At 44.5% G+C, this 144,179-nt stretch overlaps 2 protein-coding genes across 4 annotated transcripts; one reads left to right on the top strand and one right to left on the bottom strand.

Moving 5' to 3' along the window:
* Positions 1–31,747: 31,747 nt before the first annotated feature.
* On the bottom strand, positions 31,748–138,960 carry GHITM (growth hormone inducible transmembrane protein). Of its 3 annotated transcripts, none has more exons than XM_073596891.1 (9): positions 138,819–138,960; positions 126,138–126,287; positions 109,956–110,055; positions 80,245–80,356; positions 64,831–64,972; positions 64,455–64,563; positions 64,017–64,205; positions 62,529–62,700; positions 31,748–32,652 (listed from the first exon to the last, which is right to left on the bottom strand). In XM_073596891.1, the coding sequence occupies exons 2-9, from the start codon at positions 126,264–126,266 to the stop codon at positions 32,568–32,570; spliced, it is 1,038 nt and encodes a 345-aa protein (XP_073452992.1). In that variant the 5' UTR covers positions 126,267–126,287; positions 138,819–138,960; the 3' UTR covers positions 31,748–32,567. The 3 variants fall into 3 exon arrangements, with proteins under 3 accessions (XP_073452992.1, XP_073452991.1, XP_073452993.1); XM_073596890.1 differs by having other exon boundaries at positions 138,784–138,933; XM_073596892.1 differs by having other exon boundaries at positions 138,809–138,922.
* On the top strand, positions 82,358–84,738 carry LOC141106263 (zinc finger BED domain-containing protein 4-like). The gene is made up of 3 exons (XM_073596889.1): positions 82,358–82,493; positions 82,653–84,034; positions 84,119–84,738. Exons 2-3 carry the CDS (start codon positions 83,212–83,214, stop codon positions 84,505–84,507), a joined length of 1,212 nt encoding a protein of 403 aa, XP_073452990.1. The 5' UTR covers positions 82,358–82,493; positions 82,653–83,211; the 3' UTR covers positions 84,508–84,738.
* Positions 138,961–144,179: the final 5,219 nt, after the last annotated feature.

Raw genomic sequence — 144,179 nt, 5'->3', positions numbered from 1 at the left:
CATCCATCCCCCCTGATCCTATCCCCACGTCATCCACCCCCCTGATCCCATCCCTGATCCAATTCCGGCTCCATCCATCCCCCCAATCACATCCCATCTCCATCTATTGTGGTAGGTTAAGGGGGGGGGGGGGAACCACACCGACCCACTAGCCTGCTTAGTGCCGGGGAGTGGGGGGGTGACACCATGTATTACCGCACCAGGTGACACCAACCCTAGTGACGCCACTGTTGCTGTTGGTTCTGATTAGGAGAGTATATGTTAATAAAAGTATAAATTACATTCAGGTAAGACAGTTTAAGAAAAATATACCTGCCTAACGGATCAATATAAGAATCAAGGACATCTGGAGTAAATGATGTATATGAAATGCTATAGACACCCCTTTAGATTTTGCAGAGGGATTGGTACGGGGTATTGTTTATGAAGAAATTGTGGAAGTTTGTCTGTTCTAAAGTGAGTTTCCTGCAAAAGAAGGATTTGGGTCCGCATATTGTGAAAGTGATATAGTATTTGCCGTCTCTTCTCTGGGACATTAAGACCCCTGCAATTCAGTGAGGAGTCTTTTAAGGAGGTTTGTACTGCCATATGAAAACTGATTTATTTGGCATATGAGAATAGACACAGGGGAGGTTCGCTGTCTCAGAGGAATGAGTGGAGGGGTTGTAGGAGGGAGAGGAGGGACATCTAGTGGTGAAATGAGAGAAGGAAAGTACATGAAGTAATGAGAAAAGAAAAACAGAAGTAGAGAAAGCAGATCGAGGCCGAAACAGCCTCACTACTAGCGTTGTGAACAACATTTCAGCTAAGACCGCTATGGGCGCTGAAGACCCTAAGTGGGGGGACAGCGGAAAAATATATAACAATTTTTAATTGTTCACATAGAATAATTACATATAGTGTACACATTCAATAAAAACACAGAGATAGGAACTACAAATAAAGGAACATTTTGATCAACCCAAATTAAAGTGGGCCGTTTTAGATACTTCCTGTGGGGCTAAGCTTCGTATATATCTGAGAAAACCACCACTTGAAAAACGTTACATTATTGGGGTGTTCAATGATCCTTGAAGGGTTTAAAAATTGCTCGACATGTTTCGCAACACGTTTGTCGCTTCTTCAGGAGTTTCTATATCTCTTTTTAAGGAGATAGATTATGGTTTAGAAATTGATATACAAAGTTTGATACATAATGTATATTTTTTTTGCATACCCATGTATGTATATTCTAATATATGGACTCACCTAATACGGTAGAAATCGTCTTAATGCTCGCCACCACTGATGGAGCACCTGTGCTGACCAGAAAAGCTCCTCCCCTGATGGAATGGGAGAGGAATACCACAAGACTTCACCCCAGCACTTCCAAACAGATACCCAGGATATGAATTGAGGTATGGGGGTACATCAGGCAACTAGGATAGTTTAAAATATATATATATATTGGTCTGCACTGATATTTACATTGTCTTGCATCTATAATTTAGGTAATAATTGAAAACATACATCTAAAAAGCACCCTAATTCCCATAGGTGCCTAGGCACTATGGAGATGAGGATGTGGAAGTTGTATTATCTAAAGGAAAATATATAATATGTTTATATTCTACCCAGATGAAAAATGGATGAGAGAGAATTATATGAGCAATTTACCACGAAAGACTTTCGTGCATTGCAAGATCTTATGTTACTTTTGGAGGAAAATCAAGAATTTGATAGTACGCCACATGACAGTATTATACGAGCAGAACCTCTCCAAGTAGTCGATACAACTAAAAACCAAGATTTACCCTTTAAAAACAAATCTAATCAGTTCCCTGATCTAAGCCTAAACCCACAAATATCAGCTTTCCTTATTGCAATGGTCAAGGAAATCAAAAAGATGCCTGTACCACCCAGCACTTCCAATCTCACTATACAACAAGCATTAAAAAGCTTACATAACAGAGAAGATACTGTTATAAAACCCTCAGACAAGGGGGGTAACAGTCTCATATTGTTGGTAGGTTAAGAGTACTATGTTTCTTAATATATTGGACAATGCTGAGTGGTACAGGAAAATTACCCCCGAAATTATATCTCAGTTCAAACTAGAGTACAAATTGCTTATCTATACGGCGTTTACAGATGCTCTAATTGATAAGCAAAACGTATGAATTTTTGAATGTACCCTTCCCAAGGGAAGTTATCTTTTATGCTACTCCCAAAATACACAAAAACAAAAACACACCTCCCGGTAGACCCATAATTTTGGGAATAGGCTCCATTACCGAGAATGCAAGCAGATTTGTCAACTTCTTTCTTATGCCCCATGTCATCGGACTTCCATCCCACGTAAGAGATACAACTGATCTCCTAAAAGATGGATTATCAATCCCTCCAGATGCCCTTTTAGTTAAAAACAACGTTGAGGTTTTATACTCAAGTATACCTCATGAACTAGGCCTAAAAATGGTAAAAAAATTCCTGATGGAACATGACCATCGGCAATGGGAACTCCATACTTTTGTTCTCAAACTTTTGTCATGTATCTCAAACTTTTGTCATGTATGTATAATTGTTTTTCATTCCTCGACTCTAACTACTTCCAGGTACAGGGCGTTGCTATGGGCACATTCAATGCGCCGGCATACGTCAACCTGTACCTGGCGGGGTGGGAGCACAAGATTTTCTCCAATGAAATGTTGAGTCAATACCTGGACCAAGCAATTTTCTGGTTCAGGTATATTGATGGTATACTTATGATTTGGACAGGGACTGTCACCTCATCGGAACAATTCATTCAGCAGCTCAACTCTAACGGCTTCAATCTTAAATTTACCTATGAATGGCAGAAGGACAACATATCCTCCTTGGATTTAACGATATATAGAGATGTATCAAATACCCTGGCAACCAAGCTGTATCGTAAAAGTACTGCTGAAAACACCCTCTTACACACGGGTAGTGGACATCCTATATCATTGGTCCACAGTATACCGCACAATATGTTCGCTTGAGATGAAACTATACGTATGAAGCAGATTTCAAAATTCAAGCAGTAGAGCTCCGCACATGCCTTCGAGCACAAGGTTACAGCAAAAGCTTGCTTAGAAAAGCAGATAACAAAGCACTAGGCAGGGACAGGGCAGCTTTATTGTATCCCTAAACTAATTCCAACCTGTACCAACACACCACAAAGTTCATAACAAAATATTCAGCTCCGCATCAGCAACTACGTACATGTATGACAAGGTACTGGCACCTACTTAGGGAGGATCCAGTTCTCTGCCAATATGTGAGAGATACCCCAGAAATAGTCTTTCGCAAAAGTCCCTCTATAGGAGATAAACTTACCGCTAGTCACTATAGACCTAATCATCATGTAAATACTCCCCTAAAGGGGATATATCCATGTGGACAATGTACTCAATGCCCTTGGATACAGGCAGGCACAAGTTTTCATTTACCTATTGGAGATAAGTTTAGCCCAGGTTTCTATGCTACTCGCTATACCCTGGGAGTTATATACTTAATGATGTGTAAATGTAGAGCCTTCTATGTCGGGAAGACGATTCGCCCGCTAAAGAAACGCATATATGATCACATCTACTATTCTCAGTCTGGTAAGATGCTCACTCCGGTAAGCCGCCATCTGGGATTGTACCACAGATTTAATACTGGTATGATTCAATTTATTGTATTGGAAGTAATACCTCAAGATCCATGGGGTGGCAACTGGGATAAGTGCATCCTCCAAAAAGAGACATATTGGATTGAAAGGCTTGAAGCGACCAGACCACCGGGAATCAATAAAGTGCTTTCCTACCGGCCCTTCCTTTGAGGGACCGATGGGATCTCACTCTTGATTCCCGACTACTTAAGGCATTTGAGTAAGGGTTTGAGTTAGCTTCACTGTCACACCATAACATATCAGTTTGATTGCATACTATGTAAATATGTTTGTGTGGACAATTGGTGGGTGGGCTGCTGTCTGTTGAGCTGCTCTGTTTCCAATGTGTTCCATCAGGGGACCATTAACCCCACTAAGCCTCCTCTGATAACATCATCTTAATAGTTATTTTTCAAATGACAGGTGTGATGTTTGAATTTCATTATTTGAACTTCATGTATGTTGAACAAATCATTCTATGAAGCAGGATTTTGTATACCTGCTATTACTGAACAATAATACACAAATATACTCTTGCTGAGGTATTTGAGCAGGAGTATCTGTTATAGCATGTATAATATGCACTTGCACATTATTCATTATATTTGTTTTTTCTCTCCCCTGCTGTAACATAGGTGAGCTGTTGTGCTGACCATTGCACCACTGAGACACATTCTGGCTGGACAGATGCTGGATACGATGAGATATGTGGCCACCCAAGCCACGGGTATGATATCCTACTTCCTCCCCAGTCCCGTAAGTGAGAGGGGAGGAGCGAGAATTGTTGTTTACCCGCGGCTACCATGGAGACGTCATCGCTGACATCTCCGGGTATGTCCGTAATATGCGTCATGGGGCTAGCATTAGACAATGGAGCTGTCCAATGCGCCAGCTGGCGCAAGCGCTGTGCATAGCGGCCGGTCCTTTAGTGACGTCAGACGCTGTCTGGCATCGCTAGGACGGGGTATATAAATAGCGAGGTGGGACCTCCACTCCCTAGGTGTCTGAGAGATGGAGATGTCCCAGATCCCCTTGCAATCGTGCCGATCTGTAACAACCCAATAGGGTAAACTACAGAACATCTTACCACAGGTATGCTGCAACTGAAACACCCCCCCCCCCCCGTTTTTTTGACTACTTAAATGAAGTATTTAGATACATTAATACTCCCCTATCTTGCACTCAATGGCTATATTATATATGTTTATACCTACAGGATACATACCACCTTCACTATCACCTTTAGCTTATGGTGTTTTAAGCTGGTTACTACAGGCACCGAGATTGTCCAACAATATCTAACAGGTAGTATATCTGTCTGTTCATTGGTCCTATGTCTTTCATTATTACTTAAACTGATTATAGTACTTGTAACATCTAAATTCAATAGCTAGCAGTTCCCGCACTATATATAGGAATACTGCAAACATTTAATATTAAATTCAATATATGTATTCGGATATAATGAGCTTCATTGGCCACTGATAGATATGTTTTTCAACTAATTACTGGAAAAACGTAACCATAGAATATAAACATATTATATATTTTCCTTTAGATAATACAACATCCACATCTCATCTCCATAGTGCCTATGCACTTATGGGAATTAGGGTGCTTTTTAGATGTGAGTATGTTTTCAATTATTACCCAAAATTATTATAGATACAAGGCAATGTAAATATCAGTGTGAAAATATATATTAAATATATACGCTCACGCTAATGGTGTATCAAACAACAAAGAAATAAAATTTAAAATGCAGCTGCTATACACAAAGTGCTAATTATTTGAAAAACATATAAATATAAATATAGCGCTCGCAAACACAATAAGTGAAAATATGTTGACCAAAAGGAAACAAAGTCCAAATACAATACGTGAAAATAAAGTCCAAATAAAGTGACTAAAGGTGCTCCAATCCAAAGTGAAGGAAATGTAAGATGCTTCAGAAAAATTCAGGTGTGCAACACCCCCTCATGTATCCCCACTCACCAGATCAGAACGACCCCCAGCTTTTCAGTCTGGTGGGTCATTTAAAGCTTGGTAAAGAAATCCTGGGATGGCAGATATGGTGATAAGTCTTCAGGTCCAGAATTCCTTTATATAGTTTCTCAGCCAAAAACAACAGGTACCCAGAAGTAAAAACAGAAGGGAACTTCTCCTTGTCAGCCAGAGTCTTCCTAATATTCAGCCCATTGAGCATACAGCACAGGAAAATGTGAGCATACTTAAAATGAAGCCCTCCAGCGTCTTTATGAGAGCTGGGGGGGAGGACACACTCATGAAGCTGGCTTGTTGCAGTAGAAGCACGGTGTCAGTGTGACCTGTCAAATCCACAGTTAAGCTTATAATAAAGATAAATAAATAAATAATACCGGGAGTATGCTATAGGCCCCCTAACCTGAGGGAGGAGGGGGAGAGGGATCTCCTATCACAATTTTGATTAGCAGCAAAGATGGGAAGTGTTATCATAATGGGGGATTTTAATTATCCAGACATAGACTGGGCGGAGGGAACCACGCATTTGTCTAAGGCTCGCCAGTTCCTAAATGTCTTGCAGGACAATTTCATGGTTCAGATGGTAGACACACCAACTAGAAATAAAGCGTTACTGGATCCTCTGATTACCAACAATACAGACTTGATCACAGATGTGGAAATACGGGGCAATTTAGGAAACAGCTATTACAGGTCAATTGGCTTCAGTATAAATCACACAAATAGGAAACATGAGAAGAATACAAAGACACTGAATTTCAAAAGAGCCAACTTCCCTAAACTACGAACCTTGCTAGAAGGCATAAATTGTGATAAAATCTGAGGAACAAAGAACACAGAGGAGAGCTGGGTTTGCTTTAAGAGTATATTAAATAAGGGCATTAGCCAATGCATCCCATTAGGTAATAAATTTAAAAGAGTGAACAAAAGTCCTTGGATGGCTTAACACCAATGTAAAAATGCATATGAAAGCAAAGGAGAATGCCTTCAAAAAATACAATTTTAAGGGATCATCATTAGCATTCAGACTTTATAAAGAATGCAACAAGAAATGTAAGGGTGCAATTAGGCCAGCTAAGATAGAACATGAAAGACACATAGCGGAGGAAAGCAAAAAGGGTCCCAAGAAATTATTTAACCACCTGCTATCCGTGCTATGGCCGGATGATGGCCACAGCAAGGACCTGCATTCCCAGGAGGCCGTCATATGCGCGCGCCCTGTGATCACCGAGTCACTGAGACTCGGCTGATCACCGATCCGTGTAAGGGGCCGGTCCCGGCCCCTTACCATTTGATCAGCTGTCAGCCAATGACAGCTGATTACATGATGTAAACAAAGGATCGGTAATCTTTTTTTACTCACGCTGACAGCAAGAGTAGAAAAAAAAGCCGATCACCGGCTCGGATGCCAGGGACATCGGTCCCCAAGTGGAAGAGGCACATCTGCCTCATCAGTGCCACCTATAAGTGCCACCTAACAGTGCCCACAGTGCCACCTAACAGTGCCCACAAGTGCCACCTATCAATGCCCACCTGTAGTGCCAATCAGTGCCACCTGCCAGTGCTGCCCACCACTGCCACCCATCAGTGCCCATCACTGCCGCCTCATCAGCGTACATCAATGAAGGAGAAAAATTACCGTTTTAAATTTTTTATAACAAAATATAAAAAAATAAAACATTGTTTTTTTTTTTTAAATTCAGTTTTTTACATTTTTTTAACAAAAAGTAAAAACCGCAGAGGTGATCAAATACCACCAAAAGAAACCTCTATTTGTGGTGAAAAAATGATAAAAATTTCATTTGGGTACAGTGTTGTATGACCGCGCAATTGTCATTCAAAGTGCGTCAGCGCTGAAAGCTGAAAATTGGTCTGGATAGGAGGGGGGTTTAAGTGCCCTGTAAGCAAGTGGTTAAGTATGTAAACAGTAAAAAAAAAAAGGAGGACAGACCATATTGGCCCCATAAAGAATGAGAAAGGACATCTGGTTACAAAGGATGGGGAGATGGCGAAGGTATTGAATTTATTCTTCTCCTCAGTCCTCACGAGGGAATCGGGGGGCTTCAGTAACCAAAACTGCAGTGTTTATCCTCATGACATATCACAGGAAGCACCTCCATGGTTAACAGAGAACAGAATTAAAACTGGATTTGTGAAACTTAACATTAATAAATCACCTGGACCAGATGGCTTGCACCCGAGGGTACTTAAGGATCTCAGTCAAGTAATTGCCAGACCACTGTTCCGAAATTCTTACTGACAGTCTACTGACTGGAATGGTACCAGCTGATTGGAGAAAAGTCAATGTAGCACCAATATTTAAAAAGGGCTCAAAATACATCCCTGGAAATTACAGACCAGTTAGCCTAACAGCAATAGTATGCAAGCTCTAGGAGGGGATGATAAGGGACTATATACAAGATCTTAGTAATGAGAACAATATCATTAACAGTAATCATCATGGATTCATGATGAATAGTTCTTGCCAAACCAATCTATTAACCTTCTATGAGGACGTGCCATCTAGATAAAGGAAGGTCCGTAGGCATGGTGTATCTGGATTTTGCAAAAGAATTTGACACAGTTCCCCATAAATGTTTACTGTACAAAATAAGGTCCGTTGGAATGGAACATAGGGTGAGTTCATGGATTGAATACTGGCTACAAGAGTGAGTTCAGAGGGTGGTGATAAATGGGGAGTACTTGGAATGGTCAGGGGTGGGTAGTGGGGTCCCCCAGGGTTCTGTGCTGGGACCAATCCTATTTAATTTGTTCATAAACGATGGGGTAAACAGTTCAATCTCTGTATTTGCGGACGATACTAAGCTAAGCAGAGCAATAACTTCTTCACAGGATGTGGAAACCTTGCAAGAATATCTTAACAAATTAATGGGGTGGGCAACTCCATGTACCAACAAGTGTCTGGGGAATGCCCAGGAAAAAGCCAAAGTCTACTTACTACCAGCTTGCAGACAACCAAATTGACCTATCTAACAGTAAGCGTTAAAAAAGGGGTTTAGTCCGCACGCATTTGCAAACTACATGGCAAATGAGGTTTAATGTGGGAAAAATGTAAAATAATGCATTTGGGTGGCAAAAATATTCATGCAATCTATACACTGGGGGGAGAACCTCTGGGGGAATCTAGGATGGAAAAGGATCTGGGGGGCCTAGTGGATGATAGGTTCAACAATGGCATGCAATGCCAAGCTGTTGCTAACAGAGCAAACAGAATATTGGCATGCATTAAAAAAGGGATCAACTCCAGAGATAAAACGATAATTCTCCAGGTCTACAAGACTCTGGTCCGGCCGCACCTGAAGAATGCTGTCCAGTTCTGGGCAACAGTCCACAGGAAGGATGTACTGGAAATGGAGCGAGTACAAAGAAGGGCAATAAAGCTAATAAAGGGTCTGGAGGATATTAGTTATGAGGAAAGATTGTGAGCACTGAACTTATTCTCTCTGGAGAAGAGACGCTTGAGAAGGATATGATCTAAATTTACAAATACCGTACTGGTGACTCCACAATAAGGATAAAACTTTTTTGTGGAAGGGAGTTTAACAAGACACGTGGCCACTCATTAAAATTAGAAGAAAAGAGGTTTAACCTTAAACTACGTAGAGGGTTCTTTACTGTAAGAGCGGCAAGGATGTGGAATTCCCTTCCACAGGCGGTGGTATCAGCGGGAAGCATCGATAGTATCAAAAAACTAAATTAGATAAGCACCTGAACGACCACAATACAGGGATATACAATGTAATACTGTACCCCACCCACCCAGCATCAGATTGTCCGCCACACTATCACAGTCCCACTAGAAGTTGCTGATTTCTACCATTACTGGTAATAAAAAAATCCCAGTATATAGCCCATAGTCTGTAGATGCTATAACTTTCACACAAACCAAATAATATACACTAATTGTGTTTTATTTTTAGCAACCCACAGAATATATTTTGTAGCAGAGAACATTTTGGCCAAAATGTATGTAGAGTTTTTTTTTTTTTGGAATTAGATATGTTTTATAGCAGAATGTCGAAAATGTTGTTTTCATTTCTAAATTGTATGACTTTATTTAATATATATTGAAAAAAACAAACAAAAAAACACCACAGTGGTCATCAAATAGACTTTCCTGCTCTGTGTAATGGTTTTGCAGAGCAACCCATATCCTCCTCCTTCATGTTGCGTGCCCCCACAGTAAAAAGCTTGCTATGGGTGCACCCAAGCCGAGTCACTGCTCTGTGTGTTCATTCAGACACAGAGCAGCGGCCCGGCCCCGCCCACTCTTTCTCTAAATTGGCCCACTGACTTTGATCTCAGACCAACAATGAGGAGGGAGAGTACCAGTCAGCCGAGTTGGTATTGACGGGGCGGGGGACGGGCGACACGCTGAGGGGTCGGGGGACGAGTTACACAATGCTGTGGGGTTTGGAGGGGGACACACAATGCTGGGCAGGCACAGTTGAAAAAAATAGCATTGAATTTGAAGAGAAATACATTTAAAAAGATCTATTGCCAGGAATTATATAATGGAATATAACGGTAACTCGTACCTGCAGGCGCAGCCAGTGTCTCCCAGCAGGGATGTGGTCCCAGTGGTGGAAGAGCACGCACGGTTGCAGAGTGGCGCTGCAGAGGGGGCACCTATCTGGGAGAAGAGCGGGAAGTGGGGAAAATGGACCCCAAAAAAAATTTGCGAACAAAAATGAATCAAAAGGTTAGTGAACACATAGTACCCTACTATAAAGGAGCATGTTTTTTTAATAAAACGTGTGGGTTTAGTATCACTTTAAGCATGCGCACTTATTGTGCTGCATCGCAGAATCAAATCATGGACAGGATAATCGTTATCGAATTGTGAGACCAGTGAAGATGCACACCCCTACCACTACTACAATTGAGGCCATACAACCTCCTTAGCACTGTGAAACCACTAGAACTGTTTCTTACAGGAAGAGCAGCCAATTCTGAAACTATGAGCCAAAGTAATGGCAAACATTAAAATTTCGCTACAGAAGGTCTAAATTGAAAATCCCGGATGAATTCAAATCAGTGATTTCTGCAGTACAGAAAAGTTGAGGTCCCACAGAGTCTTAAAGAGGAAGTAAACCCTGATGGGTGTTACTTCCTCTTTGTTTCGCTGCAAAGGTAAAGCATAATGGGCTACTATGCATTGCATAGTAGCCCATTATGTGACACCTGCAGGAGAAGCCTGTGATGTCCCCTTCTTCCTCGTTAGTAGCGAGCGTCCATTCTCCACCCCCCTCTTCCTTCCAGGGCCACGAACTCCGGCTCTGTGACTGGCTGGAGTCGCGTGACGTCACTCCCGTGCATGCGCGTGGGAGCCACCCTTAACGGCATGACCTGAACAAGAAACGTTACAGCGTGCCCTTTCTAACTCCAGCGCATGCGCAGAAGAAATATCTGCAAATATCTCCTAGACCGTGCAGGTCTGGGAGATATTTCAAGCACTTACAGGTAAGCCTTAATCTAGGCTTACCTGTAGGTTAAAGTGGTTGTAAAGGGTTTACAACCACTTTAAACTGGTAGCACAGAACATATTAACAGTGTGGGAATGACCAAATCAGAGACTCTCCTGTTCCTCGAGACCCTGGCTATAACAGCCATATTGCTTAAGCCAGGGACTATAAAAAGGAAGATGGAAGATTTGACTTTGTGACAGTAGGTCAGGTTGATCTGGAAGGATCCAGGGATCACCCACTAATGACCACAATGGTAGAGTACCAAGTTCTCCCAGGCCAGGCCAAGATGATCAGAGTCACCATAATTCTTTGTCTGTATCCTGCGAACCAGATTAGGTAAAAGCTGTAAGAGTGGGAAGGCGTAGATTAGGGAGAACTAGCCCCATTGTGTAATTGAGGATCCCTGGTCCTGGAGCCAAACCTGTTCAGCCCTGCATTGAACCTGGACACCAGAAGATCTACATCTGGGGTTCCATTGTCAGAGCCCTTCAAATAGGGTGAAGAGCCCACTCTTCTGGAGACATCTGAAAGACAGGATGAAATACGCTTCGTCTTAAGCCATCTGACTTCTGGTGCCTCACTTGAAGGTTTATGTATGCCAAAACTGTGGCATTGTCAGACTGAACCTTCCGCTGCACTGACCCATGTAGCAGGGCAAGGTGAATCACCCTCAGTTATAGAATGTTGTAGGGCTACACCCTCTCTGATGGTGACTAAGTTTCCCAGACCAAAAGACTATCTAGAACTTAACCCCAGCCTACCAGGCTGGCATCTGTTTGTCAGGAACCTCCAAGAGAGAGAGAGAGAAATAATCTTCCCATCTTCTAGCATCCATAAGATCCATCCGTCCAAAGATGGCCTTCTGCTGGGGTGTAACAGCATCAGAAATCCAACGACTATGTCCTACTGTCCCATACCACCAAGACATTGGCACTGTTGGGGCCTATTTACCCTGTTGGAGGGGCCTTGAATAAAACTTGGTAAAAGGAACTGCTTTAAAGAAAGCAACTATCTTTCCCAGAACCCTCATACAAAGTTAGATAGAGAATCACTCTTGCCTGGATGGTATCCAGTGTCAAGACCAAATATGCTAACATTTGGGTTGGAATTAAGGCAGACTTCTGTAAATCCTGAACCCATGCAAACCTTTCCCGAGTGTGCACCCTGTGGGACACATTGGTCTCCAGAAGCGAAGCAGAATGCTCCCTTAGAATTAAGTTGTCCAAGTACCTTATAATAGGGATACCCTTACCCTGGGTGTGCAAGAGCCCCAAAACCGAAAACCCTTGGTGAATACTTTGGCGGCAGTGGACAGGCTGAACAGCAGTGCCACAAACTGAAAGTAGTGGTCCTTTATTACAAAACACAGAAAACTTTGGTGAGGTGGATAGATGAGCATCTTTGATATTTATGGATGCCAAGGAAACCCCCTGAAAGACAGAGGCCACTACAGACCAATTTGATTCCATCCAAAATTTCTACACCTGCAGAAAACTTGTTGAGTCTTTCGAAGTTGGAAGGAACATCGCTATTCAATTTTAGAAGCGTGAAGAGGTTCAAGCAGAAACCGCAAAAAACTTTTGCCCTTTGGAACTGGAATGATCACTCATTGAGATAGCTGATCATGAGCTTGCAAAAGCGCAAAACTTTTTTGTGGATTTAAAGGAACATTTGAAAACATTAAGCACAGAGGGGGAGGGCCCTGGAATTTCACAATCTCCCCCTGCTAAACCTCCGTGAAGGCCTGCAAACATCCCTCCACCCAAATGAGTGGGGGCATCCCTCCATTGATAAGAAGACTTCTCCCCTGGCTTAGAGGGCTTTGGAGTCTGTTTTTTTTACTGAATTTTTACTGAATTTTGGGCTTAGAACCAGAGGCCTGAGATTGGCTAAAGGAATGCTTCTTGTAAGTAGGAGCATCAGGTTTTTGAACTGTAGGCCTTGCTTTCTTGGTAACGGGGTACTCTTACTAATAGTCACCTTCTGGATGTGATCATCCAAAGCAGGACCAAATAAACATTCCCCTTGAAAAGGTAAACTTTGCACATTTTTCTTGCAGGGCAATTCCGCTGACAAACACTTCAGTCATAAGGTCCTGTGCATGTGAATAGATTAAACCCAAGACGTGACAGATGCTGTATAGCGTTCTCAACCCTTTCACTTTTGGAGCAGTCTATGCATTTTTTGCACATTTAAAAAATAATTTTAAGTTTGAAGATTAGGCAAAATCTCCAAACATTATATATTTTAAGAGAGAGACCCTGGAGAATAAAATAGTGGGCAGTTCCAATCTTAATGATATTTGCACAACAGTATATCAAGCGTAAAATTTCAGTAAAAAATACATTCAAGTTAATTTTAGGGCACATGCTCCCGCAAAACAACAAACTGTGGTACCCTATAGGCTACATTTTAAAAGCATTTTAGAGTTAACTGTGAATAATGTGCTTAGAATAATTGCGCTCCATCCAGCGTGCATGGCGATATGGAATGTGTATTGTGACGCTTTTGTATGTAGGCACACCCAACGGCACGTTTATGTTCACATGCACGTAGGGTGGGAGGGGCTCAAAATATATTTTTTGGGGTGGAAGGTTAGGTGCTTGTGTGTAACTACTTTTTTCGCTTTCACAAAAATTTTATTTATATCACATAGGGGAAAAAAGTGATCCAGCGGCAATACAATCACTAGATCGCTTGTGAGTCGACTTGTGGAGTGTGTGTAAAACCTGCTGCTGCCACCCCCATAAGCCTTACAGTAGTGGCAGTGAAAGGATTACAGGTATCCATTGAGAAGCTATCAGCACGTCGATAGTCCTTTAGGTTCCTGCTTGATTCAGCATCTCCATTAGCAGAATCCTTCTCATCATGCGATGAGCCCAGACCTTAAGGCTGGACAGACGTCAACAGCTGCAATTGCCAAATGTAAAGCTGCTCCCTCCAGCTCAAATGAGGCCTTTTGAAATGTAGGCCTTACGTTTTTTTTTTTTTCTTTCATTACTGCAACCTGTATTCCCACAAGGATACTTTTGCTGGTCTGTGGTAACCTGTAGTCCTCCAGTATGCAGCCACACAGCTTTTCCCCAATCTGTGACATCACAGCTGTACTGCACATGTGCATGGCTTTGAGTGTACCAAGTGCATCCAGGGGGCAAAGGAGGCATAGCTGGGGGAGTAGGGGCTAATAGTATAGGGTGCCAACATGGACTATCTCAGGGCACTCACTGATTCATGTTGCAGGACCCCCCCAAGGGGTTCAAATCTTCACCCATCACAACGGGCTCTGCCACTAAAAGCCTTCAAGGACATGACTCCCCAGCTGATCACTGATCTGGATTGGTTTAATACCCTGCGCCCTGGGATGTACGATAAAGAAAGCACTAATAAAATATTAGGAACAATAAGAAGAGATGTATTCTTTAAACAAGAATATAGTAAAGGTCTATGGTGCTATATAGCAACAAAAACAACTGGTGACAGCTATTTACAACATCACTGCAACATCTATCATTTGAAGATAACATCCAACAGAAAGAAAGCTGTAGATAAAGCCAAATTATCACATTGGGAGTTATTCAAAATACCTTCTTCTGAAGCAATCCCATACATTATCTGTGTGAAGTGCTAATGCGAGATAGCATTAATTAAATGTTATCAACCACACACAATATAAATAAGATATATTTGTCTTGAATATTATCACAAGACTACATCTAGTGGATTCTAGACTGCATGTAACATAACTTGATGAATAGGATAGGCAAAACTAGGACACCAACAAGCAAAAGATTTTATAGCATACTATCGGCTTTAAAGTCATACCAGTGTAATCCTAGGTGCCTATTGCTTCTCACTATGACCAGCCTTATGAAAAAAAAAATAGGATTTTTATAATCGCTTACCTGTAAAATCATTTTCTTGGAGTACATCATGGGACACAGAGCACCATAGTAATCACTATGAGGGTATATAGGTGATGGACACTGGTATACCCAATACAGGAAGTTCACTCCCTATATAACCCCTCCTCCTACTAGGAGTACCTCAGTTTTTGTAGCAAAGCAATATACCTAAACCCCAAAAGATGGGAGGGACCTCCGTGTCCCATAATGTACTCCAAGAAAAGGATTTTACAGGTAAGCTGTTATAAAAATCCTATTTTCTTTATTGTACATCATGGGACACAGAGCACCATAGTAATCACTATGTGGGACATCCCATAGCAATGCTATTTGAGGGGAGGGAGAGACAACCGTAGGGCACCCCCAGACTTGAGGACCTATACTGCTGCTTGCAGTGCACTGCGCCCAAAGGCGATATCATCATGTCTTCTTACATCCACCTGATAAAACTTGGTGAATGTATTTACTGAAGACCAGGTTGCGGCCTTACAGATCTGAGCCATGGAAGCCTGGTGACGCACTGCCCAAGAAGCACTAACCGCCCTGGTAGAGTGCCCTTTGACGTACCCCTTAAATCATAAGTCTGAATTATAACCTGCCGAATCCACTTAGCGAGTGAATTTTGACGTTGCCTGTCCTTTCTTAGGACCCTCTGGCAGAACAAATAATACATCAGTCTTCTGAATCTGAGCAGTCGTCTTTAACTAGACTTTGACCGCTCTCACCACATCAAGACAATGTAGTGACTTCTCTTCCCTGGAACATGGTTTTGGAAAAAACTATGGCAGGACAATATCTTGGTTCAGGTGGAAACCTGAGACCACTTTTGGCAAAAAAAAAGTTTTTATTACAGCTTACCTGAAAAAAATCCTTTTCTTGGAGTGCATCATGGGACACAGAGCCTTAAGTAATTACTTAATGGGTTATAGCCTACCTTTAGGTGTTGACACTGGTAAACCCAATCAAGGAAGTTTACTCCCTATATAACCCCTCCTCCTTCCAGGAGCAAATCAGTTTTTGTAGCAAAGCAGTATACATTACTTAATCCCAAAGGGGGCGGGACCTCTGTGTCCCATGATGTACTCCAAGAAAAGGATTTTACAGGTAAGCTGTAATAAAAATCCTATTTTCTTTATCGTACATCATGGGACACAGAGCCTTAAGTAATTATTTAATGGGACGTCCCATAGCAATGCTACTTGAGGGGAGGGAGAAACAACCCACAAGGTACCCACAGACTTGAGGATTTATACTGCTGCCTGCAGTACGCTGCGCCCGAAGGCGATATCCTCATACCTCCTTACATCCACCTGATAAAATCTTGTGAATGTATGCACTGAAGACCAAGTTGCGGCCTTACAGATCTGAGCCATGGAGGCCTGGTGACGCAGTGCCCAAGAAGCACTAACCGACCTGGTAGAGTGCGCCTTAACTAGAAACGGGGGAATTTTACCCCTTGAATCATAAGTTTGAATTATAACTTTCCGAATCCACTTAGCGACAGTGGATTTCGACGATGTCTGTCCTTTCTTAGGACCCTCTGGCAGGATAAATAAGACATCAGTCTTATGAATCTGAGCAGTTGCCTTAAAATAGTTTTTTACTGCTCTCACCACATTAAGACAATGTAGTAACTCTTCTTCCCTGGAACATGGTTTTGGAAAAAACAATGGCAGGACAATATCTTGGTTCAGGTGAAACCTGAAACCACTTTTGTCGGTTTACAATTGGGCATATAGTTGTACCACATCCAATGTTTACAAGAAATGAAACAAGATCCCCAGGTGGCGGACTTTTAAGGCACAAAATGGTAAAAAGGTATATTCTAATATGAAAAGTATTTATTGAAATATGAAAAATACACAACATTTAATAAAAAATATGTTGAGAATAAACATTCCAGTGTTGTCATACAAATCAGAATACATATAACGGACTAGTGTTTCCTTGGAGTACAGGAAACATTAGTCCATTATACTGTATTTATTCTGATTTCTATGACAACACTGGAATGTTTATTCTCAACATGTTTTTTATTAAATGTGTATTTTTCATATTTCAATAAATACTTTTCATATTAGAATATACCTTTTTAACATTTTGTGCCTTAAAAGTCCGCCACCTGGGGATCTTGTTTCATTTCTTTACAAGAAAGAGCAGCCAATTCCGAAACCTTCCTTGCTGAGGTTATAGCAACCAAAAATACCAACTTCCTTGTCAGAAGGACTAGGGTGAATATGTTGTATTGGTTCAAATGGCTGTTTTTTGTAACACAAACAAAACTAAGTTCAAGTCTCAAGGGTTCAAGGGAGGTTTGACAGGCGGAATAAGCCACATCACCCCTTGTATAAAACCCTGGACTAAGAATGAGTAGCAAGTGGTCCTTTGAAATAAGACCGATAAAGCTGAGGCTTGGCCTTTAATAGTACTCAAGGCCAATTTCATTTCTACCCCTAATTGTAGAAAGGCAAGAATTCTGCCTATGATATATCTCTGAGGGTGCCAACCCTTGGATTCACACCAGGAAACATAAGCCCTCCAGACTCTATAGTTCTGTAAGCTGGCTTCCTAGCACTAATCAGGGTAGAGATAACTGACCCGGAAAGCCCACGTTTCTTCATAATGTGGGTTTCAATAGCCAAGCCATTAAATTTAGAGACTGTAAGGTAGGATGGAAGATCGGTCCCTGTGAGAGCAGATCTGGCCGTAGTGGGAGGGACCATGGGCCCTCCACTGCCATCTTTAAGATTTCTGCATACCATGACCTTCTGGGCCATGCTGGTGCCACCAGAATTACCGGCTTTCTTTCCAGCTTGATCCTGCAAAGAAGTTGAGGCAGCAACTGAATAGGGGGAAATGCATAGGTCAGTAAGAACTGATCCCATGAGGTCACCAACGCATCCGTTCCGCATGCGAATGGATCCCTTGTTCTGGCCACAAAGTTGACTAACTTAATGTTGAACCTGGATGCTAGAAAATCTACGTCCGGAGTCCCCCATCTTTGGCAAACAGCCCGAAATATGTCAGGGTGAAGAGACCATTTCGCTGGGAATAACTGCTGGCGACTCAAGTAGTCCGCCTGCCAATTTTCTACTCCAGGAATGAAGACGGAACATTCCTTTCTGTCCATGTTAATATATGGTTCACCTCTCTCTGCGCTGAGAGACCTTCTGTGCCCCCTTGGTGATTGATATAGGCCACAGCTGTGGCATTGTCGGACTGAATCCTGACAGGACAATCCCGTAACCTGAAAGTCCAGGTCTTTAGAGCCAGACATACTGCCCGAATCTCTAGGATATTGATGGACAAGGTTCTTTTCAGTTCTTGACCACTGTCGTTGGACAGTGGTCTTTTCTAGTACTGCTCCCCAGCCTGAAAGGCATGGCATCCGTCGTTACCACTTTCCAGATGACTGGACTGAAGGATCTTCCCTTTAGCAGATTCTGGGTTAGTAACCAAGTGAGGCTTTGGGACACTCTTGGGGACAGCTGCATTGGCAAGTCTAAAGCTTGAATTGTTTTGTTTCAAGCAGACCGGGTACTGTTTTACAATGTTTTGCATTCAACAGTCTTGAATGGAACTGGGCATAGGGAACTGCTTCGAATGAAGCCACTATGGTTCCTAGCAACCTCATGCAAAGGCGAATGGAGGGATCGCAATTTGTCCTGACCATCTGAACCAACTCTCTTATGGAGTTGATCTTTGCCTGAGGCAAGAACACCCTTTCCTGGGCTGTGTCTATGATCAGACGCAAGTGCTCCAGCTTTTTAGCGATATTAAGGAAGATTTCTCTAGGTTGAGAATCCACTCTAACTCTTCAGATAGTTGGTTGTAGTGCGTACGCTTTGCTACAAATGAGCCACTGACTGATCTATTAATATTAGATTGTCTAGGTACGCTACGACTGTTATGCCATGTGCCCTTAACCTGGCTAGAGGTGGGGCCAGCACTTTGGTGAACACCCGGGGTGCTGTGGCTAGCCCGAAGGGCAGGGCTACAAACTGGAAATGCTGCTGTTCTAACTTGAACCGCAGAAACCTTTGATGAGTGGGAAATATAGGGACATGCAGATATGCATCCCTGATGTTGATTGATGCCAGAAGTTCTCCTCCTAGAAGGATAGAAACTGACCTGATCATATCCATGCGAAAGGAGCGGATCTTCAGGAACTGGTTTAGATTTTTTTAGATCTAGAATGGGTCTGACATCGCCCTTTGGTTTCGGTACCATAAAAAGGTTTGAATAAAACCCCAAACCTTGCTCTTTTGTGGGGATCTGTATGATCACCCCTTGAGATGTTAATCGGTCTAGGGCCTGAAACAGAGATGTCTTCTCTGGATCTTTGGGAACGCTTGACCTCAGGAAGGTGAGACGGTAGAAAGTCCCAAAATTCCAGCTTGTACCCCAGCGTTACCGTGCAGATGACCCATCTGTCCTGAATTTCTTGCTTTCCAGACTTCTGAAAACTGCAGAAGTCTTCCCCCCACCTTGGTGAGGGGGGTTGCCTCCTCATGATGAGGCTTTTTGATTCTGCTTTATAGGTTTCCGACCCCAGGACTTCCTTTGAGCCTGGGTCTCACTGAGATTTTCCTCTAAAGTGTGATGGCGGAGGCTGTCACCTCTGCCTAGAGGCGGAAGCCCCTGGCGTAGGGGAAAGAGCCCGTTTAAATGAATGGCGTTTATACTTTCTTTTGACTGGCAAAAGAGTACTTTTCCCATTAGAAATTGTTTGGATATATTTGTCCAAGTTTTCTCCAAATAGTCGCTCCCCATGAAAAGGGAGCCCAGTTAGGAGGTCTTTACATGGTGCTTCAGCTGACCAAATTTTTTAACCATGGGATTCTACGCATATGCATAAGCATTAACGTAAAGCGTGATGCCTGGTGAATAGAATCTTTAATAGCATCTATGGCAAGGCATAATGCTTTTGGTAGCTCAGCCAAATCCTGAGCTTATTGTGCAGGAAGGTCTCTAAGGGCCTGTTTAAATTGGTCCTTTAGGGATTGACAGACGCTTATTGTAGCGACTGCAGACTGAGTAATGGCACCTGCCACGGAAAAAGTAGATCTCAACAGGTATTCCAACTCCTTATCTGTTGGATCCTTAAGCATCTGTGCATTGTCTACTGGACAAGTTAGGCCTTTATTTACATTGAAAATCGCAGCGTCAACTGCTGGTATTTTCCATCTTTTGGAGAATTCCTCTTCCAGGGGATTGCAATTTTCTTAGGAAGGAGAAAATGCTTATCCGAGTGATCCATTCAGCAAAAATAAGCTGTTCTAGTAATGCATGTGCAGGAAACGCATGCAAAGGTTGAGAGGGTTTTAAGGAACCCAAGGAAGAAACCAAACATTCAGGAGACTCCGTTAGGGGTAGCATTAAAGTAGAACGAACCATCTCCGTAAGAGATTGTATCAGCAATTTCTCAGATTTGAGAGGCCGAAAAAGGCTCATCTACCGTTGTTTCCCCTGCAGAGGAAAAATCATTGGTTTGTTTTTCCTCCTGATTGACTGAGGGTAACACCTCATGGATCTAGCACGCTTCCTATTTATCTGAATGGAGGATGAGATTAAAGCCGCTATTCTTCCAAACCCTGCAGGGAGGAGGAAAGGACTTCTTCAGTCATGTATACAGGGGCTGAGATGTGAGCAGCAGTTGCACCATCAATTTGTTCCAAATGGCTCACCCTGGCTTGCTACAACTGGTAATTCAGGCGAGGATGACAGCATGGAAATGCGAGTCGGGATCCTAGCGCCTGGGGGTGAAAACTTTATGTGGTGTCTTTTTTGGTAGGTCTAGTCCTAAGTACAAAAACAGAGGCACTATACAAATTGCACTTAATCGCTGAAAATAGTCATGACATTTAAAGCTGCTATAAAATTCAGCCTAGTGCTGGAAAAAAGGTGTCGTTCCTGTATCAGGAATGCCAGTTTGCAACCCTCACATGTCCCACAGCTCTTGTGTTGCGGGCTGCTTGTTTTCTTCTGGTCAGCCGAGGAGAGACTGTCACAGCTGTGTTGTATTTGTTTTTAGCCTGCCGTGTGTCCTCATGAACGTTCACGGCATTGCGCTTAGGCCCCGCCCCTCCGAGAAAAAATTCTGCCCCTTTTTGCTTTTAAAATGTTGCTGCGCTAGTGTTGCCGTGGCGTTTTTGGGTCCACCGACCTAACACGGGGTGGGACAGGGACCCATTCAGCAGTAGGCTCAAACAGTAAAATCAGCCACAGTTAAAAGAATAAGCGGTATTAGCGGGGCCTCCACACCCGTGGCGGGGGGGTAATGTAAAGGGGGTACAGCGCTACTGTCCCCCTAACCCTCTGGTCCCATCAGGGAGAAGAAAACACTTTTGCATCTTTCTCACTAAGAAGCAAATATCCCCAAGATAAATAATAAGGACTTTATAGGCAACAAGGAAAAAGGGGTTTGAAGAAAATATTATATAAATGATAATTTATTGAATTGTAGAAAATATAAAATTATTCAGGTGCAGACATCAGCAAAAATAAAGTTAATAAAAACAGCACGTATACAAAGACTGAATCGTTAATGCGTGGCAACTGTAGACATTCGGCCCAACACGTTTCAGGACACTTGCGGGGTCCCTTCATCAGGGGCGTTCAAGGCAAGGTGAAATTACCATAGCATATTCTAAACAATAAGAAACAAAAAGATAATAGTAATAGTATTGAGAAAGAGAAAAAAAAAAAAGGGAAAGTATGTGAATCATAAACAGGGGGACAAGAGGCAGGAGCATCGTTGAGACCAAGATTGGGAAATCACCCACCGATTAGATGAACTTGATATAATAAACCTCCAGAAAATGTGCCAGCTGATGCAGTGTGGTCGTAAAGTCACACCAAACGCCGTGAAGCAGTATGAAATGGAGATCACTACTTGGTTATATGAAAGCAGGAAGTCTCCATGGTTAGGTGCAGGTTGGTTCAGAGTGGATGACACAATTAACGAAAAAGTGTCTGCAAAGCAGAAAATATAAAATATCTTAAAAATATGTAGAGCTCCTACGGAAACAAGTGATATTTGTCACTCCAGTGTTATCATTAATATATGCTTATTTAAGAAAACCCCCTCTGGTTTTGAAAAAAGCATTCATTATTGGACACCGATGTTCACAATAATAGCCGAAATTAGGGTAGGAACATTGTAGTATTCATCATTGATAAATGTGTAAATCTTTGTACTAGTGATAAGTACAAAGCATATACAAAATAATTAGGAGTTAGTCAACCTGGGGTTTAACAAAAGCAGACAGATACTTCATATAGGTGCCTGTTAAGGCATTAAATCAGCCCACTGAATCAGTCCAAAAGCAATAAGCTGGGCGGACGATATTCAAGAGCAAACAGGGCATGCTATAGTTAGTGCCATAGTAAAAATTGTAGCAAGAGAGCTAAATATTCCACCAACCTTGCAGAGTGATCCCCAGCTTATGCAGCAGGTTAGTCCTGGTGTGAATGGAGGAGACTAGTATTCCAATTTGGGCTTGTGTTTATATAGTGAAGGACAATTCAATAAATAATCATTTATATAATATTTTCTTCAAACCCCTTTTCCTTGTTGCCTATAAATTCCTTATTATTTATGTGGGGGATACTTGCTTCTTATTAATATTATATTCAGGATCAGCAACCTTAAGCCCCTTTTTGGTGGATCTTCTTAGCTATCTTTGCATCTTTCTCTTACCTTGCAGAGTCTCCCTCTGTACGCTGCTGCAATCAGACGCGGATTGAGCTTACGGTGAAGACAACAGAGTAAGGTATGTGCATAGACTCCCTCTAGTGTAGATGTAAGGCATGACAACATTTCTTCCCTAATGGAAGAAATACATAGATGTTTTTAATACCCAAGTTTCTTCCCTTACCTTATCCTCGCTGCAGGATTTGCTGAATTAACAAACAATCCAACCTTCACCCATCACGGCGGGCTGCGTAGCACACCTTCAAGGACTGGGTCCCTATAACGGGGTTCCAACTGCCTTGGACCTGTAAAACACTCCATCAGCTCTGGGTTCCTGGGGTCCAGCCCTACAAAGAGAAGCGTTACAGGCAAAACCTTGTGCTTCGGATACGAGGCCCCAAGTACCATCCTTTTAGGTCTAAGTAGCACTTTGGATGGATCTGGTCTTCATGGAGGCTATTTAAATCCAGCATGGATCTCTCCTGTAGCTCCTTAGAGCACATCTTTAGACACTGGCCAAAAAACTGATGTGCTCCCGGAAGGAGGAGGGGTTATATAGGGAGTAAACTATCTTGATTGGGTTTACCAGTGTCAACACCTGAAGGTAGCCTATAACCCATTAAGTAATTACTTAAGGCTCTGTGTCCCATGATGTACAATAAAGAAATCTGGCAAAGGAGGACATAACACCACTCTGTCCTCATGAATAATCAAGTATGGCTCTTTACAAGAAAGAGCAGCCAATTCCAAAACCCTCCTTGCTGAGGATATAGCAACCAAGAACACTAGCTTCCTTGTCAGAAGGACTAAGGGAATATGCTGTATCAGTTCAAATGGCTGTTTTTGTAACACTGACAAAACTAAGTTCAAGTCCCAAGGGTTCAAAGGTGATTTAACTACCGGATTAAGCCGCATCACCCCTTGCATAAAACCCCAGACTAAAGAATGTGTAAGCGGTCTTTGAAATAAGACCATTAAAGCTGAGACTTGGCCCCTAATAATACTCAAGGCCAACTTCATCTCTACCCCTAATTGTAGAAAGGCAAGAATTCTGCCTATGATATACCTCCGAGGGTGCCAACCCTTGGATTCACACCAGGAAACATAAGCCCTCCAGACTCTATAGTTCTGGAAGCTGGCTTCCTTGCATTAATCAAGGTAGAGGTAACTGACCCGGAACGCCCACATTTTCTCAGAATGTGGGTTTCAATAGACAAGCCGTTAAATTTAGAGTTCGTAAGGTAGGATGGAATATCCGCCCCTGTGAGAGTAGGTCTGGCTGTAATGGAAGGGACCATGGATCCTCCACAGCCATCTTTACAATTTCTGCATACCAAGACCTTCTGGGCCATGCTGGGGCTACCAGAATTACCGTTTTTCTTTCCAGCTTGATCCTGCAAAGAAGTCGTGCAGCAACTGAATAGGGGGAAAAGCATAAATCAGTGAGAACTGATCCACGGGGTCATCAACGCATCTGTTCCGCATGCGAGTGGATCCCTTGTCCTGGACACAAAGTTGACTAACTTCATGTTGAATCTGGACGCAATAAGAACTACATCTGGAGTCCCCCATCTTTGGCAAACAGCCCGAAAGATGTCAGGATGAAGGGACCATTCCCCCAGGAATAACAACTGGCAACTCAAGTAGTCTGCCTGCCAAATCTCTACTCCCGGAATGAAGACTGCTGATAGGCACGGTCCATTACTCTCTGCCCAAGTTAGAATATGGTTCACCTCTGTCTGCGCTGCAAGACTCTTGGTGCCCCCTTGGTTATATAGGCCACAGCTGTGGCATTGACGGATTGGATCCTGACAGGACAATCCCATAACCTGAAGGTCCAGGCCTTCAGAGCCAAACGCACTGCCCAAATCTCTAGGATGTTGATGGGCAAGGTTCTTTCGGTTCTTGACCACTGTCCCTGGACAGTTGTCTTCTCTAGTATTGCTCCCAAGCCTGAAAGGCTGGCATCTGTCATTACCACTTTCCAGATAACTGGTCTGAAGGATCTTCCTTTCAGCAGATTCTGGGTTAGTAACCAAGTGAGGCTTTGGGACACTCTTGGGGACAGCTGCATTGGCAAGTCTAAATCTTGAATTGTTTTGTTCCAAGATGACAGGATACTGTTTTGCAACAGCCTTGAATGGAGCTGGACATAGGGAACCACTTCGAATGAAGCCACCATGTTTCCTAACAACCTCATGCAAAGGCGAATGGAGGGATCTCCTTTTGGCCTGATCATCCGCACCAGCTCTCTTATGGAGTTATCTTTGCCCGAGGCAAGAACACCTTTTTCTGGGCTGTGTCTATGATCAGACCCAAGTGCTCCAGCCTTTTTAGCGGCTTTAAGGAAGACTTCTCTAGGTTGAGAATCCAACCCAGAGTTTCCAGGTAACTGGTTGTAATGCGCACGCTTTGTTCCAAACGAGCCACCGACTGGTCTATTAGCAATAGATCATCTAGGTACGCCAAGACTGTTATGCCCTGTGCCCTTAACCTGGCTAGAGGCGGGGCCAGGACTTATGTAAACACCCGGGGTGCTGTAGCTAGCCTGAAGGGCAAGGCTACAAACTGGAAATGCTGCTGCTCTACCTTGAACCGCAGAAACCTTTAGTGAGCAGGAAATATAGGGGCATGCAGATATGCATCCCTGATGTCGATAGATGTCAGAAGTTCTCCTAATAGGATAGACACCACTGACCTGATCGACGCCATGCGAAAGGAGCGGATCTTCAGGACTGATTTAGACTCTTTAGATCTAGAATGGGTCTGACCTCACCATTTGGTTTTGGTACCATAAAGAGGTTTGAATAAAACCCCAAACCTTGCTCTTCTGTGGAGATTTGTATGATCACCCCCTGAGCCAGTCTAGTGCCCGAAACAGATTGCCTTTTCCCTGGATCTCTGGGAAGATTTGACCTCAGAAATTGAGACGGTGGAAACTCACGAAATTCTAGTTTGTACCCTAGGGACACCGTGGAGATGACCCATCTGTCCTGAATTTCCTCTTGCCAGACTTCTAAATATTACAGAAGTCTTCCCCCCACTCTGGTGAGGGGGGAGCCCCTTTATGATGAGGCTTCGGAATTCTGCTTTGCAGGTTTCCGCACCCAGGACTTCTTTTGTGCCTGGGCCTGACCCTGAGGCTTTCCTCTAGAGTCTGACGGCGGAGGCTGTCGCCACTGCCTAGAGGCGGATGCCCCTGGCGCAGGAGAAAGAGTCCGCTTAAAAGAAGGGTGTTTACAGTGGGGACAGAAAGTATTCAGACTCCCTTAAATTTTTCACTCTTTGCTATATTGCAGCCATTTGCTAAAATCATTTAAGTTCATTTTTTTCCTCAATGTACACACAGCACCCCATATTGACAGAAAAACACAGAATTGTTGTCATTTTTGCAGATTTATTAAAAAAGAAAAACTGAAATATCACATGGTCCTAAGTATTCAGACCCTTTGCTGTGACACTCATATTTAACTCAGGTGCTGTCCATTTCTTCTGATCATCCTTGAGATGGTTCTACACATTCATTTGAGTCCAGCTGTGTTTGATTATACTGATTGGACTTGATAAGGAAAGCCACACACCTGTCCATATAACACCTTACAGCTCACAGTGCATGTCAGAGCAAATGAGAATCATGAGGTCAAAGGAACTGCCTGAAGAGCTCAGATACAGAATTGTGGCAAGGCACAGATCTGGCCAAGGTTACAAAAAAATTTCTGCTGCACTTAAGGTTCCTAAGAGCACAGTGGCCTCCATAATCCTTAAATGGAAGATGTTTTGGACGACCAGAACCCTTCCTAGAGCTGGCCATCCGGCCAAACTGAGCTATCGGGGGAGAAGAGCCTTGGTGAGAGAGGTAAAAAAGAACCCAAAGATCACTGTGGCTGAGCTCCAGAGATGCAGTCGGGAGATGGGAGAAAGTTGTAGAAAGTCAACCATCACTGCAGCCCTCCACCAGTCGGGGCATTATGGCAGAGTGGCCCGACGGAAGCCTCTCCTCAGTGCAAGACACATGAAAGCCCACATGGAATTTGCTAAAAAAACACCTGAAGGACTCCAAGATGGTGGGAAATAAGATTCTTTGGTCTGATGAGACCAAGATAGAACTTTTTGTCCTTAATTCTAAGCGGTATGTGTGGAGAAAAAGCAGGCACTGCTCTTCCCCTGTCCAACACAGTCCCAACAGTGAAGCATGGTGGTGGCAACATCATGCTGTGGGAGTGTTTTTCAGCTGCAGGGACAGGGCGACTGGTTGCAATCGAGGGAAAGATGAATGCAGCCAAGTACAGGGATATCCCGGACAAAAACCTTCTCCAGAGTGCTCAGAACCTCAGACTGGGTCGAAGGTTTACCTTCCAACAAGACAATGACCCTAAGCACACAACTAAAATAACGAAGGAGAGCCTTCACAACACCTCTGTAACTGTTCTTGAATGCCCCAGCCAGAGCCCTGACTTAAACCCAATTGAGCATCTCTGGAGAGACCTAAAAATGGCTGTCCACCAACGTTTCGATCCAACCTGGCAGAACTGGAGAGGATCTGCAGAGGAGGAGGAGGAATGGCAGAGGATCCTCAAATCCAGGTGTGAAAAACTTGTTGCATCTTTCCCAAAAAGACTCATGGCTGTATTAGATCAAAAGGGTGCTTCTACTAAATACTGAGCAAAGGGTCTGAATACTTAGGGCCATGTGATATTTCAGTTTTTCTTTTTTAATAAATCTGCATAAAATGTCTATTCTGTGTTTTTCTGTCAATATGGGGTGCTGTGTGTACATTAATTAGGAAAAAAAAAATAAACAAATGATTTTTGCAAATGGCTGCAATATAACAAAGAGTGAAAAATTTAAGGGGGTCTGAATACTTTCCGTCCCCACTGTATACTTTCTTTTGACTGGCAAAAGAGTACTTTTCCCACTAGAAATCATTTGGATGTATTTGTCTAAATCATCCTCAAATAGCCGATCCCCATGAAAAGGAAAACCAGTCAGGAGCCTTTTGCAGACCAATTTTTTAACCACAGGATCCTACGCATGTGTACTAGCACAAGAGCAAGGTTGGACGCCTGGTGAATAATCTTTCATGGCAAAACATAATGCCCTTGGCAGTTCGGCCAAATCCTGGGCTTGTTGTGCAGGAACCTCCTTAAGGGCCTGTCTAAACTGACTGACAGATGCCTATTGCAGCGACTGCAGGCTGAGTAACGACATCTGCCAAGGAAAAGGAGGATTTTAACAGGAATTCCAACCTTTTATCTGTTGGATCCTTAAAGCGGGGTTCCACCCAAATTTTGAACATTATCTCTATGCATTCTCTTCCTTGCCTAGATGCTGACATGCTGTGTAAAAAAATGTAAATCGCCGTAATTAGCTTTTTTTTTCTAATCTTCTTAGCACTTCCTGGTTTTCCTCCCATGGGAGTAGGTGTGTTTCTAGCCTCTCCCAGACCTCCCACAGTCCCCTGGGAGCTAGTCTCAGGCTTCCCAGCATGCATTGTGCAACAGCGTCATCACAACATCTCGGTGAATGCTGGGAGCACAGCATTCACCGCATCCAGGAAATACATGCTTGTGGGCTTCAAATGCCCACAATGAAGATGAAAACTGCCTTCAGTGAATTTTATAAGTTATTCTTTACAACGAAATCGGACACAGGCGGACTTATTACACAGAACATGTGAGTAGATAATCATGAGAAGAAAAGTTTGTGAATGAACTCCAAAAAAAAAAAACGATAGATAGGTGGACCCCCGCTTTAAGCATTTGTGCATTGTCTACTGGACAAGATAGACTTTTATTCACACTGGAAATCGCAGCGTCAACTGCTGGTACATTACATTTTTTGGTGAATTTCTCCTCAATGGGATAGAGTGCTGTGAATCTCTTTGGAGGAGAAAATGCTTATCCGAGTGGACCCATTCAGCATAAATAAGCTGTTCTAGTAATGCATGGACAGGAAACGCATGCAAAGGCTGTGAAGGTTTTAAGGAACCTAAAGAAGAAATAGAACTTTCAGCTGACTCCATTATGGGGTAGCTTGAAAGTGGAACGAACCATCTCCGTAAGAGATTGTACCAGCAATTTCTCAGATTGTGCAGAGTAGTAATCGGTTTGCCTTTCTTCCTGATCGTCTGAGGGTAACACCTCATCCTCTACCCACTGTTCCCTTGGTAAAGGGTCTGAGGTGGGGGAGGGGGATCTAACACACTTCCTATCCTTTTGGATGGAGGATTCGATTCAAGCCGCTAATCTTCCTTCTAGGCCCTGCAGGGCGGAGGAAAATTCATCTTCATTCACATATACAGGGGCTGAGATGTGATAAGCAGCTGCACCACCAACTGGTTCCAAAGAATCACCCTGGCTTGCCATATCTGATATTTCAGGAGAGGATGACAGTGTGGAGGCACAGCTGGAATTCCCAGCGTCTGGGGGTGGGATTTTTTGTACCTTTGTGGTGTCCTTTTTTGAAGCCATAGTGCTGAGCACAAAAAGCAGAGGCACTAAGTAAATGCACAACTCGCCAAACAATAGTCTAGCAAAAACAATGCAGCTAATAAAGTTCAGCTTTGGTGGAGTATAAATGTTATTTCCTGTACTGGAAATGCCTGTATGCATTCTTACGTGCCCCCAGCGCTCCTCTGTCCCGACTGCAGCTGTTAGCTGAGAAGCGTCTGTCTCCCTGGTAGAGTGCGCTGTTCGTCCCCAGCGCCTGTGCTGTGTGCTCCTCGTGGACTTGCGTCCCGCAACACAGCGCCGCGCCTTAAGCTACACCCCGTCATTCAACACGTCCTCCCCTCCGTTTAAACTAGCCGCAGTTTGCGTGTGTGCAAACTGCAGCAACATGCTGCTTTGATCAGTGAAGACCCAGCGGGAGGGGAGGGAAGGGAGGCGGGATTTTTAAAAGTTATGAGCTTCTGTGGGGATAAGCGAACGGGAGGAGTATAAACATACTGTTTGCTGGATGAGGAATTCCTCCTGGCTTGCTGAGACCACAAACATGCTGTTTAGCTGGGACACTGAGCTGACTGAGAAGCATCGTACTAAGGTATGTGCATTTACTCCTAGTGGAGACTTTAAAGCATGACAACTTTTTTACTCATGGAAGAAAAAAACATAGGTGGACTTTACACTTCCTAGGCTTCTTCCCTTACCTTTTCCTCGCTGCAGGATACTGCTGTAACAGACAGATCCAAACTTCACCCATCACGGTGGGCTGCGTTTAGCAAACCTTCCAGGACCGGGTCCCTTTTTATCAGGGTTCCACTCCCTTGGACCTGTATTAGCACCCCGCCAGGAAAATCTTTAGGTAATGTAAACATGACCAAAAAGCCCTGGGTCCCGGGGTCCAGCCCTGCAAAGAGAGCCGTTACAGGCAAAACCTTGTGCTTCGTATATGAGGCCCAGTTACCATCCACCTCGGCCTCAGTGGCACTTTGGATGGATCCGGTCTGTGGAGGCTATTTATATCCAGCATTGATCCCTCCTGGAGCTCCTCAGAGCACATCTTCACTCATGACCAACACCTTAGACACTGGCGTAAAAAAACTGAGACACTCCTGTTAGGAGGAGGAGTTATATAGGGAGTGAACTTCCTGTATTGGGTATACCAGTGTCCATCACCTGAAGGTGCCTATATACCCACATAGTGATTACTATGGTGCTCTGTGTCCCATGATCTACGATAAAGAAATATTTTTATAAACTTTAAAAAGTTAAGTTCACCTTTGGAACGTGTTACATGTTGCACCTGTATTTTAGGGTGGAAGATGCAACATGTTCCAGCTCTGTGACACCTGTCAGAATTTAAAAACAACGCGACCGGTATGGGTTCTGCCCACATGATCGCATCCATTCATTCACAAAGTTCTGTGAATTAATGATTTACAAGTACCGTCGGCCTTTGCGGCTGAAGGCTTGTAGTTCTCAATGAACTGCGGAGGCACTGGTGAGCCATCTTATATTCCATTGATTCCTCCAGCTATTCAGCAACTTTCTGCCCAGGTCATATTTACCTACAAAAATGTGCATTTATAATTTTTTAGTAAAAGTTGAACTTAACTTTTTGAGGCCTTGGCAAAGCAGAGTTGTAGCCATCTAAAACCAACATGGGATGCAGCCCGGTCCTGACCTCCAGGTTGCCGTTCCAAGAAGTAGAAATTTGGGTAATACAGGGCTGCTACGAATGGGCCGCCCCAGGTGGTTCGGAAGGTTTCCGAGAGTGTTAGTAGGCTAAGTTGCGCGGTGACACTTGTTCAATGGGAGAAGCCACTACACTCTCGGACCTTGCATGTTGTTTGAAATATTATAATGTTCTTTATAGCTTTAGCTTGTCTTTTAGACAGTTTTGATGTATGCAACCTGTGAGCCATTGTTGGGCTTATCCTGTATGGAACCTGTATCCCAGTTTGATGTATTTAGCTGCATATTTCATGGAAAACTCTAATAAAATCTTTTTGGAAAAAAAAAAAAAAAAACAACATGGGATGCAGCAGGCATAGATGTTCTTACTAAAAATGTCATTGCCATATTAATCTTTTAATGAATTTCTGTATTTGCTTCTGACACTATGTCAGCCAGTTGTCTGGGGAGGGGTGAAGGAAAATACAATTCTCCCACTCAGCAAAGCCCACCACCTGCTCTGTAAATGAAATATTGCTGTGGATTAAAGATGGGTTGTCAGTAGCATAAACTGTAAGTTGTTTCAAATACAAAGTGTTAGAATTCTCAGGTAATTACATTTCACTGCATTATCAGAAATATACATTAACTTGGTCGGCTATAGATCAGCTTTAGGCCAAGACATTAAAACATTAAGGGGCACATTTATAATATCTGCACCAATTACAGAGCTTTTTCTGCTTCATGGGGCTCCATGATGTACACCCTGCAACCCAAATTGTATCAATTAGTAGGCCACAGTGTGCATAGTGAGGAGGAGTTTCTCGTAATAAAAACAAGTTCCATATTTTTGAACATTTTCAGTATCAATGCTACTTAAAAACATACTATTCTGAAGAAACAAACCTTTATTCGTTTTTCCAAGTATAATACATTTAAATAACAATATAAACAGAAAACTTTCAACACACGATTTGGTAAGCTGGTTCATGGTAATATGTCTACTTTTCTTTCATAAATTATAGTCATTTTTCTACAGACCTCAAGTGAAGGATTTATAAAGTCTGCACCAAAGCAGATGTTTAACAGCTTTAGTGAACACCAAGGAATGAGTCTCTTGGTATCCTAAATTTTACACATTGTATCTGCATGAAAAAGATCGCTCCACCACTGCAGTGAGATCTCTATCTGCATTTTTTTTTACTTTCAAAGCAGTTTCATAAGATTGAAAGGGATACAATTTATTGTAAGATTGGCATGAATGCTCAGCTACTGCCTCTGCAAATATGCTTTAAATGTATTGCGTGGCTATAAATTACTTTTTATTGCTAACAGAAAATTGCAAACAAATCATCTGAAGCTCAACATCCTACACAGAATAAAAGGCGTTTTTCTGAAGATACACTGTTTACCAGTACAATTTCATTTCAGGATGTAAAATCATTTTACACTGCACCTTCTATTCTCGGGTGCTTCTTAGAGCGGAGGAGATGAATAGTTCTTAGTGCTTGCCTAAATTATAAACACGTATTGTGTGTTTTTTTCAAAGTAAAGGCATCTCAGAAAGCTTCAATCAACAAGAATGTGGTTATACATAACAATATAAAAACATAAACTTGTTGATGATGTTTATTATTAACGTGTTTATGGTCCGGGAGTTACGTAAAGTGATACAGGAAATCAATAGGTGATTATAACTGTTGTGGTGATTCATTTCCTTCTGCTCCCACCTCCAGACAGTATCATGGCTACACGGATGAAAATGTTCAAGGTGTCCATGTAAATTCCCATGCATCTGCGAATGAAAATCCAATGACAGGATGAGTTGCGTTTATGAGATTATAAAGTGCAAAAATACATGTTTATAAAACACACGTAACAAAAAATAAAAGGATGTCAGTTTCTACATTGCATAATTTAGGTCATGTGAAAACACATTTATTGTTATTCTTCTACAAGTACTTTTTGCATTCTAGCAACTTTGTACAATATAAATACAACAGGATCCCTACTCTGGATTACTACTAAATTATTTTAACCACTTCCAGACCAGCAACATACCCATACTTGGCTGGAGTTTGGGTGGTTATACCGGGATAATGCCTACAGCCGCAGGCATCACCCCAGTACAGTTTTTTTAGAGCTGGCGGTCAGCTCTCATGTAAGAGCAATTCAAGTGGCTAACCTCTGGACTAGAGGTCGACCGATATGGGTTTTTCTCTGGCCGTTGCAGGTATTTAGAAATCGGGGCGGCCGATGGCCGATATACAGTGGGGACGTAAAGTATTCAGACCCCCTTAAATTTTTCACTCTTTGTTATATTGCAGCCATTTGCTAAAATCAATTAAGTTTATTTTTTTCCTCAATGTACACACAGCACCCCATATTGACAGAAAAACACGGAATTGTTGACAATTTTGCAGATTTATTGAAAAAGAAAAACTGAAATATCACATGGTCCTAAGTATTCAGACCCTTTGCTCAGTATTTAGTAGAAGCACCCTTTTGATCTAATACAGCCATGAGCCTTTTTGGGAAAGATGCAACAAGTTTTTTACACCTGGATTTGGGGATCCTCTGCCATGCCTCCTTGCAGATCCTCTCCAGTTCTGTCAGGTTGGATGGTAAATGTTGGTGGACAGCCATTTTTAGGTCTCTCCAGAGATGCTCAATTGGGTTTAAGTCAGGGCTCTGGCTGGGCCATTCAAGAACAGTCACAGAGTTGTTGTGAAGCCACTCCTTCGTTATTTTAGCTGTGTGCTTAGGGTCATTGTCTTGTTGGAAGGTAAACCTTCGGCCCAGTCTGAGGTCCTGAGCACTCTGGAGAAGGTTTTTGTCCAGGATATCCCTGTACTTGGCCGCATTCATCTTTCCCTCGATTGCAACCAGTCGTCCTGTCCCTGCAGCTGAAAAACACCCCCACAGCATAATGCTGCCACCACCATGCTTTACTGTTGGGACTGTATTGGACAGGTGATGAGCAGTGCCTGCTTTTCTCCACACATACCGATTAGAATTAAGGCCAAAAGGTTCTATCTTTGTCTCATCAGACCAAAGCATCTTATTTCTCACCATCTTGGAGTCTTTCAGGTGTTTTTTTTTAGCAAACTCCATGTGGGCTTTCATGTGTCTTGCACCAAGGAGGGGGCTTCCGTCGGGCCACTCTGCCATAAAGCCCCGACTGGTGGAGGGCTGCAGTGATGGTTGACTTTCTACAACTTTCTCTCATCTCTCGACTGCATCTCTGGAGCTCAGCCACAGTGATCTTTGGGTTCTTCTTTACCTCTCTCACCAAGGATCTTCTCCCCCGATAGCTCAGTTTGGCCAGACAGTCAGCTCTAGGAAGGGTTCTGGTCGTCCCAAACATCTTCCATTTAAGGATTATGGAGGCCACTGTGCTTTTAGGAACCTTAAGTGCAGCAGAATTTTTTTGTAACCTTGGCCAGATCTGTGCCTTGCCACAATTCTGTCTCTGAGCTCTTCAGGCAGTTCCTTTGACCTCATGATTCTCATTTGCTCTGACATGCACTGTGAGCTGTAAGGTCTTATATATACAGGTGTGTGGCTTTCCTAATCAAGTCCAATCAGTATAATCAAACACAACTGGACTCGAAGGTGTAGAACCATCTCGAGGATGATCAGAAGAAATGGACAGCACCTGAGTTAAATATATGAGTGTCATAGCAAAGGGTCTGAATACTTAGGACCATGTGATATTTCAGTTTTTCTTTTTCAATAAATCTGCAAAAATGTGAACAATTCTGTGTCTTTCTGTCAATATGGGGTGGTGTGTGTTAACTAATGAGGAAAAAAAAAAATGAACTTAAACGATTTTAGCAAATGGCTGCAATATAACAAAGAGTGAAAAATTTAAGGGAGTCTGAATACTTTCCGTCCTCACTGTATGATGCTGATTTTTGCGGACGGTATTTAGGCCGATTTTTTTCTTTTTTTGGCAGGTGGCACTGGTAGGTGGGACTGGCAGGTGGCACTGGTTAGCACTGAGTAGCACCGGCAGGTTTCACACTGAGCCGATATAGTGTAATTGTGTGAAACTGACATATGTAACTGAATGCAGAGAGAGACCAGCTGTCAAAATTCAGCAGCGATGTCGGGGGTGGGCGGGACCCAGCAGCTATCAAACACCAGCCAATAATTGGGCTGCTTAAGGGGGCGGAGCCACATACACAACCCAGATCCCATCAGCTTGAGTTTGATAGCTGCTGCTGGGTCCCGCCCACCAACAAAAACGCTGAATTTTGACAGCTGGTCTCTCTCTGCATTTAGTTACATGTCAGTTTCACATACTCAGCGGCTCTGGCAAGCATCAAGCACCGCTCTGCCAATGGAGTGGGGGGGGGAGGAAGGAGGAACACTTGTAGGTCGAGGGGGGATGGTGTGATTAAATCGGCCGAATTTGCACAATAATAGGCCGATGCCGATTCCTTAAAAAAGGCCAAATATCGGCCGATAATTCGGTCAACCTCTACACTAGACTGCTGTTACAAGCAGCAGAAGGGGATGTCCCCCCCCCCCTTCTCCCGCTGCCTTCTGTGGCTTGCTCGGCTCTCCCATACCACCAGGAGACCCTTGCGACCAGCTGGCAAGTCTGCCTCCTAAACAGCTGAACAAAGACCGGATTGACTTTGATCGGCTCTTTTCTATGGTAGCCCAGAAGACCTGACATCACCTCTAGTTTACCCAGATGTCAACGGTGCCATTTTTAAAAAAATTGAAAGCTTTCAAAAACACTGATCTTGGAGTTTTGAATGCTTCTTAAAAGGGCACAGGAGGGACTTTGGGGTTTTATAGACTACAGATCTCTCAAAAGGAGTACCTGTCACATGCCTACTGCTGTCTCAAGGATGTTTAACCCTTGTGACAGCCATAAAAGTAATAGAAAAAAATAAAAAAATGTAAGCAACAGTGTAAAAATAAATAAAATAAACTGTCCCCATCCCCCCAGTGATTGCCATTTGCGAACACATGTAATCGTCTCACACATGTGAGGTATCAACGCATATGTCAGATCAAGGGCAGTAATTCTTGCATTCAGAAAAGGCCTGGTCTGGAAGTGGTTAAAAAACAGACTGCTAAAGGATGGGACATGCCATTGTGACTGGTCTTTGAAGGGGTATACTCTAGAGCTGCCATCCTGATCCTTGTTTGCCTATTCTGTGATTCAATATTATAGGACAAACATGTATTTCATGTATTTAAACATGTTTATTTCACGTGATTCTCCAAGCGGACTTCAAAATAAAAGTCAGCAATAGCAGATGTCAGACATCTATGCTGTTTCAACCACAGATGAGATAACAGGATTTAAAAAAAGAAAATAGAACGTTAACTTGGCAAAGTCTAAGGCTGCCCATACATGGTGGGAATTTCTTTCCTGCAACCATGGGTTTGCAGGGAAGAAATAAAGCTTAATTCCCCCAATAACACAGACAGTGTTGATGCTGGAATCCCTCCTGCCAAGCCATTGTCTTGGCCCAGTGGCGGGAAGGGGGAGAGAGGGAAGACGACAGTGATTATTGCGCTAGCAGCTATACCAGCCACTAGTGATCATCACAAGTAGAATCCGACAGGCTGGTTGTACCCAAGTTGAGCGATCAACTTGGCACATTTAGCCTGCCCTTACACGGCTCAAATCTCGGCCAGTTCCTGTTGAACCTGCCTGAGATTCAAACGTCTATGGCCGGCATAAGTTCACTTAGCTCAGTGAATATGGTAAAGCTGTAATCTCTTCAATCATTACATCATATGTAAAACCTGTTCTTTACCTGTTTATTACTGGATATTTAAAAAGAACACCTTTCCTTATATACTAAGCCAAGAAAATATTTATTATACAATTCTTTTCAATAAACAGCCGAATGACTGAGATTTAAAGTAGTTTAAGCCTTAAAAATCGGAGCTCCACCCAAAATGGAAAGCTCTGCTTGTCTGCCTCCTCCCCCTCTCCACTGCTACATTTGCCAGCTTTTGGAGGGGAGCAGGTATCTGGTTTTGACAGGTACCGACTCTGACTTCTGGCTCAGTTTGCCAGAAGAGGGCTACTCTATGAAAAACCATTGCACATAGCAGGTAAGTATAACATGTTAGTTATTTTAATAACAAAGAGTGATATTAAAGCTTCAGTTTTAATAACAAAATCAATGACTTGCAGATAAGGCCTTAGTTGACAAGGCATTAAAATGTAATGCGAACAAGCAATTCAAATATCATGTGCAAATGACCTCTTTTAAAGCTTGTGAGAGATCCCTTATTGGCACAAACCGCTTGTCAGAAAACCTAGAGCGGGCATCACTAAATGGCGGACCGTGGGCCAAATGCGGACCGCCTCACTGTCCTATGCGGCCTGCCGCGGTACCGCCATTTAGCAGCCTTGTCTTCCCCCAGCCGTCTCTGTTAAATCCTCACACAGAGCCGACAGTGGGAGGCGGGACATTTCTGGATGGAGGGCAGAGCTGCCGGAGGTAAACAATCAGGTGATTGGCTGCTAGGATGAAGGGCGGTCTTAGCAACCAATCACCATCTTGCAACACCCGCCCTCCATCCGAGACATGTCATGCCTCCCTCCGATCTTCGGTCTGTGCAAGGTAAGCGAGGGAGGGGGCGAAGTTACAGGGAGTGAGGACACTGAGAAGGAGGAAAGTGTGTGCTGACTCACTGAGGACATTAACCACTTGCCAACCGCCCCATAGCCAAATGACGGCTGCAGGGCAGCTGGATAACTCTGGGATCACGTCATATGACGTGATTCCAGAAAACTGCTCCCGCGCGCCCCCGGGGCGCGCACAAGGGGAACATCCGTGACTGCCGGGTCCGCATCACGGATCACGGTAAACGGCCGCTGATCGCGGCCGTTTACCATGTGATCGCTCCGTCAAATGACGGAGCGATCACATGTAAACAAACCGGCGTCATGTCATGACGCCGGTTCCTCCCTCCCCTCTCTGTACCGATCGGTACAGAGGGGGAGAGATCGGATGGGAGCCGCACTGTGGGCTGGATGTGTAGTGCCCACAGCGCAGCTCAGTGACATGTACAGTCACATCCATCCATCCATGCTCAGTCATCCCCCCCATGCTCTGCAATGACCCTGTGCAATACTCTGCAATGACCCTGTGCAATACTCTGCAATGACCCTGTGCAATACTCTGCAATACTCTGCAATGATCCTGTGCAACCCTATGCAATACTCTGCAACCCTGTGCAATACTCTGCAACCCTGTGCAATACTCTGCAATGATCCTGTGCAACCCTGTGCAATACTCTGCAATGATCCTGTGCAACCCTGTGCAATACTCTGCAATGATCCTGTGCAACCCTGTGCAATACTCTGCAACCCTGTGCAATACTGTGCAACCCTGTGCAATACTCTGCAATGATCCTGTGCAACCCTGTGCAATACTCTGCAATGATCCTGTGCAACCCTGTGCAATACTCTGCAATGATCCTGTGCAACCCTGTGCAATACTCTGCAACCCTGTGCAATACTGTGCAACCCTGTGCAATACTGTGCAACCCTGTGCAATACTGTGCAACCCTGTGCAATACTCTGCAATGATCCTGTGCAACCCTGTGCAATACTCTGCAATGATCCTGTGCAACCCTGTGCAATACTCCGCCATGCCCCGCCATACCCCACTATAATCCGCCATGCCCCGCCATGCCCCGCCATACTCCGCCATGCTCAGCCATACTAGGCCATGCTCGGCTGTACTCAGCCTCTGTATGTGGCCAGGTTGTGGAAGTCTCACACATGTGATATCGCCGTACTCAGGAGGAGTAGGAGAATCTATTTTGGGGTGTCATTTTTGGTATGTACATGCTATGTGTTAGAAATATTGTATAAATGGACAACTTTGTGTTAAAAAAAATGTGTTTTAACCACTTCCTGCCCGCCGGCTGTCATACGGCGTCCTTGACTTTGTGCGGGGATATCAGAATGATGGGTGCAGCTACAGGCATCATTCAGATATCATCTTTTTCAGCCGGCGATTCCCTACAACACAAGAATGATCATAGCGGCTGTTCCACTGCTTGATTATTCTTACGGGAGGCGAGAGGGGACGCCCCCCCCCTCTCGCCGCCCTCAGGTGCTTCTACCGATTCACCGCTACGATCGAAGCCAGGATCTTTTTTTTTTTTTTTTTTTATTTCAAGCTTCCCAGCCTAGAGGTGAGATGTGAGGTCTTATTGACCCCATATCTCACTGTAAAGAGGACCTGTCATGCCATATTCCTATTACAGGGGATGTTTACATTCCTTGTAATAGAAATAAAAGTGATCAAAAAATGTATTTTTTGGAAAAAAGCCTCAAACTAAAATAAAGTAAAATGAATAAAAAAAAAAAAAAATTTTCCCCGTGTCCTCGCAGTCAGAATCGAACGCATACGTAAGTTGATCCCACATATGAAAATGGTGTTCAAACCACACGTGAGGTATCGCTGCGATCGGTAGAGCGAGAGCAATAATTTTGGCCCTAGACCTCCTCTGTAACTTACAACATGGGGATTTTTAAGTAGCGAAGTTTGGCGCCATTCCACGAGCGTGTGCAATTTTGAAGGGTGACATGTTAGGTATCTATTTACTCAGCATAACTTTATTATTCACATTATGTAAAAACATTGTGCTAACTTTACTGTTTTTTTTTTTTTTTTGAAAGCACAAAACTGTTTTTTTTTTCAAACAAAACGTGTTCGAAAAATTGCTGCGCAAATACAGCGCGAGATAAAAAGTTGCAACGACCGCCATTGTATTCTCAAGGGTCTTTGCTAAAAAAATATATATAATGTTTTGGGGTTCTATGTAATTTTCTAGCAAATAAATTATGATCTCACATGTGGTATCGCCATACTCGGGAGTAATAGCAGAATGTGTTTTGGGGTGTAATTTGTGGTATGCATATGCTGTGTGTGAGAAATAACCTGCTAATATGACAATTTTGTGAAAAAAAAAAATCTTGATATTGCAAAGAATTGTGGGAAAAAATGACAACTTCAAAAAACTCATCATGCATCTTTCTAAATACCTTGGAATGTCTTCTTTCCAAAAAGGGGTCATTTGGGGGGTATTTGTACTTTTCTGGCATGTTAGGGTCTCAAGAAATGAGATAGGCCATCAGTACTTCAGGTGTGATCAATTTTCAGAGATTGGCAGCATAGCTTGTGGACTCTATAACTTTCACAAAGACCAAATAATACACACCGATTTGGGTTATTTTTACCAAAGATATGTAGCGGTATACATTTTGGCCAAAATATATGAAGAAAAAATTACTAATTTGCAAAATTTTATAACAGAAACGAAGAAAAATGCATTTTTTTTTACAGAATTTTCGGTCTTTTTTCTTTTATAGCGCAAAAAATAAAGAACCCAGCGGTGATTAAATACCACCAAAAGAAAGCTCTATTTATGTGAAAAAAAGGACAAAAAATTCATTTGGGTACAGTGTTGCATAACTGAGTAATTGTCATTCAAAGTGTGAGAGCACCGAAAGCTGAAAATTGGTCTGGTTATTAAGGGGGTTTAAGTGCCCAGTGGTCAAGTGGTTAAAGTGGAGTTGTTCAGGGCTGTGATGTGGTGGGCTGAGGACATCAGGGTGGGGGGGCTGAGTGGACTGTGATGTATGGGGGAGATGTGGATATTACTGTGGGGGAGACTGTATTGAATTATAGTTGCTACCATCCGATGGAATGTAATGTACATCATCTTTACTAGTTCATTAGGAATTTACTACAAAAAACCCCCCATAAATTTGCAGTTAAAATTTTGAATCAAATTGCTTTTGCTATTTATTTTGAAAGTTTACCTTGCTACAAATGTAAAAAAAATGTGTCTACCCTTTCTATGGGATGCTGTGGTGGGAATTTGTGAAGAACACCAAGTTCATAGCCTGCCAAAATGTGTTTGTGGTAGTGGAGCTGCTCTGTAATAAAGATGTGGACGTTACAGCGGGGGAGATGTGGACGTTACAGCGGGGGAGATGTGGACGTTACAGCGGGGGAGATGTGGACGTTACAGCGGGGGAGATGTGGACGTTACAGCGGGGGAGATGTGGACGTTACAGCGGGGGAGATGTGGACGTTACAGCGGGGGAGATGTGGACGTTACAGCGGGGGAGATGTGGACGTTACAGCGGGGGAGATGTGGACGTTACAGCGGGGGAGATGTGGACGTTACAGCGGGGGAGATGTGGACGTTACAGCGGGGGAGATGTGGACGTTACAGCGGGGGAGATGTGGACGTTACAGCGGGGGAGATGTGGACATTACAGCGGGGGAGATGTGGACATTACAGCGGGGGAGATGTGGACATTACAGCGGGGGAGATGTGGACATTACAGCAGGGGAGATGTGGACATTACAGCGGGGGAGATGTGGACATTACAGCGGAGGAGATGTGGACATTACAGCGGGGGAGATGTGGACATTACAGCGGGGGAGATGTGGACATTACAGCGGGGGAGATGTGGACATTACAGCGGGGGAGATGTGGACATTACAGCGGGGGAGATGTGGACATTACAGCGGGGGAGATGTGGACATTACAGCGGGGGGGCTGAGGACTGTGATGTGGGGGAGCTGAGAAATGGAATGTGGGGGCAATAAGGACAGTAATGTGAAGGGGGCTGAGGATAGTAATGTGAAGGGGGCTGAGGATAATAATGTGGGGTGATATTGTAAATAGGGGCAAACGACAGTACTGGTGGGGGGGTTGGTGTCAAGGAAGTGTGAGAACATTACTGTGGAGGGGGGTGATATATGGTAGTATGCACTACCCGCAAGAAACATGGGAGAAAGAGGACTTTGACCATTTTTCCAAAATAGTGCGGCAGCAACATGCGGTCTGGCATATGCGAAAAGGCGCCACGGGTAACATGGGGGGGACATGTGGATGTTACAGCGGGGGGGGGGGACATGTGGACGTTACAGCGGGGGGGACATGTGGACGTTACAGCGGGGGGGACATGTGGACGTTACAGCGGGGGGGAGATGTGGACGTTACAGCGGGGGGGAGATGTGGACGTTACAGCGGGGGGGAGATGTGGACGTTACAGCGGGGGAGATGTGGACATTACAGTGGGGGGGGGCTGAGGATAGTAATGTGGGGGAGCTGACAAATGGAATGTGGGGGCAATAAGGACAGTAATGTGAAGGGGGCTGAGGATAGTAATGTGAAGGGGGCTGAGGACGTTACAGCGTGGGGGACATGTGGACGTTACAGCGGGGGGGGACATGTGGACGTTACAGCGGGGGGGGACATGTGGACGTTACAGCGGGGGCGGGGCATGTGGACGTTACAGCGGGGGGGGACATGTGGACGTTACAGCGGGGGGGACATGTGGACGTTACAGCGGGGGGGGACATGTGGACGTTACAGCGGGGGGGACATGTGGACGTTACAGCGGGGGGGGACATGTGGACGTTACAGCGGGGGGGGACATGTGGACGTTACAGCGGGGGGGGGACATGTGGACGTTACAGCGGGGGGGGACATGTGGACGTTACAGCGGGGGGGGAACATGTGGACGTTACAGCGGGGGGGGGGACATGTGGACGTTACAGCGGGGGGGGAACATGTGGACGTTACAGCGGGGGGGGAACATGTGGACGTTACAGCGGGGGGGGGGAACATGTGGACGTTACAGCGGGGGGGGGAACATGTGGACGTTACAGCGGGGGGGGGGAACATGTGGACGTTACAGCGGGGGGGGAACATGTGGACGTTACAGCGGGGGGGGGGAACATGTGGACGTTACAGCGGGGGGGGGGAACATGTGGACGTTACAGCGGGGGGGGGGAACATGTGGACGTTACAGCGGGGGGGAACATGTGGACGTTACAGCGGGGGGGGAACATGTGGACGTTACAGCGGGGGGGGGGGACATGTGGACGTTACAGCGGGGGAGATGTGGACATTACAGCGGGGGAGATGTGGACATTACAGCGGGGGAGATGTGGACATTACAGCGGGGGAGATGTGGACATTACAGCGGGGGAGATGTGGACATTACAGCGGGGGAGATGTGGACATTACAGCGGGGGAGATGTGGACATTACAGCGGGGGAGATGTGGACATTACAGCGGGGGAGATGTGGACATTACAGCGGGGGAGATGTGGACATTACAGCGGGGGAGATGTGGACATTACAGCGGGGGGGACACGTGGACGTTACAGCGGGGGGGGACACGTGGACGTTACAGCGGGGGGGGACACGTGGACGTTACAGCGGGGGGGGACACGTGGACGTTACAGCGGGGGGGGACACGTGGACGTTACAGCGGGGGGGGACACGTGGACGTTACAGCGGGGGGGGACACGTGGACGTTACAGCGGGGGGGACACGTGGACGTTACAGCGGGGGGGGACACGTGGACGTTACAGCGGGGGGGGACACGTGGACGTTACAGCGGGGGGGGACACGTGGACGTTACAGCGGGGGGGGACACGTGGACGTTACAGCGGGGGGGGACACGTGGACGTTACAGCGGGGGGGGACACGTGGACGTTACAGCGGGGGGGGACATGTGGACGTTACAGCGGGGGGGGGACATGTGGACGTTACAGCGGGGGGGGGACATGTGGACGTTACAGCGGGGGGGGAACATGTGGACGTTACAGCGGGGGGGGGAACATGTGGACGTTACAGCGGGGGGGGAACATGTGGACGTTACAGCGGGGGGGGGAACATGTGGACGTTACAGCGGGGGGGGAACATGTGGACGTTACAGCGGGGGGGGGGGGGGAGATGTGGACGTTACAGCGGGGGAGATGTGGACATTACAGCGGGGGAGATGTGGACATTACAGCGGGGGAGATGTGGACATTACAGCGGGGGAGATGTGGACATTACAGCGGGGGAGATGTGGACATTACAGCGGGGGAGATGTGGACATTACAGCGGGGGAGATGTGGACATTACAGCGGGGGAGATGTGGACATTACAGCGGGGGAGATGTGGACATTACAGCGGGGGAGATGTGGACATTACAGCGGGGGAGATGTGGACATTACAGCGGGGGAGATGTGGACATTACAGCGGGGGAGATGTGGACATTACAGCGGGGGAGATGTGGACATTACAGCGGGGGAGATGTGGACATTACAGCGGGGGAGATGTGGACATTACAGCGGGGGAGATGTGGACATTACAGCGGGGGAGATGTGGACATTACAGCGGGGGAGATGTGGACATTACAGCGGGGGAGATGTGGACATTACAGCGGGGGAGATGTGGACATTACAGCGGGGGAGATGTGGACATTACAGCGGGGGAGATGTGGACATTACAGCGGGGGAGATGTGGACATTACAGCGGGGGAGATGTGGACATTACAGCGGGGGAGATGTGGACATTACAGAGGGGGAGATGTGGACATTACAGAGGGGGAGATGTGGACATTACAGAGGGGGAGATGTGGACATTACAGCGGGGGAGATGTGGACATTACAGCGGGGGAGATGTGGACATTACAGAGGGGGAGATGTGGACATTACAGTGGGGGGGGGCTAAGGATAGTAATGTGGGGGAGCTGACAAATGGAATGTGGGGGCAATAAGGACAGTAATGTGAAGGGGGCTGAGGATAGTAATGTGAAGGGGGCTGAGGACGTTACAGCGGGGGGGGGACATGTGGACGTTACAGCGGGGGGGGACATGTGGACGTTACAGCGGGGGGGGACATGTGGACGTTACAGCGGAGGGGGACATGTGGACGTTACAGCTGGGGGGGGACATGTGGACGTTACAGCGGGGGGGAGGACATGTGGACGTTACAGCGGGGGGGAGGACATGTGGACGTTACAGCGGGGGGGGGACATGTGGACGTTACAGCGGGGGGGGACATGTGGACGTTACAGCGGGGGGGGACATGTGGACGTTACAGCGGGGGGGGAACATGTGGACGTTACAGCGGGGGGGGAACATGTGGACGTTACAGCGGGGGGGAACATGTGGACGTTACAGCGGGGGGGAACATGTGGACGTTACAGCGGGGGGGGACATGTGGACGTTACAGCGGGGGGGGACATGTGGACGTTACAGCGGGGGGGGACATGTGGACGTTACAGCGGGGGGGGACATGTGGACGTTACAGCGGGGGGGCATGTGGACCTTACAACGGGGGGGGGCATGTGGACGTTACAACGGGGGGGACATGTGGACGTTACAGCGGGGGGGACATGTGGACGTTACAGCGGGGGGGACATGTGGACGTTACAGCGGGGGGGGACATGTGGACGTTACAGCGGGGGGGGGACATGTGGACGTTACAGCGGGGGGGACATGTGGACGTTACAGCGGGGGGGACATGTGGACGTTACAGCGGGGGGGACATGTGGATGTTACAGCGGGGGGGACATGTGGACGTTACAGCGGGGGGGGACATGTGGACGTTACAGCGGGGGGGACATGTGGACGTTACAGCGGGGGGGGACATGTGGACGTTACAGCGGGGGGGGACATGTGGACGTTACAGCGGGGGGGGGACATGTGGACGTTACAGCGGGGGGGGACATGTGGACGTTACAGCGGGGGGGGACATGTGGACGTTACAGCGGGGGGGGGACATGTGGACGTTACAGCTGGGGGGGACATGTGGACGTTACAGCTGGGGGGGACATGTGGACGTTACAGCTGGGGGGGACATGTGGACGTTACAGCGGGGGGGACATGTGGACGTTACAGCGGGGGCGACATGTGGACGTTACAGCGGGGGGGACATGTGGACGTTACAGCGGGGGAGATGTGGACATTACAGCGGGGGGGAGATGTGGACATTACAGTGGGGGGGGGCTGAGGATAGTAATGTGGGGGAGCTGACAAATGGAATGTGGGGGCAATAAGGACAGTAATGTGAAGGGGGCTGAGGATAGTAATGTGAAGGGGGCTGAGGACGTTACAGCGTGGGGGACATGTGGACGTTACAGCGGGGGGGACATGTGGACGTTACAGCGGGGGGGACATGTGGACGTTACAGCGGGGGAGATGTGGACGTTACAGTGGGGGGGCTGAGGACTGTGATGTGGGGGAGCTGAGAAATGGAATGTGGGGGCAATAAGGACAGTAATGTGAAGGGAGCTGAGGATAGTAATGTGAAGGGGGCTGAGGATAATAATGTGGGGTGATATTGTAAATAGGGGCAAAGGACCGTACTGGTGGGGGGGTTGGTGTCAAGGAAGTGTAAGAACATTACTGTGGAGGGAGGTGATATATGGTAGTATGCACTACCCGCAAGAAACACGGAGAAAGAGGACTTTGACCATTTTTCCAAAATAGTGCGGCAGCAACATGCGGTCTGGTATATGCGAAAAGGCGCCACGGGTAACATGATATGATGTTCGGACCTCTGCTGGAAGAAAATGTTGCTGCCCGGACCTCAGTGAATTTTAATTAATTGCCCCTGACCTAGAGTATATCATACAGAAGTAGCCTAAAGCATTCTGCCTTACATCTTTGCCATGACAAAACAGGATGATGTATTGAATGTCATGCAGTATAACAGCAGCATTTGAGAGTGCCTAATGATCCACTGCCTCACACAATGGGGTCTGGGAATTGGTCCCAGAGGTACACACTGGGGGTAACCAATTTGGAAACTGTTAGGAATCTCAAGGCAATAAGCAGTTAAATGTTAATACAAAATTCTGGTGAAAAAAATATATTAGGTTTAAAAAAAAAATAAGGAAAATAAAAATACTTCAAATACTTAAAAACACATCATCCAAGGACATTAGCAAAAAACTCAAGCCTCACGGAGTGTATAAGGTTATATAAGTATGCAATAGGGGTAGCACTAGCAAACTTTTTTCCCAGTGTCCAACCACATGCAGATAGCAGCATATAACAGAGCTGTGACTAGTCAGGCAGCTAAAGGGTGCAACCTTATGACACTGGTCTGCAGTTATGTTGCAACAGGAAGGGGCGATCCCCAAACTGTTCCCACAAAGTTGGGAGCATGAAATTGTCTTGACATGCCGACGCCTTAAGAGTTCCCTTTACTGGAACTCAAGGCCTAACCCCTGAAAAACAACCCCAAATCACCAAATGATTTGGACCAGAGCACATAGCAAGGTACATAAAGAAATGGATGAGCGAGTTTGGGATGGGAGGAACTTGACTGGCCTGCAGAGTCCTGACCTCAACCCAATAGAACACCTTTGGGATGAATTAGAGTGGAGACTGCCAGCCAGGCCTTCTCTCCAACATCAGTGCCTGACCTCACAAATGCGCTTCTGGAAGAATGCTCAAACATTCCCATAGACACACTCCTAAACCTCGTGGACAGCCTTCCCAGAAGAGTTGAAGCGGTTATAGCTGCAAAAGATGGGCCAACTCAATATTGAACCCTATGGACTAAAACTGGGATGCCATTATAGTTCATGTAAAGGCAGTTGTCACAATACTTTTGGTACTCTAGTGTATATCAATTTTTTCATCCTCACCTAAGCAAAACAAACTGTTATACCATGCAAGACATAAGCGAGACCAATGTAAGGGTACTTTTTTTATTGTTCTAAAGTATTTAGTGTTCTAAAAATAGGATTTTTACGTCATACTTACCTGTATAATCCCTTTCTTTGAGTACATCATGGGAAACACAGTCAGTCTAATATTCATTACCTGCTGGGTTATATTTCATCAGGTGAATGGACACTGGTAGACCAAAGGTCTTCAAACAGGAAGTGATCCCCTATATAACACCTCCCATACAGGAAGCACTTCAGTTTTGTATCAAGCACTGAATCCTCAAAAAAGAGGGGAGGGATCTCTGTGTCCCATGAAAAGGATTTTACAGGTAAGTATGATGTAAAAATCCTATTTTCTTTTTCATACATCATGGGACACAGAGTCGGGCTAATATTCATTACCTGCTGGGACGTCAAGGTAATAGCCTTGAGGGGAGGGAGACACCCTGCCAAACAAAAGCCATCAGAACTTATATACGGCAGCCCGCAGTACACTGCGTCCGAAAGCCGAATCCTTGGCTGCTCGAACATTCACCTGATAAAATTTTGTGAACGTATGCACTGAAGACCAGGTAGCAGCCTTACAAATTTGAGCCACAGATACCTGATGGCGAAAAGCCCAGGAGGTTCCTACACCCCTGGTAGAATGAGCTCTCACCCTAAAGGGAGGATCTTTATGTTTCAGACCGTAGGCCTAAATGATCAATTGACGGACCCAACTGGCAATGGAAGCTGCCTGCCCCTTCTTGGGTTCTTTCGGTAAACAAAAAAAAAAAAACAAAAAAAAAAAGTCTTCGGATCTCTGCAGATCTAGACAAATAAACCTTGACTGCCCGGATAACGTCCAAAGAATGCAGTCGTCTCTCTTCCGCCAAACGAGGCTGAGAGAAAAAAAAAGGCAAAATATTGTCCTGATTTAAATGAAAGGCTGACACCACTTTTGGCAAAAAGGATGGAACAGGTCGTAACACGACTCTGTCATGGTGAAGGATCAAGTACGGTTCCTATCATGAAAGGGCCGCCAACCCTGACACCCTTCTAGCCGAGGTGATAGCCATCAGGAAGGCTAGCTTGCGTGACAGCAAGTCTAATGGAATTTCCTTAATAGGTTCAAATGGTTCTTTCTCTTCACAGGCCGAAACTTGACCTCTAATTGTACTCAAAGCCAATTTGATTTCCACAGCTGACTGTAGAAAAAAAGAGAGAATTCTCCCAATCACAAATTTCCGAAGATGCCATTTTTCTGGCTTCACAACAAGCAATATAAGTCCTCCAGACCTTATGATAAATCTTCCTAGTGATAGCTTTCCTAGCATTCACTAGAGTAGACAGTAGACTGGTCCCGAGATGCCACGGCCCTTTAACACCCTGGCTTCAATAGCCATGCTGTCAAATTTAGAGACTGTAAATTGGGGTGGAATATAGGACCTTGAGACAGTAGATCGGGGCGGCGTGGAAGTGTCCATGGCCAATCTATTGTCAGTCTCACAATCTCTGGGAACCAGGGCCTTCTGGGCCAGGCCGGTGCCACCAGAATGACTGGAATCCCCTCTCTCCGAATCCTGCACAACAAATGTGGAAGGAGAGGGATCAGAGGGAAAGCAAACCAGGGAGTACTGGCTCCATGGATCTATCAGAGCATCTGCTCCAATTGCCAGAGGATCTCTTGTTCGAGACACAAACTGCTGTAGCTTGTTGTTGAACCTGGATGCCAGTAGGTCGACCTCTGGCCATCCCCAACGTTAGCAAATTTCCTGGAACACCTCTGGGTGTAGGGACTATTCCCCCAGGCAGATCTGCTGGTGGCTGAGATAATCAGCCTTCCAGTTCTCTACTCCCAGGATATGGACTGCTGATATTATTGGCACATGTCCCTCTGCCCAGGCTAGTATGTCGTTCACCTCCTTCAGAGCTGAACAACTCCTGGTACCGCCTTGGTGGTTTATATAGGCCACTGCCGTGGCATTGTCGGATTGAACCCTGATGGGGCAGTCCTAAAGCTCCACCGTCCAGGACCACAGGGCCAGATGTACTGCCTGTAATTATAGAACGTTGATGGGCAGGGTCCCCAGCCAGAGAGACTGGCATCTGTAGTCAGTACTCTCTAAAGTTATCGGGAGAAAGGATTTTCTCTTTTGCAGGTTCTGATCCTGCAACCACCAGTTTCGGCTTAAGCATGCCTGAGGAGATAAGCACATTGGATAATCCAGGGCTTTTCTTCCTCTGTTCCAAGCCAACAAGATGTCTTGTTGTAAAGGCCTGGAATGGAATTGGGCATTGCCTCGAAGGAGGATACCATCCTCCCTATAAGGCTCGTACAGAGCCGAATGGAGGGTTGTCTGGTGCCCCTTAACTGATGCACCTGATCCTTCAGGGCACAGATCCTTACGGGTGGCAAGAATACTCTTGCTTAGACCGGGTTTAGAATCAGACCTAAATATTTTTGACTTTGAGCTGGTCTCAAGGCCGACTTTTCCAGTATCTATGATCCAGCCTAAGCTTTTCAAATACCTCACTGTGTATATTGTACTCTGTTCTAGAGCCTGTACCGAGTGATCTCTGAGCAGGAAGTCATCCAGATACCTGAGCACCAGGATCCCTTGGGCCTTTAAACAATCCAGTACTGGTGCTAGGACGTTTGGTAACACCCCAGGAGCTGTAGCAAGCTCGAAGGGTAGAGCCACAAACTGAAAATGACGTTCCTCTACTGCAAAATGTAGGATATTAAAAGAAGGGGTTCCGGCGCTCCAGATATTGTGATGCCTTAATAGAACGGTGCAATAATAGCTTTAATGGCACATCTAATATAGATTAGTATTTGTATAAAAAGAGAGGAGGCAGCCATCCTCAGAGGGTGTCCATAGCCTCTGTCAGCAAGCAATAAGGAGGGGGGGTTTTGGAGGCGCCAACTCTAATGACACTGTCATAGAATGTTTGTGTAGTGCAGTACATACACTTACTGGTTCGCAGGTTCAAAATAGGGTGGCGGTGTCCATCAGGGGCTGAGATGTCCTGGAATGTGCTGGTGCTGGGGGGCAGGCTTCGGTAGCGATCCTTCAGCTCAGGTGATGTTTGGTCCTGGTTGGTAAAGCTGTTCAGCGGTGTCCATTGTGTGGAAGCTCCACGCTAACCACCCTGGAATGCGGAAGCGGACGTCAGCAGTGCACGGAAAGCATCAAAACACAGATAGTGGAATGTGCAGGCTACGCGCTCAGGGCTCCTTCTACTGGCCTGTTAGCTCTCTGGAGGAGAGCAGCTTAAATGAAAGTGCAGGACATCTGGCTGAAAAGATGTGGGTGGGGGGTCCGCGGCTGTGGAACCATAACAGCCGGCGGACCCACATTTGTGCAAAAATAGAAATAAAAGATGGGGATAAAGTTTAAAAGCCAATTATTTAATATAAAAAACAATTTAATATAAAATATAGCAATAAATTAATAAAAAAGAAAATGTGGTGATAAAAAAAATGCATAGAGATGCACTAATAGTTAGTGAACAGTGGAACACATTATTGGGTGAAAAAGAGGGGGGGCACAGGGGAGGGGGAAGGAATTCCTTCGCCCAAGTAACACATTGTCCCAGGGAAAACTGAAGCCCGGTAAGAATTATTCACTGTAGGACACAATGGCAAAAAAGCAGTAGGGAACCAACTACAATAAAGAGTGTGTCTCTATTTCTTCATCGAGTCCCCCCAGCGAGAGATTATTCAAAGAATATATCCAGTAGGTTTCCTGCTGACATAAGTGTTTAAAACGTTCTGCAGCAGGAAGACCTCTGGGAATGGCCTCTATAACCCAGACTTTGAGGCCTGTGGTGGATTTATGATGTTCCTTCAGAAAATGGAGAGAGACACTGTGTTTTTGTGTTTTGTCACAGCCTCCCTCTATAAAGCGCCTATGTTCACCAAAAACGTTGGCGTAAGGTGCGTATGGTCCTGCCCACATAAAATAGGCCACATGGGCAGGTCAAGCAGTATACCACGTACTCACTAGAGCAATTATGAAATTTTTTTATGGTATATGTTTTTCCATGGATGGTAAAGTTTTTTTGGCCGTGGTCAACAAATTTACAGGTGACAGATAATTTTTTCTTGCATCAATACATTCCCACTAATGAAATTAGGAGAATATGTGAAACCAGAGTGAATGGGACATTTTTAATTTTGCTAGGTGTTATTTTACTCTTTATATTTTTTTGCTTTACGGTAAGAAACCTTGGGTTGTTGGGTGAGGGAAGAACCCAAAAAAGGGTCTCTGAGCAGGATGCACCAATGTTTGGCTATGATATTCTCCTTTTTTGACAGTCATGGAATTGGGTTGTGAATCGTGTTGGTTGTAGGTCATCTATAGTTTTTGCCTTTGGTGGGGGTTTTTTGCTTGTTGGAGAAAGGCTTCTTGAACCAGATTTGGTGGGTATCCCTTGTCCTGGAATTTTTCTGAAAGGAGTTTACCCTGTATATAGTAATCTTTGTCTTTGGTACAATTTTGCCGAATTCTATAGAATTGACTTCCAGGTATATTTTTAATCCACCTTGGGTGGTAACAGCGCTGATAGTGGATATAAGAGTTTCCAGCGGTTGGTTTGACAAAATTTGTGGCGTGTATTTGGGATTCACTATGGAAAAGTTCTAAGTCTAGGAACGCTAATTTGTTGGGGTCTTTGACATGAGTGAAGGATAGCCCTAGGGAATTATGGTTACAATGCTCAACAAAAGACTCCACACTCTCTTTTGGACCATCCCAGATCATTATATCATCAATGTAGCGTCCATAATAGATAATTTGGGCAGCAAAGGGGTTGATGTGTGAGATATACTGTAGTTCCCAATAGCCCATAGTCAAATTAGCGTAATTTGGGGCAAAATTGGTGCCCATGGCGGTACCCTGGGATTGTAAATAAAAAGTATGATCGAACTCAAAATAACTGTGTTCTAAACAGAATTGTGTGGCCTCCAAGATGTACTGTGCCTTTCTGGGGTTGATGAGAGGGTCTTCGGAAAGACAACTGCTCTGAGGAATGGAGGTATATAGGGATGTGACTTCCAAGGACACCCACTGATAAGTTGGTTCCCAGGTGTAAAAGGACAAAAATTCTAATAAATGAGTACTATCTCTGATGTACAATGGTAGGTTTGGAGCAAGAGGTTGGAAGAAACGGTTTATATGTAAATTGAAGAACCGCTGGTAATGCTTTCCATAGCAGCTACTATGATATTTTCTTCTAGGGCTTTGTTGGCTAATCTTGTTGCTTCCAGGGTGAATTCAGGTAATGGATCATGAGTAAGTTTGCAGTAGGTATTAGTATCGGATAGCAATCTAAGGGATTCTGTCATGTAAAACGATTCTGGACTACGATACCACCACCCTTATAATGATGTTATAGTTGTTGGTTAAATCATCAAGTGTCTTTTGTTCTGCTTTGGAGAGGTTGGACTTCTTCTTGGGAACGGATTTACACATGTGGATTAAATCAGTATACATGACTTGGTAAAATGTTTGTAAGGGCCTTTTTTATGTACTGGATTGAAGATGGACTTGGGTTTAAATTTTGCATGTTGAATTGGAGGGGATGTTAAGCAATGTTGAGTATACAGTTCCATATCTGCAAAGGGATTTTCTGTATCAAATTCATCTAGGTCCAAGGTGGTGGAGGTATCCATATCTGCATGAAAGGTGTCGGGGTTGGTAGTTATATTGGCTTCTTCCAAGGGTAGTGGCTTAAGAGAGGATTGGATGTTATAGAACCTTTTGACTGTCAAGTCTCAAATTAATTTATTGAGATCTTTGAATAACATGAAAGGGTTTGGGTGAACAGTTGGTGCAAACGTTAGACCTTTACTCAAAAGTGAGGTCTCCTCCATTGATAGAATATGGGTGGATAAGTTGAAGATCTTTATATTTTCCGTATTTTTTCCTTTTGAGTTTTCCTCTACCCCCCCTTCCTCCTCTCCTGCGTACTTTCTTATGGTAGTATTGAGTGGAGGGAGGGGTGTCCCTAAAAAATCATCCTGGGTGGTTGCTGTGAAGCTGTTCTGTGGAATAGTGGACTGTATATTTGGTTTGGCCCTTATAAGGGGGTATTTGAATAAGATGTTGTAGTATTTACTTTGGCCGCTGGATTTTATATTGCGGGTGGGTATGGTAAGGGGTCGGAATCCGCATGGGTGTTACGTGATGATGTGGGTATTGTCTTGGGCTTATTGATGGGCTGAAGGGTTTTGGGGTATTTTTTAATTATTTTTGTTTGTCACTCCGCTGTGGTTTGGGAGTGGGATGAGCAGTGGTAGTAAATGTACGGTTGTTCTGGGTGTGCTGGATGGGTGCTGTTGGGTTAAGGCCTTCTAGGAGTGGCCCCAAAAGTGGAGGAGCAACGTGATTTTTTCCAGCAAAAAACCTTATTGTTGGTGTAGTCACTAATGTCCCCAATGTAGTTGCAATAAGTTCATTTTCTTGCCTGATGGTATTCCTTTTGAGAGTCCTAAGCCAGGAGTAGGGGAGTTGTATAATACATTGTGAAATATCACTGCAGAGATCCGTGATTTCAACCACTAAGGTTTCATATTTCCTTTTCCTTTGTGCAATAATTTTTTTTATCCATTTTTCTGTGCAAAATTCAGATACAAAGGTCCATTCCTTGGATAGGTCTGGGTCCAAAAAAGAACATTGTTTAAGAACTCTTAGGCCTCTGGGTGTAATTTTATGTGAGAGATATTGTTCCAAAAAAAATCCATCCCACCAATGCTGATTGGCGGAGGAGATTAAATCTTCTAATTTTAGAAACTTTTTACAGAGGGCTTTGTCCTTGTGACCTGGATAAGGAGAAGTTGGGCAGAAGAAGTTTGTGGGGAACAGGGAATAAAATTCATCAAGGGTATTACATTTAACTTTTTCAATTTTAATAATGAGTTCCATTGTAGAAATAAAAAAAAAAACACAACATATACTACTGAATATATATTTAAAAAGCAAAAATATGACATCCAAAAAGGTGCAGCTCGGAAGAAGGGCACAACAGTACAGTATGTTAAAAGAAGGGGTTTGGGCGCTCCAGATATTGTGATGCCTAAAAAGAATGGTGCAATAAGTAGTATATGTTTTGTTTTGTTTTTTTATTATTTCTACAAACTTCTTCTGCCCAACTTCCCCTTATCCAAGTCACAAGGGCAAATCCCTCTAAAAAGTTTCTAAAATTAGAAGATTTAATCTCCTCCGCCAATCAGCATTGGTGGGATGGATTTTTTTTTGGAACAATATCCCTCACATAAAATTACACCCAGAGGCCTAAGAGTTCTTAAACAATATTCTTTTTTGGACCCAGACCTATCCAAGGAATGGACCTTTGTATCTGAATTCTGCACAGAAAAATGGATAAAAACCATTATTGCACAAAGGAAAAGGAAATATGAAGCCTTAGTGGTTGAAATCAGGGAACTCTGCAGTGATATTTCACAATGTATTACACAACTCCCCTACTCCTGGCTTAAGACTCTCAAAAGGAAATGGAAAAAAAAAAAAAAAAAAAAAAAATCACATGTTGCTGCTCCACTTTTGGGGTCTGCACCAAAGCCACTCCTAGAAGGCCTATCCCCGACAGTACCCATCCAGCACACCCAGAACAACCGTACATTTACTACCACTGCTCATCCCCCTCCACTCACTCCCAAACCACAGCGAGTGACAAACAAAAATAATAAAAAAAATATCCAAAACCCCTCAGCCCATCAATAAGCCCAAGACAATACCCACATCATCACCTAATACCTATGCGGATTCCAACCCCTTACCATACCCACCCACAATATCAAATCCAGCGGCCGAAGTAAACACTACATCATCTTGTTCAAATACCCCCCCTTATTATAAGGGCCAAACCAAATATACAGTCCAACCAGGCCACATCCCTGGCTATTCCACAGAACAGCTTCACAGCAACCATAAACCCAGCAACCACCCAGGATGCTTTTTTAGGGACACCCCCTCCCACTCAATACTACCAAAAGAAAGTACACAGGAGAGGAGGAAAGGGGGGGCAGAGGAAAACTCAAAAGGAAAAATACAGAAAGTATAAAGATCTTCAACTTATGCACCCATATACTGTCAATGGAGGAGACCTCACTTTTGAGTAAAGGTCTAATGTTAGCACCAACTGTTCAAACAAACCCTTTCATGTTATTCAAAGATCTCAATGAATTCATTCGAGACTTGACAGTCAAAAGGTTCTATAACATCCAATCCTCTCTTAAGCCACAACCCTTGGAAGAAGCCAATATAACTACTAACCCCGACACCTTTCGTGCAGATATGGATACCTCCACCACCATGGACCTAGATGAATTTGATACAGAAAATCCCTTTTCAGATATGAAACTGTATACTCAACATTGCTTAACATCCCCTCCAATTTAACATACAAAATTTAAACCCAAGTCCATCTTCAATCCAGTACATAAAAAAGGCCCTTACTTACAAACATTTTACCAAGTCATGTATACGGATTAAATCCAGGTGTGTAAAAGTCCAACCTCTCCAAAGCAGAACAAAAGGCACTTGATGATTTAACCAACAACCATAACATCGTTATAAAGGCAGCGGATAAGGGGGGTGGTATCTTAGTCCAGAATCATTCAGACTACATGGCAGAATCCCTTAGATTGCTATCCGATACTAATACCTACTGCAAACTGGGCGGCACAGTGGTGTAGTGGGTAGCACTCTCGCCTAGCAGTAAGAAGGGTCGCTGGTTCGAATCCCAACCACGACACTACCTGCCTGGAGTTTGCATGTTCTCCCTGTGCCTGTGTGGGTTTCCTCCGGGTACTCCGGTTTCCTCCCACACTCCAAAGACATGCTGGTAGGTTAATTGGATCCTGTCTAAATTGTCCCTAGTATATGAATGTGAGTTAGGGACCTTAGATTGTAAGCTCCTTGAGGGTAGGGACTGATATGAATGTACAATGTATATGTAAAGCGCTGCGTAAATTGACGGCGCTATGTAAGTACCATAAATAAATAAAAATTTAAAAAAACTTACTCATGATCCATTACCTGAATTCACCCTGGAAGCAACAAGAGCCAACAAAGCCCTAGAAGAAAATATCATCTCAAAACCAGAACTGTCATTTCTTGTTAAGGGTTTCAGAAAAAAACCCTACTTTTACCATCTGTCAAAAATCCACAAGGACCAGCTTAATCCACCAGGCCGTCCCATAGTAGCTGCCATGGAAAGCTTTACCAGCGTTTTTTCCATGTACATAGAGCGTTTCCTCCAACCTCTTGCTCAAAACCTACCATTGTACATCAGAGATAGTACTCATTTATTAGAATTGTTGTCCTTTTACACCTGGGAAACAACTTATCAGTGGGTGTCCTTGGATGTCACATCCCTATATACCTCCATTCCTCATGCCATAGGCCTCAGAGCAGTGGAACATTTTCTTTCCGAAAACCCTCTCATCAACCCCAGACAGGCACAGTACATCTTGGAGGCCACACAATTCTGTTTAGAACATAACTGTTTTGAGTTTGATCAAACCTTTTATTTACAATCCCATGGTACTGCCATGGGCGCCAAGTTTGCCCCAAGCTACACTAATTTGACTATGGGCTATTGGGAACTACAGTATATCTCACACAACAACCCCTTTGCTGCCCAAATTATCTATTATGGACGCTACATTGATGATATTGTAATGATCTGGGATGGTCCAAAAGAGAGTGTGGAGTCTTGTTGAGCATTGTAACCATAATTCCCTAGGGCTATCCTTCACTCATGTCAAAGACCCCAACAAATTAGCCTTCCTAGACTTAGAACTTTTCCATAGTGAATCCCAAATAAACGCCACAAATTTTGTCAAACCAACCCCTGGAAACTCTTATATCCACTATCAGAGCTGTCACCACCCAAGGTGGATTAAAAATATACCTAGAAGTCGTCAATTCTATAGAATTCGGCAAAACTGTACCAAAGACAAAGACTACTATATACAGGATAAACTTCTTTTAGAAAAATTCCAGGACAAGGGATACCCACCAAATCTGGTTTAAGAAGCCTTTCTCCAACAAGCAAAAAACCCCCACCAAAGGCAAAAACTATAGATGACCTACAACCAACACGATTCACAACCCAATTCCATGACTGTCATAAAAAAAAATGGAGAATATCATAGCCAAATGTAGGTGCATCCTGCTCAGAGACCCTTTTTGGGTTCTTCCCTCACCCAACAACGCAAGGTTTCTTACCGTAAAGCAAAAAATAGAGAGTAAAATAGCACCTAGCAAAATTAAAAATGTCCCATTCACTCCGGTTTCACGTCAAACGGTCAGAACGTTTTAAACGCTTATGTCAGCAGGAAACCTACTGGATATATTCTTTGAATACTCTCTCGCTGAGGGGACAATGAAGAAACAGAGACACACTTTTTATTGTAGTTCGATCCCTACTGCTTTTTTGCCATTGTGCCCTACAGTTAAATAATTCTTACCGGGGTCAATCTTCAGTTTTCCCTGGGACAATGTGTTACTTGGGCGAAGGAATTCACTATTTACTATTAGTGCATCTCTATGCATTTTTAATGCTTTTTTTCATGCATCTTTTTATCACCACATTTTTTTTATTTATTGCTATATTTTATATTAAATTTTTTTTTTTAATTAAATAATTGGCTTTTAAACTTTATCCACATCTTTTATTTCTATTTTTGCACAAATGTGGGTCCGCTGGCTGTTATGGTTCCACAGCCACGGACCCCCCGCCCACATCTTTTCAGCCAGATGTCCTGCACTTTCATTTAAGCTGCTCTCCTCCGGAGAGCTAACAGGCCAGTAGAAGGAGCTGTGAGCCCTGAGCGCGTAGCCTGCACATTCCACTATCTGTGTTTGGATGCTTTCTGTGCACCGCTGACATCCGCTTCCGCGTTCCAGGGTGGTTAGCGTGGAGCTTCCACAAAATGGACACCGCTGAACAGCTTTACCAACCAGGACCAAACATCTCCTGAGCTGAAGGATCGCTACCGAAGCCTGTACCCCAGCACCAGCACATTCCAGGATATCTCAACCCCTGTTGGACACCGCCACCCTATTTTGAACCTGCGAACCAGTAAGTGTATGTACTGCACTACACAAACATTATATGACAGTGCCATTAGAGTTGGTGCTTCCAAAAAACCCCCATCCGTCTATTGCAAAACGTAGGAACCTCTGATGAGGCTGGAAGATAGGTACATGTAGGTATGCGTCCTTTATAGCGATGGAGGCTAAAAAGTCTCCCCTCTGAAGTGAGGTTACTACTGAGCAGACAGACTCCATCCGAAAGGACTGTATCAAAAGATACTCGTTCAGGGATCTTAGGTCCAAAATGGGCCTTGTGTCCCCGTTTGGTTTTTGAACCGTAAATAGGTTTGAGTAAAACCCTGTGCTCCTTTCGGATACCGGAACCTCAACAATAACTCCTTGATGCAATAGATGATGTAGTGCCTGAAGCAAGAAAGTTTTTTTTTGGAGGATCCGAGGGAACGCTGGATCTTAGAAACCTCTGAGGGGGCACCCCTCGTAACTCCAGCTTGTAACCGCAAGATATAATTGAGGTGACCCATTCGTCCTGAATTGCTGTTTTCCAAATGTCCGTAAAGTGCAGCAGCCTTCCCCCCACCCCATAGAGTGGGGGCGTCCCCTTAAAAGGAGGGCTTGGTGCTGGGTTTAGAAGAATTTTGGACCCAGGGCCTTTTCTGGCCATGGCCTTGGGGCTTGCCCTAGTGCCCTGTTGGCGGCGGAACCGCCCTGAGACATTTGAGGAAGCAGTCCCTGGGTTTTTAAACGAGGGATGTTTGGTGCTTTTCTTCACAAGAAGTAGAGAACTCTTCCCTCCGGAAATCTTTTGGATATATTTGTCCAAGTGATCACCAAACGTTCCCCATGAAAACGGGAAACCAACCAATAACTTTTTACAAGGAAGCTCGGCTGATCAGTTCTTAAGCCATAAAAAAGTCTGCGCATATGTACAAACAAGAGAGCCAGACGAGAAACTTGCTGTATTGGATCCTTTAAAGCATCAACAACAAAACACAGCACTCGAGGAATATCTGTCTTTCAGGCAGATCATCTTCCTGGTTAGGCCTATCAGGCCGTTTGACCTGATCCTTTATGGATTGGCAAATATCAATTGCTGCAACAGCTGGCTGAATCAAAAACCTCTGCGACCGAGAAGCAGACATCGAGTGGATATCTTCTTGTCCAGATTGCTCGGAACTCATCTGCCGGGCACCCCACTGAATCCTGAGCTTTAAGCTCTTCCCCTTTATCGACCCATTCCTTCTCCAAAACGAGGAGACTCCGGGGAGGGGGATCTGTCACGCTTCCTGCCACCCTGCGGGATGGAGGCAATCATGCCAGAAATACTGTGCTCTAACCTGGCTAGGGCTGAGGACAGTTCATCTTTAGTGATAAAGGGTAAAGCAGCAGCGTTGACTGTAGGCACAATACCAGATAGGCGCAACAGCTCAGACTGCCCAGGAGCCTCTGGTCTTACAGGGGATACAACACTAGGGATACGACTAGGTTCATCAGGAACTACTGATGACATAGGTGTGTCCTTCCCTGTGGTGTTCGTCCCACTCCCCTTTTTGGAAGACATTCAATGCCTGCAAACAAAAAGTACTTCGGTATAATTAACCACTTCAAGCCCACGGACGTCATATGACCTCCTGGGCTTTGAGCAGGTATATCTGAATGATGCCTGTAGTTACAGATATTGCCAGTTTCAGCCGGCGAATCTCTACACCATAGGAACGATCATAGCGGCCGTTCCGCTGCTTGATCGTTCCTATGGGAGGCGAGAGGGGACGTCCCCCCACCCTCCCGCCGCCCTCCGGTGCTTGCTCCGACTCACCGTTACGATCGGTGAGGCGGAGAGTGGATCTGCCGGCGCCGGATGTAGATCATAGAGATTTCCGGCGGACCAGATGGTCCCCGGAGTCTCTATGATCGTCGGAGGCCGGGCGCGATGTTATGACGCCACGCCCGGCCTCTCCATTCAAAAAAAGGGCGCCGCTTCGGCTGGGAAGCGGCGATCGTTTTATTTATTTTTTTTTATTTCAGGCTTCCCAGCCTAGTGGTGAGATATAGGGTCTTATTGACCCCATATCTCACTATTAAGACCACCTGACATGTCATATTGCTATTACAAGGGATGTTTACATTCCTTGTAATAGGAATAAAAGTGATCAATTTTATTTTTTTTTTTTCAAAAAAGAGTCAAAATAAAAAAAATAAAATATAATTAACAATAAAAAAAAAAAAATTTTTTTTTTACAGCGCCGCTGTCCCTGTGTGCTCACACGCAGAAGCGAACGCATACGTCCCGCCCACATATGAAAACGGTGTTCAAACCATACATGTGAGGTATCGCCGTGAACGTTGGAGCGAGAGCAATAATTTTGGCCCTAGACCTCCTCTGTAACTCAAAACATGTAACCAGTAAAAAAATTTCAAGCGTCGCCTATGGGGATTTTTAAGTACCGAACATTGGTGCCATTCCACGAGCGTGCAATTTTGAAGCGTGACATGTTAGGTATCTATTTACTCGGCGTAACTTCATCTTTCACAAAATGCAAAAACATTGGGCTAACTTTACTGTTTTTTTTTTTTTTTTTTTAACACAAAACAGTTTTGTTCCCCAAAAAAAACGCGTTCGAAAAATTCCTGCGCAAATACTCTGCGAGATAAAAAGTTGCAACAACCGCCATTGTATTCTCTAGGGTCTTTGCTAAAAAAACATATATAATGTTTGGGGGTTCTATGTAATTTTTTGGCAAAAAAATGATTTTTACATGTAGGAGCAAAGTGTCCGAATTGGCCTGGTATTGAAGCGGTTAAAATACCTCATAAGGGAGACCCTTTAATAGGGCTCACCAAGCCCCAATGCAACAATCCTGCTAAGCATCTTTAGCCTTCTAAGCAACACCTGGTGTTCTGACCCGGGTAAGCAAAAAAGCACCACTGCAAGTGTTTGTTCAGAGCCTGCTCTGTGTCCCACATGCTTGGCCCGCACAGCTTAAATAAGCTGGGTGTGCACCAAAACGTCCTATGCATTTGTGTGCGCACACATGTGTGTGGTCCCGGCGAATGGGCGTGACTGTATACACGTACGACGCAAATTTTCGTGTGCCCAGATAAAGGCTACGGCTCATGTGTGGGCGAAGCCGCGTGCGCCATGACCGCCAAACTGACGAGCCCAGCGGCGCTCTTGCAAACGCACATGCGCCTGGGCGAACCAAGATGAAATGGCGCACCGTGGTGCACCATGATACAGGTAAAAAACAGCCAGACACAAGCAAAAAGGGTACACTTTGCAAACACCCACAGCTAGTCCAGAACTCCCCCGTATGGTCACTGCACACAGGTGTCCAGCCTTTAGCTAGCTTGACTGATTACAATCACTGAGACACCCCACAATATTAAAATAAAGGGGTTTCACTTACCTGTCCAGGCGCAGGGCCACTTAGAAACTAAGGGCCCAATCTTCGCCCTTCACGTCGGGTTCCTGTCACTAGGACCTTCAAGGACTGGGTACCCTTTCATGTTTAGGGTCCACTCCCTTGGACCTGTACAGCACCCTGCAGGAAATGCCTTAGCGTTGTAGTGTCCAGGATTTCCACTCTGCAGGGTCCACCGCCCGGAGGCCACGTTACAGGCAAAACCTTGCAGGATCTTGAGTCTTCTTTGCGAGGCTCGGGTATCATTTATCTAAGCATAAAAACCTGTGTCAAATGGATCCAATCAGTCAATCCCATGATTCATTTTTGGAACCGTTTGTGGGACTAGAGACCTGTAGCTCAGAGAGCTCAAACAAACTGTGCCATCAACCTTGCAGACACTGTTAAAAAAACTGAAGCGCTTCCTGTATGGGAGGAGTTATATAGGGAATCACTTCCTGTCTGAAGACCTTTGGCCTACCAGTGTCCATTCACCTGATGAAGTATAACTCAGCAGGTAATGATTAGCCTGACTCTGTGTTACATGATGTATGAAAAAGAAATTTTCACTGAACAAGTAAACATTGTAGATCAGTATTTCATCTTAGCACAAATCATTAGTCAGCAGACCACGTTTACCACCCAGCACATTTGTACACTACAGTCCCTCAATGTCAATACTGTACTCTATGTGGAAAACACAAAGTTTTCTGGATACTTACGAATTGATAGGGTCATATTTCACCATTCCATACATGGGTGTAGCTTCAGCTCGCTTGATAACTTTCTGTGTGTCATACAATAAAAACAAGCCAAAGAGAACAAGGCCTCCATAAACAGCTACAGAGTACAGTCCAGCACCAAATAGAGATGTTGGTGGAAGGAATGCACTTCCTAGCATAAAAACAAAGGAGAAGACAAAATCAAGATGTGGTTTATTACAAAAGGAAGTTGAAAGCTTTTGGTACGAGCATATAAGTGTTAGGGGAAAACAAATTCCACTAACTTGATAACGCCCTGGGGGTGGGCGAAACACATTGACGCATTTCCGGCAGCACTGACGTCATTTCCTGCTCCATGGAACGCACTTTCTGGTCTCTGGAACGCACGCCGTGAGCGGCGTCCGGATACATCTACAATCCCTTTACATGCCTGTTTTTATCAGCTATTTTGTAAGTACCCATTTGTATGTGGAATTCCTTTTAAACGGTACTTTCACTATTAGTTCCAATTTTTTTCTTTTTTGGTGCCTGACGATTCTGCTGAGAAATTCTAATAGGAATCCTTTGATCTGATGTGTACATCACTACCCCTGAACTTCCCTGGATAGCATCTTTTAAGCCTGTAGTGACCCCCAGACTGCAAAGCAGGGGCTCATCGTCATTTGGTGAGTGAGGACATATATGGGGGTGTTGATTTGCACCTGAAAAGTTCTGGAGCGTCTGTGGTTTACTGCACCTGAAAAGTTTTTCCATTGTGGATTAGAACATTAGGAATATTTTATTTGGACTTCACTTTATATGGATTTTGCTTTGTCTATTCACATCTGCACATATTTTTATTTGTGAGCGCCACATTTTCATATTTTATTATGTGTCAGTATTACATTGTATATCTCTGTATGTTGAGGTCATTCAGGTGCTTATCTAATAGTTTCTTGAAGCTATCGATGCTCCCCGCTGAGACCACTGCCTGTGGAAGGGAATTCCACATCTTTGTCGCTCTTGCAGTAAAGAGCCCTCTACGCAGTTTAAGGTTAAACCTCTTTTCTTCTAATTTTAATGAGTGGCCATGAGTCTTGTTAAACTCTCTTCTGCGAAAAAGTTTTATTCCTATTGTGGGGTCACCGGTACGGTATTTGTATATTGAAATCATATCCCCTTCTCAAGCGTCTCTTCTCCAGAGAGAATAAGTTTAATGCTCGCAACCTTTCCTCATAACTAAAAGTGAGTAGCACTTTGTGTGTGGCAGCTGCTTTTAGTTCTCTTTTTCACCATTCAGCGTGCCTTTATATTTTAGGATATATTGATGACCATAGCGTTCCGCTATCCGTGCCAGATATTTCATAACAAAAACACAGGATTATAGGTATTGCATGCAGAAGGCAATTAGCTGATGAACCTATAACATACCATTACTCTTTATATTACTGAACATATTCCTATTGTAAAATAAGAATGCATCAAAATGTAGATATATGCTGTACGTACCAATAGACGATGCCAAAACAAAACCCAAACCGATGCCAAGCGGACCACCCATGTTTAGGAATTTTTCACTTGGTGCACACATGGCTACTGTTGACAATCCACCTACAATACCAGCTGTATACCACGCAGCTCTGATAAGTAGAGGGCCACCAAGTAATGTTAATGGTGCGACCACAGCTCCCATTACACCTGCAGAAAGACACACAATATTGCAATATTTAAAAAAGAGTGTTGTGGCAACAGGTCTAAAAATGCTCCTAATCTGAAAGCTCTACCAAGACCTCAAATCTTTTCTTTGACAAACTTAATTAAATTTACTTTATTTTGCACAGAAAACAAAAAAAAACTAATTCCCTTGGCCAGGGAAAAACATTTTTGTTAATCGGTATGTACTGTACATATTCAACAAAGCTTTGATTTCATCATATTACAACATACCTGCATGTAACATCCAGGCTAAATGCTTGGCACCAGGACTTTGGTCATAAGATATTGATCTAACAAGCATACCAGCTCCAATCATCGCTGCAAATGTTGCCCCAATGGCCTGGAAGGCAAGAACACGCAAACAAATTCAGTTATCCAAGAACAAAGTAATAAAGCAATCAAAGACATTTCCTGAAATGTTTGTGCCTGGTGGAGAGTGACCAAGTGAACAACTAAAAGTACATTAAACACCAGAATGATTTTTGGACAATTGCATTTGCAAGTTTGCAAAAAAAAAACTAGTTAAAAGGGCTACACATTATTTAAGTAATGGTCTCCAGTAATATGAAATGCAAAGTAATTTTTGTATCTTTTTCTATGCACTTACCAGCCAGGATCCTCTCATCATGAGGTTCATCAAAGCTGGGGTCCTACTAACAGCAACAGCAGACAAAGCTGTAAGACCGATGCTGCCAGCAAAGTACATGTAAGTAGACCGGATCCTATCTTTTACATACTGAGGCCAAATTCTGAAAAACACATAGGAGTACAGAAACAATGAGCTTATGCTTTGTCAATCGGGTTGTTACTCACATACAAAAATGTAGTTGTGCGTTTATGTTTTTAGGGGTTTTTAGTTAAGGCTGTGGTGCAGCAGTTATTTGCATATCTTGTCCCCTTCTTTCATGAGGCCTGGGATGGCGTTTGATTTAGATGCTGTATAGAGGTCACAGGATTCATATAGTGGGGAGGGATTGAAAGATTTCTGTGGTTTGGACTTTTATTCAACCAAGGGGTCCATATTATAAGGTGAGCTGATCACCATAGGGAAGCCTTTTGGCAGAGGATTACTATCCGAATGTGATTGCTTCAACTCCTTTCTGGATTTGTCTGTGTGATTTAAAACACTGATTGGATCAAGTTTATCAGTGGACACTATGGTTGTTTCATGTCTTCAATGAAGCAATTTACTGCAATTCTGGTGGACTATATGAATATAATTTTTTTTTTGTTTGATGTATTCACTGTGAGCACTTTACGATTATTAACTTACAGTATAAATATACACTGCTCAAAAAAATTAAAGGAACACTTTGAAAAGACATCAGATCTCAACAGGGAAAAATATCATGCTGGATATCTATACTGATATGGACTGGGTAATGTGTTAGGAATGAAAGGATGCCACATCACTTGATGGAAATGAAAATGATCAACCTACAGAAGGCTGAATTTAAAGACACCCCGAAAAGAAAAGTGAAAAAGATATCCAGCAGGCTAGTCCATTTTGCTGAAATTTAACTGCAGCAACTCAAAAATGGTACTCAGTAGTTTGGCCCCCACCTGCTTGTATGCATGCCTGACAACGTCAGGGCATGCTCCTAACGAGACGACGGAATGACAATGTCCCAGAGGTGTTCTATTGGATTTAGGTCAGTATCAATAGTATAGTATCAATAGTAATAGTATCAATTCCTTCATCCTCCAGGAACTGGCTGCATACTCTCGCAACATGATGCCAGCATTGTCGTGCACCAGGAGGAACCCAGGGCCCACTGCACCAGCGTAGAGTCTGATAATGTGTCCAAAGATTTCATCCATATACCTAATGGCAGTCAGGGTGCCATTGTCTAGCCTGTAGAGGTCTGTGCGTCCCCATGACCATTTGCCTCCCCAGACCATTACTGACCCACCACTAATCCGATCATGCTGAACAATGTTACAGGCAGCATAACATTCCACACATCTTTCTAGACCCTTTCACGTCTGTCACATGTGCTCAGGGTGAACCTGCTCTCATCTGTGAAAATCACAGGGCAACAGTGGCGGACCTGCCAATTCTGGTGTTCAATGGCAAATGCCAATCAAGCCCCACGGTGTCGGGCAGTGAGCACAGGAACCACTAGAGGACGGCGGGTCCTCATGCCACCCTCATGAAGTCAGTTGATTGCTTGATCAGATACATTCACACCAGTGGCCTGCTGGATGACGTTTTGTAGGGCTCTGACAGTGCTCATGCTGTTACTCCTTGAACAAATGAGCAGATACTGGTCCTGCTGATGGGTTAAGGACTTCTATGGCCCTGTCCAGCTCTCCTAGAGTGACTGCCTGCCTCCTGGAATCTCCTCCATGCTTATGAGACTGTGCTGGGAGACACAGCAATTCTGGCAAAGGAATTGATGTGCCATCCTGGAGGAGTTGGGACTGCCTGTGCAACCTCCTTAGGGTCCAGGTATCGCCTCATGCTACCAGTAGTGATACTGACCCTAGCCAAATGCAAAACTAGTGAAAAACAGTCAGAAGAGGGGAGTAAGGAAAACATTTTAGTGGCCTCCACCTGTAAAACCATTCCTGTTTTGGATGTCGTCTCATTGTTGTCCACCTAATGTACCTGTTAATTTAAATAAACACCAAAGCACCTGAAACTGATTAATAACCCCCTCTGCTACTTAACTGGCCAGATCAATATCCCAGGAGTTTAATTGACTTGATGCTATACTCCGATTAAAGAGTGTTCCTTTAATTTTTTTGAGCAGTCTATATATTTTTTAGTTTTATACATATTTACTAGTGTAAATATTATTGGGTTTTGTATTAGCATTAGTGCTGTAAAAAGTATTCAGGTTAGACAGTAACTAGCCTAGGCAAGTGACATGCATTGGGGGGAGAATGGGGGCCAGCCCCGAAGTTATTTGAACAAAAACAAGAATAAAAACGTGCAAGTGTATGATGAAGGGGGGTGGAGAGGAGGTAACTTGTATTTTAGGATGAAAATCCACTTTAAGCCATTGCATAGATCTTCCCTCACTTCCTGTGGGGTCAATGACAGAGTGAGCAAAATCTTTCCAACAGTGGGACAGGACATAAAAAAATATTTTTTAAACTGCAGCGTGGGAAACGGTGAGGATCCCAAATAAGTTAGTATTGTTGTTTGGGACATTTCAACTTTTGTGTGAAGCTATACCTGACCATTCCAGAAGGTGAGGGGTTTTCCAGATTATGCTTACGGGAAACCTTCTGGATTTTTGCTTTAAACTCCATGTCACCCAATAGGTTAAATGAAGAATTAAAAATCAACACCTTTATATGAATACTGCTTTTCCGGGGTTCCTCTTATGTTCTTGGGAAATGTGTGTATATATATGTATGTATATATGTTCTCACAAAAGAGAGAGAGAGAGAGAGAGAGAGAGAGAGAGAGAGAGAGAGAGAGAGAGAGAGAGAGAGAGATCATTATACAAGAGGCGGTTCCTAATCATAAATTATTTTCCCCTCCCTTCTCCTATTATATTTATGTTTAAGTTTATTTATCTACATATGAAAACACACATGTAAAGCAAACCTCTATGTAAACAAACCTCTATGTAACTATATGTGTCATTTATGGGAGAGGAAATTGAATATGTGTATATTATATATATAATATTGCACCAAAATAATAAAATTCCTTTCTTAATGGGAGTAGTATGCTCTCTCTCTTATGGTTGATTAGCATAATTAAGCATATTCAAATTATTAACTTTAACATATTAGTGTTAACTGGGAGCAGATACATATTTATAAAATTGCTTAGTTTTTATTACCATCTGTTAAGGAATCTAGTATGATGTTTTATCTATTAAGTTGCTATAGTCCCACCGCTGTAACCAATACCTATAAGCATTTTTTACCTTCCCTACCCTTGTGTTCCATCAAGATCTGAGACAGGGAAGGCGCCACAATGACCGCGTCTCTGTTCCCCTATAAACTGGCGAGTTACTAGTGAGTTAGTGGGCATGACCTAAGGAAGGAGGCCATGCCTCCGAAACACATTGTCATGGCAACTGTGTGACGTCCTCATTCTCTTTCCCCCTGTATCCTGCTCGAAGAGCAGTGCCGGCTGAACCGGACGCAAGCGCATAAGGATCTGCACGTCGAGCGTGGTGGTGGATAGCCTCAGATGTGCTGCCAGGATCCAGGCAGTTAGGATCCTGTTGGGAACTTGGTGGTTATAGGAGTGCAGCCACAGTTGAATCCTTATGCTGTATCTTCACACAATGCGAGTTTGACCACTGTAGTGTTTTCAACTTTACCATATTAACCACTAGGCGTCCGCGCTATAGCCGAAAGACTCCAATTGCCGGGAGGGCGTCCCTGGACGTCCTCCTCTTCACTTCCGCAATGCGCGCTCCCGGGAGCGCACATCGGGGAAATTCTGCTCTGGCCGTGTCCCTTGGACACAGCCAGTTACAGATCGCCGTAAACGGCCAACACAGCGGCCGTTTACAGCGCGATCCGAGCTTCCAATGAGAGATGATCTCAAATGTAAACATATGAGATCATCTCTCATTGCCGGCTTTCTCTCCTCACACAGAGACCGTGTGTGAGGAGAGAGAGCGATCTGTGATAACTGTGAGTGAGCTTTTAGTGAAACACCATACAGTGCCCATACAGTGCCACATCAGTGCCACAGTGCTAATTGATGACAATTCCATCTGTCCATCTGTCGTCAGTGCCACCTGTCAGTGTCACCTGCCACATCAGTGCCACCTGTCACATCAGTGCCACCTGTCAGTGTCACCTGCCACATCAGTGCCACCTGTCAGTGTCACCTGCCACATCAGTGTCACGTATCAGTGCAATCTGTCAGTGCCACCTGTCTGTCACCTGCCACATCAGTGTCATCAGTATCACCAGTGTCACCTACCACATTAGTGTCACATATCAGTGTCATCTATCACCAGTACAATCTGCCAGTGTCACGTGTCATCAGTGCCACATATCTGCCATTTTTCATCACTATGTCACAAAGAGTATATTCAGCCGAGGAGGCATATAATATTCTTGCGGTCGACGAGAGCAACGGGGAGCTCTCCGCTTCAGATTCCTATTCAGATTCTGATTCTGACGTGGACTACGAGCCTGTCCTCAGCAGTGGTACACTGACAGCCTCAGAGGAGGATGAGAGTCCGCCCGCCAGACAAAGACGTACTGGTGAGGATGCAGTGCCATCCACCAGCACCGCAGTGCCATCCACCAGCACCGCAGTGCCATCCACCAGCACCGCAGTACCTCGACAAAGGCCACGTACCAGTGGGGTGTCACCTCAGGCCCAAAGGGTTAGGTCCCATGCCAGCCTTCCCTACTCCCTTGAGAACCCCTTATGGCTGCCACCTAATTCAGGAGAAGCTATCATTCCCCCTTTTACTGCCCAGCCAGGAGTCCAGGTGGATACAGAAAATTTTTCACCAATAGATTTTTTTAACCTTATTTTTACTGAGGACATGCTTGCATCGATTGTGGCCCAGTGCAATCTATATGCCCAACAATACATAGCAAGTAACGCAACGTCCTATTATGCCCGTCCCTACGAATGGAGAGCCCTAACAGTGGAGGAGTTTAGAATTTTTTTGGGCCTCACATTCTGTATGGGACTAACCAAAAAAAAATGTATTACGTTCCTATTGGTCTACCCTCCCCATCCACCACATGCCCATCTTTTCCTCTGTAATGCCCAGAACCAGGTATCTCATGATTATGAGATTCCTACACTACAATGACAATACCCAGTGCCCTCCCCGAAATTACCCACATTTTGACAAGCTATATAAAATTCGCCCACTACTAAAATATTTTTCTGATATCTTCCCCCAGTTATTTACCCCAGACCAGCGTGGATAAGTCCCTGGTCAAATTCAGTGGCAGGTTGGGCATAAAACAATTTATTCCCACCAAAAGGGCCCGCTATGGGGTGAAAATGTATAAATTATGCGACCGAGCTACAGGATATACCTATGCCTTCATGGTATATGAAGGGAAGGACACCCAGCTACATCCCCCTAATTGCCCAGAATATATCGGATCGAATGGGAAAGTCGTTTGGGAACTCATAAACCCACTCCTGGAGAAAGGCTACCATCTATATGTGGACAATTTTTATTCTAGTCTGCCCCTGTTCCGAAATCTTCACAGACAGAAGACTCCAGCGTGTGGCACTGTAAGGAAGAACCGGAAGGGCTTTCCTCAAAGCCTCGTGAACAAAAAGCTAAGAGGGGAGATGGCGAGCTTACGTAATGAGGAAATTCTGGCTGTGAAGTGGAGGGACAGAAGGGACGTCTACGTGCTTTCATCAATGTAATCCAAAAGCCAACATGCATCTTTGAATACAACAAGTATATGGGGGGTGTCGACTTCAACGACCAGATGCTCGAACCCTACCTTGCCACGAGAACAACATACCAGTGGTATAAAAAAGTTTCGATTTATTTGTTCAATTTGGCCATATATAACAGCTATGTTATTTATCATAAATCCACTGCAAGCCCCAAATCCTTCCTTGGATACCAGGAGGAAATCACCACTGCCCAAACAGCCCACCAGAAACCATTCGATCCAATGTGATTAGTAGACTCTCCAAACGCCACTTTCCCGAAAAAATCCCCCCCCAGACCAACAGGCCAAAAACGGCAGAAAAAATGCCGGGTGTGCACCAAAGGAGGAGTGAGAAGAGACACTACTTTTTATTGTCCCCAATGTCCTTCCCAACCAGGCCTCTGTATAGTTGACTGTTTCCGCCGTTACAACTTCACTAAATTATTAGTGAAGTATGGTAAACATAACCCTCACTTCCTGCCATTTACCTTCACACCCCTTATGCCTCTGCTTGCTCTGTAACTGACCCTGGCTTGTTTTTCGATCACGCTTCTGCCTACCGATTCTGTTTATATCTCTGCCTGATCTGGAACTGACCCTGGCTTGTTTTTTGACCACGCTTCTGCCTACCGATTCTGTTTATACCTCTGCCTGATCTGGAACTGACCCTGGACTGTTTGACCATCCTTTTTTGCCTGCCTCTTGGACCGATCTTGTACCCTGCCACTGGACTAGTGGGATTCATAACACAGGGGTCTCACATATGTGAGGGGCTCCAGAATTGTTTTTCTGGATGAAGAAAAAATTTTTTTTGTTTTCTCATTCCTAGATTAGGGTCTGGAGACTCGGAGGCTTCAAAGAGATTTGGGTGGGAGAAGCCTCTACTCCTGTCCCCATTCTGTCCTGAACGAGGCCCTACTTCTGCCTGCTGCCTGTAGGACCTATGCCATCATGCCTCTGCCTGTCGCATGAACTGACCACACCACATGGATGGACCATGTTCCTGCCTACTACCAGGATCAATATTTTGGCACTGCTGACAATCTCTGCCTGCACTGACCCTGGACTGTATATGGACAGTATCCCTGCCTGCTGCCTGTACTGACTATGGACAGTGTTCCTGCCTGTTGTCTGGACAATTGCGTTCGCTTTTGCTGACCAAGTCCCTGCCTGCTGCCTGGACCAGTGCTATCCTCCTGTGGACAACTGTGCTACTAAAACCACAGGTAATCTTTTTTTTTACCCTTTGCTCAGCAGAATGTATTTTGGGGTGTAATTCTTGGTATGTGCATGCTATGTGTCCCTAGAACACCTGACGGTGTTCCTTGTATGTGGCCAGGCTGTGTAAAAGTCTTACACATGTGGTATCGCTATACTCAGGAGGAGTAGCAGAATGTATTTTGAGGTGTCATTTTTTGCTATGTACATGCTATGTGTTGGAAATATAAATAAAAAAATGGACATATAAATGGAAATATAAAATATAAATGGACAACTTTGTGTAAAAAAAAAAATGTGTTTTCATTTTTTTCCACATTTTCCAAAAACTTCTGAAAAAAAATGAACCGTTCAAAAGACTCATTATGCCTCATAGATTATACGTTGGGGTGTTAGCTTTCCAAAATGGGGTCATTTTGTGGGCGCTTCTATTGTCCTGGTGCTCCAGGGCCTTCAAAAGTGTAATAGGTGGGTGAGAAATGAGATATGTAATTTATGCTCCTAAAACCCTTGAAGGTGCTATTTCAGTATTGTGCCCCTGTATGTGGCCAGGCTGTGTAAAAGTCTCACACGTGGTATCGCCATACTCAGGAGGAGTAGCAGAATGTATTTTGGGGTGTCATTTTTGCTATGTACATGCTACGTGTTGGAAATATCTTATAAATGGACAACTTTGTGTAAAAAAAAAATGCGTTTTCATTTTTTTCCACATTTTCCAAAAACTTCTGGAAAAAAATGAACCGTTCAAAAGACACATTATGCCTCATAGATTATACGTTGGGGTGTTAGCTTTCCAAAATGGGGTCATTTTGTGGGCGTTTCCATTGTCCTGGTGCTCCAGGGCCTTCAAAAGTGTAATAGGTAGTTAACAAGTTAGATGTGTCATTTATGCTCCTAGAACACTTGATGGTGCTCCCTGCATGTTGGGCCTCTCTATGTGGCTAGGCTGTGAAAAAGTCCCACACATGTGGTATCACCATACTTAGGAGGAGTAGCAGAATGTATTTTGGGGCGTCATTTGTGGTATACACATGCCATGTGAGAGAAATAACCAATTACAATGACAATTTTATGGGAGGAAAAAAAAAAATAAAAAAATCTTCATTTTGCAAAGAATTGTGGGAAAAAATGACAACATCAAAAACCTCACCATGCATCTTACTGAATACCTTGGAATGTCTACTTTCAAAAAAGGGGTCATTTGGGGGGTATTTGTACTGTCCTGACTTGTTCAGGTCACAAGAAATGAGATAGGCCTCCAGTACATCAGGTGTGATCAATTTTTTATGATTTGCACCACAACTTGTAGACTCTATAAATTTCACACAGACCAAATAATATCCACTAATTTTGGTTATTTTTACCAAAGATATGTAGCAGTATAAATTGTGGCCAAAATTTATGAAGAAAAATTAATAATTTGCAAAATTTTATCACAGAAACGAAGAAAAATGCGTTTTTTTTTTCTAAATTTTCGGTCTTTTTTCATTTATAGCGCAAAAAATAAAAAGCCCAGAGGTGATCAAATACCACCAAAAGAAAGCTGTATTTGTATGAAAAAAAGGACACAAAAATAGGATTTTTTAAAACAGCTTACCTGTAAAATCCTTTTCTTTCGAAGGACATCACGGGACACAGAGCCACAGTAATTACTGATGGGTTATATAGGTATCACCGGTGATTGGACACTGGCACACCCTATCAGGAAGTTCAACCCCCTATATAATCCCTCCCCCTTGCAGGGATACCTCAGTTTTATAGCCAAGCAATATAGTGTATTAGAAGAGGGGCGGGACCTCTGTGTCCCGTGATGTCCTTCGAAAGAAAAGGATTTTACAGGTAAGCTGTTTTAAAAAATCCTATTTTCTTTCTCGAACATCACGGGACACAGAGCCACAGTAATTACTGATGGGATGTCCCAGAGCAATGCTACCTGAGGGGGGGGAACCACGACCAAGTAGGGTGCAATCAGACCTGAGGACCCTGTGCCACTGCCTGCAGCACACTACGCCCAAAGGCGATATCCTCATGCCTTCTCACATCCACCTGATAGAATCTGGTGCATGTATGAACTGAAGACCAGGTTGCGGCCTTGCAGATTTGAGCCATAGAGGCCTGGTGATGCACTGCCCAAGAAGCACCAATAGCCCTTGTGGAATGTGCCCTGATCTGAAACGGAGGAATCTTCTGTTTCAAACCGTAAGCTTGAATGATCAACTGTCGAATCCATTTAGAAATGGTAGCTTTTGACGCTGCCTGTCCTCTATTGGGACCCTCTGGCAGCACAAACAAAACATCCGTCTTGCGGATCTGAGCAGTTGCCCCTAGATAGGCCTTAACTGCTCTTACTACATCCAACGAATGTAGAGATCTCTCTTCCGGGGAACAGGGATCTGGAAAAAAGGAAAGTAGAACAATGTCTTGGTTTAAATGAAAATCAGAAACCACCTTCGGTAAAAAACTAGGATGAGGGCGTAGTACCACTCTATCCTTGTGTATAATCAAATAAGGCTCCTTACAGGAAAGAGCTGCTAATTCTGATACTCTTCTAGCAGAAGAGATGGCCACCAGAAAAATTAATTTCCTTGTCAACAAGACCAAAGGAATCTGACTTATTGGTTCAAAAGGCCGTTTCTGTAACACAGCCAGGACCAAATTCAAGTCCCAGGGGTTTAGAGGCGCTTTAACCGGAGGATTAAGACGCATCACCCCCTGCATAAAGTTTCAGACCAAAGAATGTGAAGCAAGTGGCCGCTGAAATAATACTGATAAAGCAGAGACCTGGCCCTTGATGGTACTCAAGGCCAGCTTCATCTCTAATCCCATCTGTAGAAAATCAAGCATTCTACCTATGACATATTTCCTGGGATGCCAACCTCTGGATTCACACCAGGTTATATAAGCCTTCCAGACTCTATGATAAATCATCCTGGAAGCTGGCTTCCTTGCATTAATCAAGGTAGATATGACAGGACCTGAGAGCCCACGACTCTTCAGAACGTGGGTCTCAATAGCCAAACCGTCAAATTTAGCGTTTGTAAGGCAGGATGGAACACTGGACCTTGAGATAACAGGTCTGGGCGTTCCGGTAGTGTCCACGGGGAACCTACAGTCATCCTTACTATTTCTGCATATCAAGTCCTTCTGGGCCAAGCAGGGGCCACCAGAAGTACCGACTTCCTTTCCTGCCTGATCCTGAGAAGGAGTCGTGGTAGTAGCAGAATAGGCGGGAATGCGTAAATCAGTGAGAACCGATGCCACGGAATCACCAACGCATCCGTCCCGCATGCAAGAGGATCTTTTGTCCTTGCCACAAATCTGTCTATCTTTTTGTTGAATCGGGATGCAAAGAGATCTACATCTGGAACGCCCCATCTTTGGCATATGGCCCAAAAGACGTCGGGATGCAGAGACCATTCCCCTGGAAGTAACTGCTGGCGACTTAGATAGTCCGCCTGCCAATTCTCTATTCCCGGGATGAAAACTGCCGATATGCATGGCACATGCATCTCTGCCCAGACTAAGATCTGGTTCACCTCTTTTTGAGCAGCTCGGCTCCGGGTGCCTCCCTGATGATTGACATAAGCCACTGCTGTGGCATTGTCGGACTGGATCCTGACCGGACAACCCTGTAGCCTGATAGTCCAGGCCTTTAGAGCTAGATGTATCGCCCGGATCTCCAGAATGTTGATGGGTAAGGTCCTCTCTGTCTTGGACCATACCCCTTGGACCGCAACCTGTTCCAGAACTGCTCCCCAACCTGACAGACTGGCATCTGTTGTTACCACCGTCTAGGTAACCGGTAGAAAGGATTTCCCCTTCTGCAGGTTTTCGGGTATGAGCCACCAATTGAGGCTCTGACGCACCGCATGCGACAGGTGCATCGGAAAGTCTAATGCCTGAACCTTCTTGTTCCAGGTCGACAGAATACTGTGTTGCAGCATTCTTGAGTGAAACTGAGCATAGGGAACTGCTTCAAATGAAGACACCATCTTCCCTAGTAGCCTCATACAAAGGCGGACTGAGGGACCCTTCTTGGTCCTTACTGTCAGAATCAGCTCTCTCAAAGCAGTGATCTTTGCCTGGGGTAGAAATATTTTCTCCTGGCTTGTATCTATAATCAGACCTAAATACTCCAGTCTTCTTACTGGTTTTAGGAAAGACTTTTCTAAGTTGAGGATCCAACCCAGGTGTTCTAGATACCTGACCGTGGTCCTCAAGTTTCCATTCAAAGAGGCTACCAACCGGTCTATCAAGAGCAGGTCGTCTAGGTATGCTATGACAGCTATACCCTGAGCCCTTAATCTGGCCAGAGGAGGAGCCAAGATCTTTGTGAACACTCGAGGTGCAGTGGCTATCCCGAAAGGCAGAGCCACAAACTGGAAATGGCGCCCTCCTACCTCGAAGCGCAGAAACTTCTGATGAGCAGGAAAAATGGGCACATGCAGATATGCATCTCTGATGTCTATTGATGCCAGAAATTCTCCTCCCTGCAGGGTGGGAACTACTTTTCGAATTGATTCCATGCGGAAGGATTGAATCCTTAGGAATCGGTTCAGATCCCTTAAGTCCAAAATGGGCCTGACATCCCCATTTGGCTTTTGGACCGTAAAAAGGTTGGAATAGAAGCCCAATCCCTGGTCCTTTGCGGGAACTATCATAATGACCTCCTGCGACAAAAGTCGCTCTAACGCTAGAAGGAGCGACTGCTTCTTCTCTGGGTCTCTGGGAACATTTGATCTGAGGAACCGAGGAGAAGGGAATTCCTGAAACTCTAGCTTGTACCCTAAGGTTACCGTGGAGATTACCCATCTGTCCTGGAAGTCCTCGTGCCAGAGCTCTGAGAACTGTCGCAGTCTTCCCCCCACTCGAGTGAGCGGGGGCGCCCCCTCATGCAGAGGTCTTAGTGTTTTGCCTAGTAGGCTTCTTTCCCCAGGACTTCTTTTGTCCCTGGGGTTGACTCTTGTCTCTGGACCCCGATGGAGGCGGCCCTCGAGACTGCCTGGAGGCTGAAGCCCCCGGCGCTGGGGAAAGAGTCCGTTTGAAAAAGGGACGCTTACTCTTCTTCTTGACAGGTAAGAGAGTGCTTTCCCCACAAGAGATTCTCTTGATATAGTTATCCAAGTCCTCTCCAAACAACCTTGCACCACGAAATGGAAACCTAGCCAGTAGCTTCTTACATGGTGCTTCGGCTGACCAATTTTTCAACCATAGGATTCTACGTATATGCACCAACCCCAGTGAAAGACGGGAGGTTTGCACGATAGAATCTCTAATGGCGTCAACCACAAAGCATAAGGCCGCTGGAAGGTTAGCAAACCCCTGGGCCTGCTGTTCAGGTAATACTTTGATGACCTGCTTAACATGGTCTCTTAAGTATTGACAGACTCCAATCGCTGCTACTGCAGGTTGGGCCACTGATCCTGCTAAGGAGAAAACATCCTTCAATAGGGATTCCATCCTTTTATCTACAGGATCCCTGAGCATCTGAGCATTGTCTACAGGACAAGTCAGGCTATTATTTACGGAGGAAATGGCGGCATCAATAGCCAGTATTCCCCACATTTTAATAAACTTTTCTTCCATCGGATAAAGTGTTGAAAACTTTCTCGGCGGAAAAAAACGTTTGTCTGGGTGATCCCACTCAGAATAAATGAGCTTTTTTTTTAAAGTATGAACAGGAAAAGCATGTGCTGCTTGGAAAGGTTTCAGTGACCCCAAAGCAGAAGAGGATTCTTTAGCAGTTTCAGGTATGGGCAACTTAAATGTGGAGCGGACCAATCCAGTGAGGATCTGCACTAAGACTTTCTCCTCTTGGGAAGTCGCAGAGGGTCCCTCTCCACCTGATTCCCCTGAAGAGGAATCATCCATCCCATCCCGATCCTCTGAAAGGGATTCATCTCCTTTATCCCAGAGCTCCTCTGTCTGAGGGTCTTGGGGAACAGAGGAAAGCCTAGTGCGTTTTCTTCCACTTAGTGAAGACGTAATCACGGCCATTAATCTTTCCTCTAGACCATTAATGGTTGAGGAAAAAACCTCTTGTGTAATATATACAGGGGCTGAAGTGCCAGAGGCAGGTGTAGTCCCTGACCCCGATGGCTCTCCCCGGCTAGCCGTCCCTGGCCCATCTTTAGGGGGGGAGGATGCTGCCGACAGGGGGCCCTCAGAACCTGAACGAGATCCCCTAGTGTCTCTGGTTCCTGGGGTGCTTGAACCTCTTCTACCCATAGTGCAAAGCAACAAGGTGTGAGGTATACAAATGAACACTGCCCGCTGAGCGATGTAGTCTGGCTAAAAGCCTTGCTACCCAATGCTCAGTCTGGTGTTACTTCAGTAAATGCTGCCTAGGAGAATGCCTGTGTCCCACCTTACATGCGACCGTCAGCTCTGTGTCTCTCAGAAGGCTGAGTGCACCTGTACAGAGTGCCTTTAATAGCCTGCAGCTGGCCTGAGTGGGAGTCTAAGCACTCTGTGCTGACGTCCCGCCCCCTCCTCTACCATCCCCCCCCCTCGAGTTTTGAAAAAAACGAGCGCTTCCCGCACTGCCGACTCTCCTGTCATTCTTCTGGAGAAAGGCTGGGGATGGGGGGGGGGGGGAGGGAGGCTGGTAACAAGATCTGCCTGAACGGCTATCTTCAGAGATGGTGGCCATTAGGCCGCAGAGCCCGGGTGGTATAACCACTTTCTAGACCCCTGTGGCCCCTCTCTAGCCTGGGGGGGAACATTCAAACATGAGAAATCCCCCCTTCCACCTTACCTGTTTGCAGCCTGCTTGAGACGCTGGGACATAATCAGCGATTACAACACCTGAGACAGACAGTCAGCATATGCAGGTTTGTGCTCTTGGCAGCCCCCGGTGGTTACAATAGGCATAGCATGCATTTACCTTAAAGGAGAAAAGCCACTAGAACTCAAAAATTCTGTGGAATCTCCTCTTACCTTATCCAGCTGCAGGGTGCTGTTTACACAGACCCAATCTTCACCTCTCACGGTGGGCTCCGTTTGAAAAAACCGTCAGAGACTGGGGCCCCCTACGAATAGGGGGATCCAACAGTTCTGGGACCGTAAAGCACCTCGCCAGAAATTAGGAAGTTTAAAGCCATTTTCTGATCTGCGGGGTCCAGCTCTCTAAAAAGAGAAGCATTACGGGTAAAACCTTGTTTCTTCGGACACGGGGCCCGGGTACCATTCAATTCGGCCATGAAAAGACACTTTGAACGGATCCGGTTCGCCTGGCTTGCCCCAGTATAGGATCTTAGGATATTCCCTTTGGAGCTCAGCACAGGACATCTTTACACGTCCATCACCTAAGACACTGCGTAAAAACTGAGGTATCCCTGCAAGGGGGAGGGATTATATAGGGGGTTGAACTTCCTGATAGGTATTACTGGTGATTGGACACTGGCACACCCTATATAACCCATCAGTAATTACTGTGGCTCTGTGTCCCGTGATGTTCGAGAAAGAAATTAATTTGGGTACAGTATTACATGACTGAGTAATTGTCATTCAAAGTGTGAGAGCGCTGAAAGCTGAAAATTGGTCTGGTCACGAAGGGGGTTTAAGTGCCCAGTTGTCAAGTGGTTAAAGCCAAGTTACACTAGGGTGGCTTTGCACTCTCTCTTCATTTGTGTTTGGTCACCAGAACTAGAAGTGAAATGGGAAAAAGATCCCTGTGGATGTCTAAAGAGAACAAAAAAATGTATATTGGGTCCAGCTAGACATTATCCCTGTCACCACAAGATCAACTTTTTAAAAAATATTTTGTGTAAAACAATGAGCTTACTTTATAGATCCTTGTAAACTTACTTTATGTATCTTTATAACATTGTATACTCAATAAACTTCTTTTGACAAGGAAAAAATATTTTGTACGTGTTAAATTAGTATTAGCATTTCTGGCCTAAAAATTATAATTTACACTGCACAGCTGTTTATCAAACAATATTTTTATTACAGTTCATTCAGGCAAACACAAGCCTTTTTATTGTTACGTACGCTCTGGTATGTAAAAGTGATCAGACAACTTCTACATTAAAGAGCTGAGCCGAAAGATCAAATTTTTAACAGGTATATTCCTACTGCAATGACGTGGTACATATCTTTAGCAGCCTTAAGCCCCATACACACTATCAGATTTTCTGCTGATTTTGTCTTCAGAGTTACCAAAACCATGTGATGCAAAAGGTTTGACCTCATATTATATGGTTTTGGCAAATGTGAAGGAAAAAAAAAAATCAGCAGAAAATCTGATAGTGTGTATGGGGCTTAAAGGCCAAAAGTAAATCAGACTGCATGTAAATAGTGCACCTAACTCTTTGCATCCAATCTATCGCTTCTCTATCAGCTTAATAAAACATATTATTGTGAAATGTCAGGTCACCTTTGCTAAAATATAGAAGCCTGGAGGTAATAAGGATTAATCAGAGGTCATTTAACTTTCACAACTTACACTGCTCTCTCAATTGCACCAACTTCATTGGACATCCCAAGCCCATAGTAACACAATGCTCCAAGACCAACGGCAGCACCTCCAGCGACAATTAATTTACCTGTTGCATCAACTGAAAGACAAGAAAGAAATATATCTGAACTCAGTGTTAAAAGATGTTTCTTAAGTTATAAATTCAGACAGGGGATGGAAAAGAAAAAAAAAAAAAAAAAAGATTTTAACAGGATGATTTCCCCTAGCAATTCTAGGAGAACGAAGCATATAGTAAGCTCACTTAACAATTCTGTCACTAATGGGCATCCAGGGCAGAAGTACACAAAAACCATCACTTCCGCTCTATGTTCCAGACACCAGAACCACAACCACTCTCTATCGTGTTTAGTCAGTAGGGGCACCTGCCTTGCATTGTTGGGGCTGTTAGAAGCACAGCTGGGCAGGAGCCTCCCCTGCTTCTGCATTGTCCAGCCATGTCCTGCACTTTGTAGCAGAGGTGGGGGACTCGAGTCACATGACTTGACTCGAGTCGGACTCGAGTCACCTGTTTGAGGACTTGCGACTTGCTTGACAAAATTAAATAAATGACTCGACTTGACTTTGACTTGCCACTAATGACTTGCGACTTGACTTTGACTTGCAATGACTTGGCACCACCAGTGCTGTGTCTTGGCCTAGGCAAAAGCCGCCCCCCCACAAAAGAAAGCTCCCCCGAGTCCCGGCTTCTGCCCCCACAAATACAGCTTGCTAACATTGTGGGCGGGGATCGCATAGGTGTCCGCGAGCGGCGCTTGCAGTGTTCGCGGCCGCCGCAGACTTTTTTTTTAATTTGCTGATGACTGCGCTGCAGTCTCTCCTCCTAGGCTGTACAGGTCTCTGTATTCCGTCCGGCCAGGCCGCGGCACCGCCCCCCCTCCTGCTGCGGAGTGATCTCTGAGGGAGGGGCTGGGCTTCTGTGCAAGTGTGCAGAGCCAGCAGCGTGAGTCGCGGGTCTCAAGGGGGGGGGGAGGAAGAAGGAACTGGAAGTTGCCCAAGGAGCCAGCCAAGCCTAGCCGACTGACTGAATCTGAGTGGAGTCCAGTCCAGCAGCCATAGAGTAAGTCATGGCAGACTATTATTCTTCTACTGAGGGGGCACTGGAGCAGGGACAGTCACACGACTCAGGGAGGAACTGGTCTGAGAATGGGGGTCAGTGCAGTGGTCGTCGCAGCACAGAAGAAAAAGCACAGAGCCAGAAGCCGAGGAGGAGGAAACAGATTTGCAGAAGCTGCAGGTTTGTTTGATGCAGTGCCAAGCAAATGCTTCCCTGAAAACTTCCCTGCAAACTTTGCAGGGAAGCATTAGCTTGCTTGGCACTGCATCAAACAGACCTGCAGCTTCTGCAAATCTGCACTAGTGATGTAGCAGCTAGCAGGGCCCTGGGCGCAGGGCCCTGGCCAGTGGCCTGTACTGATGATTGCAGGATGCAGATATGATTGCAGATGCAATCAATCATCAATATCATTGCACATGCTAAAACTATGAAACCTAGGTAGGTACAAACCTTCTTTCCTTGTTTTCTCCTCCTCCTCGGCTCTGTGCTTTTTTTCTCCTGCGCTGCGACGGCCACTGCACGGACCCTCAGTCCCAGACCAGTTCTCCCCTGAGTCCTTCACTAATTAACTATTACTTGTGCGAAGTACAAAGTGCTCAACGTGAATATTACATAAAAATCATATTGCTGAATTAAGTTCTCCATGCGTACTACAAACTCATTAAACAGTCCACATCCAGTGAAAGTTCATGTACTGCAGTGCTCCATGCATGCTGAAATCAATGCAAACTTTAGCACTGGTCACTGTATTGGTGTCACTGGTGCCCAAAAAGTGTCACTACGAGTCACTAATGTAATATTCTAATCTGGAATGATAAACGTGTCACTGTTTTAAACAAGGTTAGGTTAGGACCGTATATATATAATACATAAAAAATAGTTCTGTAAGTACTAGTGTACTAAGCAGCAACACCTTATTTTCTGGCAGTGCCCGGGCCATCCCGACAGCAAACTCTGGATCCACCCCTGACAGATCAACGCACAAGGCAGCTATAATGGAGGGAGCGATTCCAAAAATAATTAAATTTGGATTTAAGGGTTATGTTTTAGATGTTGGTGAAAAGAAGAGAACGGCGATATGCAAGGTCTGCAACTCAAAAATAAGAGACACGTCCACCACAACATCCAACTTCATCCGTCACTACAAAACCCACAAAGAAAAGTAGGTACAGTAACGTCACGTGTATATATATATATATATATATATATATGCAAATTAGGCTTACATCCCACTTTAGGTGGGAGCAGAGTCTATTGTTGTTCAAATCAATAAATCACATAGCTAACTTTTTTTTCTATCTCTCTTCTGTTTACTCTATAGATATGAAGAGTACATCCATACCAAAGGGACTTTTGATGATACCCAGCCTCAAATCTCACAATTCATCGCACAGGGGACTGTGCAGCTATACCACTGCAACCACCAGCAGCAAAAGGCAATTACAAACTCAATCCTGTCAGACCTCATTCTAAACTGCAACATGCCACTGTCCATCATTGAACATCAAAGCTTTCGTCGCTTTTTGTCAATAGTAGACAACAAGTACTCTCCAGTAAGTAGAAGAACAATTACTGGCAAGCTTGACAATCTGGTGGCAGATAGGAAAATGAAGCTGAAAAATGAACTCGAAGTGGTAGATCATCTGTCAGTGACTGTAGATATATGGTCAGACCGCAGGATGAGAGGCTTTCTTGGAGTCACAGTGCACTGGATCAACATTGAGGATGACCGTCTTCAGTTAAAATCACAGTTGCTTGCTTGAAACCGCTTCAAAGGTCCCCATACAGGGGAAAGAATTTGTGAGGAATTTGAGCATATATGTGAAGAGTACAAGATTAAAAAAAAGGTAGACCACATCATCTGTGACAACGCCGCAAACATGAAAAAAGCATTCACTACATGTTTTCCAGGACAGCTAGATGAAGACGATGACCTTGATGATTCAGACATTTGGAATGACCTGTCAGTGGAAGAACAGGAGATGTTTGACAATTATTTGAGTGCAAAAACCCAGACTAGACTTCAATGTTTTGCACACACGCTTCAATTGGTAATAGGTGATGGACTTAAAGAGACTAAATTAGTCAATGCAGCTCTCGCCAAAGCTTCCAGGTTGAGCTCCTTGTTACACACAAGCACCTCTTTCAAGGAAAAATTTGAGGAGGAGTTTGGACAGCGTGGAATCCCTGCCTCTGTTACCACACGCTGGAATTCCACACTGAGGCAATTGAAATCAGTGGTCAGCTGTGACCAGCTGAAACTGACTAGAATGCTTGAAGATGGGGGACACAAAGAGACTGTATTCACAGCTAGAGAGTGGAATCAGATTAAGGAACTCGTGGATGTCCTTCAACCTTTTGGAGAAGCCACAGACCTCTCACAGGGAGAAAAACTTGTGACAATAAGTGCTGTTGTACCCTGTATCCTTTCTCTGAATCACCACTTGGAAAATCATAAAGAGAGCGTGCGCTACCTTGGTGGCTTGATCCGTAGCCTGCAAGAATCACTCCAAAGACGATTCGAAGGGATCTTTGTCAATGTGAGGATGGCAGATGAACAGAATGATGTAGCAACCTTACCCTTCTCTGACCCTCTATACCTAAAAGCTGCTCTGCTGGATCCTTCATTTGGCACCATGTGGTTGACCCATGATGTTTTGGCTACCGAAAATGTCAAGGAGGCTGTGTCTGCGATGATAAAAAGTATGTTATGTTTTTGGTAATAACCCGTTTGCAGTAATAACACCTGAGTGCATTGAGTCACTGTTTTATGCTTGTGTTTCTCAGACTTGATTCTCAAAGAGGACTGCAAGCCCACCCCAACAACCACCGATGAAGACGAGCAAATGCCAGTGGCAGAGTCAGAGAGTCAATCTGGGCTGTTCACAGCATACCGCAAAAAACAGAAGAGAGATTCATGTTCCAGTCCCCAAATACAGCTGAACCAGTATTTAGACATTTGTGATGGACAGAGCTGCCTTCAGTTTTGGGCCATGAACAGGCACATGCTCCCCTCTTTGTTCAGGGTAGCGGTAAGAGTAATGTCAGTCCCTGCATCAAGCGCACCTGTTGAACGTGTGTTTAGCCATGGTGGGGTGATAATGCGACCCCATCGCTCACAACTGAGCGAGAAAGTACTTTCAAATTTAATTTTTTGCAAATGCAATGCATGTTAGGTGGCTATTCTGAGAATAGCCACTTAACATGCATTGCATTTGCAAAAAATAGTATTCTGAGAAGTGAGAATACTATTTTTTGCAAATGCAATGCATTTTAAGTGGCTATTCTAATAACTAAGAAAAAAGGAATAGAAGTAGATAGGCGCTGTTTCCAAGCCTGGTGAATTCAAATGTGTTATTCCCTTAGTGGGAGGGCAGTATGGAGTGGGAAAGATTGTAAAGATATTGCCTATAGTATAGCGAATGTTTATCCCGTGGAATTACTATAAAGGTCCTGGATGTGCATAAGTCAAGTTGGTTGTCTGACTTAATAAAGTGCAGTGTGTGCTCTAAAAAAGATATAACTTAATCCGTATAAATATAATATATCCATATATAAATGAACCCTATTTTTAAATTAAAAATATTTGTGCAAAATTATGTGATCCATAACGTAATCGATAATGTACATATGTAGTGAACAAACAAATATATTTAATCAAGTGCTTTCAGTGCTGCTACAAAAAAAAACCCTGGATTCTGATGGATATTCCAATGAGTAAACCTTTCAGTGCGTGCCTTAATCCGTGTTCTAATAGTGATTAATTGCACTCACCAGATCCTAGCAGCACTGAAAGCACTTGATTATATTTATTTGTTTGTTCACTTCATATGTACATTATCGATTTACGTTATGGATCACATAATTTTGCACAAATATTTTTAATTTAAAAATAGGGTTTGTTTATATATGGATATATTATATTCATACGGATTAAGTTATATCTTTTTTAGAGCACACACTGCACTTTATTAAGTCAGACAACCAACTTGACTTATGCACATCCAGGACCTTTATAAACACATTTGAATTCACCAGGCTTGGAAACAGCGCTATCTACTTCTATTCCTTTTTTCTTATATCTTACTCCACCTAGTGGAAGTAATCAGTAGTGGCAGCAGTTCCAACAACATTCTTTAATTTTTAAATTTTTATTCCATTGCATGCATCCCATTGCGCGGGTGTTTCTCCCTCTTTTTTCTATTCTAATAACTAAGCTCAAAGTTTGAACTTGACACAATGCCAAATTGCCAATATCTGGACACTTGAAGAATGGTGATGGGAATACTATTATTCTCATCACCATTCAAGTGTCCAGATAATAGGATTTTTTAAAACAGCTTACCTGTAAAATCCTTTTCTTTCGAAGGACATCACGGGACACAGAGCCACAGTAATTACTGATGGGTTATATAGGTATCACTGGTGATTGGACACTGGCACACCCTATCAGGAAGTTCAACCCCCTATATAATCCCTCCCCCTTGCAGGGATACCTCAGTTTTGTAGCCAAGCAATATAGTGTATTAGAAGAGGGGCGGGACCTCTGTGTCCCGTGATGTCCTTCAAAAGAAAAGGATTTTACAGGTAAGCTGTTTTAAAAAATCCTATTTTCTTTCTCGAACATCACGGGACACAGAGCCACAGTAATTACTGATGGGATGTCCCAGAGCAATGCTACCTGAGGGGGGGGAACCACGACCAAGTAGGGTGCAATCAGACCTGAGGACCCTGTACTGCTGCCTGCAGCACACTACGCCCAAAGGTGATATCCTCATGCCTTCTCACATCCACCTGATAGAATCTGGTGAATGTATGAACTGAAGACCAGGTTGCGGCCTTGCAGATTTGAGCCATAGGAGGCCTGGTGATGCACTGCCCAAGAAGCACCAATAGCCCTTGTGGAATGTGCCCTGATCTGAAACGGAGGAATCTTCTGTTTCAAACCGTAAGCTTGAATGATCAACTGTCGAATCCATTTAGAAATGGTAGCTTTTGACGCTGCCTGTCCTCTATTGGGACCCTCTGGCAGCACAAACAAAACATCCGTCTTGCGGATCTGAGTAGTTGCCCCTAGATAGGCCTTAACTGCTCTTACTACATCCAACGAATGTAGAGATCTCTCTTCCGGAGAACAGGGATCTGGAAAAAAGGAAGGTAGAACAATGTCTTGGTTTAAATGAAAATCAGAAACCACCTTCGGTAAAAAACTAGGATGAGGGCGTAGTACCACTCTATCCTTGTGTATAATCAAATAAGGCTCCTTACAGGAAAGAGCTGCTAATTCTGATACTCTTCTAGCAGAAGAGATGGCCACCAGAAAAATTTATTTCCTTGTCAACAAGACCAAAGGAATCTGACTTATTGGTTCAAAAGGCTGTTTCTGTAACACAGCCAGGACCAAATTCAAGTCCCAGGGGTTTAGGGGCGCTTTAACCGGAGGATTAAGACGCATCACCCCCTGCATAAAGTTTCGGACCAAAGAATGCGAAGCAAGTGGCCGCTGAAATAATACTGATAAAGCAGAAACCTGGCCCTTGATGGTACTCAAGGCCAGCTTCATCTCTAATCCCATCTGTAGAAAATCAAGGATTCTACCTATGACATATTTCCTGGGATGCCAACCTCTGGATTCACACCAGGTTATATAAGCCTTCCAGACTCTATGATAAATCATCCTGGAAGCTGGCTTCCTTGCATTAATCAAGGTAGATATGACAGGACCTGAGAGCCCACGACTCTTCAGAACGTGGGTCTCAATAGCCAAACCGTCAAATTTAGCGTTTGTAAGGCAGGATGGAACACTGGACCTTGAGATAACAGGTCTGGGCGTACCGGTAGGGTCCACGGGGAACCCACCGTCATCCTTACTATTTCTGCATACCAAGTCCTTCTGGGCCAAGCGGGGGCCACCAGAAGTACCGACTTCCTTTCCTGCCTGATCCTGCGAAGGAGTCGAGGTAGTAGCAGAATAGGCGGGAATGCGTAAATCAGTGAGAACCGATGCCACGGAATCACCAACGCATCCGTCCCGCATGCAAGAGGATCTTTTGTCCTTGCCACAAATCTGTCTATCTTTTTGTTGAATCGGGATGCAAAGAGATCTACATCTGGAACTCCCCCATCTTTGGCATATGGCCCAAAAGACGTCGGGATGCAGAGACCATTCCCCTGGAAGTAACTGCTGGCGACTTAGATAGTCCGCCTGCCAATTCTCTATTCCCGGGATGAAAACTGCCGATATGCATGGCACATGCATCTCTGCCCAGACTAAGATCTGGTTCACCTCTTTTTGAGCAGCTCGGCTCCGGGTGCCTCCCTGATGATTGACATAAGCCACTGCTGTGGCATTGTCGGACTGGATCCTGACCGGACAACCCTGTAGCCTGATAGTCCAGGCTTTTAGAGCTAGATGTATCGCCTGGATCTCCAGAATGTTGATGGGTAAGGTCCTCTCTGTCTTGGACCATACCCCTTGGACCGCAGCCTGTTCCAGAACTGCTCCCCAACCTGACAGACTGGCATCTGTTGTTACCACCGTCTAGGTAACCGGTAGAAAGGATTTCCCCTTCTGCAGGTTTTCGGGTATGAGCCACCAATTGAGGCTCTGACGCACCGCATGCAACAGGTGCATCGGAAAGTCTAATGCCTGAACCTTCTTGTTCCAGGTCGACAGAATACTGTGTTGCAGCATTCTTGAGTGAAACTGAGCATAGGGAACTGCTTCGAATGAAGACACCATCTTCCCTAGTAGCCTCATACAAAGGCGGACTGAGGGACCCTTCTTGGTCCTTACTGTCAGAATCAGCTCTCTCAAAGCAGTGATCTTTGCCTGGGGTAGAAATATTTTCTCCTGGCTTGTATCTATAATCAGACCTAAATACTCCAGTCTTCTTACTGGTTTTAGGAAAGACTTTTCTAAGTTGAGGATCCAACCCAGGTGTTCTAGATACCTGACCGTGGTCCTCAAGTTTCCATTCAAAGAGGCTACCGACCGGTCTATCAAGAGCAGGTCGTCTAGGTATGCTATGACAGCTATACCCTGAGCCCTTAATCTGGCCAGAGGAGGAGCCAAGATCTTTGTGAACACTCGAGGTGCAGTGGCTATCCCGAAAGGCAGAGCCACAAACTGGAAATGGCGCCCTCCTACCTCGAAGCGCAGAAACTTCTGATGAGCAGGAAAAATGGGCACATGCAGATATACATCTCTTATGTCTAGCGATGCCAGAAATTCTCCTCCCTGCAGGGTGGGAACTACTATTCGAATTGATTCCATGCGGAAGGATTGAATCCTTAGGAATCGGTTCAGATCCCTTAAGTCCAAAATGGGCCTGACATCCCCATTTGGCTTTTGGACCGTAAAAAGGTTGGAATAGAAGCCCAATCCCTGGTCCTTTGCGGGAACTATCATAATGACCTCCTGCGACAAAAGTCGCTCTAACGCTAGAAGGAGCGACTGCTTCTTCTCTGGGTCTCTGGGAACATTTGATCTGAGGAACCGAGGAGAAGGGAATTCCTGAAACTCCAGCTTGTACCCTAAGGTTACCGTGGAGACTACCCATCTGTCCTGGAAGTCCTCGTGCCAGAGCTCTGAGAACTGTCGCAGTCTTCCCCCCACTCGAGTGAGCGGGGGCGCCCCCTCATGCAGAGGTCTTAGTGTTTTGCCTAGTAGGCTTCTTTCCCCAGGACTTCTTTTGTCCCTGGGGTTGACTCTCGTCTCTGGACCCCGATGAAGGCGGCCATCGAGACTGCCTGGAGGCTGAAGCCCCCGGCGCTGGGGAAAGAGTCCGTTTGAAAGAGGGACGCTTACTCTTCTTCTTGACAGGTAAGAGAGTGCTTTTCCCACAAGAGATTCTCTTGATATAGTTATCCAAGTCCTCTCCAAACAACCTTGCACCACGAAATGGAAACCCAGCCAGTAGCTTCTTACATGGTGCTTCGGCTGACCAATTTTTCAACCATAGGATTCTACGTATATGCACCAACCCCAGTGAAAGACGGGAGGTTTGCATTATAGAATCTCTAATGGCGTCAACCACAAAGCATAAGGCCGCTGGAAGGTTAGCAAACCCCTGGGCCTGCTGTTCAGGTAATACTTTGATGACCTGCTTAACATGGTCTCTTAAGTATTGACAGACTCCAATCGCTGCTACTGCAGGTTGGGCCACTGATCCTGCTAAGGAGAAAACATCCTTCAATAGGGATTCCATTCTTTTATCTACAGGATCCCTGAGCATCTGAGCATTGTCTACAGGACAAGTCAGGCTATTATTTACGGAGGAAATGGCGGCATCAATAGCCGGTATTCCCCACATTTTCATAAACTTTTCTTCCATCGGATAAAGTGTTGATAACTTTCTCGGAGGAAAAAAACGTTTGTCTGGGTGATCCCACTCAGAATAAATAAGTTTTTCAAGTAAAGTATGAACAGGAAAAGCATGTGCTGCTTGGAAAGGTTTCAGTGACCCCAAAGCAGAAGAGGATTCTTTAGCAGTTTCAGGTATGGGCAACTTAAATGTGGAGCGGACCAATCCAGTGAGGATCTGCACTAAGACTTTCTCCTCTTGGGAAGTCGCAGAGGGTCCCTCTCCACCTGAATCCTCCGAAGAGGAATCATCCATCCCATCCCGATCCTCTGAAAGGGATTCATCTCCTTTATCCCAGAGCTCCTCTGTCTGAGGGTCTTGGGGAACAGAGGAAAGCCTAGTGCGTTTTCTTCCACTGAGTGAAGACGTAATCACGGCCATTAATCTTTACTCTAGACCATTAATGGTTGAGGAAAAAACCTCTTGTGTAATATATACAGGGGCTGAAGTGCCAGAAGCAGGTGTAGCCCCTGACCCCGATGGCTCTCCCTGGCTAGCCGTCCCTGGCCCATCTTTAGGGGGGGAGGATGCTGCCGACAGGGGGCCCTCAGAACCTGAACGAGATCCCCTAGTGTCTCTGGTACCTGGGGTGCTTGAACCTCTTCTACCCATAGTGCAAAGCAACAAGGTGTGAGGTATACAAATGAACACTGCCCGCTGAGCGATGTAGTCTGGCTAAAAGCCTTGCTACCCAATGCTCAGTCTGGTGTTACTTCAGTAAATGCTGCCTAGGAGAATGCCTGTGTCCCACCTTACATGCGACCGTCAGCTCTGTGTCTCTCAGAAGGCTGAGTGCACCTGTACAGAGTGCCTCTAATACCCTGCAGCTGTCCTGAGTGGGAGTCTAAGCACCTGTGTTGACGTCCCGCCCCCTCCTCTACTGCCCCCCCCCCCTCGAGTTTTGAAAAAAACGAGCGCTTCCCGCGCTGCCGACTCTCCTGTCATGCTTCCGGAGAAAGGCTGGGGATGGGGGGGGGGAGGGAGGGAGGCTGGTAACAAGATCTGCCTGAACGGCTATCTTGAGAGATGGTGGCCATTAGGCCGCAGAGCCCGGGTGGTATAACCACTTTCTAGACCCCTGTGGCCCCTCTCTAGCCTGGGGGGGGAACATTCAAACATGAGAAATCCCCCCTTTCCACCTTACCTGTTTGCAGCCTGCTTGATACGCTGGGACATAAACAGCGATTACAACACCTGAGACAGAGTCAGCATGTGTAGGTTTTAACTCTTGGCAGCCCCCGGTGGTCACAATAGGCATAGCATGCATTTACCTTAAAGGAGAAAAGCCACTAGAACTCAAAAATTCTGTGGAATCTCCTCTTACCTTATCCAGCCGCAGGGTGCTGTTTACACAGACCCAATCTTTACCTCTCACGGTGGGCTCCATTTGAAAAAACCGTCAGAGACTGGGGCCCCCATCAGTAGGGGGATCCAACAGTTCTGGGACCGTAAAGCACCTCGCCAGAAATTAGGAAGTTTAAAGCCATTTTCTGATCTGCGGGGTCCAGCTCTCTAAAAAGAGAAGCATTACGGGTAAAACCTCGTTTCTTCGGACACGAGGCCCGGGTACCATTCAATTCGGCCATGAAAAGACACTTTGAATGGATCCGGTTCGCCTGGCTTGCCCCAGTATAGGATCTTAGGATATTCCCTTTGGAGCTCAGCACAGGACATCTTTACACGTCCATCACCTAAGACACTGGCGTAAAAACTGAGGTATCCCTGCAAGGGGGAGGGATTATATAGGGGGTTGAACTTCCTGATAGGGTGTGCCAGTGTCCAATCACCAGTGATACCTATATAACCCATCAGTAATTACTGTGGCTCTGTGTCCCGTGATGTTCGAGAAAGAAATTGGCATTGTGTCAAGTTCAAACTTTGAGCTTAGTTATTTTCCCCCTCAGCAAGGACTACATTTTTTTCAGGCTTGTTGGCCATTTAATTGCTGAGTGTTCTGCTCCTTGTCTGCTGTTTGGGCATTCAAAGTGTTTCTTTAATATGCCAAGAATAAAGCACTAAGCAGTTTTGTTAATGTTGAAAATAAAACAAAACCTTTCCTGAAAACTGACTTTTAACTCATTTAAAGGATGGAAATGGGGTAGATCAGTATTTTGACTCAATTTGTGACTTGACCAAAATAAATGACTTGACTTGACTTGCTTGCCTTCTAGCAGGGACTCAACTTGGCTTGCTTGCTTTTCGCCACAGTGACTTGGGACTTGCTTATGACTTGAAGGTTAAGACTTGAGACTTGCTTGTGACTTGCACATGTGTGACTTACCCCCATGTCTGCTTTGTAGGACTGAGCTATCAAAATGACAGCTCAATCCTGTAGATTAGTGGTATCCCTCCATGCTCATGGGCAGAAACAAATGCATATGCAAGTCACGCAAGCATATGTAAACGGTGTTCACGCCAAACATGTGAGGTATTGCCATGAACGTTAGTGCGAGACTTCCTCTGTAAGCAGGTAACCGGTAAAAAAATGTTAAAAGCGTCGCCTATGGAGATTTTTATGTATCATAGCTTATCGTCATTCCACAAGCGTGTGACATGTTAGGTATCTGTTAACTCGGCGTAACATCATCTTTTATATTTTACCAAAAGTTATATATTGTTTTTTTGTATTAAAATTCATTAACCGCTTGCCAACCAGCCACTGCAGTTATATTGCGCCAAGCTAGCTCAGCTGCGTGAATCACCGTAGCTGTACGTCAATTTGTGCACTAGCTTTTGTGGGCGGGCGCATGTCGATTGGCCAGTGAGGGAGCCAATCAGTGGGTCCTGCAGACTCAATGTCGGGGATATGCTGAAGTAAACAAGACAGATCTCTGTTCTGACAGGATTACACTAAGTTATTGTCTTTCTGCTATGCAGGAAGACGGATCTCCGTGTTATCCCAGGCAGCCCATTCCCCATACAGCTAGTAAACACACCCAGGGAACACAGTTAACCCCTTCCCTGCCAGTATCATTAGTACAATTTTAGTGCATATTTTTAGCACCGATTACTGTAATAATGTCGCTGGTTCCCAAAAAAAGTTTAAAAAAATGTCAGGTGTCCGATCTGATTGCCGCAATGTTGCAGTCCTCCTAAAAAAACAAAAAAAAAAAAAAAAACAAAAACAAAAAAAAAAGCCATTACTAGTAAAAAAATTAAAATGCCATAAATCTATCCCTTTGTAGACGCTATAACTTTTGCGGAAACCAATCAATATACTCTTATTGGGGATTTTTGTTTTTTTTACTAAAAATATGTAGCAGAATACATATTGGCTTAAATTGATGAAGAAAATTCAAGTTAGACTTGTCCTGAAAGACTCATGGAAAACAAGTTACCGGTAAGTCTAACTTGAATTTTCCCTTATCGTCTTTCAGGACAGCACTTGAGAGGATAATAGAGACTTACCACCCTAGGGAGGGACCACAGCCTGCAGAACCTTTCTGCCAAAAGCCTGATCCCCTGCTGATAGGATATCCAGTCTGTAATGACGGACAAACATTAAGTAGCTTGACCACGTAGCCGCCTTACAAATCTGATCTGGGGTGGCACCAGCTCTTTCTGCCCATGTAGTGGCCTGGGCTCTCGTTGAATGAGCCCTAATTCCCAGCGGGGAAGATAAACCCATTTGAGAATAGGCTACAGAAATAGCTGTCTTAAGCTATCTAGCCAATGATGCTTTCGATGCTTGTTGGCCTTTTTTGTTTCCAGAAAAAAGAACAAATAATGAATCTGAAACTCTAAACCCTCCCGTTACTTCCAAATAATGTAATAGGATACGTCTTACGTCCAAATTGTGAAACTGCTCTTCCTTTGCACCCAAAGGGTTAGCACAAAAGGTTGGTAGAGTAATCTCCTGAGACCTGTTACTAAAGCTTGCCACTTTTGGCAAAAACCCTGGATCTACTTTAAGGACAACTCTATCAGGAAAAACTGACAAAAAAGGCTCTTTTACTGATAGGGCCTGCAGTTCACTAATCCTTCTTGCTGAAGTAATTGCGACCACAAATATAGTCTTCAAAGTTAAATTCTTTAGGGATATGGCCTGTAAAGGCTCAAATGGTTCTTTTGCCAGAGCTTGCAGAACCACCGAGAGATCCCAATTTGGGAAATGCCTCACAGGGACTGGTCTAGACCTGGAAAGTGCTTTGAAAAATCTCATGATCAGAGTTTCTGAAGATAAGGATCTCTCCAGATAAACTCCCAAGGTGGCCACCTGCACCTTAAGAGTGCTGACCGCCAGATTCTTGTCTGCACCTTTTTGCAAAAACTCCAGCACTGAAACTAAGTCTTTAACCTCCCTATGTTCAGAATGACAGAAAGAAACATAGACTTTCCATACTTTGGCGTAAATATCCCTGGTTACCTTTTTCCTACTAGAAAGCAATGTAGTAGTTAAACGTTCTGAAAAGCCTTTGCTTCTCATTAACTGCTCCTCAGATACCAGGCAGTGAGCTTTAACCTGCCTACATCTGGATGATGCACTGGCCCCTGAATCAACAGATCCTGACTGAGCGGAAGATGCCAACATGGTTTGATTGCCAACTGAAGAATCGTGGAAAACCAAGCTCTCTTTGGCCAATATGGAGTAATCAAAATTATTAATACTCTCTCTCTCAGAATTTTTCTTAACACTAAAGGGATTAACCTGAATGGAGGAAAAGCATACCCTAGGTGAAAATCCCACGGATGTGCCAGAGCATCTATCCCCTGAGAGCAATTGTCTCTCTGAAGGGAGAAAACATTCGGGAGCTGCGTGTTTTGTTTTGAAGCAAACAAGTCTACCTGCGGAAGGCCCCAAGCACTGGTGATTAATGCAAACACCTTCCTGTTCAGACTCCACTCTGATTCCTGAACTTTCTGTCGGCTCAGATAATCCGCTACTTCGTTTAATGTGCCTTTTAGATGGACTGCGGATAGAGATAGTAAGTGGTTCTCTGCCCACTCCAGAATCTCTACTGACAGTAAGTGAAGAGCCCTGCTTCTTGTGCCTCCCTGTTTGTTCTGGTAGGCTATGGTAGTGGCATTGTCCGACAAAATCTGGACATGGCAACCTATGAGGTTTTGAGAGAAGAAAGCTAATGCTAGGGTAACCACTTTCAGCTCTCTCCAATTTGAGGATTTTTGGGCCTCGAACTGGGACCATGTTCCCTGCGCTAAGGCCTGACCCATGTGGGCCCCCCATCCCTGCAAACTGGCGTCTGTTGTGACCACTTTTCCGGTCGGAAAAGACCAAAGAAGACCTCTTTGCAGCACCACCTGACTTTTCCACCACCAAAGTGAATGTTTGACTCTGGTGGGGATCTTTATTTTTGTATCTAAACTCTCTGTCCTGTGGTTCCATGTCCTTAGAAGGAACCTCTGGAGAGCCCTGAAATGCAGCCTTGCCCATTGGATGGCTGGCATGGAAGAGGTTAATGTCCCCAGAGCCGACATAACCTTTCGGACTGAAATCAGTTGATTTGTTTGTAGTGCCGTTATTACCCTTTGAACCTTGATCTTTTTCTCTTCTGGGAGAAAAATCTTTTGCTCCACCGAATCTATCAAGTAACCCAGAAACAGTACTTGCTGAGCTGGGATGAAATTTGATTTTTGAACATTCACTATCCACCCTAGTGACTCCAAATGACTGCGGGCTTTGTTCAAATCCTCCTGCAACTTTTCCCTGGATGGGGCAAAAAAGAGGAGGTCGTCCAGATATGGAATTACCGCAATCCCCTGGAGTCGAAGAGGGGCGAAAGCTTCCCCCATTATCTTCGTAAAAATACGAGGAGCTGACGACAGGCCGAAGGGAAGGGCCCTGAACTGAAGATGTATAATCTCTTTGCCCATATTCACCGCAAACCACAGGAACTTCTGGGACTGAGGTGCTACAGGAATATGAAGATAAGCATCTCTCAGATCGATTGATGCCATAAAACAATCTTTTGTCAGAATGTTCCTGACTGTGAAAATTGAGTCCATACAAAACTTTTTGTATAGGACCGACTTGTTCAGGGGTTTTAGGTTGAGGATAAGACGGAAGTTTCCGGATGAATTTCTTATCAGAAAGATGTGTGAATAGAAACCTTGACCCTGTTCTTCTGGGGATACTGGTATCACTACCCTCTGGTGCCTCCGATCCTTTAAAAGGTTCTTCATGGCCAGAGCCTTTGTTAGATCTCTTGGTAGGTTTGTTACAAAGAATCTTTCTGGCGGGCGATCCGAAAACTCTATCCTGTAACCTTGGGACAGCATGTCCAAAATATATAAACTTTTTGTCATGCTGGCCCAAAGGGGGAGGAAACTTTGAAGCCTTCCCCCCACTGGTACGCACAAGTCATTGCGTTTTACCGGAGGCTGCAGGAGGATGGAAAAGGACATTTCCTTTACCCTTCTGCGATGCCCAATTTTTTCCTTTTCTCCTGGGGTTTGGTTTGTTCTTGAGACCTTTGGGAACGAAAAAAACGTTTAACTGGCTGTTTTTTCTTTTTGATGGGAAAAGATTTCTTTTAATCAGCTGTTCTATCTAGAACCACATCTAAGTCAGGTCCAAAAAGCAAGTCACCCAGGAACGGTATCCCACACAGCTTGTTTTTGGATGCCGCGTCCCCCGGCCAAGTTTTCAACCACAGAGCCCTTCTGGCCGAGTTGGCTAAGGCAGCAGATCTAGCTGTCATTTTAATTGATTCCGCTGATGCATCAGATATAAATGCGACAGCGGCAGACAGAGTCGAGAATGAATCCAAAATTTCTTGTTTTGGTGAGTCTGCTGAGATATGGGCCTTAAGTTGATCTAACCAGAACTCCATATTCCTGGATACCACCGTAGTTGCCATAGCAGGTTTAAGATTTCCCATGATGGATTGCCAAGCCCTTTTTAGTAGCTGGTCCATCCTTTTATCCATGGGATCTCTCAACACCCCCATGTCCTCCAATGCCAAATCTGTTGACCTCGAAACTTGGAAAAACGCGGCATCTAGTTTGGGGTTTTTGTTCCAAACCGCCGCTGGATCTTCATCAAAAGAAAAACGCCTTTTTAAGGCTTTGGGAAAGAAAGGCTTTCTCTCTGGCTCTGTCCACTCTTTCTTAATAGCTTCAGAAATAACAGAGTGTACTGGAAAATTGCGATTTTTGTGTTTGCTAAGCCCTGCATACATTTTATCATGCAGAGATAACGCCTTTCTTTCCTCCTCCAGACCCAGTGTGGTATAGATTGCTTTTAACAGGCCATCTACCTGTTCTAAAGACAATTTAAATTTTGAAGGTAAATTTTCTCCTTCCTCCCCCTCATCAGAATCCTCAGATTGAGAGGGGGAATGTCCCTCTGGGGTAAAAGATGCCTCAGTCTCCACTGCCAGGACTATAAGTGAGCCTTGAGAGGACTGTGAGGTAGTAGGCGGACTCAGGGATGGGTTTGCTAGCGAAGAGCGAAATGATTGGATAGTCGCATCAAGTTCTTTTTTAACAGATGCAATCAAGTCGCTGCAAGCGAAAGAAGCTTCTTCTTTAACTAGCAAATCAATACAGGCTTGACATAACGTCTTCTTCCATCCTTCAGGTAGCTTGGATTTACATGAAGGGCATTTCCTTTTTGCCACTGGATCAGAGCTCTTGGCCTGCCATGAGACAAAAAGAAGAAACCATCCCAGTGAGACAACCTGTCCTTTTCCCAAGGATGCTCACCACAGGTGCACAGTAAGAACTAAACTGCCTTATGTGCCCAGACAGGCCCCTGCCACCGGGGGGGGGGGGGGGGGGGGGGGGAGATAGAGAGAGAGAGACCCCACAGTACAAGGAGGACAGTATACAACTGCCCCTTACCTGGGCCTTGCTGGTGCCTGTCCCACTCGCTGCCGCCATCGATTCCATCAAGGAGCGCTTGCTGTGTTGTGTGGCTAAAACGCCGGTTCCGGACTCCAATAGCGCCAGACCGGAACCGCTAAATAAGCACCAGCCCCATTCCTCCCCTTTCCCTCTGCGATTTCTGGCGGAAATGACGCCGCACGCCTGTTCCGTGGGCGCCACCCCCTTTCCGAATGCCTCACTTCTGGCGGATGGAGCCCCGCTGCCATCCCCAAGATGGCGGCGGTGCAATAAGCAACAGGCGGTGGACCTGAGAAAAAAAACACAGTAAACTGCCACCACCTGTCTTGCCGCCGCCTAGGAGCGATGCCCACGATGGTCAGACTCACCCTGAGCCCAGATGAAGAGGGAGAGGGAGTCCAGCCAGCAGCACTTAACATCAGCTGTGGAATGGGAGGAACAGCTCTCATGAGGTAAAAAGCATTTGGTGAAAAACACAGGAAACCTGAGCTCCCAGGACAGCACCTGAGAGCCCTGACTTCCCCACGAAGTGTTCCCTCCGGAGGAAACACAAACACTGACAATGTGTGGAAAGGAGCCTCCTTTTAAAGTTTGGTGGAAGAGGTGTTTCCTGTTTGCAAGGGGAGGAGTCACTCTCTCAAGTGCTGTCCTGAAAGACGATAAGGGAAATTAGGATTTTTTCCATCATACTTACCTGTAAAATCCTTTTCTTGGAGTACATCATGGGACACCGAGCAACCATAATAATGACTATATGGGTTATATGCCACTTACTGGTGGATGGACACTGGCAGATAGTCAAACAGAAAGTCCACCACTATATAACCCTTCCTACACAGGAAGAACCTCAGTTATGTAGTAAAGCAATGAATATCCCAAAAATGATGGGAGGGAAGTATGTGTCCCGTGTTGTACTCCAAGAAAAGGATTTTACAGGTAATAATGACGGAAAAATCCTAATTTCTTTATCGTACATCACGGGACACAGAGCCCATAATAATGACTGTATGGGATGTCCTAAAGCAACGCCCTTTAGGGGACGGAGACACAATCACTGAAACTGCCACCTGAGAAGGACTCCTCCTGCCGCCCAAAACATACTGTGGCCAAAGCAGTATCCTCCCTGGCTTTGATATCTGGAAAAATTTTGTGAATGTATGAGCAAAAGACCATGTAATGGCCTTAAATCCTGAGCCACTGACACCTGATGGCGGATGGCCCAAGATGCCCCCACACACACCTGGTAGCGAGCGCTTTTACCAAAAAAAAAAGGAGTCCTTGTCCTTTCTAGCCATAGGCTTGAATAATTACCTGGCAAATCCAATGAAAATAGTTAATTTGGATGCCTCCTGCCCATCCCGGGCTCTACTGGCAGCACAAACCAGGATTTCTGACCTGTACCGACAAATCAAGTAATTCTGACCACCAGAACTACCTCCAGAGTATGCAGTGATCCAACTCCTGCCAACTGAGGATCACAAAAGACGACAAGACATTGGTCTGGATTCAAGTGAAATCCAGACACCATACTAGGCAAAAAATGGATGAGGACGCAACATCACCTTAAAGTGGGGTTCCACCCAAAAAAACAAAAATACATGAAAAATCCTAAAAAAAAAAAAAAAAAAAAAAAAACATTTGGATATTTTTTTTTTAACTTACCTCTAAATGCCTGTTGCTAGGGGGTCCCTCGTAGTCTGCCCCTTGCAGTGCCTGGGCTGGTGACATCACTTCCCCTTCAGCACAGGAAGGGCTCCGCTCTGCTCCCTCCCTCCTGTCAATCATCTGGGACCCATTACAGGTCCCAGGTGACTGAGCAGCCAATCACGGCGCGCGGCGCCGCTCGCGCATGCGCAGTGGGTGCCAGGCTGTGAAGCCACAGCCCGGCACCCACAGTTGCAATGCCGGCGTCGCTGAACGGAGGGGGAGATGAGCGGGTCCCCCGCCTCGCTGGACCCCGGGACAGGTAAGTGTCCAATTAAAAGTCAGCAGCTGCAGTATTTGTAGCTGCTGAATTTTAATTTTTTTTTTTTTTACTGGACCCCCTGGGTGGAACTCCTCTTTAATGTGATCCGAGACCAAAAACGGCTCCTTGCATGAAAGAGCCGCCAACTCTAACACTCCACTTAGTGAAGTGATAGAAATCAAAGAAGACACCTTTCGAGATAAAGGACTAACAGAATCTCTCGATTGGTTCAAAAAGTGACCTCCGCAAGGACAGTCAAGATCAAATTCAAGTCTAAAGGACACAAGAAAGGCCCGACAGGCGAGACTGTCTACGTTACACGCTGTATGAAATATGAATCAAGGAGTGAGAAACAACAGCTCCTGGAAAAAAAAAAATGTATAGGGACAAAACATGACCCTTAACGGTACTTAAGGCCAATCTCCTTTCCCGTACAGATTGGAGAAAGAAAAAGAAAATCTCCCACTCACATATTTCTGCGGGTGCCACTTCCTGGCTTCACCCCAGGCAAAAAAATATTTCCAAGTCCTGTAATTGAAGTTCCCCGAAGCTGACTTCCAGGGGCTCAACAGTGCCTAGATACAGAACTTAAGACCATTAGGTCGCGCTGAACTGGGAGTGTCCCAGGAGCGACCCCCGCAAGACTTGCTAAGTCAGTGTACCAAGCCCTCCTGGGCTAATTCGGCCAAGATTATTATCATTGTTACCCACCCTTCTGGATTCTTCGCAAAAGATGTGGCAGATGTTGAAACAGAGGGAAAGCGTCAAATAAGGGAGAACTGGTCCTTAAGGTGTTACCAGTGCATCTACCCCTATTGCCAGTGGGACCCTCATCCCGGACACAACCTGTCCCAACTTGCTGTAGAACTTGGAATCTAGTAGATTCACCTGCAGAGTTCCTTTTGCCACTTATTTATACATGGAATATGCACAGAAAATAGAGACAGTCCTTGTGCGGTCCCAGAATATTGTTCACCTTCCTCAGCCACATGACTCCTGGTGCCGCCCTGGTCGTTGATATTTATATATATGTTCCTTCAGAAGCTTTCCCAGATAGAACCTACAACGGGTTTGTACCATAATCCAAAGCAAGGCGTACTGGCCAAAAGCTCCAAGATATTTACGGGCAGTAAACTCTCCTGTGGAGACTAAGTCCACTGAACTGTAGCCATCCTCAAATCAAATGGAGAAACTGGCATCAGTGGTTATTATCTTCCAATACCTGAAAGGAAGAATTCAACCTTTCTAGATTCCAAACCATAAACCACCAATCTTTAGCTGTGCAACACCCCCGGGACAGAGCCCTCCGGCAATCCAATGCCTGGATCTTCAAGTTCCAGACAGAGAGAATGATCCTCTCCATGACCTGGAGTAAAACTGTACATATGGAATGTGCTTTGACCTAGATACAGCTTTTTTTTTTTTTTTTTACTGCAAAATGTATCGAAGAAAAATCTGGACAAACTGCTTCCTGAGCAAAGGTTATTGAGGTATACTGAGATTGACACCCCCCTGCATCTTTAGCAAGTTCAGCACCGGAGCTAGGAGCTTTGTGAACCTCAGAAGTTGTGGCCAGCCCGAAGGTTGGTCACAAAAAAGAAAGCAGAGGAGAAAGCACATTGCAATTACAGAAAGCTTTGATGAGGCTGGAAACAACCCGGCACATGAAGCTGTGCGTTTCCTGATGATTATGGGCCCCGCAATCTACCTCTTGCAGAGAGGTCGTCACTGAACAGATGGAGCCTGAAACAGAAGGATGCCCAGCAGATTGAGATCTAAAGATAGACCCCATGCCCCTATTCAGTTTTGAAGCTACCATTTAATTGTTTTACAATGATGAGCCCATAACTTTTGCTCCAAGACTCAACGCAAGGCAAAGACTGACCCGGCTAAGGAAGAAGCAACCACCTCAGAGACTAAACTCTTGTGGTCTGAGATACTCTCAAATACAGCAACCTCAGCTGCCTCCCTCACTTAGGAGGGAAACCTGGGCAGTCTCCCATCCAAGTACTAACCAGGCTTGATCCAAGATCAGGCGCTACAGTGGCTCAGATCACCCTGATGCTATTGGTCCAACAGGAGACGTGAACATTGTCCAGACCACTGAACCTGAGGGCGATGGCACCCTTCTAAGTCATTTAGCTAGTCTAACAGATACATAATAAAGTGACTGTATTAGACAAACTGGTACGCAGTTCCACAAGGATGCAGGCCTAGACATTGTTGGTCTACCGCTATACAACCCTGTAAGTATGTAGGTATCCAGGTATGCATACATGCAGGTATACAAGTATTCTTGCCATTCATGCATCTATGCATGCAGCTCAAGGCAATAAGCACATTTGTATGTAGTCTTAGGCAAAAAAAACAGATATGTACAGTGGGGCAAAAAAGTATTTAGTCAGCCACCAAGTTCTCCCACTTAAAAAGATTAGAGGCCTGTAATTGTCATCATAGGTATACCTCAACTATGACAGACAAAATGTGGAAACAAATCCAGACAATCACATTGTCCGATTTTTGAAAGAATTTATTTTCAAATTATAGTGGAAAATAAGTATTTGGTCACCTACAAACAAGCAAGATTTATGGCTCTCAGGCCTGTATCTTCTTCTTTAAGAGGCTCCTCTGTCCTCCACTCATTACCTGTATTAATGGCACCGGTTTGAACTTGTTATCGGTATAAAAGACGCCTGTCCACAACCTCAAACAGTCACACTCCAAACTCCACTATGGTGAAGACCAAAGAGCTGTCGAAGGACACCAGAAACAAAATTGTAAACCTGCACCAGGCTGAGAAGACTGAATCTGCAATAGGCAAGCAGCTTGGTGTTAAGAAATCAACTGTGGGAGCAATTAGAAAATGGAAGACATACAAGACCACTGATAATCTCCCTCGATCTAGGGCTCCACACAAGATCTCACCCGTGGGGTCAAAATGATCACAAGAACGGTGAGCAAAAATCCCAGAACCACACGGGGGGACCTAGTAAATGACCTGCAGAGAGCTGGGACCAACGTAACAAAGGCTACAATCAGTAACACACTACGCCGCCAGGGACTCAGATCCTGCAGTGCCAGACGTGTCCCCCTGCTTAAGCCAGTACACGCCCGGGCCCGTCTGAGGTTTGCTAGAGAGCATTTGGATGATTCAGAAGAGGAAGACACATGACAGGTCCCAAATGATTGCGCGGCCAGTCATGGCGCGTGCATGCACAGTGGGTGCCTGGCTGTGGAGCCACAGCCGGGCGCCCAGTTAAAATGCCGGCGCTGCCGAGCGGAGGGGGAGACAAGCAGGGCTTCGTTCCCCCGCATCGCTGGACCCTGGGACAGGTAAGTGTCCAATTATTAAAAGTCAGCAGCTGCAGTATTTGTAGCTGCTGACTTAATTTTTTTTTTTTTTTTTTTTTTAGTGGGAACTCCGCTTTAAGCAAACATGCGTTTAGGCAAAACACGAGGCGCATGTCCATGCAAACATGCACTTACGCAATACGTGCCCATGGAGACATGCATTTATGGAATAAGCAAGCATGCGTTTATGAAACGTGTTAATGCAACATATATTACGCAACATCTAAGCAATCATGTGTCTATGCACCATGTGCTTATGCAAAACATGCATCCATGCAAACACGTCTATCTATGCAACATGCATACACACTTATGTCCACACGTCTATCCAACATATGCTTATAAAAACCTAAGTTTACGCAACATGCGTCCATGCAAACACGCTGTTGCAGCCAGCCTTGGAAGTCTGCATGCTGGGCGCCACAGGGCGGGGCCCACTGCGAACATGTGCCTATGAAGGCTTGTGTTCTATGCAAGTAAGCATGTATATTATGCTGCACCTGGGCCCATACTAGTTATAGTCAAGATTAGCCACGTACATAGGCATCTAATGCAGCCTCCCTGCTGCTTCAACAGCCTAAAACCTCTTCCACACCTGTGCGACCTGTCCTGCTACTTGGGACTGCAAGGTCCATGACAAGTCGCACCCCGTGATTTCCAATGTGTACCATTCACATCCATGCGACTTCAAGTTGCAGTGACCTCAAAGCAGCCCCTGCACTGCAAAATCGCATTAAAGTTGCGGGCAAAAAGCGCAAATCGCAGAAGTGTGAAAAGGGAACCCAAAACTAAGCTCCTGCAGACCAATGCATGCTATTCTGGAGACAACTCCTTCAAGTGCAACAATGCCCATGGTCTTCCAAACGTGCTTATATCATATGTATGTATGTATGTATGTATGTATGCATGCATGCATCATCTATGCAAAACGTGTTTATTCAAGCATGCGTTTAGGCAACAAGTTTGCAAACATGTATACTATGCTGCACCTGCCAAACTGCACTTGGCCCCATACTAGTTTTTACTAGTTTAGCACATATGCATGCCACGCAGCCTTTTCCTGCTTCAGCCTAAAAGAAAGCTCCTGCAGACCAAATGTACATTATTCTGAAGTTTGCAAGTATGCACCTGTTCAACTGCACCAGGTCCCATACTATTTTTGTGGCAAATGCACAGTATTCTGGAGACCTAACACTTTAAAGTGCACTGCTAGGGGTGTTTCGACTTACAGTTGTACATGCCCCTCAAATTAAGCTGCAAGTATGCAGTATATAATCATGACTTGTCTGGCCACACATTTCTCCCAAAGCAAGTACTCACACTTCACTAGTATCTATGGGCTACTGTTATGTCTCAAGGGGCCCTGCGGAAGCTGTCCACCATATGGCTTTCTTAACATGGCCGCCCTTCCACTTCCTGCCTATATAAAAATAGGCCATACTGAGCAAACCTGCGCCCTCTAGCGGCCGGAGGAAAAACAGCAGCCCACATGACTAAGTACACAGCATGATTAAACAGCACACTGCCCCCCAGTGGCCACTGGGAGAACAGACATTCAGATCTCTCTCTTTTAAAAAAAAAAGAGAAACTGCAAAAATGCAGACTTACCATTCCCACTGCAGGAATCTGAACATAACAGGAGTCCAATATTCACCAATCACGATGAGCTTTGTCAGACCTTTAGGGACTGTACGCAGGGTTCCATTACGCAGGGTCCAGCGCCGTAAGGCCGCATTACAGGCAAACCTCGAGGAGTTTTCTCTCCTTCCAATGAGGCTTGGGTACCATTTTGGCTGATAGCTTTTTCGAATGGATCCAAATGAAGTCCATGATTCTAAATAGAACCGTCCAGACCTCCAAGTATGCTCCAAGAGCACATGTATCACATCAGTGATCATTCCACCTTACAGACACTGGCAAAAAAAAAGGGAGGTCCTTCCTGTGTGGGAGGGGTTATATAGGGGTGGATTTCCTGTTTGACTATCTGCCAGTGTCCATCCACCAGAAGGTGGCGTATAACCCATATAGTCATTATTATGGTTCCTCTGTGTCCCGTGATGTACGATAAAGAAATTTGATTTTTTAAATGTTTTAATTGAGTATGTTTTATAGCAGAAAATAAAAAAAGAGTTTATTTTTTTCAAAATTGACAGTCTTTTTTTGTTTATAGCGCAAAAAATAAAAACCGCAGAGGTGATCAAATACCACCAAAAGAAATCTCTATTTGTGGTAAAAAAAAGAAGGATATCAATTTTATTTGGGTACAGTGTCGCACGACGCAACTGTCAGTTAAAGTAATGCAGTGCCATTATACGTGTAGCGAAAAAGGTATGGATGGCCGCACACCCATGCGATGCAAATCAAAGCTTATTTATTGGCAAAAACATCAATAAAAACAGGCGCAATAGGCATATCGGCAGTGGGGGAAAAAAAAGTTGATGCGTTTCACACGTTAATATGGGCTTTGTTAAAACCATACTGGGCATAACCACCATACACACATATATGCAAAATATCACATGATTACACAGGTGTAGATAATGAGGCGGTGAAGTCCAGGGACATCAATCAGCTGGTCCTATTTAAAAGTAAAGAGCAAACCATTTCTGGTAAACCCATTCCTCCACGAAACAAACAGGAAAATCTGGAAAAAAACCTGAAAAATAATAATAATGAGAATATGCTACATGCACTACAAAAAGAAACAAAATATAAATAAAAAAGCAAGGGTCGGTATGCTCTGCACAAAGCAAAACCATACACTCACCCCGCAAATAAATATATAATTACACCTATAAAGATTGTTATTCTTTCGAACAAATAAATAACAAAATAAAAAGGTAAGAAATACACCATTGTTTCTCACCTCTGGGAACCTACACACCACTAAAGCAAATGATGATAAAGACAATGCCCCCTACGTGTTCAATACAGCGAAAACATGTATGCAAGTATATAGAATAAAAATCCCTATATTTATTACTGTATTTATTGGCGTATAACACACACTTTTTTGAAAATTGGGTGCAAATAGTGTGTGCGTGTTATACGCCAATACTTCAATTTTAGCTGCCTCGGAGGGGACAGGGAGGGGGGCGGGACGAGCACCGTCAGACTACATACAGTGAGAATCGCCTGTTTACTTGGCGGCCTCTGTAATAGAAAGTCCCATCTCCTGGGCCGCCATTGGACCACTGTTCTATCTATCATAGGAGAGTCACACTGTATGTAATCTGTCGGCGCTCATCTCGCCCCCCTCCCTGTCCCCTCTAGGCTGCAGATGGGCATCGATCAGGCTGCACTGATGGCAATGGTGAGGCTGCTGCACTGATGGCAATGGCGAGGCTGCTGCATTGATGGCAATGGCGAGGCTGCTGCATTGATGGCAATGGCGAGGCTGCTGCATTGATGGCAATGGCGAGGCTGCTGCATTGATGGTAATGGCGAGGCTGCTGCATTGATGGCACTGATGAGGCTGCTGCATTGATGGCAATGGTGAGGCTGCAGATGGGCATTGATCAGGCTGCATTGATGGCAATGGTGAGGCTGCAGATGGGCACTGACCCTTATTTTGCTTCAAAGTTCCTTATTTAAAATTTTTTTTTTTCCCTGAAACTTCCCTCTTAAAATGAATGTGCATGTTATACGCCTGTGCGTGTTATACGCAGATAAATACGGTATATATACAATAACTTCTACATTGCCATTTAACCTTTGCCATCTTAAAACACATGAGAAAAAAGGAGGAAAGGCAAAAGTCACCCCAGGTTCGTATATAGTTAAGACAAAAAGAGAAAAAAAAAAAAATGAAATATCCTAATCAGAAAGTGAGTCAAGTCCCGCTCAAAGTTTAAACTTCCTGGAATCCTTGTTGTAGAGAAAATATCCAAAAGACTTCCTTTTACAGAGAATTCTAAAGTCATCAACACCTCTTCTAGGGGCGACAACCTTTTCAATTCCCTGTATTTGTACTAGGGTGGCGTCTCCCCCATGAAACTCATTGAAGTGTCTAGCATGTTCTTTCTCTGTCATAGACATGATCGTGTAGGCGATCCCGTTGCCTTCTAGTTGTGCGACCCACATAATGGATTGCACAGATTTTACAAGTAATAAAATAGATCACGTTCCAAATGTTGCAATTTATGAAGCTCTGGATTTTAAAAAACCTTCCATAATTTGTGGAGCGAAATTGGTCACTTTTTATAACCCAAGCGCAGCATGGACAACGATCGGCACCACATTTATACATACCAACAAAATCTAGCCATGTTCTGCTTTGTTTTCTGGAACTAAATTCTCTTGGGGACAAGGAATTTGCCAATGCTGGTGCTTGCTGTGACACAGATTTTATCCCCCAGACAAGATTTTAGCAGAACATACATCCTCATACAGAATTGGCACATAATGTTCCACTATTTTTCTGATCTTATTGTATTCCAGACTATATGAGGTTGAAAAGATTGGGGTTTTAACTGATATAAGCTCACCTCACTTGTCTCGTAGCAACCTCTCCCTAGGGGTAGATTCTGCTATCTCAATTACCCTATTTATAGTATTGGGCTGGTAAGTGGTAACCCCCTCATCAAGAAACCTAGAACACATACTATCTCTATTGTTGGAAAGCCCTCTCCTCACTGCAGATCCTGCGCACCCTAAGAAATTGGCCAACTGGTATACCCCAGGTCACAAGACCTGGGTGCCCAGAATCCAAACGTAAGAGGATATTCCCAGAGAGGGGTTTCCTATGTGAACTTGATACAATGTAACCATCCCTGCTAGACAAAACTATATCCAAAAAGGAAACAGATGTGTCACTCAAATGTCCCATAAATTAGAGGTTTAAATTATTACTTAAAAACAAATCGTCTAATGTACCTACAGATTTGGAGCAGTTGAACAGATCATCAATGAATCAACAGAAAAACCTGATTCTAGACCAAAAATGATTGTCATCTCCAAAAATGTGTACCCTCTCCCATCAACCCACGTACAAGTTGGCACCCATGGCTGCCCCACATCTCTGGAGTTAAAAAGAACCACTGAATGAGAAAAAAAAAAAAAATTGTACATCAACAAATACACAAGAATATATTCTCTGTGTAAGGGGGAGTATCCACTGTGATGGTCCATAAAGCATTCCACCGCTCACACGCCCAAGGCATGTGGCATGGAGGAGTATAGACTGGACACATCACAGGTAATCCATAAATCTCCCACCTTAGCTGATCGCATAAATTCAAGAGGTGTTTAGTGTCCCTCAAATGGCTAGGCAATCTCTTAACTAATGGCTGTAGTTGACAGTCAAGCCAAAGACCAAAGATTTTCATTTAAATAGCCTATTCCTGACACTATAGGTCGACCAGTGAGGAGGGTTAACCCTTTGAGTTTTTGGGAGATGATGGATTATGGGGGGTGATGGGGAAGTCCAGAACCATGACCTCACCCTCCTTCACAGACAGAACACCTAAGTGAACCCCCTTTTTTACTAAATCACTCAAGGAATTCTTAAATTGGACAGTGGGGTTCCCCTTTAGCTGGGTATAGGTGGTTTCATCCGACAATTGTCAAATAGCCGCCTCACAATATACAGAAGCATCCTGTACTACTACCAAGCTGCCTTTATCAGAATTCTTAATGACAATGTAAGAGTCCTGACTCAGAGCCTTTAGTCCATCTCGTTTTATCAATAGCAAGATTGTCATTATAAATGAATCCCTTATTAACAACAGGAGATGCTAACCTAGTGAGCTCATTTTCAACACTCTTCTGAAATAAATACAAGGATTTGCCCCTTGAATTCACAGGGTAGAAATCTGACCCAGCATATATTTTTGTTGTATATATTACACAATTGCATAAATTTTTTCGCTGTATTTAACACGTAGGGGACATTGTCTTTATCATAATTTGCTTTAGTGATGTGTAGGTTCCCAGGAGGTGAGACCCAATTGTGTTTCTTACCTTTATTTTGTTTTTTATTTATGCTTGAAAGAATACCAAATCTTTATAGGTGTAATGATATATATTTTTGCGAGGTGAGTGTATGGTTTTGCTTTGTGCAGAGCGTACAGACCCTTGCTTTTTTTATTTATATTTTGTTTCTTTTTGTAGCACATGTTGCATATTCTCATTGTTTTATTTTTTCCCAGATTTTTCTGTTTTTGTTTATTTCGTGGAGGAATGGGTTTACCAGAATGGTTTGCTCTTTACTTTCAAATGGGAACAGCTGATTGATGTCCCTGGACTTCTCCGCCTCATTATCGACACCTGTGTAATCATGTGAAATTTTGCATATATATGTGTATGGCGATTATGCCCAGTATGGTTTTGAGAAAGCATGTATTAATGCGTGAAACGCGTCAACCTTTTTTCCCCCTGCCAATATGCATATCGTGCCTGTTTTTATTGGATGTTTTTGCCAATAAATAAGCCTCGATTTGCAGCCATCCATACCTTTTTCCTCTGCACGTATACCTAAAGAAGTGACAGGGTATGAGCCCCATGCACAAGCTTGATTTCAGACACCACTACAGCCAGTTCACCTGGAGCAGCAGGACTGCTTTTAACGCAGTACTGGATCGAAAAAAATGGCCTGGTCATGAAGGGGGTAAATACTTCCCGTCCTTCAGTGGATAAAGTGTATTTTTTTTTAAAATCGCGTTTGAAAAACTCAAGCACAAAAACCGTGTGACATAAAAATTTGCAACGCCATTTTATTCTTCTATTCTCTCTCCCCAAATTGTACCTCTGTCACCTGTGTACATAATTCTGGCTCTTACTGTAGATTCTGACTTTCTCTGTGTGCATTTCCCAGCTCACCCTTGCAGTTTCTAGCATGAAAGAGCTGAGGCTGACAGCAAAAGAGGCAAAACAGAACACCGAATAGCAATGATAATGCTGGCACTTATGTACATAGACACAAGTGACAAAGTGAAGGGAAGAGAGCAGAAAAGCAGCCGACATTGCTGAAACAGTTGGATCATGGAAGACCTTGCATGGCTCAGAACACTGTAAAACAAACCATTTGTGAACCAGAGACTGATTTTTATTCTCTACTGCTGCAAGTGTTTAAAAATAAAATGTGAAGTCTAGTGACAGGTTCTCTTTGACATGTGACTTTGCAGATATTACTTACTACGAGCTGCTGTTTTCATCGATGGCTCAAAAGCAGCCTCCTTGATCTCTTGACGTGCAGATTTACCACGTAGTCCAAATCTAGTTTTAGTTGCATAACCCTAATCAAACAGAAGCAAGTCAATAGTGCGTAATCATTAAAGAATATGTTACCCCAACATTTCATATTCCTGATATGTGCCTGCTGTACCATGTACTTGTATGAAAATATATCCTGTTCTCTTTGTAATGCTTCCTTTGTGTGAAATACCCAGTGTTCTTGCCAGTTCAGCTTACCTATTGAAAACTGAGCACACTAAGTACGAGAGCAGTGTGGTAATTTTTCTGGCTGTGATGGGAACCAAGATTGCTCTCCCTCCAATAATTAGATTTCTGCAGACACAACCACCCCCCTCCCAGACATTTACTGGGAAAACCAGTGTGTTGCTGTATCTTTTCCCCCACCTCTCTGAGCTCCTTACAAAGCTGAAAACAGAGGGAATGTGATCGCTTACAAAAAAAAAAAAAAAATGGTATTTATGTTTTTTATATGTATACACAAATGTTTTGCCTTTCATTCCCATTTTAAACTGAATGGGTTGTTTTACAAGGTAAGGATTCACATAATCTTTAAGGAAACAACCGATTGTGTTTATGCCTATATGCTAATTATACAAAAAGTATTCCTGAAATGCCTCGGGTACTGGATCTCCCCACTATAAACTGTTGCTAGGGTCTTAAACCACCATCCCCATGGCCAAGGGAAGTACTGACAGACAGTTCTGCAGTGTTCTTATGAGATTGTTTTCACCAGCACCGCACCAACGCATGCATTCACATTCGACAACACACAATACCCCAGATTGTTGCTTCTGACGCGGATTAGACTATGCTATCCACTGCACATCTCCCTACTCTTCACTTCATTAGTAGCTAGCAAGAATATAAAAAAAAAAAAAAAAAAAAAGTTAACAGACATGCTGGTAGGTTAATCAGATCCTGTCGAAAAAATTGGCCAAATATGTGTATGTTGTATGTGTTTGTAAGCGCGTCGGGACCCCATGGAGCAAAGAACAGTGCTATACCGCAGATGGACACCGGCGGCAAAAAGCGCCCTGAGGCGTTTCAGTTTGCATAGGTAGCGCTATACAAGTCACACTCATTCATTCACTCATATGTATGCACATAGCCAACTATTACATAACACATTAGGTAACCCCAAACATGATGGGGGTAGAAGAAGAATTTTAAGACCATTATTTGGGTTTAATTCAAAATTTCTGAAGAAGTCACATGGGTGTGACCCAACGTGTAGGGCGGAGCTAGGTGACGTAATCGTGGACTGCAACCTGAAATTGAGGGCCACCATTTTGCCTTACTCTGTGTTCGAACTGACGTTATGGAGCTAAGCTCATTGTTTTTTAGTCTTTGTGAGTGCATACAAGTTATTTAATATATTTGGATATATTGAATACTACACTATAGGGTTTTTGTACCTTTCCTACCCGAGGTATTAAGTATATGCAGCAGACCTCCGACCTCTTAAAGGGGTAAACACCTGGATCTGGGGAGAAACCATATGGGGAAGAGGGAAAGAAACCTGGATTGCCTGAGTGCATTGAAATTGTTGTGTCCTTAACCACTTCCCATCCCAGCCATTGTAAAATGACGCTCGCAGAGTGGCTCTCCCATCCTGGGCGGGCGTCATATGACGTCCTCGGCTTCCCGGCATTGTAGGGTGCTCACACGCGCCACGTCACTAGGGAGCTGATGTCCACTGGGCACCCGTGATTGCTCGTCACAGAGCAGGAACGTGGATCTGTGTGTGTAAACACACAGATCCATGTCCTGTCAGGGGAGAGGAGACCGATGGTGTGTTCCTAGTATATAGGAAAACTGATCAGTCTCCTTCCCAAGTCAGTCCCCTCCCCCACAGTTAGAATCACTCCCTAGGTAACACATTTAAACCCTTGATCGCCCCCTAGTCTAACCCCTTCCCTGCCAGTAACATTTACACAGTGTATATTTATAGCACTCATCGCTATATAATTGTCAATGGTCCTAAAATTGTGTGAAAAGTGTCCGATGTGCCGATAAAAAAAAGAAAAAAGAAAAAAAAAAAAAAAGATTTATAATATATAATTCCCGCCATTACTAGTAAAAAAAAAAATAATAATAATAAAAATGCCATAAATCAATAATCTATTTTGTAAACGCTATAACTTTTGCGCAATCAATATAGGCTTAATGGGATTTTTTTTAACCAAAAATATGTAGAAATTGGCCTAAACTGAGGAAAAAAAATGTGTTTTTTTAAAATTGGGATATTTATTATAGCAAAAAGTAAACAATTGTGTTTTTTTTCAAAATTGTCTGTCTTTTTTTGTTTATAGCGCAAAAAATTAAAACCGCAGAGGTGATCGGATACCACCAAAAGAAAGCTCTATTTGTGGAGGAAAAAAAATTATCAATTTCATTTGGGTAAAATGTCGCACCACCGGGCAATTGTCATTCAAAATGTTACAGCGCTGAAAGTTGAAAATTGGCCTGGGCAGGAAGGGGGTGAAAAAGCCCTGTATTGAAGTGGTTAAAGAAATTGTAAAGTCTATTTTTTTGTTTGTTTTTTAAAACAAACATGTTAGACTTACCTCCTCTGTGCAGTGGATTTGCACAGAGCAGCCCGGATCCCCCTCTTCTTAGGTCCCTCTTCGGCTCTCCTGGCCCTCCCTCCTGTTGGGTGCTCCCAGAGCAAGCAGCTTGCTATGAGGGCACCCGAGCAGAATCACAGCTCCATGTACCCATTTAAGACAGGGAGCTGCGGCACAGCCACCCCTACTTTCTATTCTCATTGCCTGACTTTAATTGACAGCAGCGGGAGCCAATGGCGCAGCACTACTGTCTCAGCCAATGAGGAGGGGAGTCCCAGATGGGGGAGACATTCCTACAACAACGTTGGAGCTAGATGGACCTCACCTAAGCACTAGGGAGGCGGAGGGTGGCTGCTGCCCACAGAAGGCTTTTTATCTTAATACATAGAATGCACAGTGACCTTTTGACTTTACAACCATTTTAACCACTTCCCGCCCGCCCTATAGCGGATTGACGTCCGGGAAGTGGTTGTGTTATCCTGACTGGACGTCATATGACGTCCAGCAGGATAACATGCCGCAGCGCGCCCCCGGGGGCGCGCATCGCGGCGATCGGTGGAGCGGTGTGTCAGTCTGACACACCGCTACACTGATCTTGGTAAAAAGTCTCCGGCGGAGGCTCTTTACCACGTGATCAGCCATGTCCAATCACGGCTGAACACGCTGTCAATAGGAAGAGCCGTTGATCGGCTCTTCCTCACTCGCGTCTGACAGACGCGAGTAGAGGAGAGCCGATCGGCGGCTCTCCTGGCAGGGGGGGGGTCTGCGCTGATTGTTTATCAGAGCAGCGCCCCCGCAGATCACCACACTGGACGCCCAGGGATCACCACTAGGACCACCAGGGAAGGGGCAACATGTGGATGGCCAGGTATGTACCCCAAGGCCATCCACATGTGCCCAGTGTGCCAAATCTGTGCCAATCAGTGCCCACAAATGGGCACTGATTGGCACAATTATGTTGCAGTGATGCCCAGCAATGCCACCCTTAGGGGCATCACTGCAAACAAGCAGTGCCATCAGTGCCACCCATCAGTGTCCATTCATGCCACCTGTCAGTGCCCATCCGTGCCCATCAGTGCCCATCTATTAGTGCCCATCCGTGCCCATCTGTGCCAACTATCAGTGCCACCCATAAGTAACCATCAATGCCACCTACGAGTGCCCATCAATGCCACCTACGAGTGCCCATCCGTGCCACCTATGAGTGCCCATCAGTGCCGCATACCAGTGCCACCTAACAGTGCCCATCAGTGCCACCTATCAGTGCCCATCATCAGTGCCCGTCAGTGCCACCTCACCGGTGCCACCTCATCAGTGCCCATCAGTGCCGCCGTATCAGTGCAGCCATATCAGTGCCCGTCATTGAAGAAGAAAACTTACTTATTTACAAAAAGTTTTAACAGAAACAAAGAAAAACTTGTTTTTTTTCAAAATTTTCGGTCTTTTTTTATTTGTTGCTCAAAAAATAAAAACCGCAGAGGTGATCAAATACCACCAAAAGAAAGCTCTATTTGTGGGAACAAAATGATAAAAAATTTGTTTGGGTACAGTGTAGCATGACCGCGCAATTGTCATTCAAAGTGCAACAGCGCTGAAAGCTGAAAATTGGTCTGGGCGGGAAGGTGTCTAAGTGCCTGGTATTGAAGTGGTTAAAGTGTTACTAAACCCAGAACCTGCATTCACTATATCTGGTCACCCACAGTACATGGAAAAGCAATTATTTTAGGAACTATAAACTGCTAAATACCTTTTGCATCAGTAGTAAAAACACACATTCTAGCAACTGAGCATGTGCAGAGTGCCACTTAGGGCTCTGTTCTATCGGCAGATGGGGTCTGTGGAAGAAGGGGAGGATCAGAGAAGACAGGAACAAACAGCATTTTTACACAATGCAGAGAATAAACCCCTTAGGTTCCACAGTGAGTTATAACAAGCATGCTTTACTGCATATACAGACTGATTTTACTGTTGTGGGTTTAGTAACACATTAAGCGTTATAGACCTATGTTATGTGGGTCTCATTAAGAAGGTGAGGGCACTGTTTGCACATTTGTGGTGGAGCACAGGCATTTGATAAGAATGGTGGATACTCCATTGGTATTATCCAGAGACTAAGAATTAAGTCCACTGGGCTGTGGTTTTATTTGACATCACAATAAGACTTTTATGTATATGAAAAATATGTATTATTTACACTATGTAAGACCCCTTTCACACTGGGGCGGTTTGCAGGCGTTATTGCGCTAAAAATAGTGCCTGCAAACCGCCCCTAAACAGCCTCCGCTGTTTGTTCAGTGTGAAAGCCCGAGGGCTTTCACACTGAAGCGGTGCGCTGGCAGGAGAAGAAAAAATCTCCTGTCAGCCGCTTCTTTGGAGCGGTGAAGGAGCGGTGTATTCACCGCTCCTTCACCGCTCCTGCCCATTGAAATCAATGGGACAGCGCGGCTATAGCCGTGCTATACGAGGGGTTTTAACCCTTTTTCGGACGCCAGCGGGGGGTTAAAACCGCACCACTAGCGGCCGAATACCGCGGTAAAACAGCGCTAAATATAGCGCTGTTTTACCGCCGACGCCCCCTACCGCCCCAGTGTGAAAGGGGCCTTAATGTGCAACATGCTTTGTCCCTTCTGCATAAAAGCTACTTATCTGCCTGCCTGCCCTTGTACAGTGAGCCGCGCAGGCACAGCTAAATTTTAAAATTCATCAATGCCGAATCTGACTTAACTCAACTCTTGCGCATGCACGGGAGTGACGCCATCCCCGCCCGGCCATTGACATCAGTCAGCAATCAAGATCTGGAAGCCGGCCGTCCAAACATGCCAGCGGGCGGGGAGCTTGAGGATGTCTCATCGATGGAGTCGAGGGGAGTATGGTTCCGATTTAAGTATGTTTTTTGTGTTTAGATACACATGGGATATATTAATATAATAGATGTAAACGTTAAAGTGGGAGTAAACTCCCATGCATGAATTTAACCTATAGGTAAGCCTATAATAAAGCTTACCTACAGGTACTGAAAATAGCTCCTAAACATGCACCGTTAAGGAGATATTTACTATAGATGCAGCCAGTGACATCACCAGTGCATGCATACTACCACATTATGACATTGCCTTGCAGATTTAAGAAAAAAAAAAAAAAAAAAATGTAAAAAAAAGCCAGAGGTTTACCACCTTATGTTATTTATAGTGTGGCACTTACTCATTTTAGAGATTTATTGTATGTATGTGGGAACACATATTGCTGTAAGCAGCATTTTGTTAGTATTATTTGGGGCTAATGGACCGTAACACACGATCCGAAAATCAGATGAAAAATACCGCTTTTGACGCGATCGTACGATAATCGAAACGTCAGTACAGAGCTTTCGAGAGCCGATCACGACACTTCATCCGATATTATTAGATCAGACAAGCACGAAAATTTTCCTCGTACGATACCAGATTTTCGTTTAGTCAGTACAGTTGTCATCCGAAAATACAATACAAATACACTACAACACATGATATCACTTTCGATTTTTTTTCTGCTGTACGAGAATTTGTGATTTCAGTAACCTATTGGATTGTGTGTATGGGGCATAAGTAGTTGGTTGGCAAAATTTGGTGCGCAGGAGTATTATTATTTGAGTTAATTCTAAATTGATCTAAAGGTTTTCAATTTGTTACCCATTTAAAATGCTGGGTATTGTGGTTTTATGCAGTTTCCCCAAATACACATTCTGCTTCAAGACAGGCACCGATAGGAAATCTCTCACCAAAGGAGGCTCACAAGGCAATAACATGTTTGGTTAAAAAACAGTGAGTATGCTGTCCAGTTCTAGGCACCAGTCCTCAGGAAGAATGTACTGGAAATGGAGCGAGTACAAAGAAGGGCAACAAAGCTAATAAAGGGTCTGGAGGACGTTAGTTATGAGGAAAAGTTGCGAGCTCTGAACTTATTAAAATTAGAAGAAAAGAGGTTTAACCTTAACAACCGCAACATACAGGATATATATAGCTCCATAGTAGGCGAGGTTGAAAAAAAAGACACACGTCCATCAAGTCCAACCCATGTGTGTGATTATATGTCAGTATTAAATTGTAAATTCCTGTATGTTGCGGTTGTTCAGGTGCTTATCTAATAGTTTCTTGAAACTATCGATGCACCCCGCTGAGACCACCGCCTGTGGAAGGGAAGTCCACATCCTTGCCACTCTTACAGTAAAGAACCCTCTACGTAGTTTACGGTTAAACCTCTTTTCTTCTAATTTTAATAAGTTCAGTGCTCGCAACTTTTCCTCATAACCAACGTCCTCCAGACCCTTTATTAGCTTTGTTGCCCTTCTTTGTACTCGCTCCATTTCCAGTACATCCTTCCTGAGGACTGGTGCCTAGAACTGGACACCATACTCTAGGTGCGACCGGACCAGAGTCTTGTAGAGCGGGAGAATTATTGTTTTATCTCCGGAGTTGATCCCCTTTTAAATGCATGCCAATATTCTGTTTGCTTTGTTAGCAGCAGCTTGGCATTGCATGCCATTGCTGAGCCTATCATCTACTAGGACCCCCAGGTCCTTTTCCATCCTAGATTCCCCCAGAGGTTCTCCCCCCAGTGAATAGATTGCATTCATATTTTTGCCACCCAAATACATTATTTTACATTTTTCTACATTGAACCTCATTTGCCATATAGTTGCCCACCCCATTAATTTGTTCAGATCTTTTTGCAAGGTTTCCACATCCTGCGGAGAAGTTATTGCCCTGCTTAGCTTAGTGTCATCCGCAAATACAGAGATTGAACTGTTTACCTCATCCTCCAGGTCGTTTATGAACAAAATAAATAGGATTGGTCCCAGCACAGAACCCTGGGGGACCCCACTACCCATCCCTGACCATTCCGAGTTCCACTCCCCATTTATCACCACCCTCTGAACTCACCCTTGTAGCCAGTTTTCAATCCATGTACTCACCCTATGGTCCATGCCAACGGTCCTTATTTTGTACAGTAAACATTTTTTGGGAAACTGTGTCAAATGCTTTGGCAAAATCCAGATACACGTCTACGGGCCTTCCTTTATCTAGACGACAACTCACCTCCTCATAGAAGGTTAATAGATTGGTTTGGCAAGAAAGATTCTTCATGAATCCATGCCGATTACTGCTAATGATACCGTTCTCAATACTAAAATCTTGTATATATTTCCTTATCACCCCCTCCAAGAGTTTACATACTATTGATGTTAGGCTAACTGGTCTGTAATTCCCAGGGATGTATTTTGGGCCCTTTTTAAATATTGGTGCTACATTGGCTTTTCTCCAATCAGCTGGTACAATTCCAGTCAGTAGACGGTCAGTAAAAATTAGGAACAATGGTCTGGCAATTAATTACTTGACTGAGTTCCCCAAGTACCCTCGGGTGCAAGCCTTCTGGTCCTGGTGATTTATTAATGTTAAGTTTCCCAAGTCTAATTTTAACCACTTGACCACTGGGCACTTAAACCCCCTTCCTAACCAGACCAATTTTCAGCTTTCGGTGCTCTCACACTTTGAATGACAATTACTCAGTCATACAACACTTTACCCATATGAAATTTTTATCCTTTTTTTCACACAAATAGAGCTTTCTTTTGGTGGTATTTAATCACCGTTGGGTTTTTTATTTTTTGCGCTATAAAAGAAAAGACTGAAAATTTGGAAAAAAAATGAATTTTTCTTTGTTTCTGTTATAAAATTTAGCAAATTAGTAATTTTTCTTCGTAAATTTTGGCCAAAATTTATACCGCTACATATCTTTGGTAAAAATAAGTACAACTTGGTGTATATTATTTGGTCTTTGTGAATGTTAGAGAGTCCAAAAGCTACGGTGCCAATATCTGAAAATTGATCACACCTGAATTACTGACGGCCTATCTCATTTCTTGAGACCCTAACATGCCAGAAAAGTACAAATACCCCTCAAATGACCCCTTTTTGGAAAGAAGACATTCCAAGGTATTTAGAAAGATGCATGGTGAGTTTTTTTGAAATTGTCATCTTTTCCCACAATTCTTTGCAAAATCAAGATTTTTTTTTTCTTTTTTTTTTTTTTTCACAAAATTGTCATATTAGAAGGGTATTTCTCACACACAGCATATGCATACCACAAATTACACCCCAAAACACATTCTGCTATTACTCCCGAGTATGGCGATACCACATGTGTGAGACTTTTACACAGCATGGCCACATACAGAGGCCCAACATGCAGGGGAGCACCTCCAGGCGTTCTGGAGCGCCCAGGCCAATTCTGACATTTCTCTCCTACATGTAAAAATCATAATTTATTTGCTAAAAAATTACATAGAACCCCAAAACATTATATATATATTTTTTTTAGCAAAGACCCTAGAGAATACAATGGCGGTTGTTACAACTTTTCATCTCGCACGGTATTTGTGCAGCAATTTTTCGAACGCGTTTTTTTGGGGAAAGAAACAGTTTTGTGCTTTAAAAAAAAACAAAACAGTAAAGTTAGCCCAATGTTTTTGCATAATATGAAAGATGAAGTTACGCCGAGTAAATAGATACCCAACATGTCACCCTTCAAAATTGCACACTCTCGTGGAATGGTGCCAAACGTCGCTACTTAAAAATCTCCATAGGTGACGCTTTAAAATTTTTTCCTGGTTACATGTTTTGAGTTACAGAGGAGGTCTAGGGCCAAAATTATTGCTCTCGCTCTACCGATCGCAGCGATACCTCACATGTGTGGTTTGAACACCGTTTTCATATGTGGGCGGGACTTACGTATGTGTTCGCTTCTGCATGCGAGCACACGGACATGGGCGCTTTAAATTTTTTTTTTTTTTATTGTTTATTTTAGTTTGACACTTTTTCCCCCCCAAAAAATTTTTTGATCACTTTTATTTCTATTACAAGGAATGTAAACATCCTTGTAATAGGAATATGGCATGACAGGTCCTCTTTACAGTGAGATATGGGGTCAATAAGACCCCACATCTCACCTCTAGGCTGGGAAGCCTGAAATAATAATAAAAAAAAAACGATCTTGGCTTCGATCGTAGCGGTGAGTCGGTAGAAGCACCGGAGGGTGGCGGGAAGGGGGGGGGCGTCCCCTCTCGCCTCCCATAAGAATGATCAAGCAGTGGAACAGCAGCTATGATCATTCCTATGGTGTAGGAAATCGCTGGCTGAAAAAGCTGATATCTGAATGATGCCTGTAGCTGCACCCATCATTCAGATATACCCGCTCAAAGTCAGGGATGTCATATGACTGTGGGCAGGAACTGGTTAAAAATTGCGGAGTATTGCGGGCTATTGCAGAGTATTGCGGGGTATATTGCAGAGTATTGCGGGGTATATTGCAGAGTATTGCGGGGTATATTGCAGAGTATTGCGGGGTATATTGCAGAGTATTGCGGGGTATATTGCAGAGTATTGCGGGGTATATTGCAGAGTATTGCGGGGTATATTGCAGAGTATTGCGGGGTATATTGCAGAGTATTGCGGGGTATATTGCAGAGTATTGCGGGGTATATTGCAGAGTATTGCGGGGTATATTGCAGAGTAGTGCCCGCGTATATTGCAGAGTAGTGCCCGCGTATATTGCAGAGTAGTGCCCGCGTATATTGCAGAGTAGTGCCCGCGTATATTGCAGAGTAGTGCCCGCGTATATTGCAGAGTAGTGCCCGCGTATATTGCAGAGTAGTGCCCGCGTATATTGCAGAGTAGTGCCCGCGTATATTGCAGAGTAGTGCCCGCGTATATTGCAGAGTAGTGCCCGCGTATATTGCAGAGTAGTGCCCGCGTATATTGCAGAGTAGTGCCCGCGTATATTGCAGAGTAGTGCCCGCGTATATTGCAGAGTAGTGCCCGCGTATATTGCAGAGTAGTGCCCGCGTATATTGCAGAGTAGTGCCCGGGTACATTGCAGAGTAGTGCCGGGTATAATGCAGAGTAGTGCCGGGTATTATGCAGAGTAGTGCCGGGTATTATGCAGAGTATTGCAGGGTGTTATGCAGAGTATTGCAGGGTATAGTGCAGAGTATTGCAGGGTATAGTGCAGAGTATTGCGGGGTATATTGCAGAGTATTGCGGGGTATATTGCAGAGTATTGCGGGGTATATTGCAGAGTATTGCGGGGTATATTGCAGAGTATTGCGGGGTATATTGCAGAGTATTGCGGGGTATATTGCAGAGTATTGCGGGGTATATTGCAGAGTATTGCGGGGTATATTGCAGAGTATTGCGGGGTATATTGCAGAGTAGTGCCCGCGTATATTGCAGAGTAGTGCCCGCGTATATTGCAGAGTAGTGCCCGCGTATATTGCAGAGTAGTGCCCGCGTATATTGCAGAGTAGTGCCCGCGTATATTGCAGAGTAGTGCCCGCGTATATTGCAGAGTAGTGCCCGGGTACATTGCAGAGTAGTGCCGGGTATAATGCAGAGTAGTGCCGGGTATTATGCAGAGTAGTGCCGGGTATTATGCAGAGTATTGCAGGGTGTTATGCAGAGTATTGCAGGGTATAGTGCAGAGTATTGCAGGGTGTTATGAAGAGTATTGCAGGGTGTTATGCAGAGTATTGCAGGGTGTTATGCAGAGTATTGCAGGGTATAGTGCAGAGTATTGCAGGGTGTTATGCAGAGTATTGCGGGGTATTATGCAGAGTATTGCAGGGTATTATGCAGAGTATTGCAGGGTGTTATGCAGAGTATTGCAGGGTGTTATGCAGAGTATTGCAGGGTGTTATGCAGAGTATTGCAGGGTGTTATGCAGAGTATTGCAGGGTGTTATGCAGAGTATTGCAGGGTGTTATGCAGAGTATTGCAGGGTGTTATGCAGAGTATTGCAGGGTGTTATGCAGAGTATTGCAGGGTATAGTGCAGAGTATTGCAGGGTTGGCTGAGCATTGAGGGATGGATGGATGTGACAGCAATTGTCACTGAGCACCGCTGTGGGCACTACACATCCAGCCCACAGCGGTGCTGCCATCCGATCCCTCCCCCTCTCCCCTCGCACTGTACCGATCGGTACAGAGAGGGGCGGGAGGAACCGGCGTCATGAGATGACGCCGGTCTGTTGACATGTGATCGCTCCGTCATTTGACGGAGCGATCACATGGTAAACGGCCGCGATCAGCGGCCGTTTACCGTGATCCGTGATGCGCCGGGTCCTCTGGACCCGGCGGTCACGGAAGTTCTCGGGTGCGCGCCCCAGGGGGCGCGCGAGAGCAGTATTCTGGGAGGACGTCCATGGACGTCCACCCAGAACTAGCCGACCGCGCTGTTGCCGTCTTTCGGCTATGGCCCGGTCGGCAAGTGGTTAATTCTTTCCTCTGTTAACCATGGAGCTGCTTCCTGTGATGTGTCATGAGGATAAACACTGCAGTTTTGGTTACTGAAGCCCCCCCCGATTCCCTCGTGAAGACTGAGAAGAATAAATTCAATACCTTCGCCATCTCCCCATCCTTTGTAACCAGATGTCCTTCCCCATTCTTTATGGGCCAATATAGTATCCTCTCTTTTTTACTGTTTACATACTTAAAGAATTTCTTGGGATTTTTTTTTTTGCTCTCTCTCCGCTATGTGTCTTTCATGTTCTATCTTAGCTGTCCTTATTGTACCCTTACATTTCTTGTTGCATTCTTTATGAAGTCTGAAAGCTGATGATGATCCCTCAACCTTGTATTTTTTGAAGGCCTTCTCCTTTGCTTTTATATGCATTTTTACATTGGAGTTAAACCATCCAGGACTTTTGTTCGCTCTTTTAAATTTATTACCCAATTGGATGCATTGGCTAATGCCCTTATTTAATATGCTCTTAAAGCAAATCCATCTCTCCTCCATGTTCTTTGTTCCTAAGATTTTATCCCAATTTATGCCTTCTAGCAAGGCTCGTAGTTTTTTAAGGAAGTTGGCTCTTTTGAAAATCAGCATTTTTGCATTTCCCTTACGTTTAATTTTTGTGTGATTTATACTGAAGCCAATTGACCTGTGATCGCTGTTACCTAAATTGTCCCGTATTACCACATCCGTGATCAGGTCTGTATTATTGGTAATCAGTAGATCCAGTAACGCTTTATTTCTAGTTGGTGCGTCTACCATCTGACCCATAAAATTGTACTTGTACATTTAGGAACTGACAAGCCTTAGATGAATGCGCGGTTCCTTCCGCCCAGTCTATGTCTGGATAGTTAATCACTTACGGACTGTTATACACCGGCTGTTTGAAGGAGGATATCGTCAGTATCCTCGTCTTCAGCGGGCGGTCCGCTACAAAATAAAAGTGGTCTCTGCAGCGGATTTGCTGCAAGATCACTTTTATCGGTGGCGAGAGAGGGTCCACCCCCTCCCGCTGCTTACCGGAGCCGCTGGCAGCGGTGGAGGAGATCGAGTCCTGTCAGTAGCTGGGTATGGAAACGAGTGAGGGGAAGATGGCCCCCACCCGTCTCCATACAATTGCTGGGCGGAAGCGACGTCAAAACGTCACTTCCGCCCACAGCTCTTAACCACTTAAGGACCAGCCTCGTTTTGGATTTTAGGTGTTTACATGTTTAAAACAGGTTTTTCTGCTAGAAAATTACTTAGAACCCCCAAACATTATATATGATTTTTCTTCTAACACCCTAGAGAGAATACAATGGCGGTCATTGCAATACTTTTTTTTGCACCGTATTTGCCCAGCGGTCTTATAAGCGCACTTTTTTTGGAAAAAATTCACTTTTTTGAATAAAAAAATAAAACAACAGTAAAGTTATCCCAATGTTTTTTTTATATTGTGAAATATAATGTTACGCCAAGTAAATTGATACCCAACATGTCATGCTTGAAAATTGCGCCCGCTCGTGGAATGGCGTCAAACTGTTACCCTCAAAAATCTCCATAGGCGACGTTTAAAAAATTCTACAGGTTGCATATTTTGCGCTACAGAGGAGGTCTAGGGCTAGAATTATTGCTCTCGCTCTACCGGTCGCTGTGATACCTCACATGTGTGGTTTGACCACCGTTTTCATATGCGGGCGCTACTCGCGTATGCGTTCGCTTCTGCGCGCGAGCTCGTCGGGACAGGAGGGTTTTAAAAATTTTTTTTTTTATTTTTATTATTTATTTTAAAATATTTTATTTATTTTTACACTGTTTAAAAAAAAAAAAAAAAAAAATTGTGTCACTTTTATTCCTATTACAAGGAATGTAAACATCCCTTGTAATAGAAAAAAGCATGGCAGGACCTCTTAAATATGAGATCTGGGGTCAAAAAGACCTCAGATCTCATATTTACACTAAAATGCAATAAAAAAAAAAAAAAAAAAAAAAGTCATTTAGAAAAATGACATTTGAAAAAATATGCCTTTAAGAGGCGTGGACGGAAGTGACGTTTTGACGTCGCTTCCGCCCAGCAGTATCATGGAGACGAGTGAGCGCCATCTTGGCCTCACTCGTCTCCAGACACACCACGCAGAAGGACGCGATCGCCTCCGCCGCTACCGACGGCTCCGGTAAGCGGCGGAGGGCACCGGATCGCGGCGGGAGGCCCTCTCCCGCCACCGATAAAAGTGATCTCGCGGCGAATTCGCCGCAGGGACCACTTTTATCTGAAAGCCGGCTGCCGCACGAAAACTGGGATACCGGGGTTATGGCAGCTAGCTTCTGCCATAACAACGATATCCCCGTTCAAATTTAGGACGTATATAGTCGTGCGGCGGTCGGGAAGTGGTTAAAGGGGCATTTTTTTTAAATGACAATTTTTTTTTTTTTTTTTTATTGAATTTTAGTCTAAATATGAGATCTGAGGTCTTTTTGACCCCAGATCTCATATTTAAGAGGTCCTGTCATGCTTGTTTACATTCCTTGTAATAGGAATAAAAGTAACAATTTTTCTTTTTTTTTTTTTATAAAAAACAGTGTAAAAATAAAAAAGGTAAAATAAATTAAAAGAAGAAAAAAATTTTAAACGCGCCCCGTCCCGACGAGTTCGCATGCAGAACCGAACGCATCCTGAGTAGCACCCGCATATGAAAACGGTGTTCAAACCAAACGTGAGGTATCGCCGCGATCGGTAGAGCGAGAGCAACAATTCTAGCCCTAGACCTCCTCTGTAACTTAAAACATGCAACCTGTAGTATTTTTTAAACATCGCCTATGGAGATTTTTAAGGGTAAAAGTTTGTCGCCATTCCAGGAGCGGACGCAATTTTGAAGCGTGACATGTTGTGTATTATTTACTCGGCATAACATTATCTTTCACAATATAAAAAAAAAAAAAATTGTCTAACTTTACTGTTGTCTTATTTTTTAATTCAAAAGAGTGTATTTTTTCCAAAAAAAATTGCGCTTACAAGACCGCTGTGCAAATACAGTGTGACAGAAAGTATTGCAACAACCGCCATTTTATTCTCTAGGGTGGTTAGAAAAAAAAATGAATAATGTTTGGGGGTTCTAAGTAATTTTCTAGCAAAAAAAAATATGTTTTTAACTTGTAAACAGCAAATCTCAGAAAGAGGCTCGGTCCTTAAGTGGTTAAAATCCCCCATTATGATAACACTTCCCATCCTTGCTGCTAATCCAAATTGTGATAGGAGATCTGACTCCCCTTCTTCCCTCAGGTTAGGGGGCCTATAGCATACTCCCAGTATTATTTTCCCCTTAGCTTCATCCCTTTGGAGCGCTACCCATAAGGATTCCACCTTCTCCCTAGCTCCCTTAGTGATGTCATCTCTCACATTCACTTGTACATTATTCTTGATATATAGGCATACCCCTCCCCCTTTTTTACCCGCTCTCTTTTTGCGATAAAGGGTATACCCTTGAATGTTTGCCAGCCAATCATGAGAACTACTGAACCAGGTCTCTGAAATTCCCACAAAATCCAAATCCTCCACGTACAACAGTATCTCTAGTTCACCCATCTTGTCCACCAGGCTCCTGGCATTGGTGAACATGCCATGCAGTTTAGATCAGTCGCACATTATCCTCTTATTGGGTGTTCCGAGATTGCATCTAGGACTTGCTACTATACTTACCTTGGGTTTATGTGCTTTGGTCAACCTACCACTAATGCCCCCAATACTACCCTCAGGAATATGTTCCGCACTGACTATCTCTACCTCTGGACCCTCCCCCCATCGCCTAGTTTAAAAACCCCTCTAACTTTTTGGCCATCTTTATTCCCAGCTGATCTGCACCCTCCTACATTTCCCTTTTTTCTTTTTGTCATCTCACTTGACCAGAAGTAAGGAAAAAAAAAATTGACATGGTCACAGATAGCACCAGAATCCTGGCAAAAAAACATTCCTTGCCAGGACACCTGTCCTGAGATGGTTTGTATTGCTGATGTCAATGCTTACTGAATCACTGACCTGGAACCTGTAAAATAAGGAAATCTGCCACTCACAGCATGCTTGTTTCAGAGCTATAACTAAAAGTATTGAAGCCAGACATGCAGTATACATACTTTCTCACAACAGCTGTACTAAACAAAGGGGGTGAACTTTAATATGGCATATTACCAGCCAATGAATACTAAAGTGAACTTCTTAGATGTATAGAACAAAATTATACTGATAAGACGCACTCTTACCTGGTTAGGTTGTATGAGCCATTGGCTTGTTTTCAAAGGGGAGTTCCTGAGAGCTGGAGAGGCATGAGTCAGAGTTGGGCGGACAAGGGTAGGAAGGCCCCTAAGGCATGCCATCCTTGCAGCAAGCATCTTGTATCAGTCAATGAAGATCTAAAGCAAAAAAGAATAAACATGTTTCTTTTTGGATAGGGTAGGTTTCTACTGATGTCTGGTAAAATGTTTTATTGATATCAGTTTACATGAGCCCACAGAGAGATTTGCCCTGTCTGTTTCAGTAAAAATTGTTACTGGGTCAGAAAGTGATTGGAAATCCAAAATGTTTGTCACTGACACCAGAAGAACAATACCAGCAGAAAATGCATTCAATGGGAAGTGTAAGACCCCTTTCACACTGTGCCGCCACCGGCGTAGTGGCACTATTTTTAGCACCGTTTTAGCGGTGCTATTCGGCCACTATCTGGGCGGTTTTAACCCCCCCCCCCCCCGATAGCGTCCGAAAAGGAGTTAAATCTGCCCACAAAACGCCGCCGGAGCAGCGTTTTGCCGGCAGTATCGCAGCGTTACCCCATTGATTTCAATGGGGAGCAGCGGTGGATGAGCGGTGAGTTCCCCACTCTGTCACCAATCCAAAGAAGCTGCTGGCAGGACTTTTAATGATGCCCTGCCAGTGCACCGCTCCAGTGTGAAAACCCTCGGGCTTTCACACTGGAGTGAGTGGAGCAGCTGTCTTAAAAAGAAAGAACACACCGGTGAGCTCAGCAACACCAAAAGACTCGGAAGACCACGGAAAACAACTGTGGTGGATGACAGAAGAATTCTTTCCCTGGTGAAGAAAACACCCTTCACAACAGTTGGCCAGATCAAGAACACTCTCCAGGAGGTAGGTGTATGTGTGTCAAAGTCAACAATCAAGAGAAGACTTCAGAGTGAATACAGAGGGTTCACCATTGGTGAGCCTCAAAAACAGGAAGGCCAGATTAGAGTTTGCCAAACAACATCTAAAAAAGCCTTCACAGTTCTGGAACAACATCCTATGGACAGATGAGACCAAGATCAACTTGTACCAGAGTGATGGGAAGAGAAGAGTATGGAGAAGGAAAGGAACTGCTCATGATCCAAAGCATACCACCTCATCAAGTGAAGCATGGTGGTGGTAGTGTCATGGTGTGGGCATGTATGGTTGCCAATGGAACTGCTGACAAAACCAGTAGGATGAATTCTGAAGTGTTTCAGGCAATATTATCTGCTCATATTTAGCAAAATGCTTCAGAACTCATTGGACGGCGCTTCGCAGTGCAGATGGACAATGACCCGAAGCATACTGCGAAAGCAACCAAAGAGTTTAAAGGGAAAGAAGTGCAATGTTATGCAATGGCCAAGTCAATCACCTGACCTGAATCCGATTGAGCATGCATTTCACTTGCTGAAGACAAAACTGAAGGGAAAATGCCCCAAGAACAAGTAGGAACTGAAGACAGTTGCAGTAGAGGCCTGGCAGAGCATCACCAGGGATGAAACCCAGCGTCTGGTGATGTCTATGGGTTCCAGACTTCAGGCTGTAATTGACTGCAAAGGATTTGCAACCAAGTATTAAAAAGTGAAAGTTTGATGGATGAATGTTAATCTGTCCCATTACTTTTGGTCCCTTAAAAAGTGGGAGGCACATATACAAACTGTTGTAATTCCTACACCGTTCACATGATTTGGATGTAAATACCCTCAAATTATATGTAATATTTATAGACCTGAATGTATATGATTCAGGTGCGATTTGCGACTTTGAGGGTTTAACATTGAGGTCTATGGACCTCAATTCGCACAGAAGTTGGACCAAAGTAGTGCAGGGACTACTTTTAAGTCAACAACTTGAAGTCGTACTATTATGAATGGTTGTCATTTGAAATCATGGGGAACGACTTGTCATGCGACTTTGCAGTCCTAAGTCGTACAAGTGTGAAAAGGGCCTAAAACTGATTCTCATCTCTTCCAGTTAAGGACTACCACAAAACTACAAGTTTTCATTGCTGTCTGCATTCCAATTGGTGAGATTCTCCCCTCTTTTTGTACCGGTAGCAATTTTCAATGAGAATGAAAGTGAGGTCCTATTCGCACCTCAGTGATTTGAAGCTTCAACAAAACTAGGATTTCCATTACATTAATCGGTGCCTTTGTACACCTGAGCATAGTGTCATTTGAAGCTTGTGGCGAGAAAAAGTACATGAGGTTCTCTGGACACAGATTTCAATGGGTGTGCTTGAAAAGCCGTGAAACATTGTGTATTGCATGTTTTCTTGTATAGTAACTAGACACAGGCTAAAAATAAAAATGACCAAGCCTATGCTCAGGAATGTTTAGACTAGAGCCCAAACCCGCCTGAGATATTCGGTGAAGCTGTCAAAGCTGACAGCCAATCACATGCAGCAGAGACATTTCCCACACCGCAGCTACACATATGTAAGAGGCATGTATAAGACACCTGAGAGATTTTCTGCTTGAATCTTGTAGCTCTAAAAGGCTCAACAAGCCAAATCCTATTCATTTCAATGGCCCCTGTCCACATATGAGCTTTGTAGCCTGAAGCAAAACCCTTGTTGTTCAAAAAAGTACACAAGTTTCTCTTTGGCAGATTACAAGCGTTTTTAGCCCCATAGACTTCAATAGAAACGCTTGAAAAAGCTTGACTTGAGCTTTTTACAAGCGTCTTGTCGCTCGTTTTCTGCTCAAACAGCAGCTCTCCACCCCACTCCCTGGGTTTTATCTCATGAAGCTAAGGGCCTGTGGCTTCACTGTGAGAGAGAATGTAATCCCCTTAAATACAAGTCTAGTAGAATGCAAAACCCACTTGAAGCGTCTGGCTGCATTCACATTAGGCCTCATGCACACGAGATGCTGTTAAACTCGCATTCAGAGGCAGTTGGACACTTTTTTCAACTGCCCCTGAACCCATTCAATGTTATCCTATGTGTCCATGTACACAGTCTCGTTTTTTGGCGTTTTTAGGCAGTTGCGTTTAACCTCGTTTTTCCAGAAGCAAAAAAATGGGTTGAGATGCAAAAGTTTTCCACGTTTCAGACGCCAAACGCAGCTAAACGCCGGTACCACGTTTAGCCGCGTTTATAGGTGTTTTTAAAGCAGGGCTCGACAAACCCCGGGCGCCAGGTCGCATTTGCGACTAGAATTAGCGACCTGGCGCCTGGGGCGGCACAGCTGGGGGTATCCCGTCTCTGTGCGGACTCCGACCCAGCCCCCCCCCACCCCGTGCGATCGCGGGCCGCGCCGGCTGGTAATTGAGGCCGGGGCTTTGCGGCCTTCTTCGGTCCTTCTGGAGTACTTCTGGAATCTGGCGCCATCTTGTGGTGGCCGTTGGTATTACAACCAGCAATGCTAATGCGAAATACCTGCCTGTTTTCACTGCCTGCCCATCTCCTTCCCAAAGTGGAGAAGAGAAGGAAGTGAATGTGGGGATAGCCTTTTTTTTTTTTCGTAATAGCTTTTATTTTTATACATTTATATTTATATAAAAACCGTTTATTTTTTTCCTAATTAAAATGAATTTATTTGTTATCTCCCTGCTTGGCCCCTTTCACACGGGCTGTCTGATCAGGTTCGCCTATCTGTTTTTCAGGCGGACCTGATCGGACCCTTAGAGCCCTTTCACTCCGAGCCGCGGGGGGCATCAGTGGTAAAGCGGCGCTATTTTTAGCGCTGCTTTACCGTCGTTTTAGTGACGCTATTCGGGCCTCTAGCGGGGCGGTCTTTCTGTGTAAATTTAAGATTAGTTATTTTTTATATTGAAAATAAAGCTTTGTCGGTCGTTTAAAAAAAAACCTGGCTCCTAACTTTTTTAGCTGGCTCCTAGATTCCAAGCAAATTTGTCAAGCCCTGTTTTAAAGGAACATTTTACGACCAGACTTTGGGGCACCATATCTCGGGGCCACTTAGTGCTAGGAACCCCAAATTTGGTGTGCTAACACAGTTGGACTAACACTATAACATATCCAAATTTGGGGTTCCTAGGTGCTAGGAAATTTGGATATGTTGTAGTGCTACTGTGTAGTCCACTGTGTTAGCACACCAAATTTGGGGTTCCTAGCACCAAGTGGCCCCGAGATACGGGGCCCCAAAGCTGGGTCGCAAAATGTCATTCTCTGCTTTGCAGACGCTTCTAGGATGCAAACGCGGTAAAAGGCGGCAAAACGGGCGTTTCTAAAAGCCGGTTTCAGCTTTTAAAAACATGTGTTCAGCAGAGTTTGCACCGGCGTCTCGTGTGCATGAGGCCTTATGCCGTATTATGAACCTGTGCAAAATCATGTAGTTTGCTTGTGGTACCATTCATTGCCTATAGCACCCCAAACATGGCAGCCAGAGGTGCGTTTTTCACACAGCAAAAGGTGTACTTAACTCCTTCATGCCAACAAAACACATATATGCGGCCTCACTGAACTGGGCATTCTTGCCGTGGGGCCGCATTTATGTGCTTCTGTGTTTGTGCTGGGAGCGTGCTGCACAGCTCACTCCCGGTACTAACGATCAATACCCAGAACTCTTGATTCTGGGTCACCGGATCGATGTGGAAGCCTCCGATTGGCTATCACAGTGATCAGTCACTATGAAGCCCGCACCTGTGTTTCTCTTTCTCTCTGTGAATGGAGGGGAGAAATACATTGGCTTTTCAGAACTTGGACCAGCTGAGTGACATTCAGCCAACAGCAGGTTTAAAGTGACTGTAAAGTCTTTTTTTTTTTTTTTTTTTTAAATAGGATTTTTATAACAGCTCACCTGTAAAATCCTTTTCTTTTGAGGTACATCACGGGACACAGAGCCTCAGTAATAACTGACGGGTTATATAGGGTATCACTAGGTGATTGGACACTGGCACACCCTAGACAGGAAGTTCAACCCCCTATATAATCCCTCCCCTTACTGGGAATACCTCAGTTTTGTAGCAAAGCAATATAAGTGTATTAGAAGAGGGGTGGGACCTCTGTATACCGCGATGTACCTCAAAAGAAAAGGATTTTACAGGTAAGCTGTCTTTCTCGTACATCACGGACATAGAGCCTCAGTAATTACTGATGGGATGTCCCAGAGCAATACTATCTGAGGGGAGGGGAACTACACAAAGTATGGTGTAATCAGACCTGAGGATCTTGTACCGCTGCCTGCAGCGCACTACGCCCAAAGGCGATATCCTCATGCCTTCTCACATCCACCTGATAAAATTTGGTGAATGCATGGACTGATGACCAGGTTGTGGCCTTGCAGATTTGAGCCATGGGGGCCTGGTGATGCACTGCCCAGGAAGCACTAATAGCCGTAGTAGAGTGCGCCTTGATCTGAAAAGGCGCAACTTTCTGTTTCAAACCATAAGCTTGAACAATTACTTGTCGAATCCATTTAGCAATGGTAGATTTCGACGCTGCCTGTCCTCTGTTAGGACCTTCTGGCAACACAAACAAAACATCCGTTTTGCGAACCTGAGCAGTCACTTCCTGATTTTGACTGCTCTCACTACATCCAAAAGAATGTAGTGACCTTTCTTACGTAGAACAGGGATCTGGAAAAAAGGAAGACAGAACAATATCTTGGTTTAGAAGAAAACCTGAAACCACCTTCGGTAGAAAGCTAGGATGAGGACGTAACACCACTCTATCCTTGTGCATTATTAGATATGGCTCTTCACAAGAATGGGCCGCTAATTCTGATATTCTTCTGGCAGAAGAAATGGCCACCAGAAAAATTAATTTCCCTGTCAACAGAACTAAGGGAATTTGACGTATCGATTCAAAAGGCTGCTTCTGTAAAGCTGACAGAACTAAATTCAAGTCCCAGGGGTTTAGAGGCGACTTAACCAGAGGATTAAGGCGCACTACTCCCTGTATAAAGTTTTGGACCAAAGAATGCGAAGCAAGTGGACGTTGAAACAGAACTTATAAAGCCAAGACCTGGCCCTTGATGGTACTCAAGGCCAACTTCATCTCTAACCCCATTTGCAGAAAGTCAAGGATTCTGCCTATGACATATTTTCTGGTATGCCAACCCCTGGATTCACACCTGGAGACATATGCTTTCCAGACTCTATGATAAATCATTCTGGAAGCTGGCTTCCTTGCATTAATCAAGGTAGAAATCACAGGACCTGAAAGCCCACGACTCTTTAGAACGTGGGTTTCAATAGCCAAACCGTTAAATTTAGCGTTTGTAAGGCCAGATGGAACACTGGTCCCTGGGATAGCAGGTCTGGACGCGATGGTAGGGTCCAAGGGGGAACCTACTGCCATCTTCACAATTTCTGCATACCAAGCTCTTCTGGGCCACCAGAAGCACCGACTTCTTTTCCTGCTTGATCCTGCAAAGAAGTCATGGCAGCAGTAGAATAGGAGGAAATGCATAAATCAGAGAGAATCGATGCCATGGAGTCACCAACGCATCTGTCCCACATGCAAGTGGATCCCTTGCTCTTGACACAAAGTTGTCGATCTTGTTGTTGAACCTGGACGCAAAGAGATCTACATCCAGAACTCCCCATCTTTGGCATATGGCCAAGAAGATGTCGGGGTGAAGAGACCATTCCCCTGGAACTAACTGCCGGCAACTTAAGTAGTCCGTCTGCCAGTTCTCTACCCCTGGAATGAAGATTGACGATATGCACGGCACATGCTTTTCTGCCCAGATTAAGATCTGGTTTACCTCTCCCTGAGCTGCACAACTCCTGGTTCCTCCTTGGTGATTGATATAAGCCACTGCTGTGGCATTGTCGGACTGGATCCATTGTCGGACAACCCTATAACCTGCGCATACAGGCTTTTAGGGCTAGATATGCCTCACGGATCTCCAGATTGTTGATGGTTAAGGACCTCTCAGTCTTGGACCACCTCCCCTGGACAGTCAACTGTTCCAGAACTGCTCCCCCAACCTGAAAGACTGGCATCTGTTGTTACCACTGTCCAGGTAACTAGTAAAAAGGATTTTCCTTTTTGCAGATTCTCGGGAGTCAACCACCAACTGAGGCTCTGACGCACTGTAGGAGACAGGCGCATTGGAAAATCTAATGCCTGGGCTTTTTTTTTCCAGGCAGACAGGATATTGTTTTGCAGCAGTCTCGAATGAAACTAAGCATAGGGAACTGCTTCGAATGAAGCCACCATCTTTCCCAGCAGCCTCATACAAAGGCGAATAGAAGGACCCTTCTTTGCCCTGACTACCTGAATCAGTCTCTTTATGGCACTGCTTTTTGCCTGGGGTAAATACACCCTCTTCTTGGCTGTATCTATGACCAGACCCAAATACTCTAGTCTTCTTACTGGATTTAAAGAAGACTTCTCTAAGTTGAGGACCCAACCTAGGTATTCCAGGTAGATTATTGTCGTGACCAAGTCTTGGTCCAAGCGGGCCACCGACCGATCTATGAAGATCTATGGGATCTTAATCTGGCTAGAGGAGGAGCCAAGATCTTTGTAAACACCCAAGGTGCAGTGGCTAGTCGAGAGGCAGGGCTACAAACTGAAAATGGCGTTTTTCTAACGCAGATATTTTTGATGAGCAGGGAAAATAGGTACATGCAGGTATGCATCCTTGATGACTATTGACGTCAGAAACTCTCCTCCTTGTAGGATGGAGACAACCGATCGGATTGAATCCATGCGACAGGACCGTACTTTTAGGAATCGGTTTAGATCTTTGAGATCTAGAATGGGTCTGACATCTCTATTTGGCTTTGGTACCGTGAAAAGGTTTGAATAAAACCCCAATCCCTACTCTTGCGTGGGAACTACCACGATAACCTTTTGTGATAAAAGTCACTCTAATGCTAGAAAAAGAGGCTTCTTTTTCTCTGGGTCTTTAGGGACATTTGATCTGAGGAAACGAGGAGAGGGGAAATCCCGGAACTCTAATTTGTAACCTAGAGTTATTGTAGAGACTACCCATCTGTCCTGAAAATCCTCCTGCCGGACCCTTGAGAACTTTAGGATAAACTTAGGATAAAGTGTTGAAAACTTTTTAGGAGAGGAAAAAATGTTTATCTGGGTGATCCCACTCAGAATAAAAAAGCTTTTCCAGTAAACTATGAACAGGAAAGGCATGTGTAGTTTGAGGAGGCTTCAGTGAACCCAAACAAGAGGAGGGTTCTTTAACTGACTCAGAATGTGGAGCAGACCAAGCCAGCAAGAATTTGCACTAACACCTTCTCATCCTGAGAAGCTGAAGAGGGCCCTTCTCCACTTGATTCCTCAGAAGAGGAACCATCAGTCTCATCCAGATCTTCTGAGAGGGATTCCTCCCCTTTTTCCCCAGAGTTCCTCTGTTTGAGGGTCCTGGGTGACAGAGGGGGACCTAGCGCGTTTTCTTCCACTGAGTGAAGATGCGATTAAGGCCACCAATCTTTCTTCTAAACTATTTATGGTTGAGGAAAAAAACCTCCTGCGTAATATATACAGGGGCTGAAGTGCCAGAAGCAGTTGAAGCCCCTGACCCCGACGGCTCACCCTGGCCAGCTACCCCAGGTCCTTCAGGAGGGAAGGTGCTGCAGAGGGGGGGTCCTCAGATCCTGAGGGGGATTCCTTTGAACCCCTCTTTTTCGGGGTATTTGTACCTCTTCTACCCATAGAGCCAAGCAACAAAGGTAGAGGTACCACAAAAATGCACTGACTGCTGAGCGATGTAGTTCAGCAACTACCGCTGCTACCAATACCCAGTCTGGTGCTTAAGTAAATGCTGCATGGGAATGCCTGTGTCCCACACTTACATTCGCCCGTCAGCTCTGTGTCCCTCCAGTGCACTTTATAGCTTGTGTAGCCAGCGACGTGGGCGTCCAATCATGCCGCACGCCGCATTAACGCTCCGCCCCCCCTCCTCCGACCACCCTACCTGCACCCCCCCCCCATCGTTTTTTTAAAAACTTGTGCTTTCCCGCGCGAGCCGAAGCTCCGATCTTCGGAACAAGCATGGAGGGGAGGCCGGGGCGGAGGAGAGAGAAGGGCCGGTGGATGGGAAGCTGCCGAAATGGTGGTGGCAGCGGCAGGTGGTGCGGTATACTACCGCTCCCTGCTAAGGCTCACCCCGGCCCCGAAAGCCATGGGGGGAGAATCCCTGAAGGAAAGAACCCCCCCTACCCACATCCTACCTGGAGCATGGCTGGAGGAACGTACAGCATTGACACTGAGACAGACAGAACAGGCATGAAAGGTATGTGCTCTTGACAGCCCCCGGTGGCGACTATAGGCATAGCATACATTTACTTAAAGGAGAAACCTACTAGAATTAAAAAATTCTTGAGGAGTCTCTCTTACCTTTTCCAGCTGCAGGGTTCTGTATACAGACCCAATCTTCACCTCTCACGGTGGGCTCCGTTTAGAGAAAAACCTTCAGAGACTGGGGTCCCCTTAAATAGGGGGATCCACAGTTCTGGGCCGTAAAGCACCCCGCCAACAATATGGCTGAAAAAAAACAAATACTGGATCCCGTTACAGGTAAAACCTCGCTTCTTCGGATACGAGGCCCGGGTACCATCCAATTCGGCCTGGAAAAGACACCTTGAATGGATCCGGGTTGAAGGCTTGCCCCAGTGAGGATATTCCAGAGGAGTTCAGCACAGCACATCTTTACTCGTGACCAACACCTAAGACACTAGCGAAAAAACTGGAGGCATTCCCAGTAAGGGGAGGGATTATATAGGGGGTTGAACTTTCTGTCTAGGGTGTGCCAGTGTCCAATCACCTAGTGATACCTTATATAACCCATCAGTAATTACTGAGGCTCTGTGTCCCGTGATGTACGGAAAGAAAAAAAACAAACATGTTATACTTACCTGTTCTGTGCAGTGCACAGAGCAGCCCGGATCCTCCTCTTTCCGGGTCCCACGCCAGCATTCCTACCTCCTGCCAGGTGCCCCCACAGCAAGCAGCTTGAAATGGGAGCACCCAAGCAGGCGCGCTCCCGATCAGCAGCTCTGTGTGCCTATTCACACATGGCGCTGCGGGCGCGACCCCACCGTCTCCTGATTGGCTCACTGGCTGTGATTGACAGCAGTGGGAGCCAATGGCTCTCACTGCTGCCAAAGGCCACTCAGGGGTGCAAGTCCCGGGAGAGACAAGGCTCTTGTGTACACTGAACGCTGGATCAAGGGGGGGGGGGATCAGGGAGGCATTGGGGGGGGCTGCTGCACATAGGTTTTTTCACCTTCATGCATAGAATGCATAAAGGTAAAAATCCATGTGCCTTTACAGCCACTTTAAGCCTTCTGTCGGCTGAATACGGGTCACAGGACTGCAGAACGAAGTGTAATCCATGGCATAAATAGGGCCAAAAGAGCTTTGGCCATACTTCTCCTTTAACCACTTCAGATCCAGAATGTTTTACCCCCTAATGACCAGGCCATTTTTTGCAATACGGCACTGCTTTATTTTAACTTACAATTGCCCGGTCGCACAACGCTGCACCCAAATAAAATTGATGTCCAGTTTTTCCCATAAATAGAGCTTTCTTTTGGGGGTATTTGATCACCTCTGCGGTTTTTATTTTTTGCGCTAGAAACAAAAAGAGACCACCAATTTTGAAAAAAAAAAAAATTTTTTTACTTTCTGCTATAAAAAAACATAACCAATAATTAAAAAAAAAAATATTTCTACATCAATTTAGGCCAATATGTATTCTGCTACATATTTTGGGTAAAAAAAAAAAAAAAAAAAATCCAAATAAGTGTATATTGATTGGTATGGGCAAAAGTTATAGCGACTACAAACTATGGGATATATTTATAGCATTTTTATTTATTTTTTACTTGTAATGGTGGCGATCAGCAATTTTTATCGGGACTGCGACATTGCGGCGGACAAATTGGACACCTGACACTTTTTTGGGAACCAGTGACGCCAATACAGTGATGAATGCTAAAAATATGCACTGTTACTGTACTAATGTCACTGGCAGGGAAGGGGTTAACAGGGGCGATCAAAGGGTTAAGGGTGTCCCTAGGGCAGTGGGTCACGAGCCCCTGTGGGGTCGCGAATGCTGGTCCAATCTGGAAAGCTGGCCGAGACGAACCCGAAGTTACTGTGCGTACGCCGAAGTCTGTCCATCTTGGCCAGCAAGATGTCACTTCCGGGAGAGAAGAGACCGCACGGAAGTGACGTTCCGTTGCCGCCATCTTGGTACACTCGTCCGTAGTAAGGCTACAGTTAGAAGTCGGCAAGCGGACATCTTTTTACACCCACCGAAGTCTTGCATTTTACACGTATACACGTATTTTTACCAGTAAACTGAGCTTATATAGTATATAAACGCAGTTTACTGGTAAAAAAGAAGTGTAAAATACAAGACTTTAATGGTTATAAAAAAAGATGTACACTTGCCGACTTCTAACTGCAGCCTTGCTGCGGATGAGTGTACCAAGGTGGCGGCAAAGGAACGTCACTTCCGGTTAACACATTAGACGGGCTGCTGATTCTGATGGAACACCTCAGTGACTTTGGTAAGTCAGAGACACTAATAAAAGCATTTTTGTACTGTGTGTCACTGGCGCAATTAATACATAAATAGTGAATAAATAAGTCTGACATGACTGTGCAAAAAAAAATATTATGCAACAATACATATCATTTATATATAAACGTCCCAGTTGGTTCCTCAAACGTGGTTATTCCGTGCCAGTGCTAGATACATGTTTGGGTGCTATACACTTTGTATATCTAGCACTGGCACAGAATAACCACTTTTGAAGAACCAACCGGGATGTTTATATATAAATGATATGTCTTGTTCCATAAATTTTTTTTTCTTGCATAGTCACGTCATGTTGGGCTTATTTATTCACAACCTGTGATTAATCACTATGCTTTAAGATGTTAAATGTGTAAGAATGAAAATACATCATACAATCCCATATACACAATCCTTCACCCACAGTTAGTCCAGAGGAAGGCGAAAAACCCCATAGGAACACAAGATCACTCTGATCCCTGACAAAACGACGATTTGCCTTGTTTACATCGGCAGACCACTGCTCTATCTCTCTGGGAAGCGATCGCAGGTGGCCGCTGATTGGCTCCCCCTCTGGCTAATTAGTGCCCACACAATAGCTATTGCACAAAATCATGTACAGGTACGTCGTTCTGTGCAATAGAGCCGCCCTGCTGCAGTATATGTGGTGGGCGCTCTTTAAGTGGATAAAGTAGAACTATAGTTAGTATGAACCATTTTGGATGAAGAGAGGGTTATAACCCTTCATTTTTTATTTTTTGCCATCTGTGTCCCATTGGGGAGATTTCCCTTCACTTCCTATCCCATAGCCAAAACAGGAAGTGAGAGGAAATCCCTCAATGTCACCAGTGTCCCTGAATGAGTTTCCTCTTCTGGTGACTCATTTATTTGGATTGTCTGTCACTTCTGGTGATAACAGTAAACAGGACAAATATAAAGGGCACAGGCAGCAATGACAGGGGTTCTAATCCCTCTCCACTCTGTTCAATACCAAGAAAACATGTTCAGGGAACTGCCAGCAGAAAAGTACCATTAGAGTCCCCCTGAATGTCAGCTGTGATAAACTCCCCCAGTGTAATCACACTACACGCTATATAATGAGCACACACCAGTATAACACGGGACTATACTAAAAACACTTAACACAATTATCTCTTATTATACACACCAATCCACAGAAAGAAATAGCAGACCTCCACATACACAAACCCACTCCGCACTTCTCACGCCGCTCTGCCTCTGACGTAACTGCTCAGCAACCTTCCCGAACTTTCCCAAAGCACACGTTCGGCCGCACAGGGCATGCCGGGAAACGTAGTTTTCTTTTACTCTCCAGCGGCCTTCTGGACTAACTACAAACTACAACTCCCGCAATGTCGTGCGGCACTAACGCCCGCCTGCTCTGTGAAGGGCACTGCGCTGTGTTATGATGTGTGTTACAATTACACAACCAGTCCTGCCCTCTTCTGCTTAGTATTGCTGGGAAGTTTCCGCAGCATAATATGTAATAATAAATAATTATATATATATATATATATATATATATATATATATATATATATATATATATATATATAAAAATAATTGCAATGCATTTTATTAGATAATAAAAGAGATTAAAAGGAGTCAAAACACTAAAAAGATAAATGAAGGAATACATGAACATAATCGGCTTTTTGTTGATAAGTTTTCGTGTGTTTGCAATATATATAGTAAATTTAGTCCATTATATGTGCAGGCTTTGCTTTGCAGTGTTACACATAGGTTGTACTTCAAGTAGAACTAAAAGAAAAACTTTTTTTTCCATTTTGGATAGCTTGAGGGAGGGTTATAGCCCCGTCAGTTTTTTCTTTTTCTTTAACCATCTGTCTTCCATTAGGGATATTTCCCTTCACTTCCTGGCCCATAAACCAAAACAGGAAGTGAGAGAAAATCCCTCCAAAGTGAGGGAATCCTTTGTTGTCACCAGAACGACCTTTCCTTTTTTGAAATATTTCCTCTTGTAACGAGCCCCTTGCTCGCTCGGTTCCACTCTCCTGACACTCCTCTGCAGCTATAGAATCAGATTGCAGATCGCAACATCTGATTGCTCGGTCATCCAATGGTCCGGGATTAGAATTACAGCTCTGTGCCGTTCTAACCCAGTTGTGATAGCTCAGAACAAACACCAGGCAGGCTGTATGTAAGTTCAAACAGGAATCTCACTTTATTGCAAAATACAGGCTTTTATACACTAAAAGTGGAGGTGCAGACCTCCTGCTCATATAAATCTAACAATACAGCTGTAACCTAATTAACCTAATTAACATGAGCTAATTAACTAATCCCTTTAGACAGCCTAGATGACTCAGACATGACTTTTAGGCCAGACTGGCCGTCTTGTAGTTCAGAAAATCCAATCAACATTATCACAAATAACATAGACTCTTCTTCACACAATAGCAATAGAGTTAATTAACACAAACAACAATGGGGATCTAATGACTCTTAGATACCATACTATAGACTTATTTACAATACACATTTTAGCAGACAACAGACAGACAGGTGCTGAAATTTACATCAGCATCTCCTAACACTATCTGTCCCAGCATTATGAATCAGCCACTATTCCAATATGGCAAATCCAGTGTCCCCAGAGTCTGTGTGTCCTGGGGGACCAGGACCCAAATCCACAGTAATACCACCTCAAGGGTCCCCAGGCATACAGCTCACAAAGAGCACCGTTCCCCCAAATGTAAGGGCCCCCGATCGATCGGCAAGAGGCTAGCATACAGTTCCCTCCAAAAGTCTCTCTCCTGGCTAGGTCTGTCACACCCCTCTATTTCTATTCTGGTGATGACTCATAATTTAGTATTTTTGCTTACTTTCACTCTTGATGATAACAGTAAACAGGACTAAGGCTAGGTTCACACTGCTGCGGTGCGAATTGAACGCGATTTTGTTCCGATTGCGTTGCGAATTTGCATTGCGAATTCTTCATTTTTTTTGCGAATTTACGGCGATTCTACGGCTAACATTGCGAATTGGTTGTCAAATTGGGAGTGTCAAGCGATTTTATGTCTGTCCAATAGAGTACAGTGTTTATGCTGACGTATAAAGAGCTGTATCACTTCCTGTTCTATCCCTGGTTTGAGTAGTGTGTGGAGAAGAGCGTGTGTTTGTGTGTCAGCATGTATCAGCAGTCATTGCCCTTGGTTATGGCAGCAGTTGTAACTGCTACAGCTGGAGTCATGATAAAAAAGAAAAAAGCCAAGTTGAGGAAGAGGAGGATGTTGCAGAGAAGTAGAAGATACTGGGTCCACCCTGTAATTGCAAATAGGGAGGAGAGAGGCCAGTTCAGGCTAATCTATAATGATCTACGTGCTCATAATGAGAAATTTTTTACCTACGCTCGTATGTCAGTGAGCAGGTGAGTAAAATTCATTCAGACCCCCTACCTACCTCCCTCCTGTATCCCTCCCCCACTAATCCTAACCCTTCCCAGAACCCTAACCCTAATCCCAACCCTAACCCCCCAGTATCCCTTGCCCTCCCTAACCCACAGTACATCCCTCTTCTCATCCATTATCTCTCCCTCTCCTCAATACATTTTTGAGATATATCCTAGCTATCCTCCCTTTCACCCCACTTTCTCATCTGATTAATCTTCACATATCTACGCACTCTCAACTCTTTTTGTATATATATATAACTTTTAGCTTTGACGAATTGCTACGACTGACCTACAGCTATTTGGAACATCAGAACACCAACTTCAGGAAGAGTGTGGAACCAGCAGAGCGATTACTAGTAACCTTAAGGTAAGATCTAGTACCTAATCTCATAGAAAAAAGGAAACCAATGCAAAGTATCTTCTAATCCAACATATTTGTTGACGTTTATTTTTTGTTTAAATTAAACAAGCCAAAAAAGGCAGTAAACATTTTTGTGAAAATGTAAAGTATTTAAATAACACAAACTATCTTAAATAACATGTAACATAAATCTTTTAGAACGATAGTATTCACAGAAAATTAAAGGTATCGGCACCCTATCCTGAAATATATTTCTTTACCAGAAATATAATATTAACAGAAAGAAATAAACACAAAATAAAACAATATTCTTCACAGATTATAATAAGTCTCTGCTCCCTTTTTAAAAATATTAGAACTCGGCCCTGGGACCTCTGAGTATTTTGGCAAATAATTCGAATAGGTTAGCTGTCTTGATTGGGTGCCATATTGTGAATCAATATGAGGCTCCCCGGATGCCATTTGAGGGATGGTAGAGGCCGCTGGAGGATTATTGGAGGACACGGGAGGTAATGTGGTGTAATAGTTGCCGCTCTTGGCTGCTCTTGATCTAGAAGGCGGTACAATGTGTAGATTGTGTGGTCTGATGTTTCTTGAGATTTCAGAATTGGTGGGGGGCATTGGTGGTGTGAAATTTTGAGGTCTGACAGGGGGGGAAATCACAGTCGGAATAGGTGACGGAATGGGATGTGGGATGTCCGAAGTATTGATATCATAAATACTTCTTACATTTTCAAAGCTTGAAGGGTAAGGGTTTGGTACATTTTGGGGTGGAGGAGGATGGTTGGATAATGAGGACGGATGTCTGGGAACAGTGAATGAGTATATGCACTGTTGGACAGCCATTCTCATTGCAAAATATCTATCCTCTGGAACCTGTTGTACAAGAGGAAGTAAACTCATTATGAATAGAGTGTGAGGGCAGCGCTGTGCCTCAATTTGTTGGGAAATTCCGGACACAATGCTTAGCAGCTGCCCAGTGCCATCATCCTCCTCTTGCAATGGAGCTCTCCTGTTTGTTTGGGAGCGCCTATTAGATCTTGGCTGTGAGTGTGATTGAATAGGAGCCGTTGATGCTTCAGCAGCAAAGGGCTCCTCCGGACCAGACTGCTCCATTGGAGACTGCAGCAAAGGGCTGCAGCCCACAATTTCCTCCTCAGCAGGGGCTTCCACTTGGTCTCCCGGAACCATAACTTCCTCCTCCTGCCAACTGGATTCGGTGCTGTAACATATAAAAGTTTAATAAGAAATTATTGTGTAAATAGAGGGTAATTTATATCTCAGCCAAAACCAACTAAAATGTAAATGTGGTAGATTGAGGAGGTATAGGGAAGGAAGGAGTGATGGTGAGAAGGAGGGTGGAGGGAGGTATAGTTAATAATTGCTTACTTCCTTAGTTCCAGGACTGGGTTTAGAAAAGCTAGGTATCCAGCAAAGGCGTAGGGCTTTTTTCTGGAGGCAGCTGAGCCACTCTTGGTCTCCCGCTGATTTTTCACATATTTTGTGTATGTGTCACGTAGACTACGCCATCTTGTCTTGAGAGCGAAAACTGAAAAAAAGCATGAACACTGTTAATTATGCTTCTCTTTCCTTTCAGGTACCTAGCTACTGGCAATTCATTTGCTAGTTTACATTTTGAATACAAGCTGGGAAAATCAACAGTGAGTTTGATTGTGCATGAAACGTGTGCAGCTATATGGCAAGTGTTAAAAGAGTTGGTGATGAAGAAGCCGACTAGGGAAGACTGGGCTAAAATAGCCGAAGTTTTTTGGCAGCGGTGCAATTTCCCAAATTGTTTGGGTACAGTAGATGGAAAGCACATCCGAATAATCAGCCCAATTCGTAGTGGCTCTAAATACTTTAATTATAAAAAGTATTTCTCATTCGTTTTAATGGCAGTGGCCGATGCAAATTATTCATTAACCTATGTGGATATTGGTTCATATGGAAGTAGCTCTGACTCAAGCATCTTCTCTCATTCATCCTTTGGCAAGATGCTTCGTGAAAACACATTGAACCTTCCAGATAGCCAACCACTTCCTGGAACCAATCAACCTCTGGAGCCTTATGTGTTTGTTGGGGATGAGGCATTTCCTATATCCAAGCATCTTCTACGCCCATATGCCAAAAGAGGACTTACCATTGAAAAGAGGGTATTTAATTACAGACTGACAAGGGCAAGACGTGTAGTAGAGTGTGCTTTTGGCATACTTGCTAATAAGTGGCGTTTCTTGCACTCATCTATCTGCCTGAGTATGGAGCACGCCATCAGTGCAGTGCAAGCAGCCTGTGCATTGCACAATTTTGTTCGTGCTCGGGATGGATACATATTTGAGGACAGTTTGATGCATGACCTTGAAGAGCCAACGTGGATCGGAACCCGTGGCAACTACAGTGGGGAAAATGTTCGCCACGACTTCACAGAGTACTTTATGTCCGAAAGTGGGCAGCTATCATGGCAGCTAGATGCAATTAATGCATAAAAAATTAAAACACTGTACTCTGATGAACATACTACATGTTGTAAATTAGATTTGTGTGAAATAAAATGTTACATTAGCTACAGTTCACATGTGTGTCTTGACATTATTTTACAGGGTGTGTGTGTGTGTTTGTATTTGTGTACATATAGATCTTAAAATAACATATCATTAATACATATAACCATAACAAGAACCAGCCTAACCCTAACCCTAATCTCAACACTAACCCTAACACTAATCTCAACACTAACCCTAACACTAATCTCAACACTAACCCTAACACT

The sequence above is a fragment of the Aquarana catesbeiana genome, linkage group LG08 (assembly GCF_042186555.1).
Source record: "Aquarana catesbeiana isolate 2022-GZ linkage group LG08, ASM4218655v1, whole genome shotgun sequence".
NCBI lineage: Eukaryota > Metazoa > Chordata > Amphibia > Anura > Ranidae > Aquarana > Aquarana catesbeiana.
The sequence above is the reverse complement of the archived record's forward strand: the minus strand, read 5'-3'. Positions and strand labels throughout refer to the sequence as shown.

Coding starts and splice junctions, on each gene's coding strand:
- GHITM (XM_073596891.1), bottom strand. CDS start 126,266: ATGCTTGCTGCAAGGATGGCATGCCTTAGGGGCCTTCCTACCCTTGTC. Junction 80,357..109,955: donor GATGAAAACAGCAGCTCGTA/GTAAGTAATATC, acceptor CTTGTCTTTCAG/TTGATGCAACAGGTAAATTA. Junction 64,973..80,244: donor GGTGCAATTGAGAGAGCAGT/GTAAGTTGTGAA, acceptor TGTGTTTTTCAG/AATTTGGCCTCAGTATGTAA.
- LOC141106263 (XM_073596889.1), top strand. CDS start 83,212: ATGAAAAAAGCATTCACTACATGTTTTCCAGGACAGCTAGATGAAGAC. Junction 84,035..84,118: donor TGTGTCTGCGATGATAAAAA/GTATGTTATGTT, acceptor TGTGTTTCTCAG/ACTTGATTCTCAAAGAGGAC.